Here is a 144,179-nt window from a genome sequence, read left to right as displayed (position 1 = left end):
AAAAAATGAGATAAAAAGAGTAAAAGATAAAAAATAATGAAATAGATTAAATGGGTAGAAGCTAAAATATAATAAAATTAGAGGATGTGAAAAATAAGGAAAATAAAGTGGGTCCCATTACACTATAACTTGATGAGAGTTTAACCCACAAAAGTAGATGATGGGAGGTTTGTAGTTGAATTTGCCTCCTACAACATTGTACTTGATTGGACATTTATGTCAAACATTGTGTTTTATCATGGATAATGTTAAAGTAACATTGTGGGGGACATTTTTAATGAGGAAATGTGTAGTACAGGATCTCGATAAAAAACATTTATGGTTCTGACACACTTTCACGTCAGAAATGCCCTCACTATGTTATTCTAGCATGACTCTTTTATTATATAGATATTTTCTTAGATCTGATATAAGCATTAAAGTTTGAAGGGTTGAGGTGTTATTTGGTGAATGTGACAGTCCACATGGACCCCCACAAGCCTTTGTAGGGGTTGGGGAGATCTCTCTCTCTCTCTCTCTCTCTCTCTCATTAGTCAACATTTAACAACCCCTCTCCCAATTCACCCAATTAATATTGGCTTGTCTATGCCAAAACCCATCCCGGTCCATTGATGCTTTGAGATAATATGAGGGGCTAATATGTAGGTTTGATCCTAGTAAATTTTTCCAAGGATGAGTTTTCTGTGAGAATCATTTGATAATATCTTCCCCTCTTAACATTCACCTGATCAATTATTAAATCAATGATGAATTTTATTTGGTGCCTAAAATGGTCACATGGATTGACAAATCAAATACTTATCAGGCTATTGTTCTCTTATTGTCTCAGATTCATGGCATAAGACATCCATTTATCAATAAGATAAATTATGCTGATTGCATGACGAGCCATTTATCCCTTGTGCTTGTTATATACAAATATTTTAATATGTAGATAATTTCTTGTCAAGATGAATATTTCATAATTGACATGATAGTTCTCCAATAATTTTTCTGCCAAGGATTGGTATTTGCTTAGAGGTAAGATTCCATCTATTACCCATCAATGATCCCATTTTGCTAGTCTTTTTGATGCATTAGTTTTCCTTTCCATATTATTTATCTTTTGTGAAATGTGAACTCTTTCAACTACGTACAGCCGGTCAAGACACATCATTGCATTAGAGATAAAGGAAGAAGAAAAGAATAATGAATAAAACTAATACTTTACATTGACTTTGAAGATGTCAAGTCTTAAGAAATTTGTAAAGACAATGAGAATAATGGCTGGCGTTCTTTCCGTTATGCCTGTGGATACTTTATTTGACCTCAGAATAATAAGGACTTCCTTCAAGATATTCAAGTTCAATTTGTTCACCTGAATGCTTATGAGAGCCATCTTCCTTCTTCTAGAATATCTGGCACTATCAATTTCTTCTATGATTTCTTGGGGAGGTCACAAATCTTAAATGAACCCCACGAACCCTAATCAAACCAAAATGAGTTTTGTGTGCGAAAAAATGAAAAAATTACTTAAAGGACCTCATGGAGGGACTTCTTTTTAAATGGTCCCTAAATTTTCAACGGTAATTTTGTCGGAGCAGGACATTTAGTAAACTTTTCTTTTCTAACTAGCCCTCACTATTGGCGAACTCACTGCTTGTTTATTTACTGTCGAGTTCATCACTTTTAAAATAAAAAGTGGTGAGCTCGACACTGGTAAAATCCACCCATTTTTAATTTCTGAGTTTTTTTTTTACTAAAATACATGAAAATATATACTAAAAACTTGAGATAATGACTTGTTTAGATGATTTCAACTTTTGATCAATTTTCATATAAAAATTAAGAAAAAAAATGAAAAAATCATGCTTTTTTACATACATCTTCAAAATGTTTGAGAAAACCCTTAAAAATGATTTCTTCTTTGTTTTTAAATCATTTTTGACTATATGAAGTCTCTAAAACTCGATTGAGAAACTAAAAATCTAATTTTTTTGATGAAAACGATGAGTTCGAATTGTTAGAACGTTCAATCATGAGGAATGTGGGAGATGAGGTCTAGAGACCGTTAAGAATAGAAAAATTACTACATTGACTATTAAGAGACTGCCCAAAATTTAGGGACTATTTAGAAAGAAATCCCTCCACGAGGGGTTTTAAGTAATTTTTCCCAATATATATATATATATGGCAAAATTTTCACTATCAAAATAAGAAGAAAAAAAAATTCAAATTTCATGCCTCCTTAAGAATTGGTCCACATCCCAAAAGAGATGTAGGATACCCAGCACTAATACAAATTAAGTACAGCTTTTAGAGGATGTTAAAAAAAGGACCATTTAGAGCAACTTCAACACATCTGCCAAAACCTCTTCCATTTCCCTCAACTACCATTTCGGAGTGCATAATACATTAAAGGGATCTCTAACGCAGTTTTCCAAACCCTCTTCTCCATTTTGGAACTTTAAGTTTTCAAACTCCAAAATGCAAGACATTTAGAGCTATTCCATTTTTCTTTTTTGGTTTCAAATTCTTGATAGTTGATAGGATTTTCATTTTGGATTAAATTAAAAAATAAATTAAAACATTTATAAGTCACCATTTTGGAAGGCACCTGTTGGAGTACAAACACCTTAAATATCCAGAATGATAATCCATAATGCTCACATCCTCCACTATGGAATATCAAAATAGAGTTTCCCCTTAAAGTTACTCCTAGGGTTTTAGATCCATACCTCTGTTGGTCTAACACATTGCAAAACAACTTTGAGGTTGTGGGTTTAAGTCCAATTTACTCATTAAAAAAAAAAAAAAAATTTAAAAATAAAAGGAGATCACTTACCTCTTGGGATAATCCTTGGCAGAAAACTCAAAAACACCATCTTCTCACTAAAAAGGCAAAATGATTCACCCCTTCATATCTCATCGAAAATCCAATGAAGTTTTTAGTGTTTTTTTTTTTTTTTAATTTTTCTTTGGGGCAGGCCGTCTCCAATTAAGAGACATGGGATAGTGAGACAGTCACACGAATTTCTGCTATTGTTACGAAGAGGAAATATTTTAATGGATCAACACCTGCGTTGATTGATCGACCTTCAGCTAAACTAAAACATTGATCAACTAATTTGAATATATTTGAGGTTTGAATCTTGGAGGCACCGATTCAAGATCATAAGTACAGATGGACCTCAACTATAAATCGGCGGCGAATAGAGCTCCACATGTAGAATGATTGTGGGCATGCCTCCTACATGTGCATACGATCCAGATTTGACTGACAAGCATCCAGTGACATTAACCTAACATATGGAAAAAACTTTGAAGTCGCAGCCCGCTTCAAAATTTGCATTAGATTACACGTGGGATTTATAAGGAAATATTTCAAATTTTGGAAGAAACGTAGGGATGTGAAATAAATTTAAAACACCACGTGTCTTCAAATGAAGAGGGTTCCTTCACAATTTGAAACGGGCAACCTGCTTCAAATTGTGAAGGAACCGTTGCATTGGATTACACCTGCCCGCTTCAAAATTTTGAAGGAACCCGTTACATTGGATTACATGTGGGATTTATAAGGAGGTATTGGACTCCATAAGATCCTTCATGTAAAATGAGTGGGGCACGAAACTTGGAAGTTGGAACATATCAACGTTCTCAAGAGTGTTATTATGAGCAGGACACAACGCAAGAAAGTCAAGGATTTGAAAATTTATGAATTGTTAACCAATGAAGGTCTACACGTGATCCTAAGCTTAGAAAACCCTACAATTTGCAAAAATTAAGACTAGATTGTATCTGTAGATTCAACCGTGGGATCTAATAATCAAATTATCATCTAAATTTAGGACAAAATCAAGAGTAGGGGCCACACAATTAGTTCAAGAAGCCACAATTAAAATGCATTGGCATTGCAGTTAGTTGTACATTTAACATCTTAATTGCCTCTTTTGTTAACAACAAATTCAGGTATTTTACATGAATACCTTTGTAAGCCAGGAATATACATGAAAAAGATAATTTGACAATGTTTTGCGATCACTCCAATTACGGAAGCAATGAACTTAATGTTCAAATGTAGTGGGTGGTTTTAAATTAGAGTCCTTTTTGCTGATTTACCTCGAACAACTCCTGGGCTCTCTTCCTACACGCACATGTAAGAGTACTAGTGGTACCTGTTAAACACCTTCCGACGCTTATTTTTAAATTAAAGTTATAGTAAATATTATTTAATAACTTTGACCACCTTCCAAAAGTCCTTTCTCTCAAAGCCTCCTTTCTTATTTATGGAGCAAACCGTTTCCTTAACTCCCTCTTTAGCCACATCACCATTTTCCTTATTCATGGGATTTGAACTCATATTTCCTCTAAATCATTGGGCTTCTAAATGAAAAGTTCTTCCTTACTAAGAAGTGATTCCTTTACGAAAGAATGTGATTGATACATTCAACCACTCCAAAATTCTCGATATTATTTTCCGATTTTAACTCAAGATAGCTCGTCCCATTATTCTTCTCTGGACCGCCCCTCCTTGCCTTGAATGGGCAAATCCTCAACTTGACTCAGATACTCTATACTGAGTAAAGTCAATGAATTACTTAGGTATCATACATTGAGGCAATATCAAACCTTTCTTTACTTGGCCACCAAACCTAAGGTTGTAAACGGGGGCATATTGGTTTAGATACAACAATATCTAAATCCAAATCCAAAATCTTGTATTTGATATCCGAATTCGAATCCAATTATCCTATCGGATATTGGATAATATCCGATTAGAATTCAAATAATTTGTATATATATATATATATAATAAAATAAAAAAACATATTTTTTTCTTATCCAATTGATTTTTCATTATTAAAAAAAATTATTATATATTATATTATTTATATAATAAATAAATAAAATAAAATAAATATATTATATTATTTATATAAAAATTAATCAAATAAAATATTATATATTATATATTATTTTGAATCGGATATTATCGGATTTGAATTGTTAATATCTGAATCTGTATCCGATAAAGATTCGAATACATAAAACTATCTGAATTCGAATTTGATATTCGAAATTTTGGAATAAAATCCAAAATTTCAAAATGGATTCGAATTTTCAACTATCCATTGACACCCCTAACCAATCCGTCTCAGATTCTGACATAGTAAGGTCCAAATCAAATTCATCTTTTACCATACAAAAACATGATTGGATTCTATAATAAAGTTGGATTGATAAAAATAAAACATGTTCTCTCTCTGTTAGTTTCTAGCAAACCAAAGGTTCAACTATTAACCTAAGTGAATTGTGAGCTATTTTAAATATCAAACATTGTAATTTGTCTTTTCGTGATAATTTTTTTAACAAAATCAAATCTAAGGAGCAAATGTTGCATCTCTATGCACAAATCCATAACATAAACAAAAGGGTGCAGCGCAATTGTTCTCCTTATACTGGGCTTCGAAAAAGAAAAAAAAAAGAATAAAAGTGTGAGATAAGGGTTAAGATTGATGGTGAAGAACTTGAGAGATGAATAAGATGTAGCATAGAATGGATTTGGGTTAATTTGAAAAAAAAAAAAAAGGAAAGAGAAAGGGGATGGAGTGCCTTCCAACATGAGTTCAATGCAATTTGTCTACCATGCACCGGAATGTTGCAAGGTTCTTTGACAGGAAATGCAGAGCTTATATTCTCTTTTATTTTTGAGAGCTTCTATTAACACACCAACTTTTACTTATAACACAACAATCTATTTGTAAATTACTATTAAATTTCAGAAGGATTGGTGTATTGTAAGTGAAAGATTGTGAGCCAATAGAATCTCTCTATTTATTTATTTTTTCTCTAACAACTCATTTAAATACAAATCGACCCAACCAAATTGAAACAGATTTCGGCCATTGTCCAATTAACTTGATAAATTTTTTATTCGATCATTCATTCTATTTTTAGGACTTTGATTTAACCATGTTGGTCCATTGCAAAGTCACCAAAGGAGTATCAAACAGTTCGAGGTAAAACCAAAGTTTCAAGCTTATCATATTGTACACCTGGGCCAATTGTAGTAGGCAGAAAAACTCTTTCCTATCTTAGTAGCGAAAGTTTCATGACTACTTATCCATGTGGCATTAAAAAATAGAAAAAACCCTTACTAACTTAAGTAAGATTTTAAACCTTACTAATGGTCGTTTTGCTCAAATGGATTACCGCATTAGCAATCCAAAACCACAGCCCTCTAGTAAGGTTAGTGGGACTCAAGAAGGTGGCATGTGTAAACGCACGTCTCTGAAGGTCTTATTTGTAATTTAAAATAATAATTAAAGGGTGGTTTTGAATATTATGTAATAAAAATGATGTTTTTGTAATTTTTCAATGTGATTTTAGGGATACTTGATTGCAATTTTCTTAGTTTTTGAGAAAAATGATTCTAATTATATTAAGTTCAAATTGGAATCCAAATTTTGTTGCCGAACCATGCACTTCTCATCCACTCTCTCATTATAATATTAAAGATGATCTAATGCCCCATGATGTAGAACACAAAATTTTAGTTATTTAAAAAAAAAAAAAACTTTAAAAGAAAAATGAAATAGGATAGAATCCTGATTGTGTTGGAGAATTGAAAGTTGAAACCCTCATCCTACATCTCAATACATGTCATGTAAGTTACAATCCAAGGAAATTTTGAAAAGGAGATATTTTAGGATTTGTTTGATTTCAGGAAAATATTTATCTGGCAAATACAAATGATTTGTGACGCAAATAATGTACTAGTAAATCTTTTTCCAATATAGGAGTACATCATGACAAATCACACAGAAAATCTCTTTGTACACTTTGATATAGAGTGGGTTGTATAGTTTTTGGCTTTTTTTTTTTTCGCTAATTCAAACTAACTTTACTAACTTGGTAAGATTTCAAATCTTACACCCATCGTTGAGGTCACCTTGTGGCATCCAAAAACATGATCCTATGTTATGTAGAAGATAAAATTCTATGAGATTATTAAAAAAGATATTCAAAATGGTTATTTTTCACGATTAAATTTTAATAAAAATTTGAGAGTTCAATGATAGTTCAATAATTGTCCATTTTTAAAACATTGGATCAAGCACCGAATTTTATTTTTTCTTCCGAATTTGAGTTTTTTCATGAAAACTAGATGGCTTTGGTGTTGGATTGCAATCTTAAAGGACCTTGGTGGAGGAATTTATTTTTAAATACTCCCTAAGTTTTGGATTGTAGCTTGATAGGATATTTAGTAAACTTTTTATTTCTCAAGGGTCCCTCATTATAGGCGAACTCATTGCCTTTTTATTTATTGTTGAGTCCACCACTTTTTGTTTATTGTCGAACTCATCGTTTTTTATTTATTTATTATCGAACTTGACAATAAAAAAATGGTGAACTCAACATTGGTAAAATCCACCCATTTTTTTATAAAGGTTTTTTGATTAAAATACGTGGAAAGATCAACTAAAAATTTGAGATGATGGCTTGTTTAGATGATTTTAAACCAAAAGAACCATTTTTTTTTAATCTATTTTCACCCAAAACTAAGAAGAAATTTTTTTTTGGAAAAATCCTAGTATTTTACATCTTCAAAATGTTTGAAAAAACACCTTGAAAATGGCTTCTTCGTCTTTCTTAGGTCCTTTTTGGTGGAATGGAATCTCCAAAACTCAATTGAGACGCCAAAAAACTATTTTTTTTATTTTATTTTATGAAAACAAAGAGTTCGACGGTTAAGACATTCAATCGTGAGAAATATGGGAGATGAAGTCCATTGATTGTTAATAAAAGTAAAGTTTACTACATGAACTATTAGAGACTGTCCAAAACTTAGGGATTATTTAAATAAAAATAAAAAAACCCTCCACCAAGGTCCTCTAAGTAATTTTTTGTAAATTTTATCAATTTTGATTCTTACCACTTCCGATTATAAAATTAATGGAATTGGAATCAATACTAGGGGCGGATTTACAGTGGGCACGGGGGGGGGGGGGGGGGGGGGGGGGGCACTTATCCCACAAGAATTTTCAAAGTCTATGGATTAGTGAACTATTGCAACAGATTTTAACGGTGGATAAAAAAATCCATTATTATTACCCCCACAAAAAAAAATAAATAAATAAATTCCACTCTTAGTTGTCCCCCAATTTTTTGTCCAATCTTGGTTGCCCCATGGGAAAAATCTTGGCTTCGTCCTTGATCGGTGCTATCAATAATTTTCTCCTTAAAAAATTCTTGTTCTCAAATGAAATTCCAATCAAAATCGTCAACAAGAACTTGGCTAGTATTGGTCCAATGTAGCAGTTTAAAATCGATAGGAATGGAGAATTATCATCGTACGAAAAACAAAATTGATGATTCCAATTAGAATTTTACTCGACAACAAGAATTATTTTGGCAGTTTAAAATCAATAGGAATCGAAATTGGAAGGGACTTGTTACCTACAATAAATACGTCTAAGAGTAAGTATCTGAAAGTATTTTGGAAATAAGGTGGCTACTTAATGACTTCACGTAACATGGTGGGATGGTCCATGCCGTCCGGGACTAATCCTAGATAAGGTTAGTCTTTAGGTCCCGATGGCTTGTCCGCTATCACCCGCCTTAAAGGAGAAAAAAAATTGGTAAAATAATATTTTTTTTAAGGGCATTTTCGGTGCGAAATTCAATTTTAAATATTTATTGCACCTTAACGCGTAAGGGTGAACGCTAACAATACCCTACTGGCCGATATTGACAAACAATACGTTAGTTGACCAACATTTAGCAGCCCATTGGCCGTATGCTTACATCAACTTAGACTTGAGAGACGCACAATAAATAAAGACAGAAAACCAAGTCGTCTTCAACCATACAGGTGCCACTTGTTCTCCAGTACAACCTTCCTCCTTCTTAAGCATTACCTGCTTACACAACACGCATTTCATCCCCCAAAAAAAAAAAAAAAAGTACCATCTCAAACTCCACATGTCAAGGAAAATAACAAGAACAACAACTGCCGTCAGATCCCTCGACTGATCGACTTCTGTGCAACAGCAAATCATGGGATCATCATTCCCCTTCTACCCTCTCTTGCTACTGCTGCTGCTGCAAACCACACCGTTCGCGGCTGCACAACCAAACAGAGACACCTCATCAACCCCAAACACATACAACTTCAATCCCACTACAGCGATCATCATTCTCGTTTTCATAATCGCCTTCTTTTTCATTGGTTTCTTCTCTATATACATCAGCCAATGCGCAGCCAATCATCCTCAGCTGGGTGGGAGCATCCGTCGGATGAACCTGTCTCTACGGTCCAGACGGACAGTTCGGGGCCTTGATCCGTCCATGATCCAGACTTTTCCAACGTTTATCTACTCTGATGTGAAGGGGCTCAAGATAGGCAAAGGGGCGCTAGAATGCGCCGTGTGCTTAAACGAGTTCGAAGATGACGAAACCCTTCGATTGCTCCCCAAATGCGACCACGTGTTCCATCCTGAATGCATCGACGCTTGGCTCGCTTTTCACACCACTTGCCCTGTATGCCGTGCGGATCTACTGCTGGATTCTGGTCAAACCACAGCCACTACTTCCGCCGATTTGACACACGTTCCGGATCACGATGACGGATCAAATATCGAGAATCGTGAATCAGAAATCGACGAATCGCAGAATCAGATCTCGATCCGTGTAACTGAGGATTGTAGTAGAGATATACAGCCTGATGTTATAAATCCAACTCAGATTCCGATCCAGAACCGTCCAGCAAGATCGAGAACGATGAGACCGCGAATAACTGGAAAATTTCCTCGATCGCACTCCACAGGGCACTCAATTGTTCAACCTGGAGAGAATTGCGAGAGATTCACGTTGAGATTGCCAGAAAACGTGAGAAAGCAGATTGTGAGTGGGAAGCTGAACCGTACGATAAGTTGTGTCTCTTTTCCCACCGGAGATGGGTCAGTTTCCGGTGGAAGTAGTCGCCAGGGTAACCGGAGCGGTGGCGTCGAGGGGAGCAGTCGGTGGAAGAATTATCAACAGTTCTTGCGGACGAAGTCAGATCGGTGGATGTTCTCGATGACGCCGCCCTTCTTCTTAAGGACGTCTTCCGTTAAGTCGCCTAAGATGGCTGACGGAGAGGGTTCGTCTACTCGAAAGGTTGTTTTCTAGTTCCGTTAAGACTCCGTTTGATTGTATAAGCGCCAAAAGTGATGGTGATGACCAAACATCAGGTCGGCATGAAATTTGATGGATCAGGTTTGGATTACATCTAATTTGTAAAGAATTTTTTTTTTTTTCAGTCTTGATTTTTACTATTTAAGATTTTATTTATATTATTAAACTAAAACTCTGAAATTACTTTAACCATTGAGACTGCTTTAGTTGATATTTAACAAATCTTTCCCTCCCCACCCACCCACACACACAATTTTTCTATTATTTTTTTCCCTAAGTAATCTCATAAATATCATAGTTTATCTCAAAAGTTTGGGATAATAAGGCAGTTTGAATATGGTAAAAAGAAGTACATCATAATTGAATTGGGGTCTTTATTGGTGGACCTTGGTCCAATAAATGTGTTTAAATTACTCGTGTTTGGGTTGGGCGAGTAATTAGAGTAATTCAAAACCATAAAAGAAGAAGAAAAAGGGTGGAGTTGCGGCCAAAAGTAAGTTTTGACCCATCAAGAAGAAAAAGAAAGAGTTCAATCTTTTTTTTTTTTTTTTTCTTCTTTTTCATTTTTTAGAATCCAATGAACACATAGAACGAAAAAAATGATTTATTTTTTTTAAGGGATTGCATGCAATTGGTACAAGGTGATCTTCAAGTCAACTAATTGACCTCTAAAAGAACTTATGGAAGCATAAATATACACTCAAACTAGGTTGACATGTTGTATACACTACAATCATGAAGCCCGTGGAGAGTTATCTTCAAGTCCTAAGATGGAGATATGTGTATTTAGGGATACATGCCAATCTAAGTAATTGGGATGACTTCTGAGCAGTGAAAGTTCAGAAGAACTTGTGCGGCATAGTTTCTACTATGTGAGAATAGAGAAAAATATTCCTTGAGCCACTAATTTTGGAACACAGCATAGGGTCGGGAGAGTGAGTGTTCGGTAACAGAAAGCTTAAGGTTGGGAAAATACTTTCTTGAACGTTGTGTCATACGGCAAAATCCTTGATTTCTAGGGATTTATGCACTATTTTGGAAGAGATTCATATATGAGAGTTGCTAGATTTAAAGGGATTCAAAAGGGGTTAAAATCCTAATTAAGTATAGTTACTTAACTAGGACAAGATCAAATGGGAAACATCTAAAAGGGGGATCCTATCCCATCCTTTATAAATATGACATTCATGGACATTCAAAGGTACGCAATTTCACTTATAAAAAATTCTGCTAAAATTGTTTTGTGGTCAACTTGAGTGTTGGAAAATTTGTGGTGCAGGCACACCCAAGAGGATTGCAAAGAGCACAAGATGAGAATCTATTGGAGGTTGCACAAGGTAGAGCAAAAAATTGCCCTACGAAGCCCAACATCGATCTGTACATTTCGTGTTTGGATGTCATGCATATTACATTTTGTGTTGATGTCATGGATGTTCAAATTGGGATACAACTTTACACTATAGATGTCGCAAGGGCAAAAATCCTCTGCCTACTTCGAGATCTGTAAAATCTAATGATGCTTTCTTACTCCTCTAAAGTCTCCTGGGTGTGCTTGCAACACAGAGCCTCTAATGTCCAAGTTAAATCACATAACAAATTTGCTAGAGTTTCTATGTAAAGAAATTGCATACCTTTGGTTTGAATAGGTGTGCCTTTTCATACGGAATGGGATGAAGATCTCCCTTTTAGATGTTTCTAATTCTATCCTTATCCTAATTAAGCAATCTTTGCTTGCTTAATTATGATCTTATCCCTTTTCGAAATACTTCTTCCCTTAGGATCCTTCTAACAATAGATATCCACAACACCTAAAACCCTATAAATCAAGGATTTGGGATGATCTGTAATGGCACATCGTTTGTTCCTTTTGGTACCATCCTCCACTGTGCCGAGTTCTAAGCTGACCTCCCAAGAGCTCACAACTCGATAAATCCATGTTAGGTTGGCCCTCCAAGTATCCTATGAAACGCATGTCACCATCTTGGGGTTTGCTGATTTGACCCTCCACAAATGTCCAAATGATTAAATTGAAAAGTTATAAATTTAAATCAAATCACTGATTCAAGGAAGGTCACTGATCCTGGAGAGTTGGTTTTTGTTTAGAAACCCCATAGTTATATTAGTGCTGCATTCATTGTCAAATGAAGTGAAAGTCTCTCATCCTTGGTTTAAATCTTGTATTTTCTTGATTATTGTTCATCACATGAACTGCTAGATCTAGAAAAAACTAGAGAGATGAGATGGCAACCAAATCATCGGGCTTTTCATAGTGCAAGAAGAAAATGAGGATTGTTCTCTTTCCTCTTTCCCAGATTCATGCACAAGCAAGTAGCATGATCTATGTCCCTAGATCAATATTAGAGAAGGAAGAAAGATGAGAGCACCCTTTAGTTGGATACATGTTTGGAAGCATCTCTACTGACAAGGCCGCAAAGCAGCAATAGCCAAAATGTGAAAAAAAAAAAAGGTTAAATGGAGGTTTTGTGACTAAACTTAGGTTTTTTCTTATCTAAATTATTATGCCTTCAGGAGGATTGTGAAAGGATCAGTAATATGGCAGTATGGACGATAGGAGGCCATCCATTATTCCTTCATGAATGGAATCCAAGGTTAAAGCCTGAAAGGGAGCTCTTTAGATAAATACCACTATGAATTCGGCTGCAAAATTTGCCTCTGCAATTATAGTCATCATAATCATTTGGGATGATAGCAAACTGCACTGGGCACCACTTACATTCAGATCTTACAAACTAAAGTTTTGAGGTTAACATGTATGGAGACTGATACAAGCTGCAAATACATCAATTTCAATGGAAGTCTAAAACCTCTTATGATCGAGCAATTATTTGTGAATAGAAACCAATTGTCCTACATATGATGTAAAGTTGGGAAGATGACCAATTTTCAGGCATTGGAACTCTAGGAGCAAAATTTGTTGGATCCCTTGAAACATCACAAGAAATCGGAGTCTATTCTTTTGTGGCAAATCACAAACTATGAAACCAAATTCAACCAAGCAAATCCAATGAACCCGATAATACAATCAAACACCAAATGATGGTCTTTGTCTAGATCAGAAAATCACATCTTGAATTTGCCCTAATTTTTTTAGAAATCTCTACATCCTATCACAATGCATTTTTCTAGACCACCAAAAAAAAGTGCATAACCACAGAGTCCTTGGGAAATTATGTTAATTGTTGATTTGAATCTCCCATTTTTGTCACTCGCAAGCTCGCCCTTGTAGCCTGCAAAAACAGAGAGATTAAGTATATTACCTGTACGGGCAAGTATAACTAGTGGAATTTGTTCAAATTATTTTACCTCTTTATCCCAATCACATCGAGCCGTGATGATTACCAATATCAAAGTCTGAACCGCAGTCCCACCAGTCATCCCGGCCCATATACCCTATAGGCCATCCATTTCATATGTACTCATTAGAACAACCAGTCATCATAATTATTTATTATAGAGTAATAGTTGATCATGATCTCTCTTTTCTTTTTTATTAATTACTAGGAATGCAAAATTAGTGATCATTCATCGGTAAGTGAAGGCGAGTTTTGAACCAAGGTCATGGTATTAACAATCATAGGCTTTACCCATTGACTCAACAATTACCTGTACATGCAAGTACAACTAGATATCTTTATCGTAATGTAAAATTAATAAAAGTCACAATTACACTTTTCTCTATGGTGTCAAGATCCATTGATTCAGCAAAAGCAATCCATAAAAATCATGACTGTCGAATACAAAAGCCAATTGAATGTGCTGAGACTACAACACCTTTAAAATAAATTAAAGTGTTCTTATCCCAACAATTGAATTTCATGCTTAATAGATTATATTTTTTATGAGTTACTTTGCTTATATCCAACCCTTCTTTGGTGTTTCAATTTCTTCAACTGCCTAACTCCCGCTCTATTTGATGTAGGACATGTATAGTTCTAGTTAAACTCCTAACTAGTTTCTATTCTAGTAGGATTTATTTCTATTTTCTAGTTCTAGTAAGATTTTTATTTCATTCTGACTTTAAGAGTACTATTTTTTGTTTTATTTCTATTTTTGTTTAAATTTGTTTTTATTCTTTATGTTATAATTAGAAGTATTTAAAAACTGTTCAAATTGAGTTATAATATATTTAGAAAGTTATTATATTACAGTTAAGTTAGGAAAGTTACTTTTTAATATTTTAAAAGATTTTTAAGTTGTTATGATGAAATTATCTATATAAGAAGTTTCACACACGAATTTTGATATATTAATTGATAACAATTCATTCGTTAAATTTTCGATTTAGCTATTTCTCTGGTTTGAGGAGTCGTTTCACTATAAATCTCATAGTTACATAGCCATTAAATAGAAAGATCCTAAAAAGAATTTTAATCTTAATTAAATTACTATTGATCATATTATCCCTCAGTCGAATTAATAATTACATAAAAAAGGGAATAATCTTTTAAATTAAGATTCTTCTATATTAAGATAAAGTCTTCAAATGATGCCACGTGTCCACATTGGAATGCGTATTGATGATGCGAATGGATGATCTGAATGGGAGGTGATTTATCCCTCCAAATCATTTGGCGAGTCATTTTATCGGGACTTTTTTTGTAATACAAATACAATAGTGTGCCACATAAATCTTTAAAAAAATATATATAACCTATCAAATTCATGATTTTAACTCGGTATCAGAGTTGAACAAGATCACTCACAAGTCACTTTTATGACCGATATTTACTAGTTTACATTCAATTTTTTAACTTTTTGAACGAGATATCTCAAACATATTGGAAAACTGATCAGAGACGGCTCGGTATCGGGCTTGGACGAGACGGGACGCAAATTCCATGGGTAAAGTCCACATGTCAAGGAAAAATAACAAGAAGAACTGCCGTTGAGTCCCTCGACTGATCGACTTCTGTGCAACAGCAGACCACGGGATCATCAACCGCTTCAACAACTGCTGCTGCAAACCATACCATTGGCGGCTGGGTGGGAGCATCCGTCCTACGAACCGGTCTCAACGGTCCAGACGGACGGTTCGGAGTCTTGATCCGTCCATGATCCAGACTTTTCCAACCTTCATCTATTCTGATGAAAAGGGGCTCAAGATAGGTAAAGGAGCGCTAGAATGCGCCGTGTGCTTAGACGAGTTCGAAGACGTCGAAACCCTTCGATTGCTCGCCAAATGCGACCTCGTGTTCCATCCTGAATGCATCGACGCTTGGGTTGCTTTTCACACCACTTGCCCCTTCTGCCGTGCCGATCTACTGCTGGATTCCGGTCAAACCACCACCACTACGTCCGCCGATCTGACACACGTTCCGGATCAGGAGGACGGATCAGATATTGAGAGTCGTATATCAGAAATCGACGAAGCGCAGAATCAGATCTCGATCCGTAGTAGAGATATACAGCCTGAAGTGATAAATTCAACTCAGATTCAGATCCAGAACCGTCCAGCGAGATCGAGCAGACGAGACTGCGAAGCACTGGAAAATTTCCTCGATCGGACTCCACAAGTCACTCACTTGTTCAACTTGGAGAGAATTGCGAGAGATTCACATTGAGATTGCCAGAAAACATGAGAAAGCAGATTGTGAGTAGGAAGCTTGTGTCGCTTCTCCCACGGGAGATGGGTCACTTTCCGGCGGGAGTAGTCGCAAAGGTAACTGGAGCGGTGGCGTCGAGGGGATCAGTCGATGGAAGAATTATCAACAGTTCTTCCGTTAGGTCGCCTATAAGATAGCTGACGGAGAGGGTACATCGACTTGAAAGTATTTATCGAGTTCCGTTGAGACTCCGTTTGATTGTGTAGGCGCCAAAAGTGATGGTGATGAACAAACATCGTGTCGGCATCAAATTTGATTTTGATGGATCAGGTTTGGATTACATCTAATTTTGTAAAGAATTTTTTTTTTTTCAGTCTTGATTTTTACTATTTAAGATATTATTTATATTATTAAACTAAAACTCTGAAATTACTTTTAACCATTGAAACCAAAATCAAAATTTTCATTTTGCACACATTGGAAATCACCATTGAGACGGCATTAGTTGATACTTGACAAATATTTCACTATTTTTTCCCCCTTTTTTCTATTATTTTTTCCCCAAGTAATCTCATAAATCTTATAGTATATCTTTATGAAATGTTCCACCAAGTTCAACAGTTGGGGATAAGGCAGTTTGAATACAGTCAAAGAAAAGAAATATATATATAAAGTCAAAGAAGTATAACATAATTGAATTGGGGTCTTTGTTGGTGGACCTTGTCCCAATAAAAGTGCTTAAATTTCTCTTGTTGGGTTGGCGACTAATTGGAGTAATTTGAAACAATAAAAGAAGAAGAAAAAGGGTGGAGTTAAAGGTCAATCATAAGCTTGGCCAATCAAGAAGGAAAAGAAAGAGTTCAATCTTTATTTCTTTTACTTCTTCTTTTTCATTTTTTAGAATGCAATCATACGCATAGAATGCAAAAAAGGATTTTTTAAGGGATTGAGTGCAGTTGGTACTAGGTGATCTCAAGTCAACTAATTCACCTCTAAAAGAACTTATGGAAGCATAAATATACACTCAAACTAAGTCGACATGTTGTATACCCTACAATCATGAAGTCTGTGGAGAGTTAAAAGTTCAAGCCCTGAGATAGAAACACGTGTATTTTGGGATACATGCCAGTCTAAGTAATTGGGACGACTTTCGAGCTGTGGAAGCTTAGAATAACTTGTGTGGCACAGTTTCCGCTATGTGAGAGTAGAGAAAAACATTCCCCGAGCCGGTAGTTCTTGAACACAACTTAGGGTCGAGAGAGCGAGTGTTCAGTATTAAAAAGCTTAAGGTTGGGAAAATACTCTCTTGAACGGTATACTGTGCGGATCATGCTGAATCTTTGATTTCTAGGGATTTTTGCATTGTTTTTTAAGGGATTCATATTAGAGAGTTGCTAGATTGAAAGGGATTCAAAAGGGGCTAAAATCCTAATTAAGTAAGCGACTTAATTAGGATGAGATCAAAAGGAAACGTCTAAAAGGGGATCCTATCCCATCCTCTATATATAGGGTATGCATGGACTTTCAAAGATACACAATTTCTTTTATGAAAAACTTTGCTAAAATTATTTTGTGGCCAACTTGAGCGTCGGAGGATCTGTGGTGCAAGCACACCCAAGATTGCAAAGAACACAAAATGAGAGTCAACAGGAGGTTGCAGGTCTCCAGGTAGAGCATAAAATTACTTCTACGAAACCCAACATTGATCTGTACATTTCGTGTTTGGATGTCATGCATATTACATTTTGTGTTGATGTCATGCATGTTCAAATTGAGATACAACTTTCCATTCTAGATGTCGTAGAGGTAAAAATCCTCTCCCTGCTCTGAGATCTGTTAAATCTAATGATGCTTCTTTATCCTCCAAAGTCTCCTGGGTGTGTCTGCAGCACAGAGCCTCTGACGCCTAAGTTAGATCACAAATCAATTTTGCCAGAGTTTCTATGTAAAGAAATTGAGTACCTTCGGTTTGAATAGGTGTGCCTTTTCATAGGGAATAGGATGAAGATCCCCCTTTTAGATGTTTCTAATTCTATCATTATCCTAATTAAGCAATCCTTGCTTGTTTAATTATGATCTTATCCCTTTTTGAAATGCTTCTTCCCTTAGAATCCTTCTAACAATAGAAATCCACAACACCTAAAACCCTATAAATCAAGGATTTGGGATGATTTGTAATGGCACATCGCTCAAAAGAATCCCCCTTACCTGATATCTTTTGGCATCATGCTCCACTGTGCCAAGCTCTAAGCTGACCTCCTAAGAGCTCACAGCTCGATAAATCCATCTTAGGTTGGTTCTCCATGTATCCCTACGAAACACGTGTCACCATCTTGGGGTTTACTGATTTGACCCTCCACAAATGTCCATATGATTAAATTGATAAGTTACAAATTTAAATCAAATCATTGATTCAATGAAGGTCACTGATCCTGGAGAGTTGGTTTTTGTTTAGAAACCCCATAGTTATATTAGTGCTGCATTCATTGTCAAATGAAGTGAAAGTCTCTCATCTTTGGTTTAAATCTTGTATTTTCTTGATTATTGTTCATCGGGCTTTTCATAGGCAAGAAGAACATGAGGATTGTTCTCTTTCCTCTTTCCCAGATTCATGCACATGCAAGTAGCATGATCTATGACCCTAGATCAATATTAGGAAAGGAGGAAAGATGGGAACACTCTTTAGTTGGATACATTTTGGGAAGCATCTCTACAACCAAGGCCGCAAAGCGGTAATAGCCAAAATTAGAAAAATTAAAGGTTCAATGGAGGTTTTGTCCCTAAACTAAGGTTTTTTCTTTTTTAATTTATTATGCCTTCAGGAGGATTGTGAAACGATCTGTAACATAGCAATATGGACAATAGGAGGCTGTCCATTATTCCTTCATGGATGGAATCTAAGGTTAAAGCCTGAAAGGGAGCTCCTTAGATCAATCCCACTATGAATGCAGCTGCAAAATTTACCTCTGCAATTACAGTCATCTTAATCATTTGGGATGATAGCCATTGAACTGGGCACCACTTACATTCAGATCTTACAAACAAAAGTTGGAGGTTAACATTGGCACAAATCTGTATGGAGATTGATTCAAGCTGCAAATACATTATTTTCAATGAAAGTCTAAAAATTCTTATGATCAGGCAATTATTTGTGAATGGAAACCATTGTCCTAGATACGATGTAATCTATTCATCAGTGGTGTGTGTGCCAACAATAGGTTCAATGGAAGTGGGGAGATGGCCAATTTTCAAGCATTGGATCTCTAGGAGCAAAACTTATTGGATCCCTTGAAACATCACATGCAATTGGAGTGAAATCACAAACTACGAAATCAATTCAACCAAGCAAACCAATGAACCTGGTAAATGCGATAACACAATTAAACACCAAACAATGTTCTTTGTCTAGATCAGAAAATCACATCTCGAATTTGTCCAAATTTTTTTTAGAAATCTTTACATCCTATCAAAATGCATTTTTCTAGACCACCAAAAAAACAAAAGTGCTTAACCACAGTCCTTGGGAAATTATTTTAATTGTTGATTTGAATCTCCCATTTTTGTCACTCGCAAGCTCGCCCTGGCAGCCTGCAAAAACAGAGAGAGTGAGTATATAACCTGTATGTGCAAGTATAACTAGTGGAATTTGTTCAAATTATTTTACCTCTTTATCCCAATCACATCGAGCCGTGATGATTACCAATATCAAAGTCTGAACCGCAGTCCCACCAATCATCCCGGCCCATATACCCTATAGGCCATCGATTTCATATGTACTCATTAGAACAACCAGTCATCATAATTATTTATTATAGACTAATAGTTGATCATGAGCTCTCTTTTATTTTTTTTTACTACTAGGAATGCAAGTGATCATTCATTAGTAAGTGAAAGCGAGTTTTGAACCAAGGTCATGGTATAAACACTCATAGACTTTAACCATTGACACAACTAGAGATCTTTATCCTAATGTAAAATTAATAAAAGACACAATTACACTTTTCTCAATGGTGTCAAGATCCATTGACTCAGCAAAAGCAACCCATAAAAAAAACGACTGTCAAATACAAAAGCCAATTGAATGTGCTGATACAACACCACCTTTAAAATAAATTAAAGTGTTCTTATCCCAACAATTGAATTTCATGCTTAATATATTATATTTTTTATGAGTTACTTTGCTTATATCCAACCCTTCTTTGGTGTTTCAATTTCTTCAACTGCCCAACCCCTGCTCTATCTGATGTAGGACACCTACAATTTTAATTAGAATCTTAACTAATTTCTATTCTAATAGGATTTGTTTTTATTTTCTAGTTCTAGCAAGATTTCTATTTCATAGTGACTTTAGGAGTACTATTTTTTATTTTGTTTCTATTTTTGTTAAAATTCGTTTTTATTCTTAGGCTATAATTAGATGTGCTTAAAAATATCCAAATTGTGTTATAATAGTTTTAAAAAGTTGCTATTATATTATAGATAGGTAAAGAAAATTATTTTTTAGTATTTTAAAATATTTCTAACTTGTTATGATGAAGTTGAGATATCAATTCATTCAATAAATTTTGGATTTAGCTATTTATCTTGTTTTAATTTTTTAATTTTTAATTTTTAATTTTTTCCTTTCTTTCCAAGCTTGAATCTATTGATTCAAATTTGTTTGTTTTGTGCGTTCTATTTAACACAATCTCTTAAATCCTTTTGAATCTATTGATTCACACCTTCTATTACGTCAAGTAGTATCAGAGACTTGATGAGATCCACCACAACATAGCTGAAAGCAATAATTTTGTCACCAATGAGCAACCGGATCGAAGTCTAGAAGAATTTGAAGATCGTTTGATCACCAAAATGCAAGACATGATCTTGAGTAGTTTTGACAAGCTTAATGATAAAGAAGGAAAGAGAAGATCAACCTAGGCAATCAGAGAGTTCTCTGTCAATTTTCAGCCGTGAGGTAACTTCCAACCATAACCCCCTAGCTGCCCTTACCCATCCACTACCACCCGCACACCTTGATGGACAGCCATACTATGCTGCGACAACCCCCCAAATCCCCTCAAAACACCACCCCAATCAAAACTTTCCAATTCCCCTCAATCTTCCCATCCCTTTTACGATATCCACCTCGAAATCAGCCCTAACATGATCCATTTACACGTATGCCTCCACCTCTTATCCTCTACTTCCACCTACACCTCCCAACCAGCCCAAACCCTCAATCGAGTACCAAAATAAAACTAATTCGACCATTTCTTATCCCAATCAAGCCAACAACAATAATCAATCACCCCCTTTTAAATCAAAACCAACCAACCCTTATGCACATCCCAAGTTAAACGAGTGCTTAAAATGTGGCAAACCTGATCACACCTTGGAGGTGTGTCATAGTCAACAAGTCCTAGTTGTAGAGGCCGAATGTGAACATCAAGATGATGTTGATACTGTTGGAGATGATAGAATTGAGATTTATGATGCATATGGATATGATGAAGATGGAGAATATCGTTCTTGTGTAATTCACAACTTTCTTTCTGTCCAACGTGTTGATCCTCCCACAAGGCATAATTTGTTCCACACCACTTGCAAAATTCAAGGTAAGTTGTGACAGTTGATCATCGATAGTGGGAGTAGCAAGAACGTCATCTCGTCGCATATGGTAGAATCTCTCAAGCTGCCCACCACTCCACACCCTAGATCTTATTCAATAGGTTGAGTTGATGATGAATATTGCAAGCAAGTCACTCAACAATGCAACCTTGCATTTAGCATAAATGCATACACGGATCAGATTTTATGCGACATTGTCCCTATTGCCAATTACTTTTAAGTCAACCTTGGCTCCATGACAAGGATGTCACATGCAGTGAAAGAGTCATCACCTACTCCTTAATGCAAAACAAAGTGAACATTGTTTTGCATCCCATTTATGCCAAATCGAAGCTTTCTCAACCAGTGAAATACAAGCATGATATCGACAAGTATAGGCGTTTCAATGTGAAGGATATACTTCCTTATTATCCCGACGATGGGATAATAATTGTTTGTTGTTCTAATAGAATTTCTTTTTTCTAGTTTTAACAGGATTTCTATTTTCTAGTTCTAGTAAGATTTTTATTTCATAGTTATTTTAGGAGTAACTATTCCTTGTTTTGTTTCTTTTTCTTTTAATTTTTTATTCTTTAGGCTATAATTAGGTTTAGATTAAGAAAATTACTTTTTAGTAATTTAAAAGGTTTTTAAGTTTTTATTTTTTATTTTTATAAGTATAAATTCTATTAATAAAGAAGGAGAGAGGAGGCTGAGGTAGCCCCCCATACATCAAAGCAAGAAAAACAACAAGAAAGAAAAACAAAGTAAAAAAACAAAATCGTCATGAATCCAAGGATCATAGAAGACGTCTCAATTAAACACAAAATCTTGAAAGCAAACCCCTTCAAAGTCCTTACTCATCTTAGACCAAAGAAACAGTAACCCCAAAATCTCTAAGATCACTTTGTGAGATGAGCTCTCCTTACTGTGGAATACTCTGTTGTTGCGCTCTCTCCAGATATCCCAAGCAATGGTGGATGGAAGGATAGTCCAAAGATGTCTTTTCCTTTGTTATGATGAAATTATCTATATATAAAACTTCACATATAGATTTTGAGATATCAATTTATTCAATAAATTTTGGATTTAACTATTTCTCTTATTTCAATTTATTTTTTTGGTTTTCCCTTTTTTCCGTACTTAAATCTATTAATTCAAAATGGTTTTGTGTGTTCCATTGAACACAATTTTTTAATTCCTTTAAAATCTATTGATTGAGACACTTCCGCTATGTCACTCTCCACCACTAGCAATACCTCACCACTTTCTATTGCCACTATTCCATTCTCATCTTAGTAAAAATTTGTTATTAACAAATGAAGGTGCTAAGCTTCTAAATCAACAAGAAGATGCCATATACTATATACCCAAGATCGCAATGACGATATTTCCACAAGCATTTCAACAACCCGGGCTTGGGTCGTCATCGCAATCTGAATCGATCCACTCCTCAAGTTGAGCAATGGACCAATTGATCGTCGTTCCGCATCCAATCAAGATGCATCATTGATCCCGATCTGCTTCCATACTGACAATTTCTAGCACTTCCTTTTCAAAATCCTTTAGCTTTACTTCTTTAGGAACACATGATAGTTTTGGTGTTGATTTAATAGCTTTGCACTATACATCAATTGTTAATAGCAAATCCCGACTCACCCACACCACACGGCAGAGCGAAACTGACCTAACCTCCCAGATTTGCACCATAGCCCTATTAAATACTGTCATCCCCACCCGTGTCTCACCTATATTATGACCACTATATATGCCTTACTTATATGAGCCAAAACAAAAAATAAAAAATATTAAGTACCATAACGCCAAGATTAAAGACCATGCCCAGCACGATTCCGAGTGGAACCCCAATAATATAATAGCATCCAATGTTAATGTACGCCACGAAGGCTTGCCATCCTGATCCAACTGCCACACCTGCATTTACACACAAATTTTCACCATTAGATGTGAGGTATAAGAAAAATGCTGAACTCACTTCCTACCATAGATTTTTTTCCTCGTATCTCTAGGAAAAAAATCTATGGTTCTTTGGACATAGCCACATCGATGCTTTAAGCACAGTGTTGAAGGAAGTCAGTTTTTAGAATGGCTCTCGGGTTATAATTATGTGCGCTGGTAGAAAATGTGGGAAAGCTAGAGCTGAATTACCAGAGAGAACTGGTTGAACACTGTTGAGGAGAATTGTGAAGGCTAATAGGACTGCAAGCTTGTCAGCAGCATTGATGACAAGTGCACTTGAGGTGAAAATATAAGAGAACTTGTCATGGAAAATCATTATGAGAATGCAAAAGAAGATCCCTAGTATTATAGATGTCACAACCGACACTATTGTCGCAAATTTTGCTCCCTTTCCATTGCCTGCACCAAGCTCATTTGCAACCCTTACTCTGTATCATAACAAATCATAACACTTTATTGCATGCGTGTAGCCGCTTAAACATACATCGAGTTCTTGTAATCCTACCATCGATAATCAATAGAAATTTATGCTTCTACATGATATCAAAGAAAATTAATTAGTGACTTAGTTTATATCAATATTGTATGTTATCATCTCTGTTGTATAATTCTACACTGTAAACTCTCTTTTTATGATAAAAAAAAAAGTAGTGTCATTAATGTCCGATGAATAATAATAATCTTAAGAAGGATTTAAATAAAAATTATTGAAAAATAGTAATCAATCCTAATTTAAAAAGTAATCTAGTATAATTTTATTCTTTTCAAAAAGGTCATATTAAAATATAAATAAGGTTAGAAGGTACAACAACCTGGATTCAAAACCTACTTGTACCTACTAATTACTAATCATAAATCTCGTTTGAAAAATAAAAAAAATAAAAAGAATCATATAACATGTTCAGTCTAGTTATCTTTTTTCAATAAATCACTTTCACCTTGAATTCCTAATAGTAGTAACGGGTACCTATGATTTTACTCTGATCTGAGACATTGGTGTGGTACATGCCAAAGAAACTCTGACGTTCAAACTTGTGCATTAGTTAGGGGTTCAAAGCTCTATGATCATTGAAGACGTTAAAAAAGTCCCTTTTCCATGAAAAACTCCCTTTTTTTTATTTATTATAGATATCATCATTCTATAACCATCCTCTTCTCTATGGTCTCTTCTTTGTGATTCATGGAATATAGGAATATCCATTCTCTGGATTCTTGTGGTCTGTTAAGAAATGCGAGTAATACAAGAAGTTAACTTTTCTCGACATAACTTGTCGAGGATACATATTTAAGTCGGACATTTCCTTATCTGGATAGGCTTCTGCCTTCTGGGGGTCTAGACTTTAGTCAGGTTTCCACAAATCGAATGGGATGACTATCGACTAAAGGTACCACAGTACTGACAAGCTCCAAACTCATTCTCGGCATGGTCATCAAGACTACTTTAGTTGTTGCTACATTTAGGAATAAGATCCTTTATGGGCATGACCAAGAAAAATTGCATCGGGCCTCCCCAATTTGCATCTCCAATTCCAGGTATGATTTAAATCAACTTATTATAAAATATGTTTTTTTATAACAAAATTATTTATGACTTCTTTTTCATAGATAAGAAGGTGAGCCACAAACTTGACTATTTTTTATATTACAAATGATAATTTGACGCTCTTTTCTCTACCCCGCCCCGCTCCATACCATCCCATACCATATAGTCCTTGATCTAGCAGTTACAGAACTATAAATCCTTTTATTGTGTATCCCGAAGCAAAGGATCAATCGTTCTGTGAAGGGAGCGTCAAATTATCATGATTCTTTTTATATAACTAGGAAAAGTGGCCCCATAAAACCCCTTTCGTATCTGAGCGTTGGACACAGAAGTTTCCCATTAAAAGATAAATCATAATTTTAAATTTTTTATGTATGTCAATTAACTTGAGAAATATCAGTCCACTGGAGCCACACATTTAAACTTCATCAATCAAAGATGAATAGTATCATAACATAATATAACAATAATTGACCTAAAGTTTCTTCCTGAAGAATAGGTACTAATTATGATGTTTTTCCTCCCATCTCAGCATCCCAGATATGGACATCAACGTTCTTTGGGACCAGAATTATTCTTTTCTAAAAGATAGGAAATTTGTGTTTTTCCTCTTATCTCAGCCTCCTACTTTATCGGAGAATCTCAAACCTAATAAAAAATTGTTTTTTTCTCTTGTCAAATATGGATGGAGAGATTTTTTGGTTACAGAGAGTCAATCCAAGATTTCTTAGATTTTGAAATAACTAATCGTACAAAGCCTCATGAGAGTAATTTTGTAATTTGGGGATGCACTCATTGCATGTGGGTTTATGTGATTGTGTCGGTTCCGGTTCGGATTGCAAGGAACTTTGAAGTTTTAAGTTGCTCCAAACCAAACCAAACCACCCTAAAGCTATCGGTTTGGTTCGGTTCTCGATTTGAACCGGACCAAGTTTCACCTCTATTTAGAATCATAACCATTATATTTAGTTTGGTTCTAATTCTTGTTGGTTATGGGTCTAATTCCAAAATAAATATAATCGGAATCAAAACTGTAAAAAATCATAAATACCCATCAGTTCCGATTCTCAAGAATGGAATGAAATAAAAAAGCATTTCAAATCATTATAAGATTTTTTTTTCCTATAAAAAAATTATAACATTATCAACAAAATTATTAGCTTAGTTATAATTTGTTATACTGAAGGTACAAATTAATGATTTTTTTAAAAAATAAAAATTTATTTTAATTAAAAGTAATAAATTTTTGGAAAAGTAAATCATTTTAATTTCCATTTGAAAATTTAAATGAAAAAGTGAAGAATTTTATATAACATGCATTTATTTTGAAATAAAAAAATATCTCAAATAATCTATAGTATGGAAAGAAATTACAAAATAAATCGGTTCCGAATACCCACGGGTGCCTATTGGATAGAACCTAACGATTTTGATTCCTATCAGTTCGGTTCCATTTAAGACATGACTCAAATCAATTCCAATAAAAAGGAAATCGGAACTAGGGGTTTTGGTTCCAATTTCGATTCCGATTACAATTAAATGGGTACCCATTAACACCCTCATGGAGGTTAGAAAAGTCCCACTTAAGTGTGACAAACCAATGATTAATGCCACGTGTACAAAGAAAATTGTAAATCCAAAAACATAATTGCTCGCCACCAAATCCATTGGATGCTTTTTTCAATACGCCATTAATTCATCAGCTTAATACCATTTTATTTTTGTTAAGAAGAAAATCTCAATTCCAATTACACGTACAAAAATGCATGCGATGATCCTATAATTTAACGGTGAAGAGAAATGAACAAGATTGATGCAAGTGGTTAGCATAAACAATTAATTAATGTCAATCTCTAGCTTTTTAGCACTAAGAGCATCTCCAACAATGCTCTTTACAATAAAAAGCATATTTTGTCAAAATCTGATAAATTTTAATCTAACTAACCTAAAATTTTGAGTGTTCCAACAGACTCAGCAAATCTTTCATTTACTAAAAATTGACTAAAATCTTAATAAGAGTTGTGACCTTACATTTTAAAATCCAAAAACATGATTTGATGCCACATAATTCTAGAGAACGAAATTCTAAGAACTTTAAAAAAAAAATTCATTATCTTTTACCCTTGATTGATAATTTTAAGTTTTAGGAATTCAATAGTCATCCTTTTCAACACCTTGGACCAAGTTAAAAAAAATTTGTAATGAATTTTTCCACAAAATCTAGAAGGATATTGTGGTCAATTATTAATGTGATAATTCATGTGACCCAACAACCCTAAGGTAGCGAGGAAAGTATTTTTCTATGTTTTTATATTATTTTTTTTTAACAATAACAAGTTGAGCACCCTCACTAGTCACTACAGTCATTGAATCTTGGTCTCTATTTTTGTGTAAATTATTTAAACTTTAAGTAATAGAGAGTTTGTTAGACCCTTAATTTTTCATTGGACTCTTTATAATAAAGAGCATCTGACATCTAAAGAGTCTGTTGGACTTGCTCTAAGAATTTTAGCATAAATTAATTATGCAAATAGTCATGAACCAACATCCCTCGCAAATGGTCATTTTCTATTGATTTGCCATGCACTAGTGAGTCGTTTTCCAAATGGAGGGGGTAAGAAAAAGATTTGCCATTAATGATGGAAAGTTAGAGATGTTGACAAATCAATTTTGAACCGTGCTGGGGTGACACATGATTTACTGTGATTCTCACAAGTCTGATGTGGACATGCATACATAACCATAGATGATTTTTACTCGTATCACGAGAAAACACATCTATGGTTATATATACATCCCACGTCAGATTTGTGAGAATCGCAGTAAATATTGTTTTGTCATTTCAGTATTTTCCATCAATTTTTGCACAAATTTAAAGTTTTTGACACATCTAACATTGAAAATTTGATATTTTCCACAAAACTTCAATTTCTGTCTAATTTTCTATGTAATTTAGTGTACCATAAATGACAAAGTGTCAAGTTCAACAGTAAAAATTATGAACTCGACAATATCAAGGGGCCATTGAAAAAGAAAAGGTTTACTAAATGTCCTGTCAAGCTACCGTGGAAAACTTAGAGATTACTTAGAAAAAAGCATTCCGCAAGGTCCTTCAAATAATTTTCCGCAAAAAGAAAAAAAAGAAAACATACCCAGTTGCAGCAAAGAAGGCAAGAGGAATCATCATCTCCCACCCATTGACGGACATACTGCCAATAAAACCCAATAAAAACATAATCAGAACTCATTAGCACATAATTAACAAAAGCATCAAATATCTTCAAAAAAAAAAACTATAATTAAACCAAAAAAAGGAAAAAAAAAAACAGAATAACTAGATTACCAGACAGATAAAGCATCGATTGCAATTTTAGCATCTTTTAGTTTCCCGGTCATCAGTATCAGTATTCTGTAGTACCAATTCTCCAAGCTGTCCATCAAATATTCAGAAGTAAGAGAGAGAGAGAGAGAGAGAGAGAGAGAGAGAGAGAGAGAGAGAGAGAATCTATATATGTACCATAACATGACCCCAGAAGCAGCAGAGAGTTTAAGAAATTCCCAAAGTCCTGAAAAGGCTTGAGAAGAGAAACCAGTCCAAGTAAGAGGACATCCACCACAAACTGTGTACCCATACAATCCAAATACCAAAACCCACCAGGAAAAATTCAAAGTCGCAGCAGTTCCAACCACACCAAGCTTAAGCCCATAAACAAAAAACCAACTCAATAACACATGAACTACCAAAGCAGCCAAAGAAACCCATGCAATAATAGCTGTCTTAAGCTGACTTTGAAGAAATCGCTGTAAAGGAAACTGAAAAGCAAAAGAAAAATGAAGTGGAATCAACCACAAAGCCACCAATCCTGATTGCTCTGCCACGTCATCTGGTTCCCCTATTAACTTTAAAATCGGTGTCGCAAACACATAAAAGGGTAGAAGAAGAACAGAGCAAAGAAACAGAACAATCCATGAACGTTGCATATAAATCCCCAACATGTTATATCTCTTCGCCCCAAATGCTTGCCCACATAAAGTCTCTAATGCACTCGCCATCCCTAACTAACAAACAAATAAATAAATAAATAATCAGAAATTAGAAATAAAAAAAAAATTTAAAGAAAAATAAAAGGACCCTTTGAAATTATTACCAAGAGACCGAAGTTGAAGCCAACAATAACATTATTAGCGATGGAGAGAGAAGCGAGTTCGAGATCACCCAAGTGACCTGCAAAGGCTTGGGTAATGACGTTCATGGAAAAAGATGCGACGCGGCTGAAGATTGCAGGACCGACGATGTGCCATAGTTTCTTTGATTCGATAAAAACTTTCTTTATTAGATTTTGATCATCAAGGTTATTGTCATCTTCTATTAATTGGACGGTTGGTGATGATTCTTGTAACAAGGGAACTTTATCTTCTCCTCCCCGTCCGCTACTCCGCATTTTTAGTTTTTCTCTCTTTGCTATCTGTTGTCTTTCTTTGAGAAGATGAAATTTAAGAGAGGCAGATAACGATATTCTGACGTTCAAATACAAAGCTGTAAACCTATTAAGAGCTGTCCACGTAGACGATGAAAAGATGAGTCCAGATCGTATGCACCCAGCGTGGAGGATTGAAACTCTCCTCCCCTCATACGTCATGTAAGTCGTAATCTAAGGAATTAGCGCCTTATCATTCCCTGGATTATAATCGACTTATGTGGTGTGTATTGGGTGTGGGAGGAGCATGGTTTTTAAACTCGGTATTGCATCTCGTCTCGTTCAGCTCAGATACTGAGTCGTCTTGGATGAGTTTTCCGATACGTTTGAGACGTCTCATGAGATAACTCGAAAAATTAAACGTGAAATGTAAAACTCGGTCACAAAAATGACTTTGTGAGTTGGTCTCATTCAACTCTGATACCGAGTTAACTCGGACAATACGTCTCGGTCTCGGACGAGTTTAAAAACCCTGGGGAGGAGGGCTTCAATTCTCTACCATGGGTGCATACCATCCGCATTCATGAAAAGATTAGACTTGAGAGAAAATGGAGTAAGAGAGTCCACAGTGTACAAGTTAGTGGTGTCAGAACCACATCATCTACTTAGCCAAATATATCTCAATGGTCTGGTTAAAATGTGTGTTAAAAATGTTTAAATTCATGTTATTAATACCAGCCTTTTAAATATCATAAGAGGTTAGCTCAGTTGATAAGGTAACTAGGTTAACTCCTAATGTCACACCTTCGAATCTCTATATGTCCTCTCTACATAAAAATAACTATATTTAAATGCTGAACACATGCTAGGATTGTTAGTATGTTTGGACCTCCAAAGGAATTTTTTTTTTTATATTTTTAAATCTTATAAATACTCAATTGAATTGTATGTTTGTCTGTTAGCATGTGTTAAAAGTGCAAAAACTAAAAAATGTTAAATCTTATAAATACTTAATTGAATTATATGCTTGTTAGTTAGCATGTGTAAAAATTGCTTACCTGGCACCTTTTAGCATATGAATTTTAATATCTTTATTGGAGTTGCTCTAAGACAATTTTGTAGGGTCCTTCAAAAAAATATAGATAAAAATTAAAAAATTGAAATAAAAGAAATCAAGTGTTATTGGCACACTTAAATGCTCATTATACTAATTCACTCTTCATACACCCCTAAAAAATGAATTTTCTAATTGCACACTTAATCAAATATTTTTTTGTTATATTCTCTTTGCACCCACTCAAAAACCTACCGAACCTCCTCCTCCTTGTATCTCTCTCTCCCTCTCCTTCCTTCTCCCCTACCCGCCTCTCCCTCTCTCACATTCTTCTTCTTTGCATTTGAAAACTTTTCAACAAGAATTCAAATCTTTGATCTTACTTATCTTTTGATAGAAAATTCTAAGGTTATTTACAAGGGATTAAGGTAAGGTAACGATTGATTGAAGATTAAGTAAAATAATTTAAAGGGGCTATGGTACCGATTTAAAAACATGGAAGTAACTCAAATATGACCAAACTTAGGGGGTATTTATAAATCACATAAAAAGTTAAGGGCAGGCAACTGCCTCTTTCACTCCCTTTTTCTGCCCCTGCTTATGCACATTGTTATATTGCATACAATATCTCTATTACCCTATCACAATTACACGATCCTTTAAAAAAAACAAGAATATGCAATTGTTTTCATGAAATAGTAGTCATTGATCTCATGAAAAAGTTGATGATTAGTTGCAAACGTTCTATCATGCTTAATGAAGGTCCTCAAGTGCTTATATGTGAAGTCCATCATCATTGTCACATCTTTTTTAGTCTATCAAAGCTAATGGTCTACTAGATTAGGTCCATTATAATCTTTTTCAAAAGCATACAAATAAGGATCATGAGATTTAAATAGAAAAAACTTTCATTGAAGAGTGTTTAGATAAAAATAAAATAGGGATTGTGAGACATTAATTTATGAAGTATTGAGGTTTGTAGAAACATAGAGAAAGATAGGATTTCTATTGAAAAAAACGTAAATCCTAAATAAGGAAACAAAATGATTTAAGGTGACAATGGCAATTGCACCATCGCCAAATAACGACACGTCAAGATTGTATTATCAATAGATCTTAGTCTTTCACACCATGTAAAAGAAATGATTTATTGATAAATTTTGGATGATGGTTACGTTAGTCCTTTGGGTTTATATAGATTGAAAAAATCTCACCAATTTGGAAAGATAATCAATCCAGTCTCACATATACCTAATTGATCTTAACTGATGCAAATCTAGATCTTCAACATATGTAATGAAATACATCATAACATTATTATGGTGCATCTCATGCACATTATTATATTGCAGAAAATATAATTATTTAACTTTTGAACTATATATTCTAAGTTAAGATAGAAGAATTTATTGATTTTCCTCCTCCACTCATATCGATACTAGGGGTATCAATGCCAATTTCAGTTCCAATTTGGTTTTTAAAGGAATCGAAGCCAAAACCTGGGGTGTCAATTCCAACATGACCCGTGAAAACAACTCCAAAATGATACAAAGTTAATGGGTTTAGGTTGAGCCTAATCATATTCAAGCTGTAATCGTGTCAACCCATCTAACCCAATCATTAAACGGGCCATATCCATGTTAGGGGTATCAACCTGTCTAACGTGTTTTTGACACATTTAGCTATTGTATCACTAACTTATTGTATTGACCTGTATATGTTCGTACTCATATATAAATGCATTTAATTAAATTTTTTTTTTGTTGGTGAATATGATTTATGATACTTAGTTTATGTAATGGTAAGTTGGTGGATAAGGGTTATCACCATTTTTGGATGTAATCATGTTTATGTTGAAGTCGTAATCATGTTCAAGTTTGAGTTGCAATCATGTTGTGTTCACGAGTTATGATATGTATCAACTTTAATAACAAAATCTAACACATTTATTAAACAGAGTGTGAGATGGATTTCGGTTCAAGGTTTTGACACGGTTAATAGGTCAGGTTTGAGTTGGATAAATTTTCAGAATACCCTTAGCTCAACATGATACTAACAATATATAACCCAATCCATTGCCATCCTTAGAAACATTAAATTTTAGCAAAAATTATTTAAATGACCCTAACAGAGGAATTTATTTCTAAGTAGTCCCTAAGTATTGGGCCGTAGCTTGATTGGACATTTAGTAAACTTTTTATTACTTAATAGTCCCTCATTATTGGCAAACTCAACATTTTTTTATTTATTGTTGAGTTCAGCACTTTTTATTTATTTTCGAGTTCACAACTTTTATTGTCGAACTTGATAATAAATAAAATGGTGACCTTGACACTGGTAAAACCCACCCATTTTTTATTTTTGAGTTTTTTCAACTAAAATACATAGAAATATCAGCTAAAATCTTGAGATAACAACTTGTTTAAATGATTTCTAACCAAAACAAAACCATTTTTGATCTATTTCCATCCAAAAACTAAGAAAATATTGAAAAATTCTTAATTTTTTACATACATCTTCAAAAATTTTGGCCCTTAACAATGACTTCTTCGTTCTTAAATCATTTTTTACAGAATGGAGTCTCTCCAAAACTCAATTGAGATGCAAAAAGTCCAATTTTTTTTTTTTTTTTATGAAAACAATGAATTTGAATGGTTAGGATATTCAATAGTGAGAAATGTCGGAGATAAGGTCCAAAGACTGTTAAGAAAGAAAAGTTTACTAAATGAACTGTTAAGAGATTGACCAAAACTTAGGAATTATTTAGAAAAAAAAATCCCTCCGCCAAAACCTTTTAAGTAATTTTCCCTAAATTTTAGCAATTTTGATTATTATCAATTCCGATTTCGATTGTAAAATTAATGGAATTGAAACCGGTACCATCAATAATTTTCTTCTTAAACAATTTTTGTTCTCGAATGAATTTCCAATTGGAGTTGTCAACAAAACCCCTGATAGTATTAGTCCAATTTTAGCAATTTAAAATCAATAAGGATTGAGAACTAAAATCAAACCAAAAAAAGAAAAAAAAAGTTGATGAATCCAACTGTTATTTCACTCAACAACAAGAATTATTTTAGCAACAATAGGATTTGAGAACTTGAATCGTTAAAAAAAAAAAAAAAAATTGACGATTATGAATGGAATTTCATTTGAGAAACAAGAATTTTTAAGGATAAAATTACTGACGGTACCAATTTCAATTCCATTAATTTTAGAATTTAGGTAGGAAGGGTCTTGTTAAAGTGGCCCCTTAGGGCACAGGCAATAAATAAATAAATAAGTATTTTTTTGATATAAAATTCAATTTTCAAAATGTATTTAATGCACTTTAGCGTATGAGCGCACTCGTTAACAATACCCTACTAGCCGATATTGACAAACAATACGTTAGTTCACCAACAGTTAGCAGCCCATAGATCGTACGCTTACATCAACTATGAGACATTGAGAGGCGCACGATAACTAAACAACGAAAAAGGGGAGACAGAAGCCAACAAAACCAACTTGTCTTCAACCAAGTACCAATTATTCTCTCTTATCAATAAAAATAAATAAATATACCAATTGTTCTTCACTTGAACACTCCTTTAACTGGGAAAAACTTTCAACTGTGTGGGCCGCTTCAAAATTTTGAAGTATTTCAAATTTTGATGGAAATGTAGAGAGTGAAATAAATTTAAAATGTCACATGTCTTGTAATCAGGATTTCTTCAAATTTGAAGCAGGCTGCCCGCTTCAAAGTCGGACTCCTCCTTAAACATTACCTGCCAATACAGTTCGCACTTATCTGTTGCAATTTTATTACAAAAACTCCTGTACTTTATCAAATTTATTACTCAAACAAACCTTATTTTATGAATCAAGCTATTGTGAAAATTTTAGCAAGATTTGAGATGTTATTTTGAGTCGTTGGGCCCACATGGATTATCAAATCAGTAATTCAACGACACAGCTTTCTAGATTTCATGAAAAATTTTATATTCCATTTTTAAGCTTGATTGTTAGTGTTGAAATTGGATGGTTACGGGTAGATTCAAAATTACAATTCAACAGTGAAAATTTATTTTTTCTTTTAAAAAAATATTCAATAATTATTAAAATTTTATCCCTTACGGCATCAAATCATATTTTTGAAGGGTAAAAATTATTGATACGGTTAGATTTCACTACAAGGTATTTTAAGTGATAAATTAACTCATAAATTTGAATTTTATGATGTGTATCCGCCCTCCAGTCGGTAACAAACTTCATAAATAAGGTTACCCTCGAATGGAGTTTTTGTAATAAAAATGTAACAGTTAGGTCTGCACGCTAACAAACTTCATAAATAAGGTTCACGTTGAGATTGCCAGAAAACGTGAGAAAGCAGACTGTGAGTGGGAAGCTGAATCGTACAACAAGTTGTGTCGGCATCAAATTGATGGATCAGGTTTGGATTACATCTATAATTTTTTTTTTTTTTTTTTTCAGTCTTGATTTTTACTGTTTAATATTTTATTTATATTATTAAACTAAAACTCTGAAATTACTTTAACCATTGAAACCAAAATCAATACTTTCAATTTTCACCTATGTAATCACCATTGAGACTGCTTTAGTTGATACGTAACAAATGTTTCACGTTTCTATTTTTTTTTTCCTAAGTAATCTCATAAATCTTATAGTATATCTTAATGAAATGTTCCACCAAGATCAAAAGTTGGGGATGAGGCAATATAGTCAAAGAAGTACCATCATGATTGAATTGGGTCTTTGTTGGTGGACCTTGGCCCAATAAACATGCTTAAATTGCTCATGTTGGGGTTGGGCGAGTAATTCAAACAATAAAAGAAGATGAAAAGGAAAAAAGGGCAGAGTTGCTGTCAATTGTATGCTTTGGCCTATCAAGAAGAAAGAGTACTCTTGATGTCTTTTACTTCTTTTTTTACTTTTTAGAATGCAATTGTACACATAACGCAAAAAAAAAGATTTTTTAAGGGATTTAGTGCGATTGGTACTTGGCGATCTTCAACTAATTGACCTCTAAAAGAACTTATAGAAGCATAAATACACACTCGAACTGGTTGCATGTTGTATACCCTACAATCGTGAAGCTTGTGGAGAGTTAAATCTTTAAGTCCCAGTATGGAAACACGTATATATAGGGATACATACCAATTCAAGTAATTGGGATGACTTTCGAGTTGTGAAAGCTCTAAAGAAATTGTGTGGCACGGTTTCCACTATGTGAGAAAAGAGCAAAACATTCCCGAGCCACTGTTTTGGAACACAACCCAAGTGAGTGTTTGATAGCAAAAAGCTTAAAATCAAAAAAATACTCCATTGAACGGTGTGTCGTGCGGATTACGCTATGTCCATTATTTTTAGGGATTTATATATTATTTTGGAAAGGATTCATATAAGAGAGTTGCTAGATTGAAAGAGATTCAAAAGGGACTAAACTCCTAATTAAGTAAGATTACTTAATTAGGACAAGATCAAAAGGGAACCTTCTAAAAGGGTTATCCTCTATAAATAGGGCATGCATGGATATTCAAATGTACGCAATTTCTCTTACCAAAAATTCTATTAGAATTATTTTGTAGTTAACTTGAACGTTGAAGAATCAGTGGTGCAAGTACACCCAAGAGGATTGCAAAAAGCACCAGATGAGAATCAACATGAGGTTGCAAATCTCAAGGTAGAGCAAAAAAAAAAAAAAAAAAATTTGCCTCTACGAAATCCAACATCAATCTGTACATTTCATGTTTGGATGCCATGCATATTACATTTTGTTTTGATGTCATACATGTTCAAATTGGGATACAACTTCCCACTCTAGATGTTGTTGGGGAAAACAATCTTCTCTCTTTCTTGAGATTTGTAAAATCTAATAAAGTTTCCTTACTCCTTCAAAGTCTCCTAATTATCCTACATCACAGAGCCTCTAAAACCTAAGTTTGATCACATAATTATTTTGTTAATGCCTAAGTTTGGTCACATAATAATTTTGCCAGTGTTTTTGTGTAAAGAAATTGTGTACCTTTGGTTGGAATAGGTGAGCCATTTTATCAGGAATGGGATGAAGTGTTGGTTGTGGAGACAAAACATTATGGGTGGGACCCTGTGTCCCCTTACTTTTTGCCTAAGTCAAATAAAATGGCTTATTTCAGTGCTTACCTCACATTGTAGACGACACAAATTTGTTGTCAAATTGTGATGTTTAATATTTTATTCATTTGGTGCGGTTTTAGTTGAATTTCCATCCCCTCCTATGCCTATTTAAAGGGATTTGTGACTATGCTCAAAAGGTTCTAGGCACGATCAGACTCTTTCTCATTGCAATCGTCACATTCAATATTTCAAAGGAGAAAACCACAACAAATCTAAGGGAGCCTTCTGCCTCAAATAAGGTATTATTGATGAAAAGACACTTAACATGAGGATGGGAGACGGTGGTAGCATCGCTGAACACCTCAACGATTTCAACACACTCACAAGTCAATTGGAATCTGTTGGGATCAGCTTCAATGATGAAGTCAGGGCGTTGTTGACTTTATAAACATTACTGGATAGCTAGGATAAACTAGTAATGGTCATCAGTAATTCTTCTGCCTCTAAAAAGTGATGATGTCGTAAGAGTTATTCTGAGTGAAGAATTGAGCAGAAAATCCTTGGGATCTATAGAAACGACTGGGAATGCTTTGAGTATGAAAGAAAGGGGAAGATCTTCATAATAGGATATCTCCGAATTATTCTTGTAATATTCCAGATTAGGATAGTTGGGACTTTCTAGATTATTCTTATAAACTTCTAGATTAGGATAGTTAAGACTTTCTAGATTATTCTTACAATCTTCTAGAATAGGATAATTAAGACTTTCTAGATTATTCTTGGAATGCCTATAAATACCCTATTTGGGCATTTGTAATAACCATCTAAGAATTCTCAATCAATTAAGATCCTTACATGGTATCAAAGCCTCAAGGCTAACGCCACTCATTTCTTAATGCTAGCCGATCACACCTCCACCACAAAAATTTTCTTTCTAAGCCATGGCCTCCACTCCAACCACACCATCATCAACCACCCCCCACCCCACCGTTATTAATCCTCTAGACAACACCACACACCTCATTGTTATTAATGTTTCAACACAAGCACCTCTAAAACTCACATCCACAAATTACATCGCATGGAGGCTCCAATTTCAAACGCTTCTCATTGGCTACGACTTACTCAGGTTTATTGATGGAACAAAGCCATATCCACCTTTCACCATCATGCAAAACGGTGTCTCATCACCCAATCCCGATTATCTCATATAGATCCGTCAAGACCAACTCTTGCTCAACGCCATCATCGGTTCTCTCACACCGTCACTAATCTTATTCATTGCTACTGCAAAAACATCCTATGATGCTTGGACGACTCTTTCCAACACCTATGCTAAGCCGACTCGCTGTCGCATTCTCGGTCTCAAGGACTGCCTCACCAACCCCGTCAAAGGTACTCAGTCTATCACTGAGTATATGCAAGGTATCAAAATCACTGTTGATGCACTAGCCCTTATGAACGTCTCGGTTGATTCTGAAGATCTCGTCATGAAAATTCTAAATAGCCTTAACGAGAACTATAAAGAACTCTCTAATGCTATTCAAGCACGAGAAACATCCATCTCTTTTGATGAGCTACATGAGAAATTGCTCAACCATGAAGCATAACTGGCAGCCAAAACAGATTCATCTTCTCCTATCCCTACCATGGCTTTCCCTGCTACTCGATTTTTCCCACAGAGTTATGTTTCATCGCCCCAACCATCTCGTGGTTTTCCCCGTTCCTTTAACCAAACTCGTGGTCAATAAGCCCGATCGTCACACACCTTGACATCTCGGCATCCATTTTCCGTCGACAATCAAAGACAACGCCCGTATCTCAGTTGTTGCCAGTTGTGTGAACAACACGGTCATTCCGCAAAATGTTGTTCCATTTTCAAGCATATTCCATGGACTCCCACTGTTCAACAGTCACGTCCCTAGCCTCGTCTAGCCTATACGGCTCCAAGTGCTCACACAGCCACTCATCTATCAGTTCTTCAACACCATCTGAATGGATCCTAGACTCGGGTGCTTCTCATCACGTCACTACTGATCTTGCGAACCTTTCGTTTCACTCTTCTTATGATGATTTTGATGACATTGTCATCAGTAATGGTAAAGGCCTGGTCATCACTCATACTGGCTCCCTAAACCTACCCACTTTATCCTCATTATCCTTCCCAAATACTCTTTATTTTTCAACTATGACAAAAAATCTTATCTCTGTCTCTCAATTATGTAACACTAACAATGTCGTTGTTGTCTTTTCCATGTCTGGTTTTCAGGTAAAGGATCGTCAAACGGGGGCCCCTCTTCTCCAAGGACCACATAAGGATGGAGTTTATTATTGGCCGGTCACGACGGGCTCGTCAGCTCCACCACGTGCTCTCTTGTCTGTCACTTACTCCCTGTCCTTGTGGCATTCCCGTCTTTGTCACCCATCTCACAAAATTATTCGTCATTTAACCTCATCTAATGTTTTTTCTTTATCTTCCCGTTTTTTTATCAAACTTTTCTTGTAATTCTTGCAAAATTAATAAAAGTCACAAGCTTCCGTTTTATGAATCTACCTTTTCATCTTCAACACCCCTTGAATTAATTTTTTCTGATGCGTGGTCTTCTCCTGTTCTCTTTATTGATGGATTTAAGTACTATGTTGTTTTTGTTGACCACTTCACTAAGTACATATAGTTATATCCTTTAAGGCGAAAAGCAGATGTTCTTGAAACCTTTGTCAAATTTAAGTCTCTTGTGGAAAACTACTTCAAAGCTAAAATAGTTACCTTATACACAGACAACGGGGGGGAATATATTGCACTTCGTTCTTTCTTGCATCTAGTAGGATTACACATCTCACAACACCTCTACATACTTCCGAACACAATGGCTTTTCAGAACGCCAACACCGTCATATTGTCGATATCGGTCTCACCCTCCTACATCATGCGTTCATCCCTCTTATTTTTTGGCCCTTTACTTTTGCCACAGCTACCTACCTCATCAACCGCATGCCAAATCCAATCTCTCCATGATGTCTTCATTTAAAAAATTATTTGGTCATCCCCCTAACTTTCAAAACTTCGTGTCTTTGGTTGTCAGTGTTGCCCATGGTTGCGTCTATATACCGCTCATAAATTGGAACCTCGATCTCGTGCTTGTGTCTTTCTAGGTTACTCCTTAACACAAAGTGCATACATTTGCTATGATCAATCTTCTTCCAAAATATTTACTTTTCGTCATGTTGAGTTCGTCGAAGACGTTTTTCATTTTTCATGCCCGTTTCATCTGTCTCACCCTCGAGTCCTTCGTCATCTTCCTCTATTTTCTTTAAAGCCCTGTCTACCTCACGTGATGGTACTGCCAGTTCGTCTCTCTTGCTCAATGATGAACCCTCATCCTTGGTCTCGCTCACGGCCTCCAACGATGATTCCTCACCACTGAGCTCTTCATTTGTCCCTCCCATTCTCCCGATCACTTCCACCTTGCTCAGACCCATCTCCAATAGCCACCCTATGTTCACCCGCTCCAAAAATAACATTCACAAGCCGAACCCTAAGTATTTCTTATCTCTTCCCATCCATCTACTGACTTTGAGCCCACAAGTGTAACTCAAGCCCTTACTAATCCACGATGGCGCTCTGCTATGTCCACTGAGTTTGATGCTCTCCTTCGGAATGGTACGTGGGATCTTGTTCCTTCTAGTGGCTCGCAGAATATAGTTGGTTATAAATGGGTGTTTCGAATCAAGCGCAATCCTGATGGATCTATTGACAAATACAAAGCTCGTCTTGTTGCCAAGGGTTTTCACCAACGACCCGGCATTGATTACTATGACACTTTCAGCCTGGTTGTTAAGCCTACTACTATTCATCTTGTTCTGAGTCTAGCATTGTCACGAGGTTGGGCTCTTCGGCAACTTGACGTCAATAATGCTTTCCTCCATAGTCATCTTGATGAAGAGGTCTATATAGCACAGCCACCTGGCTTTATTGATGCAAATTTTCCCTCTTATGTATGTAAACTTAAAAAGCCATCTACAGTCTTAAGCAAGCACTTCGGGCATGGTATCAAGAACTTCGTAGCTTTTTGCTTCAGTTGGGCTTTGTTCATGCCTAGTCGGACACGTCTCTCTTTGTGTTTAACCACGATGATCTCATTGCTTACTTCCTTGTATATGTTGATGACTTAATCATCACGGGTAGCGATACTATTTTTGTTTCTCACGTCATTGATCAGCTGGCTGTCAGGTTCTCTATCAAAGACTTGGGATCGTTATCCTACTTTCTCGGTATCGAAGTTCTCTCGCACCAAAACTCATGTTTCCTCTCTCAACGGAAGTACATTGTGGACTTACTTGCTCGACACAACATGCTATTTTCTAAATCAGTTCAGACACCTCTTACAGTTGGTACTATACTTTCACTTTATGATGGCTCTCCTCCCACGGATGCCACTTTGTATCGATAGGTTATTGGAAGTCTTCAGTACCTCCTTGTCACGCGTCTAGACATTGCCTTCGCACTTAACAAACTCTCACAATTTATGCATGCACCGTCTGAACGTCATTGGGGTGCTGCCAAGCGTCTGCTCCGCTATCTAAATGGTACTCGTGATCTTGTACTTCGCCTTCGTGCAAACTCTTCTCTGTCCCTTTACTATTTCATCGATGCTGACTGGGCGGGAAACTCTGATGATCGCACATCTACAGGAGCCTATGTTCTTTTTCTTGGTCCTAATCCCATCTCTTGGAGCTCAAAGAAACAACGCTCTGTGGCCCGTTCCTCTACTGAAGCTGAGTACAGAGCGATTGCCTCTGCTGCATCGGAAGTTCAGTGGGTTAGGTCTCTACTTGCTGAACTTGGGGTCTCACTTCCCTCACCACCAGTTATTTACATTGATAACATTGGCGCAACCTATCTTTGTGCTAATCCCGTTTTTCACTCTCGCATGAAGCACATCTCCATTGATTATCATTTTGTCTGGGATCTTGTTCAACGCTCTATGCTTCGCGTGTCTCACGTTTCTTCCACTGATCAGCTTGTCGACGCTCTTACAAAGCCTTTTTCTCAGATTCGACTGTGTGACTTAGTTTTCAAGATTGGAGTCTCCTCTAGATCACCATCTTGAGGGGGCCTAATAGGATATCTCCGAATTATTCTTGATTATTCTTGTAATATTCTAGATTAGGATAGTTGGGACTTTCTAGATTATTCTTATAAACTTCTAGATTAGGATAGTTAAGACTTTCTAGATTATTCTTACAATCTTCTAGAATAAGATAATTAAGACTTTCTAGATTATTTTTGGAATGCATATAAATACCCTATTTGGGCATTTGTAATAACCATTTAAGAATTCTCGATCAACTAAGATCCTTACACTTCAAAGAAAGGAATCAAGAACCGCAAACGTTTTAAAACCGGAAAGATTAGATCAAGAGGCCACAAAGAAACAATGAAGGTTGTTGGAACTGCTAAAAGAAAGAGCATTTTATGAGAGATTGCAAAGTACCAAAGCAGCAGTGAAAATAATAAAAAAAGTCAAAAACTTTATTAATCTTTCTGGTAAAGACTACGATATTTTAATTTTCTGTTGCAACTCATAATAACTCTTGGGTAGTAGATTCTAGTGCATTTTTCATGCCACCTGGCAAAAAGAGGTACTCCAAAATTATGTGCAGGGTGATTTTGGGAAAGTATACCTTGGCGATGACAAACCATGCAACATAATCAGAAGAGGCGATGTACATATAAATCTAGCGAACGAAATGATCCTACAACTAAAAGATGTGAGACATGTATCGAATCTCACAGGGAATCTAATATCAATAGGCCAATAATCAGATTCAGAATGCAGAATCACTTTCACAAGTGATTCATAGAATGTATCCAAAGGAGCTATGGTGATAGCTCATGGAAGGAAATAAGGCACCTTTTATGTGATGGATGGAACAAACAGTGTTCTAACGGCCATGCCACCAGATTCAAACGCAGATACCTAGTACTGCAGATTTGGACACATGAGTGAGAAGGGTATGAATGTTATGCTGTCACTAATGAATTTGTAGAACTTGAAGATATTTTTACCAATGAAGTGTTACAACCTAGAGAGGTAAATACACAGGTAGAACCTCAAGCCCCTCCTCAAGAGTTGAGGAGACCGAGAAGAGTCAACCAAGGTCAACTCCCAGCTCGTTATTTAACATCTCTGAATTATCTTCTATTAACTAACAATGGTGAACCAGAGGTTATGAAGAAGCAGTGTTAGTTGAGGAAAAACTCAAATGGGAGGTTGGGATGAATGAAGAAATGGACTCCTTAATATCAAATTAGACGTGAGATTTGGTTGAGCTTCCTGAAGGCAAAAACGCTCTACATAACAAGTGGGTTTACAAGCTAAAGGAAGAGCATGATAGGACCAAGAGACACAATGCCAGGCTAGTTGTGAAGGGATTTCAGCATAAGGCAGGAATCAATTACACGGAAATTTTCTCTCTTGTTGTGAAGATATGTATCATCAGATCGATTTGAGTATTGTTACAGTAGAAGACTCATCATCTAAAGCAACTATATGTGAAGACATCTTTCCTTCATGGTAATCTAAATGAAGATATCTATGTCGATTTTGAGCATTGCAGATTTGACCTCCACAGATGTCCATGATTAAATTGATAAGTTATAAATTAAAATCAAATCATTGATTCAAGGAAGGTCACTGATCCTGGAGAGTTGGTTTTTTATTAGAAACCCCATAGTTATATTAGCGCTGCAATCATTGTTAAATGAAGTGAAACTCTCTCATCTTTGGCTTAAATCTTGTATTTGATTAAATTTTTTTTTTAAATACTGTTCATCGCATATATTGCTACATCTAAAAAAAACCTAGAGAGATGACATAACCGATTCATCTGGCTTTTCATGGTGCAAGCTATAAGTGCAAGACGAAAATGAGGATTATTCTCTTTCCTCTTTCCCAGATTCATGCACATGCATGTAATATGATCTATGTCTCTAGATCAATATTAGAGAAGGAAGAAAGATGGGAGCACCCTTTGGTTGGATACATGTTGGGAATCATCTCTACTACCAAGTCCACGAAGTGGTAATAGCCAAAATGTGAAAAAATAAAGGTTCAATGGAGGTTGTGTCACTAAACTAAGATTTTTTTTTTCTTATTTAAATTATTAGGCCTTCAAGGAGGATTGTGAAACAATCCATAACATAGCAATATGGACGATAGGAGGCCGTCCATTATTCCTTCATGAATGGAATCAATCCAAGATTAAAGCCTGAAAGGGAACTCTTTAGATCAATCCCAATATGAATTTGGCGGCAAAATTTGCCTCTGCAATTATATTCATCATAATCATTTGGGATGATAACCACTGCACTGGGCTCCGTTTACATTCAGATCTTACAAACACAAGTTTGAGGTTGACATAGGCACAATTTTGTCTGGAGAGTGATACAAGCTGCAAATGCATCAATTTCTATGGAAGTCTAAAAACTCTTATGATCAGGCAATTATTTGTGAATGGAAACCATTGTCTGACATACAATGTAATTCATTCAATCACCCACCAAAGATGTAATCTATTCATCAGTGGTGCGTGCCTACAACAGGTTCCATGTAGATGAGAAGATGACCAATTTTCAAGCATTGGATCTCTAATAGCAAAATTTAATGGATCCCTTGAAACATCACAAGATGTCCGAGTCATTCTTTTGTGACAAATCACAAACTACGAAGCCAAATTCAACCAAGCAAACCAATGAACCTGACAATACAATCAAACACCAAACGATGTTCTTTATCTAGATCAGAAAATCACATCTCGAATTTGTCCAAATTTTTTCAGAAGTCTTTACCTCTATCACAATGCATTTTTCTAGACCACCAAAAAAAAAATGCATGACCAGAGTCCTTTCTTGGGAAACTATTTTAATTGTTGATTCGAATCTCGCATTTTTTCCACTCGCAAGCTTGCCTTGGCAGCCTGCAATAACAGAGAGATTGAGTATATAACCTGTACATGCATGTCTAACTACTGGAATTTGCTCAAATTAGTTTACCTCTTTATTCCAATCACTTCGAGCCGTGATGATTGCCAATATCAATGTCTGAACCGCAGTCCCACCAATCATCCCAGCCCATATACCCTGTAGGCCATCGGTTTCATATGTACTCTTTAGGACAACCAGTCATCATAATTATTTATTATAGAGTAATAGTTGATCATGATCCCTCTTTTCCTTTTTTTAACTACTGGGAATGCAAAATCAGTGATCAGTCGCTAGTAAGTGAAGGAGAGTTTTGAACCAAGGACATGTTATCAACACTTGTAGACTTTAACCATTGACTTAGCAGTTACCTCAGTTACCTATGCATGCAAGTATAACTAGAGATCCTTATGCCAACGTAAAATTAGTAAAAGACACAATTACCCTTTTCTCAATGGTTTCGAGATCGATTGACTCAGCAAAAGCAAAATAAAAAACACGACTGTCAAATACAAAACCCAATTGAATGCGTTGATACAGTAACACCTTTAAAATAAATTGAAGTGTTCTTGTCCCAACAATTGAATTCCATGCTCAATAGATTACATTTTTTATGAGTTACTTTGCTTATCCAACCCTTCTTTATTGTTTCTTTTTCTTCTCCTGCCCAAACCCCACTCTATCTAATGTAGGATATGTATAATTCTAGTTAGAGTCTTAACTAGTTTCTATTCTGGTATGATTTGTTTCTATTTTCTAATTCTAGTAAGATTTCTATTTTTTTTACTTTTATTTTTTTTTTTAAATTCATTTTTATTCTTTAGACTATAATTAGAAGTGTTTAAAAGTGTCTAAATTTAATTATAATAGATTAAAAAATTTGTTATTATATTATAAATAGCTTAGGAAAGTTATTTTTTAGTATTTTAAAAGATTTCTAACTTGTTATGATGAAGTTATCTATATAAGGAACTTTACATACGAATTTTGATAAATCAATTTATATCGATTTATTCAATAAATTTTGGATTTAACTATTTCTCTTATTTCAATTTATTTTTCTGATTCTTTCTTCTTTTCCAAATTAGAATCTATTGATTCTAATTGGTTTTGTGTGTTCCATTGAACACAATCTCTTAATTCATTTTGAATCTATTGATTCACACACTTCTGTTATGTCAAATAATATCAGAGACTAGATGAAGATTCACCACATAGTTAAAAACAGTAATTTTGTCACCAAAGAGCAACAATCAAAATCTTCAAGAATTTGAAAATCACTTAATCACCAAGATGCAAGACATGATCTTGACTAGGGGTGCAACTTGGTTCGGTTCAAACCAAGAATCAAACCAAACCGATAACTTTGAGCTGGTTTGATTTGGTTTGGAACAAGTTGCGATTCGGTTTCGGATTACAAAAAGGGAGAATCGATCAATTTTGTTCAATTCTTGGATCAAGCTTGTATATAATTATTATCAATTATTTTAAGAGTTAGGATATATATTTTTAATTTTTATGGATAAACTAATGACTTTTTATGAAAAGATTAGTGATTATTGCATGAAATTTTATGTTTATTATTTGTTTGTTTTTTCATTAAAAAATATTACTTACAATTTATAGAATATTGGCAATCCGTAGAACTCTACCAAACCAAACTGTCTTTAGTTCGATTTGGTTCCAATGAAATTTGGTTTAGTTCTGGTTCTTATTTAGTGGAACTGACCCATGCTGGTTCAGTTCCAATTTTACCTCAAACTGAACCAAGTTGCACCCTTAATCTTGACTACTTTTGGCAAGCTTAATGGAAAAAAGAAGAGAGGAGAAGATCAACTTGGGTAATCAGAGAGTTCTCCATCAGTTTTCAGCCATAGGTAACCTCCAACCAGCACCCCCTGGTTGTCCCTACCCATCAACCCCCTTTTACACGCCGCCCCCCCTCTCTCTTGTCGGAAAGCCATACTATCTGCCACAACCCCTCAAATCACTTCAAAATACCACCTTAATCAAAACTTTTCAATTACCCTTAATCTACCCCTCCCTCTTACGACACTTATCCACCTCGAAATCAACCCTAACATGATCCATCTACACATGTCTCTAGCTCTCATTTCAGATTTAATTATTTCTCCTATTTCAATTTACTTTTCTGATTTTTTTTTTCTAAGATTGAATCTATTGACTCAAACTGATTTTGTATGTTTCATTAAACATAATCTCTTAATTCTTTTCGAACCAATTGATTCACACACAGTTCCGCTACATCACTATCCACTACTAGTCATCATATTCACAAAAGTCAGCGACTTTTTGAAAAAGTCATGTTTAAAACACATATAATAAGTTTATCGTTTGAAACGTTAAAAAATCGTGAAATATTGAAATTTTTTTTTTCTAATTTTGACATTTAAATTGTGAAAATCTCGACTTTTTGAAGAAAAAAAACAAAATTTTCAATTTCTCATCAGAATGGTTTTTTTTTTTAATGTTTTATCTTTCTTTTTTTATTTTTACACCCACGTACACAACACATAAAATCTGGACCAAAAGACTAATTTTTTCAATCATTGTCTTTCCAAATAAGGGTTATTTTAATACAATCCCTTAAATCACCTTACAAAAAAAAAAAAAAAGTCCACACAACTTTTATATATATATGAAATCTCCTCCACATTTTAATATTTATGATAAGATATTTTTATGATAAAACTTTGATGAGAATCCCCTTGACCTTGATCTTATCTCATAGATTAATCAAAATTTTCTATATGACAAAAAAAGAACCTTGATTTTCTCTAACCAAAATCAAACTTCTTCAATCTCTTGGATGATTTCAATGACGATAGTGATGATGTAAAATAAATAAATAATGTATGATAAATATTGATAGTTTTTAATATTTTTATTTTTATATGTTATCATTTTTTTTTCCGTTGTTTTTTGTTTTTATTGTTTTTTCAAAATTTTCCCTTGCCGATTTAAACCCGTACTCCAACTTTGTGACTATGCTAACCATACCTCACCACCTTCTATCATCCCCTTGTTGGTCTCATCTTAGTAAAAAATTGTTGTTATCAAATGAAGGTGCCAAGTTTCTAAATCAACAGCTAGATGCCATATAATATATATCTAAAATGTAAATTCAAGAAACTAAAATTTTTACCCATCCAACGTTTTCTCTTCACCTAACTAAGGGCTTTACTTCTTGGTGTTGATTTAATAGCTTTGCACCGTCCGTCAATTGTTAATAGCAAATCCCTACTCATTGGAAAAACCTTTGACGTGGGCAGCCCGCTTCAAAATTTTGAAGGAACCACCTCCATTGGATTGCACGTGGCTTTTCCAAGAGGTATTTCAAATTTTGGCGGAAATGTAAGGGCGTGAAATAAATTGGAAATGCCACGTGTCATGTAATGAGTAGGGCTCCTTCACATTTTGAAGCGGGCTACCCCTTCAAAATCGGACTCCTACTCATCCACACCACACACACAGAGCCATTATATATGACCATTACATATGCCTTCCTTGTTATATGAGCCAAAACAAAAAATAAAAATATAAAAAGATTAGATACCATCACGCCAAGATTAAAGACCATGCCCAGCACGATTCCAAGTGGGACCCCAATAATATAATAGCATCCAATGTTAATGTACGCTACGAAGGCTTGCCATCCTGATCCAACTGCCACACCTGCATTTACACACAAATTTTCACCATTAGATGTTATTACATGTGAGGTATAAGAAAAATGCTGAACTCACTTCCTACCATAGATTTTTTCCTTGTATCTCGAGGAAAAAATCTATGGTTCTTTGGACACTGCCACGTTGGTGCTGTAAGCACAGTGTTGAAGGAAGTCAGTTTAGAACGACTCTCGGGTTATAATTATGTGCACTGCTAGTGAATGTGGGAAAGCTAGAGCTGAATTACCAGAGAGAACTGGTTGAACACTGTTGAGGAGAATTGTGAAGGCTAATAGGACTGCAAGCTTGTCAGCAGCATTGATGACAAGTGCACTTGAGGTGAAAATATAAGAGAACTTGTCATGGAAGATCATTATGAGAACGCAAAAGAAGAGCCCTATTATTATAGATGTAACCACCGACACCATTGTCGCAAATTTTGCTCCCTTTCCATTGCCTGCACCAAGCTCATTTGCAACCCTTACTCTGTATCATAACAAATCATAACACTTTATTGCATGCTTGTAGCCGCTAAAACATACATTGAGTTCTTGTAATCCAACCATCAATAATCATTAGAAACTTATTCTTCTACATGATATAAAAGCAAATTATCTAATGACTTAGATGATGTTTGTTAAACTGAAAAAAATAAGTGCTGAATAGTATTAAGCGCTGAATTTAAGTGCTGAAAAAGTTGTTTGTTTAGATACTGAATCATGTTTGTTACACATTGCTGAAGCTAGTAAATTGTCTTTGTTACCCTTATAATTATATTATACATTGTTTGCATGTTTCAAATGCTTATTTTTTATCAAACACAATAAAATATATTATTTCTTATAAAATTAAAATATAATTCATTTTTAAATAATAAATAATACTCAAATCTTTAATTTATAAATAATAATTTCTATTTATAAAAGCCCACAAATTTCAAATTAAAAGTAATAATGTCATATTATCAAAATTTGAAATCAACATTAAAAGAACTTAATTTTGGATGAATAATTTTTGATGGAAATGAAGGATGTGTAATTATAAAAGCACCCTATGAATTAATAAGGGTAACCCACATCATAGCCAATTTTTTTTTGTTTTATATGGGTTAAAGTTTTTGGAATGAGCAAATTTTTAATGAGGATGGTCTATATGGTCTAGAGATCATCATCATCAAAAATCAGTCCATTTTGAAACTTCTAACTCGTCAAAAATAGTTTTTTTTTTTTTAAACAAGGGACGATTTACGATTCTTGAACTTATTTTGATAGGGTTAGAAGTTTCAAGATGTGCTGATTTTTAGTGATGATGATCTCCTCATTGTAGAAATCATCCTCATCAAAAATCAACTTATTCCAAAACTTTTAACCCATATAAGACAAAATAATTTAGCCATGATGTGGGTTTATTAATTTGTGAGGTGCTTATATATTTATCCATGGGATATAAGAGGTAATATCCTTTTAAGAAAAAGGGCATACTTGTCCGTATAGAAAAAAACGAAGTGCTTACCGTTTCAGCACCTTTTTTCAGTATCAAAATAGTGCTAAATTTTTTTCACTTATTTTCAGCAATAAGCGCTGAAAATATAGAGTAAACAATGCGCTATTTTGACAAAAAGTGCTGAATTTAATTTTTTTCAGCAATAAGCACTGAAAAATAACGCCAACAAACACAGCCTTAGTTTATATCGATATTGTATGTTATCATATCCGTTGTATAATTCTTCGCTCTCTTTTTATGATTAAAAAATAGTATCATTAATGTTAGAAGAATTATAATAATCTTAAGAAAGATTTAAATAAAATAGTAATCAATCCTAATTTGAAAAGTAATCTAGTATAATTTTAATCTTTTTGAAAAGGTTATAATAAAATATAAATAAGATTACAATGTACCACAACTTGGATTCAAAACCTGCCTCTACCTATTAATAACTAATCATAAATCTCGTTTGAAAAATAAAAAAATGAAAAGATTTATAACATGTTCATTGTAGTGATCTTTTTTCGATAGATCACTTTCACCTAGAATTCCTAATAGTAGTAGTGGGATCCTAAGAGCTTATCCTAATCTAGGACATTGTTGTGGTATATGCCAAAGAATCTTTGATGTTCAAACTAGTGTCTTGATTAGGGTTTCTAAGCTCTATGATCAATGAAGAGGTTAAAAAAGTCCCTTTTCCATAAAGATCTTTTTTATAGACATCCTCATTCTATAATCATCCTCTTCTCTATGATCTCTTCTCCATGATTCACGGAATATAGGAATATCCATTCCCTGGATTCTCCTGGACAGTTAAGGAATGTGAGTTATACAAGAAGTCAAATTTTCTAGGCATATAACTCGTCTAGGAATATTTAATTCGGACATTTCCTCATCTAGGTAGGCTTCTACCTTCTAGAAGTCGAGACTTTGGTCAAGTTCTCAAAAATCGAGCAAGACGAGTGTCGACTAAAGGTACCATGGTGCTGACAACCTCCAAACTCTTTCTCGACATGGTCATCAAGACTACTTTAATCGTTGCCACATTTAGGAAGAAGATCCTTTATGGGCATGACCAAGAAAAATTGAATCAGGCCCTCCCGATTTGCATCCCTAATTCCAAGCATGATTTAAACCAATTTATTATAAAATACATTTTGTTGTGACAAAATTATTTATAACTTCTTTACATAGATAAGAAGGTGAGGCAACAACTTGACTATTTTTTAAATGGGAATATTTCAAAAATAACCCAAAAAAAAAATTATTTTTAATAAAAGTAATCATTTTTTTCTAAAACTACAAAACAAACCTTGAGTAGTCATTAAAGAGCATTTTTTGGCAATCCTATAAAAAATCGCAGTACAAGTGTAGTTTTTCAAGTTACAGTAAAAACCTACACTTCAATTATAAGTTTTTTAATTTTTCTTGGAGTGCTACCATTCAAGTGTAATTTGTCAAAATGAAATTTTTTTCAAAAAATTTATCCGTTGAGTTAGATGCAGTAATAGATATTTTTTAGATATTTTTTACATTTAAAAATTACTTAATTTCATTAAATGATAAAATAAAATTAATATGTTATTTTATATTATAATATACTCATTCATATATAATTGTATAATAAAATAAAATTAATCTGTTATTTTTTATTGTAATACACTCATTCATATATTAATTTATTTAAATGATTTTTTTCTATTAAGGTTTGATGCCCAATTTCTTAAATTATTTATGACACATCAAATTATAAATTAAAACACACTGTTAATTTCATTGAAAATTAGTATTCAAAAGTGTGTTCGAAAAACACACTTTCAATGGTAGCTTTTCATGTCAATTTGAAAAACTTACAATTGAAGTGTAGGTTTTTCATGATAACTTGAAAAACTACGCTTGTATTATCGTTTTTCATAGGGTTCTTTTTTAATTTTTTAAAAATGACTCTTTAATAGTCGCTCAAGATTTGTTTTTATAATTTTAAAAAAATTATTACTTTTCTTAAAAATATTATTTTATTTAGATTTTATTTTTTAAAAATTTCCCTTTTTTATATAACTAGGAAAAGTATCCCTTTATAGCCTTTTGTATCTGAGCATTGGACACAAAAGTTTCCCATTAAAAGATGAATCGTACTTTTAAATTTTTTTATGTATCTCAGTTCACTTGAGAAATATCAGTCCATCAAAGAGTGGAGCCATACATTAAAACTTCAGTCTCAATCAAAGATAAAGTGTCAAAAAAAAAAAAAAAACTATAATTGACCTAAAGTTCTTTTTCTTTTTCTATTTTTTTTTATTCTTTGGAGGGGGCCGCACGTACCAACCAACCACCCTAGCATGTGTTCAACAAGGTTAAATATAGACAGTTTTAAGTGGAGGGACTTGTAGAGATTCAAATTGACCTAAAGTTTATACATGAAGAATAGGAACCAGATTATGATGTGGTATATGATGGTTGACGACCTGTGTTTTTTCTCCAAGCTCAGCAGCATCCCAAACATGGACATCAACGTTCTTTAAGGCTAGAAGTATTCTTTACTAAAATGTAGGAAATTTGTGTTTTTCCTTTTATTTCAGTCGTTATTTTATTGGAGAATCTCAAATCTAAGAAAATTTTGTTTTTCCTATAATCAAATGTGGATGGAGAGATTTTTTTTTACCCTGAGAGAAGTCAATCCAAGATTTCATAGAATTTTAAATAACTAATTGCACAAAGCCTCATGAGGGTGGTTTTATAATTCGGAGATGCCCTCAATGCAAGCGGGTTTATGTGATTGGTCGATCAGGTATTCTGTGAAATTCTAGACTTATTATTCTGTGAGAAAAAAAAAATTCATGCGGAGGGAGGTTAGAAAAATCCCACTTAGAGTTTGAGTTTGGAAACATTCAAAATATCTTGTGACTGATTGAGACACACATGGACCATCTTACACTATTTGATCAATATATAAAAAATTAGCTTGATTGGTGGTTGTTTCTGATTTCGGTTCTCAAATCTAATAACAGTATATATTACTAATCAAATTAATTTATGTCCACATATTTGTTGGTTACTGCACGGCTAGGATTGTGGCTTTTCTTAATAATTTCCTACCCAAGTAAACCAAACTATTTCTTAATTTAGGCGTAAAACATTTTAAAATTTTAAACTCCTTTCCCATTTACCATAACTTAAGGAACTAATCAACAATGCAGAAAAAAAAACTATAAAGATTAAAAAAAATACATACCCAGTTGCAGCAAAGAATGCAAGAGGAATCATCATCTCCCACCCATTGATGGACATACTGCCACAATCAATCAAAAAATAAAACCCAACAAAAACATAATCAGAACTTATTAGCACATAATTAACAAAGCATCAAATCCTTATCCAACTAACAATAACACCACAAAAGAAAAACTTCAAAAAAAAAAAAAAAAAACTATAATTAAACCAAAAAAGGAAAATACAGAATAACTAGATTACCAGACAGATAAAGCATCGATTGCAATTTTAGCATCTTTTAGTTTCCCAGTCATTACTATCAGTATTCTGTAATACCAATTCTCCAAGCTGTCCATCAAATATTAAGAAGTGAGAGAGAGAGAGAGAGAGAGAGAGAGAGAGAGAGAGAGTATCTATATATGTACCATAACATGACCCCAGAAGCAGCAGAGAGTTTAAGAAATTCCCAAAGACCAGAAAAGGCTTGAGAAGAGAAACCAGTCCAAGTAAGAGGACATCCACCACAAACTGTGTACCCATACAACCCAAATACCATAACCCACCATGAAAAATTCAAAGTCGCAGCAGTTCCAACCACACCAAGCTTAAGCCCATAAACAAAAACCCAACTCAATAACACATGAACCACAAAAGCAGCTAAAGAGACCCATGCAATAATTGCTGTCTTAAGCTGGCACTGAAGAAATCTCTGTAAAGGAAACTGAAAAGCAAAAGAAAAATGAAGTGGAATCATCCACAAAGCCACCAATCCTGATTGCTCAGCCACGTCATCTGGTTCTCCTAATAGTTTTAATATCGGTGTTGCAAACACATAAAAGGGTAGAAGAAGAACAGAGCAAAGAAACAGAACAATCCATGAACGTTGCATATAAATCCCCAACATGTTGTATTTCTTCGCCCCAAATGCTTGCCCACATAATGTCTCTAATGCACTCGCCATCCCTAACTAACAAACAAATAAATAAATAAATAAAAATAAATAAATAAATAAAAATGAAGAAAAATAGGAGGACCATTGGAAATAATTACCAAGAGACCGAAGTTGAAGCCAACAATAACATTCAGAGCGATGGAGATAGAAGCGAGTTCCAGATCACCCAAGTGACCTGCAAAGGCTTGGGTAATGATGTACATGGAAAAGGATGCGACGCGGCTGAAGATTGCAGGACCGACGACGTGCCATAACTTCTTTGATTCGATAAAAACTTTCTTTATTAGATCTTGATCATCAAGGTTATTGTCATCTTCAATTAATTGGACGGTTGGTGATGATTCTTGTAACAAGGGAACTTTCTCTTCTCCTCCTCGTCCGCTGCTCTGCATTTTAGTTTTTCTATATGTGCTACCCTGTTGTCTTTCTTTGAGAAGATGAAATTTATGAGTGGCAGATAAAAAGAGCGAGGGAGGATTAAATGTCGTGTGTTGATTTTATAACTAGAAAGTCTTCACTCAGTCAGTACTCGGCTGACGTGGTACGGATACGGAATCATAGATTTTTTCCTCCTATACATTTTTATGGAGATTGAACCCTTGTATCCCGAGAAAAAATTGTATGTTTTTTATCCATGCCACGTCAGTCGGATAGACTTAGTGTGAGTTGAATCACAAAGCTGTAAACCTATTAATAGCTTTCCGCGTAGACGATGAAATTATTAAACCTGATAGAAAAGGAAATTGTTGGACACCGGATTCAGCCCTGACTTGCCTGGAAATGTAAAGAAAACCGTTGATTTTCTAAATTGTATCTCGAAGAAATAAATTTATGATTATTTGGACGCTACGGGGTCAACTCAGTGTTCGATCCAGTGTCCAACTCAGAGGCTGTGTAGGACGACTCGAGAGAAACTGTTGGTGTTGGAGAATCAGTGTAAAAGTTTTTTCAGGGAGTTAATTATGTGAGAATTAAAAATGTTAAAATTCATTTTAATTGTCATCAGTCTTTTAGCTAGTCACATCAACGGGTAACATCTCATAACACTCAATTGAATTAGACTGATGTTAAATGCTGGATTTTTGGCCAACAGCCTCTGACACCCTTTCCTCTCTCCTGCTCATATTTAGAAAAAAAAAAAACATGTTTTCAAATGTGATGGCCTTATGAAAAAATAAAAATAAATAAATAATAAATTGAATAAAATTATATGATGAATGAACTTTAAAATTAAAAAATTAAAAAAATAATTATTTTTATCATTGAATTTTATTTTTAAGTTTGGGTGTTCGATGGTGACCGTTCATTTTCAGTATTCTTTGATCAAATTTGAAAAATAATATATATATTTTTTAATATGATGAATATTTTCATAAAATTTAAAAAGTTATGTTGTTGGATTGTCAATATGATAATCAATGTGGGCCCAATGACCCTTTTTAAGATTTAATATCTAAAAAAATAAATATGTGGGTAATGGGATGTGAGCCAACACGTCATAGGGCTTTGGCTAAAAGTAGCGTCCATTTAGCATTTTTCATTGAATTATTATTATAGAGAAAAGTATCTGATGTAATTTTATTACAAAAACTCCATTTATAAAGTTTGTTACCTACACAAACCTTACTTTATGAATCATGCTACCATAACTAATTTAGTAAGATTTCAAATCTTACTAAGGGACAATGGGCCTAGATGGACAAATTATCAATCCAGCAACACAACCTTCTAGGTTGCATGGAAAAACTCAAATTCGACCGAAAAAAATTATATATATATATATATATATATATCTTTTTTGAGCTTTTATAATAGATATTGAGAATGGATGGATATCAAACTCTTAAATTTAAATATAAAATAAAATGGTGAATTTTTAATTTTTTTTAATTATTTTTTAAAGTTCTTAGAATTTTGTCCTCTATAATCTTGTACATCAGATCATGTTTTTGGACGTTGGAAATTAATGTGGTTAAAATCCACTCCAAGGTATGTTAAATACCAAATTAACCTCAAAAAATTAGAAAGACGTGGATCCCGCTGCAAGGTTTGCTCAGTAATGTACTTCAGAAAGCAAGGTTCCCTTGGAGTTGTCAGAACTCTAAAGGAGTTTTTGTAATAAAAGTGCAACAGTTAAGTTTGCCAAGTAAATCTCTCTTATTATTATTAGGAAAATGTCGAAGTAACATTGAAATTGACATTGTGTGGGACATTTTTGACGTGGATGTCTATCAGAACCATAGATACTTTTCATTGAGATGTGAGTGAGAAAGCATATATGGTTTTAACACACATCTACGTCAAAAATATCCCCCACGATGTCCATTTCAATGTTACTCTAGCACAACTCTTATTATTATTATTATGTTACGCTCAATTAAACTAATTTTTTTTAAATGTTAAGACTTCAAATTTAAAATTGTCATAATCTAACTACCCACACAGTATACTTAATCGACTCCCCTTGACGTGACATGTGCTAGACCATAGATCTGTGCTCCTCGGGATACACAACTACACTTTTTTGGGAATGTGTGATGTGTATCCCGAGGAGTATAGATCTACGATTCTCGCACATGTCACGTCAAGGGCAGTCGATTGAGTATGCCACATAGGATAGTCAAATTATTATTACTCCAAACTTTAACATGTACATTAGAGAGAAGAATAAGTTTGTTTGTTAGCATGGGTTAAAGGTGTCGTGGCACCTTTTAATATCTCCATTGGAGATGTTCTAAGACAATTTTCTATCCACCTAGAACACTCCAAAAAATAAAGATAAAAAGTGGAAGAAAAAAATCTAAAGAAATTAGGTGTAATTGCATACACTTAAGATGTTCATTATATTCACTTAATTTTGTACACACCTAAAAAAATAAATTTTTTAATTGCACACCCTTAATCAAATATTTTTTTTTTTGTTTCACTTTGCACCCACCCAAAATCTACCGAACCTCCTCTCATCTCTCTCTCTCCTTTTCCATTACCCGTTTCTCCCTCCCTCACATTCTTTTATTTTGCACTTGAAAATTTTTCAATGAGAGTTCTAAGCTTTGATCTTACTTATCTTTTTTACTCTAACACATCAAATTTTAATAGAATCTGTAACAATGTAATTTTCAACTATAAAAAATCTTGTTAACATGAAAATTTGGAGTCATCGCCATTTTTTTTTATAGAAAAGAGTGTGACTAACCACCCTGAAATAGTTTTGAGAAAATCAAATTTTCATACTATGGTAATGACTCTCGTATGAATAAAAGTATGGTTTACCAAAAATCTATATAAGGAGATCTAGTAAACGAATAAGGTGTTAGACACTTCATTATCTCCAACCTAAGTTGGTTACTTTGTTAAGCTTGACCATTTTTTGAAGTATGTGAGAGTGGGGTAAAAATGTATAAATAAGATGCATGAAAGAAGTGAGTGTGTGCACATGAGTGAAATAATGTACCATTTTAAGAGGGGGTATTAATGTTAGTGTGAGACATAGGGGGTCATCCTATGAAGAAGGATACCCCCAAGTAAGTCTACACTTTAAGAATGCATGCATATGATTAGGGTAATGTTGGCCTAGGATTTTTGGGATACTCCATGGATGAAGCTCCCTTAATACCATGGCCATAAAAATGCAAGCATGTAATGGCTAGAAATTTGGTGGTTCAACCGCAAAAAAAGGGTGACACTTTTCATCATCATTACCATGCCTAGTATATGTGTATGTAGTGTGGACATTATGATGAATGTAATGAAATGGGTATAAAAGAGCTTCAACTCCTAAACTTTCGGACAAATCGCCTCAAGTATTCTATGCCCAAGGTTGAGCTCCAACTAACCGATAGTGAAAGAGGATGTTTCAAAGCATCTTAAGATTGTATAAGAAAGCAAAGTAAAGAGAGTAAGAGAGATAAAAGAGGGGACAAAAAAAAAATGCAAACACTAGAGTAATAAACTATCCTAACCCATCTTGAATTTTTTTTTTTTTTTCTTTTTTTTTCTCTTAAGCCTTAAGAGATAGTAGAAATGTAAGAAAGATTTTTTGAGTTGAGATTTTGATAGAATTTTGGGTAGAAAGATAAGGCTTAGAGCATGAGATTTTCTCAAAGGAGATGCCCATTTTTATAATGTTTTTGCAATATTTTTTTAGGTTAAAATGGTCCAACACTAAAAACAAAAGAAAATGATATTGGATTTTCATTGACTTTCTTTGGACTTTTCAAGGGTAAGAGAGGAAAAAAGTGAGTATGATCTTGAGCCCCGTCATTTGGTCAAGCCCATGTGGTCCAATCTTGGTGGTGGAGTAAAATTAAAGATAATGATTTCTAGTGAGTGGGAATAAGATGATGATATTTGGAAAAATGACTTTTGAAAGAGATAATGGTTGAAGGAAGATTATTTTTGGAGGATTAATTAACAAGATGATGCCACTTAGAAATATGAGATTTTGGTCATTGGTAAATTTTTCCAAAAGTATAGGCAAATGGAAAAAAGGTGAAAAAATATTTTGGCAAAGATGAATGGAATGATGCCACATGTAGAGGAATTTTTTATGATTAACCTCAAGATCTACAACCTCTATCGAAATCACAAACACAAACATATAAATAATGTAAAAAAAAAATAGAGAGAGCACATAAGATTTTTTACGTGGTTTGGCATGTTATACCTACATCTACAGGCTCGAAAATCATTCCTCTATAATGAATGTCATGTTACATGATCTTATCTTATTTTTCTTTCCAACATTCCCCCCCTCCCCCCTTTTTACAATGGCTTTTAACCCTTTAAATAGAAAAAATCATAATCCTAGAAAAAAAAAAATCATAATCATGTTTAGATTACAATTTTCACATTTACTCCTATCAAAATTTAATAATTATTTAAAAGGGATGAATCCTCCCAAATTAGGATTCTTCCCTATTTAGATAGAGTTCCTCCCGAATGGTTTCTCATGCCTGCCTCAGGATGCATGTTGATTAGTATGAATGAATGATTCAAATAGAAGATCATTTTATCCATCTACATAGCCTATTCTCAAATGTGGGGATAGATGTATTGAGATCCATCTTTGAGAACTCTACAACTTTTGACAATCCTATCTAAATGAGCATCATCCCTTATTTTTAAATTAGTATGATTCATGAGCTCCCAAGCTTATCTTCTTCCCCATTTAACACAAATATGACTTTCCACTTAGTTGAACTAAAATAAGGGGTCGAGACTTCAATAATAGAATCAATTATCCTAGAAATGGGGTGTTTAGCTCCCTAAATGAGCCAAAACTTTCATAAATGATAAAAAATCGATCAACTTGAATTTTATAATAATTCAAGACTTTAATAAATAATAAAAAAATTGACCAAAGTCTCAGATCGGGCTTTGATCTCATAATGATATAAGACTTGGATAAATAATACTAATAAAAAAAAAACTAACCAAAATCTTATATTAGGCTTGGATCCTAGAATGATCTAAAACATTGATAACTAACAAAAGAACTTATCGAAATCTCAAATTGGACTTGGCACGCAAAATGATCCATAACTTAAATAAATAATAATAAAAATCGATCAAAGTCCCAAATCAATCTTAGATATCAGAACAATCCAAGACTTTGAAAAATAAAATAATCAAACTTAAATCTTAAATATTTTTCCTTCATCTGCTCTTGGAAAGAGTAGAGACTCGATTCTCTTAACGAATCAAGCTTGACCTTAACCTTTTTGTCACGTTCCTCCTCGAGAGCAAGGATCGACTCGTTAAACTGGCCTTTAACATTTTTCTTTTGCCTTACTCCCTTTTGAGGGCAAAGTTTGATTTGTTTAACTGACCTAAACCTTGACTTTCGCCCTACTCCTCTGTGAGCAAGGCTCAGTTCATTAAACGGATGTTGAAAACTTGAACAAACAAATGTCAATATAATATATTGAAAGATCCTTTTAATAATGCAGGTGCATAGAATAATCATCTTTCTTTTTAAATAAAATTGAAAATACACCATGTATATTTTTCTACCTTATTGAAAATAAAAATAAAAATAAAAAGTTTTTATTAAAATCTTATTGAAAATATGTTTTTATGTAACTCCGAATCCAGGTCCTTGATTCTATTTGTACGAGCCCTTAAGTAGAAATTCATAATTTACCTTATAAATAGGACTTGCATTTAGTCCTCAAGTATACAACGAGGGTCATAAATCAAGTAATGAACTGAATCTCATAACTCAACGGAATGCTTAGACCCGATTGAATTGTACATGAGATTAACTCCCAATCTTATTTGTCAAACTGACCTTACTAATAAAAAATTTACTCAACATGATTAAGACCCCGGGCAATATAATCACTCAAAACAATACATTGGTTGACTTGTTTAAGTCAGCAATTAAGTAATTCGACTTACCGATTTGGATTAGGCCCCTCATTTGACTCAATTGATTCAACTACGTTAAATAGATACGTTTGAAACATGTTATTGTGCATAAATACTCAAAAATGATTTTTTTTTTTTCTCAAAAATATATTGAAACGTAGACTAAATGTCAAATATTATATGTATAATATTTTTTCATAATTTTTATCTATATTTTTTGTTTTGTATTTTTATCATTTTTTTTAAAGTTTTCCCTTGCCGTTTTAAACTCGTATTCTAACTTGGTGATTATGCCTCTCAAGAACTTGTTCATATTGATTGCATTCACACACACACACACACACACACACACACACACACACAAACCATCTATTTTGAAATGGGACTCATAACTATAATTAGGTGGGAAATCAGACCATACAAGGACATGATTTATCTAAGTAGAACAAATATACATATGCAAAATAATCTGCAGTCCATTTGATATTCATATCTTCATAAAGTTTTACTTGAAAATAAAATAAAATCAAAATCAGATTAATTTTCCTATCACTACATGAAAAATGAAAAATTAGACATAAAAAATTGACGGGCCAAGGCCCACGAATTTTAGAAAGTGAATTTTGACGGTCTAGGACCGTCAAAATTCTTGATGTTCTCATATTTGACGGCTTAGAACTGTCAAATTTATCTCATCCTTCATTAATTTGACAGTTTCCACCTGTCAAAAAATAAAATTTGACAACGAAAAATTCGATGCCAATTCGACTTCTTGATCCGTCAAATTTGAGCTTTTTTCACATTGTGTATATGTATTATCAAATGAACAAAATATCTCATCATATTCTTGGTCCGAGAGAGAACTCCTCTTACAATCTGACCCATCTTGTACATCTTGGGATTATCTTGATAAGTGGAGCAATCTATAGTTTGAAGGGCTGAAAAATAACTGATACATTCATCCCAAACAAGTTACATCAAATGAGATAGATGAAAACTGCTCACTTGTGAAAATCTGGACAAGTCGGAGTGCCGCTATCAAATACTGATGGCACACATGCAATTATGGATTTTAGACGAGTAAAGAAAATCTTGATAGCTGATAAATCCAAGGACTAGCGACCTCTATTTAAGGAGAAAATTTCAAAAGCAAAAGTATACGATGTTCATGTCTTAGGACGATAGGGCCCAATATACCATGCAAAAATTTGTCTTGAGTCATTAATTAATTGTGATCACAGGGTATATAAGACAGAAAATCAAGAATCAACAATTATAAGAAAGCAATAGAACGAGAGTAAGATAGCTACAGAAGATGATTCACTACCTAACAGAAAGAGAGTAAGACAGCTACAGAAAATGCTTCACTACCTAACAGTTCCAAATTATATAAACAAATGAATTAGTTTTTGAAAGTGATACACATCATAATGATCAAAACTTTACCTGATTAAATGGTCAAATATTATCTTTACTATTATAACGAGAGAGGGCGGAGTGAGTGTGGTTCAACGTCAGAATTTGAAAGACCAAAAAACTCTCCATATTTACAATTAGGAAAATGCTAACCTGACTTCATTCGACACTACGTTCAACACTGCCACATCTGCATAGTGTTGACGCAATGTCAAACAAAAGTTAGTGTAGCGTGACTCTTACAATTTACCTCTCTATAATTGAGGTTATTTTCATCAAAAATAAATAAATTTACAATCCCACAGCCTACTTATGACCACTTTAATTATTTTCTAAAATCATAAAACTTTATGAGTAGGGATCCAGAGCGATGTCCCATTCCTAACCAAGGTTAGGTGGCACGCCATTGTATGCCACGTGGCATTTTTGGTGACCCACTGACCGTATGGATATATGGTCCATTCCTTGGTGAATCTACAGACAAAATATCAGTTTGATTGGTGATGTGAATCTATTAATTATAACATTGTCCTAAGAATGATTTCTAATCATTGGATATAGACTCTTTTTCAAGAGCTTAGATCTAGTTGATACATCTTAGCAAACACTATGAATTTTAGTACGTAGGTTCACCAACGGATGGACTACATATCCATATAGTCAATGGGTCTCAAAAATGCCACATAAAAATGGTGTGCCACCTGACCTTGGCTAGGAACGGGACACAATTTTGGATCCCTATTCAAACTTTATTACAGTATCTTCAAAATAGCATTATTTAATATTTTTAATTACAAAAACATTCTTTCTTTAATCTCACAACCTCCATAATCACATGAAGTAGGTTCTAAAATTATAAATATTTCTAAATAATAAAATATAATTATAGGGCCCACTTTATTATAATTTGTAGGGGATAAATTTCTCATTCAATTACAATTTGGTGGGGATAAATATCCAATCAAGCTACCTGCCCACTTTATTGTCGTCATATTTGTCTATTTAATTTTACTCTTTTATCTTTTTAACTTACTTTATTATTTTTCATCTTTTACCCACTTAACCTTTTTTTATTTTAATAATACCCCTTCAATTTTATTTTTTCCCACTATTACCCCTTTAACTCCAATGAGGATGCCCGTGCCTATGGCACAAGCCAACTCTAGTATATTTCTTTTGTTATCTTAAAATCACCTAACTTAATATATTTTTAATTACAAAAAAGATTTTATCATATATTAAATGATAAAACACAATACAAGGTTAGATCATCTATATTAAAATTTTGAAACACTTTTTTAAGTAATTATAAAAACTGTCAATCATGCATAAATCGTGAATTTTGAATTACATGTGTGTTTGTGCATGCCACCTACCAGTATTAATTAGGTTGGTAACTGGTCATGTATGGGCGGGGAGAATCGTCCTATATCTGAGTAATACGATTGGCATTGGAAGGTTGTGGAAGGTCTGGAATATTTCATTCAGGTCATACTGTTCGATCCATTGAACCATACATTTTGGACTATACTTTGGCCGAAAGTGCCAAGAAAAATTCTTCCTAATCAATTATTTTTAACGATTGATCTATATTGGCATCTTGTGGGCCCTATAATAAGAAATTATAATCCAACTCTCTTTTATGAGAGTGGTGGGAAGGATTTGGGAAAAGGGAGACATCAAAGTCAATCTATATTGGCATCCGGTGGGCCCTATAATCAGAAATTATAATCCAACTCTCTTTTATGAGAGTGGTGGGAGGATTTGGGAAAAGGGGGACATCAAAGTCTCAAATCTATATCTTGTTGGTCCTATAATTAGAAATTATAATCCAACTCTCTTTTATGAGAGTGGTGGGAGGATTTGGGAAAAGGGGGACATCAAAGTCTCAAATCTATATCTTGTTGGTCCTATAATTAGAAATTATAATCCAACTCTCTTTTATGAGAGTGGTGGGAAGGATTTGGAAAAAGGCGGACGTCAAAGTCGCACTCAGTACTGAATCACTGATATTGAATTATTTTTAACAACATAAAAAGCCTTTCTGGTAACGAATCCCTTGTTTTTTAATTGATTATTATTTTATTATTAAATGGATTAGTTTATATATTACTGAAAAGGTTGGGTATTTGCTAGCTTATTCTTTGTCCCTTAGTCGATTATTGAATGAAGGATATGAAATAGAAATCTCCCCGAATCAAAGATTGAAAATGAAATTCGCCTCGCTAAGAGAATCATTTTATCTGCCTCTGACAATCCGTTATATGATTCATTGAGATTCTCCGAGTTAAGAGGATAAACCAATCGGAATGGAAGGAGCTGAGGCCGAAGGACGGAAATAAATAGAAGAATGGTTTTGTTTCTTTCTGATGGAGCGTGGGGTCAAGAAGATGATTCTCCTTTTAAGAAATTCTCAAGATCACTACTTTATTACGACGATTGGGCAAACAAGGATTTTCTTTATTGGAACTCAATGACTCTTTACCATATCTTATCCTAGCCTAGAAACAAGATAAGAGGTGTCGGGTGAATGAAATAGTTCTAGTAAGCGGAGTGTTGTATCTTGACTAATTAATGAAAATTGGTTCTAGCCTAGGGCAGTGTATGTGTATTCACGCATGGTCCCTTATAACGTTTCCATTCGAACAATTAAACACCTATGATGGAGGGATTTTTTCTAAATAATTCCTAAGTTTTGTGCGGTATGTTAATAGTTCATTTAGTAAATTTTTTTTTTCTTAACAGTCCCAGACCTCATCTCCCACATTTCTCATGATTGAATGTCCTAACCATTTGGATTCATCATTTTCATATAAAAGATTAGATTTTTAGCATCTCAATCAAGTTTTTGAAGACTCTCATTATGTGAAAACTGAAAATTTTGACAAGAAAATTCGATGGGCCAAAGCCCACAAATTTTAGAAAACGATTTTTGAAAGTCTATGGGTGTTGAAATTTTTTATGATCCCCAATTCGACGACTTAGAGCCATCAAATGTCTCTCATCCTCCATTAATTTAATAGTTTCGATTCGTTGAAAAAAAAATTGACAAAGAAAAACTTGACACCTTGATCTGTCAAATTTTATGAAAATCGACGGCCTTACACCATCAAATATAAGCTTTTTTGATGTTGTGTCTATTCTATCGGAAATGATTTAAGAAGGAAGAAAAAGTCACTTTCAAGGGTTTTTTTTCCAAACATTTTAAAGATATATATATATATATATATATATATATATATATATATATATATATATAACTAAGGTTTTTCACTTTTTTTTTCTTGTTTTTGGATGAAAATCGATTAAGAATGATTCTTTTGGATTGTAATTATTTAAACTTGTCATTATCTCAAGTTTTTAGTCAATCTTTCCATGTATTTTAATTTTAAAAAAAACTCTAGAATTGAAAATGGGAGAATTTTACCAGTATCGAGTTCACCACTTTTAATTTCATCGTTTTCATATAAAAAAAGATTAGATTTTTAGCATGTCAACCAAGTTTTTGGAGACTTTATACCGTCGGAAAGGATTTGAGAAAGAAGAAGTCATTTTCAAGAATTTTTTTTTCAAACATTTTAAAGATGTATGTAAAAAACTAAGATTTTTCACTTTTTTCCCTTAGTTTTTGGATGAAAATCGATTAAGAGTGGTTCTTTTGGATTGTCATTATCTAAACTCGTCATTATCTCAAGTTTTTAGTCGATTTTTCTATGTATTTTAGTTGAAAAAACTCGAAAATTGAAAATAGGTGGGTTTTACCAGTGTCGAGTTCACAACTTTTAATTTTAAAAGTTGTGAACTAGAGAGTAAATAGTGGCGAGTTTGACCATAAAAATTGTGAACTCAACACTAAATAATAAAAGAGCATCGAGTTAAATAATAAATAAAAAGTGGTGAATTCGACAATAAATAATAATAAAAAGCAGTGAATCCACCAATAATGAGGGACCATTTAGAAATAAATCCATCCGCCAAGGTCTTTTAAGTAATTTTTTCTTTATTTTCCTTGCAACATAAATAATCTTTCTTTTCCAACAATTAGAACATAAGTCAGGCTAATCAGACTACCATAGTCAGACTCCCATCTTGACTAATTACATTTCTGGGTGCATCATGTGGTAGAGAATTCAAGTGATAATTAGTTATAGTCAATATTCCCCCATGTGACGCGTCAAGAGGTGTTAGCCTGATGAACATAGTCGACTTAGGTTATATTTGATTGCACGAAAAATTAGGGGAAAATTAAAGTTCATGAAAAACTGCAATTTTCAAGTGTTTGACATGTCAAAAATTAGAAAATTGCAAAGAAACGATTTGCTAAACCCCCTCCCCTTGGAAAATGATTTGCTAGCATGCGGAACATTAGAAAAAAACATAAAAATAGCAAAGTTTTATTTATAAAAATTATTTTTTTTTATCAAATTTTTTTAAAATTATCTGAATCAATCCATTTTTTAAATTATCTCAATATTTACTATATAAATAAAAATAAAGAGCTATTATTGGCACCCCAACTTTTATTGATTACACCCCAAATAAAAAAGTAACGAAAATAATTAGTAAAAATTGGACTGCCAAAAGAAACTCCAATTATTTGCTAGATTTGAATTTTTTATTTTTATTTATTTTTTTTTTTTTAAGGATTTTATATGAACCTAATCATGATTGTAAACAACTACTAAAATTGTTAGAATGGGTGTTATAATGTTCAGATTATAATTTGAGCCAAACCTTTGTAATGTTTGAAGAACGTGTTTTACTCTTTAATTGGGGTGTGATAAATAATTTAAGAAATTGGTGTGTAATAATTAAAATTTAGGGTGTCAATTGTATCTCTCTAATAATTAAAGAAATTGGGGTGTAATAATTCAAAAAAATTCGAAAAAAATTGATTTTATCAAGATTTTTCATATAATTATCACAAAAGTCAAATTAAAATATTTTTTTTATATACCACTTAAACAACAAAAATTATTTTCTATGAAATTTTTCATGTTGTACTCAAACAATAGAAAAAATATTTCTCTGGCAAATGATTTGTTAGCTAATATTTTCTCTGCAATCAAACATGCCATTAAAGTTTTTCTTAAGACGTCAAATATCCCACTAAGGACTAATTACACTATTATAAGTTTTAGTCCTTCATTACTTCTAATAATTTTTATCAATTTATCCTACATAATAACAAATTCACTTGATTTGTAATTGGCTTGGTTGATGCTGGGTTTTAGTACAAATTTTTTAATGCCATTACCATATAACAATAAAAAATTATCTAAAAAATGTGTGTTGATATCTCAAAGTGTTTATCTAGCATAAGAATGATGTTTTAGGTACATTTTAGAATTTATGTTATTTATTTTGTTTATAAAGTTAAGGAAAGACAATTTAATGTATATTTGCATAGTGCTCCATGATATCCTCATAGCAGGAGTACATGTAAAGGAGTATGAATATAGACTAACTCTATTAATAAATAAGATAAAGTTAAATTACTGTTCATCTGCTTTGACCAATTAGATTGTCATATCATGGGTGGTGGAAAGAGGGGGGATTTTAATTAAGTACTCATTTTCTCTCAAAGTAATTGGTCTGATTACTGATTACTGATTAATTTATGTCACAAATGCGAAAGAAATATCATATAGTAAAGAGATATGGGTGGGATGTTATAAGACAAATCTAAAGGCTAACGACGTGATGTTAATTATAAATAATGAAGAGGACGATTAACGCCCATTTTATTTTGGGATATTTATGAAAAAGTGATCAAGTTTTAATGAATCTACAATTCCGGCTCATTATTCATTTTAATTACAAAACATGAACCATAACAACTTTGGAGGTTTTTAAAGTAACTATTTCCAGTTAGTCACTTTAAACCTATGAAATAGGCACTTTAAAACCATTGAAATCGTTATTATTCTGAATTTTAACGAACACATGACTATTCACATTTTGATAATTAAAATGAACTATTAACCAGAATTGTAAATAACTCATTTTCACCTCACAAAATGGTAATTCACTCTTTTATTTTTGTTTTATGTACAGTCTCATAGTGATTAAATTGGTTTCTCAAAATTGACTAACTCATGATTTTTGACATTTGGAAATGATCATTTTCATCTTAAATCAGACTCTTGGATAAAAATATTTACGGATGAAAAATGTTCCTATTTAATAAGTAGAATCATTATTAGATCTAATTTGATGCGAAGCACATCATGAACAGACACTCTAGTTGATTTGTCAGTCAAAAGAGTGCCAAATGAAAGCATTTTTAGGGTTAATGCACAACGTGAATAAAGAAGCCAATATTCGACGGTCCAAGGCAATTGAATTTCATAAAATTCAACAAATCAAGACGTCGAGTTTTTCATTATCAATTTTTTTTTTCAATGACTCAAAATTGTCAAATTAATGGATGATGGGAGAAATTTGATGGTTCTAAGCTATTGAATTTGGGAAATATCAAAATTTTCAATTTTCCTAGACCTTTAAAATTTGATTTCTAAAATTCATGAGTCTTGACCAGTCGAATTTTCCAATTTTCACGTAGTGATGAAGCCTGATGATAAGCCACAACTTCCACTAATCGAAACAATCACAAGTCTATCTACTCCATCTATAACAAAATGGTGGATTGGCGTGAAGTGAATTGGTTTATGATTCAGTTTATTTTGGATTCGACTATCTCAATAAAATATTTAGACAAATTGAACCGTGGAGGGATAAGAGTTTCATGACTTTTTTTTATAAGTGACAATCTCGCATTGCACTTCATGTTTTTGGAATTAAAATGAAAGGTGAGCCGGATGTGGAAAATTTTCCCTCGGTCTATGCTTGGCTTACGTGGCAAGAGCACGATACCATTGATCGTTTTCCTTGTGTATCCCAAAGAAAAAAAATCTTATATGAAATTGTGTATCCCGAGGAAAAATCTATGGCAGATGCCACGTCAGGAGAGTATGGGAGAGCATGTAAGAGGGGGAGTCAGGAAATCATTATTCTTTACAAATATTCGGTTCTATCATCGGTTTGGTTTTTAAAACTTGGGTCAAGTGGAGGGATCCAAAATCCCAAATTCGTTGTCGACAAAAGCAGAAATAAGGTGAATACTCGATGGTCCAAAGCCTGTTGAGGTCAAAAAAAACCAGAACCCTTTCTTCTCTCTTTCTCTCCCTATTCTCCCACTAGAATCTAAAAAAGTAACAGAAAATATGTCATCGAATATGGTCGAAGACGAAGGAGTAGTAAACAACCATGATGCGCAAGATAGCCAGCCAACACTCCTACCCACTGAAAAACGCATAAGACCATATCTCCTCTTGCTATACTGCACCTGCACTGCAGTTGGCACCATAGGAGGGCCCTTGTTACAGAGACTCTACTACAAACACGGAGGAACTCGTAAATGGCTCTCAAGTTGGCTTCAATCAGTTGGATTTCCATTCTTAGTGGCCCCACTTTCTTTCCTCTACTTGAGAAAACTTTCTCAAAACAATCCCACAACCATGTTCTTCATGGAACCCAAAGTCTTCATCTTCAGTGTTGTTTTAGGTATCTTATTAGGTGTCGACAACTACATGTACTCAGCTGGTTTGTTTTATATTCCTGTATCAACCTCAGCTCTTCTTTTCTCAACCCAACTAGCTTTTACTGCTTTGTTTGCGTTTCTATTAGTGAAGCAGAGGTTCACTTTTTATTCTCTAAATTCTGTTGTGGTTATGACTTTGGGTGCACTTGTGCTTGCTTTGCATACGAGTAGTGATAGACCTCCAGGTGTTAGTAAGGAAAAGTATTTGTTTGGGTTTTTCTTCACTTTGGGCGGAGCAGCTTTGTTGGGTTTGTCTTTGCCTTTGATTGAGTTGGCTTATAGTAAGAGTAGCAAACCCATTACTTATACAATGGTGATGCAATTTCAATTTGTCATGAATTTTTTGGCCACCATGTTCTGCACCGTCGGGATGCTTGTCAACAAGGATTTTGAGGTATGGGGTTTCTCTTCTTTTATTTTTTATTTTTTATTTTTTATTTTTTTTTTGTTGTTGTTGTTGTTAGGAGGCAATTTTCTTTTTTTCTTACATATATTTGGGTTCTTTTAGAACCAAAAAGAAAGAAAAAATGTTTACATAACCTAACCATTTACAATGGATGATGAGATGAGGAAACGAAGAGGATGAAGATCTTGATGATTTATCAAAAAGTTGTTGAAAAGATTTAACTTCTAATTAATTTGTTTGATACATCTTAGAACCAGATCCCATAAATGCATGGGAACCCCTCCATTATTGATCTTTGGACTTTTCTAGCCTCAACATGACCGTTCGGACTTGAGGAAAGACACGTATGGTTGGAAATTAGTTACAATCTAGGATTGATACACTTTTTTTTTTCTTTCCTTTGGATACTTTTTGTTCAAGCTACATCACCATCGACATGACCACTAGGATTTGAGGAAGAATAGTAATTTTCAGTGAGATGAATCCTAATCTTTTAGCGATAACCCAAAGGTCATGTTGATGGAGCGTCAACCCATTGGTGAGGTAAGTAATTTCCATAACGAACTTTTATATGATGGAGGAAAAATGCAATTTTCCTAGATATCAATTTCAATCTATTAACTTTCTCTTTCCTAAAGATACATCTTTCTTGGGAATCCCTAACATTCCAACAGTCATATTCATGGAGAGCATCAACCCCTCCGTCTACCGATCGGTGAGGATAGCATTTTCCATAATCTTTATAGTGTGAACTGTTAACTGGACTTTAAAATTATATGGATTTGTTTTTTCAATCTTGATTTTTCTAAACCAAGTTCCATTGGAAGGTCTTTTTTGCAAGGGGTATTGAAGGAAAAATGTATGACCCTCGCCTTATAAATATGAAATCCAACTTCTGACGTTGAGTCGTGATAATTTGACTCCACTACGTCACAAATTGTTAAAAACGACTAAATAATGCGGGAAAAACGACGGACTAAAGCCGTCGTTTATATACGACGGTTTTCACCTATTGTTTAACCCTTACTGACGATTATAATAATCGTTTATTAACAACTAATTTAATCCGTCATTTAATTAGTAAAAAAATTACTATTGCCACACCAAAGTTTACTAATGTTACATCGTTTGGTGTGGTGTTAATAAAATGTGAGTACTACTATTGCCGCACCAACCTTTACCAAACCAAAATTTCGATCTCTTCTCTGTATCTTCTTCTCAAAGACAACTTAGAAATCATTTTCGATTTCTTCTCTGTTCTTCTTCCTCTAAAAAAACCCTAGAGTTTTAACGAATCCCATTTTCGATTTCTTCTCGATTTCTTTTCTCGCGAGTTTGAGTTTCGGACTTACGAAACCAGGCGAGGTTCGCGCGGTAGTTCTCTCTCTCCATTTGAGAATGATCTGTATCTATTTCTTTAATTTAAGCTAGGTTTTGCTTGAATAATGGAGATTTCTTCTTTACTTTTATTTCTTCGCAGATCTCAAAGTTCTGTTACGGATTCTGCGATTCCAGTATTGATTCGAAGGTTCGCTCATTAATTTGCATTTCTACTATTTGTTTAAGGTTTAAAATCTTGAGGCATTGTTTCAATTAGTAGAAAAACCAAAAGAGTCTTGGTTGAATCATTTCAAAACAATTTGAAACATCTTGAGAACTGGAATGTTCCAGTGTTTTGGGTTAATGTTTCATTCTGATCTTGGCCAAAACTTACTTCCATTAAGATTTTGGGTATCAACATTATGATTCTGAATTATATTCGCTATTTGTTCGTAACCAGATTCACCTTATTTGGTTGATATATGATTTTGAATTATATTCGCTATTTGTTCGTAACCAGATTCACCTTAATTGGTTGATCATTACATGAGTCCTATTAGTGTTTGGATGTCCTCCAAATTGCTTATAAATTTTACACACCTCTCACAATTTCCCTTAATGCTGTGTTTGGATTGAGAGAAATTTAGAGAAAAGAAGAGTTTGTGGTGGAGATTGGTGAGAAAGTTGGATGGTTTTGATGCTTAATTGTAAATGCAAAAATGTTAAAAGCAGAGTTATTTTTTATTTTTTGGGTGGGGGTAATCCTAGAAGAATAATGTCAAGAGAAAAAAAACATTTATATTAGGTACGATTTGATTCATTAACAACTTTAAAGAGATCATCCTAAAAACTCAATCCAAATCCAAAAATATCTATTCGATTCGATTGAATTTTGGATGAGATATGATGCATTAACATCCTTAGTGATCTCTTGTTTCTAGTTGCATTCATCTATGTCAATAACAAAATAATTTATATCAAGTATTATTTAAGGAAAAGAAGATGGGATTAGATATTGTGGTCTCCCATATCCTTGGTGTTGAGATAATAATTTGAGCCAAACCTTTGTAATGTTTGAATGGTGTGTTTTAATTTTTAATTGGGGTATGATAAATAATTTAAGAAATTGGGGTGTAATTAGTAAAAGTTGGGGCGCCAAGCCAATAGCAGCTCTCATAAATTTTGAACTGGCAAACATGACCTTTGTGTCTATAATTCACTTACTATTACATTATATCTTCTTTCTTTTGGGATATTTGTAGCTTTGCTCGAAGCTGCTAGAAAAGCTAACTTCAAAGATATATCAAGCCAAATAGCAGCCGGATTCTCATCTGAAAGGTATAGCATTCTAGTAAAGTTGAGTTGGGCAGATGTGTTACATAGAGAGACAATACATAATGTTTTACAATCAATGACTTTTTTCTTCTAAGGGGATGCAATTTTAAGTTTCTATTCAACATTGCTAATATCTCTACAAATATAGGAACATTATGTGAATTATTTTACTAAGGTGTGTCTTTCTCTACATGTTGAATATGGTTTAGTGTGCCACTTTGTTTCGGTGAGATAATCTGTGCTATCGGTTGATGTTTCTACTAATACTTTTGTTGGCATTGGTGGCCTGAAATGACAATTTGTTTTTTCTTTTTTTCTATGAATTAGGGTGGTGTTAGCAAATCTTGGTGTTGCTATAGAATCGTTATTTTTTTATTTTATTTTATTTTCTAGTGTGTTTATGACATGGTATCTAATCGCTATTTTTGTTTGTTAGGTGCCACACTCCTGGCTTGGTTGTAATCTATGTTGTTGCAATCCTGTTGCATGATGTCTCATGAGCATTTTATCAAAGTCATGTTCAAACTCATCTTTCCAAATATCCTCACATTAGTGTAAACAACTATGATTTACAAGTCTCATACCTTCATTTCGATAAATGTCTAAAAGAGGTGAAATGGAGCATAGTCAACTATGCAGTGTCGTGGAGCATAGTCAGTTCAACATTTTCCTTGTCATGTGCATAATGTGAGTTCATACATAGGTTGAGATTTTATACGTATCTCAACAATGTGAACTTCCTTTTCATCTTCTTTATCTTCTTCGCTTCCATGATCTCCACGAAGGTCTGGTATGTGATTTTGTCCTCAAATCAATTTGCCAAGTGCGGTTAGGTTGTCAAGAGTCAGCATCCCGATTGCTTCTGTAGCTGGTCTTCCATCAGATAGGTAGATTGCTGCTATTTGTGGAATGGTGGCTAGAATATTAACTTCTCTAGGTTTGTCTTCATGCCTATACTTCTTTACAGTCACACCTTGACCATAAATTTCCTGGGTCTGAATGATACATGTCTTAGAATGGTGGACGGTCCACCAGTTGTCATGAGAGCTAACTACTGCTTTAACAAGATCACTAACCAGACCAGCTTGGTGAGCCTGAAAGTCATGGTGATCAATTTTGACTTTTCTAACTATGACGTCATAATTGAACATTTTTTCATCACTTATTCGAACGAGAGTGAAAGGTTTCTCATTCATGACGGTCAAGATTGTTATCCAAACTGGATAGCGTCCCTTTAGTATGACTCTTAAGGATTTTTCGTATTTCAGGAACAAAAAGGTCTAGAAGAGTGTCATCACAAATTTTGATGCTGTCTTTGGAATTTTGATACATAGGTTCATACATAGGTTGAGTTCATACATAATTTTCACACAAAATCATGGGAATTAGCTTCAGAGTTTGAATGCGCTACATGGGTCGGGTCTGTTGACTCGACTGTGTAAATGCAAAATCTAATAGTTGAGATTTTATATGTATCTCAACAATGTGAACCATGTTCATTGTGTCTAAGCTTGCAGGCAGAATTCTCAGCCAATACAAGCATATTGTATATTGATTTAGCTTCTGTGGAGAAAGTTGCATCAAGTAAAAATGGCACCTGTTTACTAGGAATGGTGCTTAAAATTAGAACACCTAATTTTTCCAATGTTCCTCTTTGAGACAGGGAGTCTTTAAGCTTTATGAGTTGCTATGTGTGTTTGCTATGGTGGAATAATTACAATGAACATCTTTTTTTTTTTTTAAATATCGAAAATGGTACTTACTAAATCCAAGTTATTTGAAAATTATTTATTCTGTTTTTTTTTTTTTTTCCTCGATCATCTTGTTGTAAGTTAATGTTCTTCCATGAATTATGCTGCAACTAGAAAACAAAAAAAATCAAGTTTTCCAAATAAACTGATATTCCCCTTCAAACTGCTAAGATGTTAAAGAAAAGCATGTGCCCTAAATTTCATGTTCATATCAAACCAATAACATTAAAAACCTCCCCACTTTTAATTAATTAAATTTTGGATTATATCCTTCAATGGTAGTATTTGATGATAATGTGTGCTTCCTAAGATTCACCATCATCATGGAAAACATGTAGATGAGGGTAATTGGATCGAAACACTCAAGATATAGGGTCCATATATATAGGAAATAGTACCCCAAAATAAGTATAAACAGATATATAGATAGGAGACTACATTTGTTATCTATCAAATGCACACACGTGAAACGAGTCCGACTTTGAAGCAGAGCAGGCCGTTTCAAAATTTTGAAGGGAACCCTCCCCGTTATAAGATACGTGGCATTTTGTATTTATTTCATGCCCCTAGATTTCCACCAAAATTTGGAATACCTCCTTGGAAATACCAGTGTAAACCAATGGAGAGGGTTGTTTCAAAATTTTCAAGGGTCCTGCTCGCTTCAAAGTTTTTCCCATGGATACTAGAGGCACATAACATCTAAACTAGTAACACAAAAATAAAAAGTTTCTCATTTTATCCTTCTATGAAGAAGGTTATGAGTTCAAATTTTGTCTAGGAGCATTTTAGACAGACCAATAAATCAGATGACATTCTAAAAGACAACTTTGAGCAGAGTCAGAAAATTATATAATTAGTTCCATTATAGTCTGTTCAAAATATATTTCATTCTTCTGATTCATTAACCTTCCACAATCTGAGTATTTTGATACTTTATAGCAGCTGTTCTGATTCATCAGTCTGCCATGTAGCTATTGCTAGAGTATGACGGCCACCACACGCGACAAGCTTAGCACACCAACATCCTCCGCCACTGCTACTCAGCTTCCTAGGTTGTGGAAGGTTAATGGGTACATCCATAGGGTGACCAGTGGTTACTTTTCTCCCACATCCAAGACACCCATGGTCTCCACGTCCAAGAAAGACAGACGTTGGTTTTGATTTCTACAAGTCAAGTAAAGTGAAGTTGGTAGAAATTTTTTGAAAACTACTTTAAACATTGGGATGTGGATTAAAATCGACACCTTGAAAATGGGGCATGTTGGACTATGATTGCACATGTAAAATTTGAAGGAAAATGGTTTCCATTTGAAAAATGTAAATTTTTGTGTTTTTGGTGTATTTATTTATTTTGTTAGATTTCAATTTTCTGTTCAATAAAAATTGTCATTTTCTTTTCAGGTGAAAAATATTAAAAATGACAAATAATAGTGGCTAAATTTGGAAAAAAAAAAAAAGTGTCAAAAAACGACGGCTTTAAGCCGTCGTTTATATGTATTAATTAAATTTAAATTCGACTAAAAAAATGACGGGTTTGGGCCGTCGTTTTATTTTGACAGATCATGACCGTCGTTTTTTACGACACTTTGTTGACACGTGCCAACCGTCGTTCACTAAAAACGACATCGTTATTTACAACGGCTCTTGCAACGGCGGGGACCGTCATTTTTCTTTAAAAACGACGGCTTTGGCCCGTCGTTTTTTGTAAAATATGACGTAGTGCTCCCCCATGTGACATACACAAAATACTCTCTTGACGTGGCATATGCTAGAATCATAAATCTTTTACCTCAAGATACACATCAGAACATGTCATATGAGGAGAGTATTTTGAGTATGCCACGTGGGGGAGTTAGAAAATCATTTCACTTCGCGTATAACCTTTATAACACAGTTTCAACTGTCTCCTTCTATCATTATCTTACATTTATATACCACTTGCAAATTGCAGGCCAGTGAGTGTGAAAGAGAATCTTCGGACCTAAACATCATTCAAAATTAAAATTAGTCAAATAATTAGGTATTTGTCTCTATAATAAATGTTTGAATATGCAACCATTTAACTCTAAATAGACTATTTGTTTGACTCTATATATTCTAGCAAGTTTCTAGTACTATTCTAAAGTGTTTTTTTTTTTTTTTTTGAAAGGTTTTTGCACTCTCTTTTGAAAGGCTATTCTAAAGTGTTGTTTGTTCAGATATAGCTTAGATTCGTATCGGCTACAGTCTAACCTTTTTTTTTTTTTTTTTTAATACATAAAATGATGAAATTAAATATTGTGTTTAGGTGAGAATAATCATTTTATTTTATTTTTAAATTTCCATACCTTTTCACATTTGTTTTCAAAGAAATTCTTTGATTTAGGTTTCTGTTCACTCTTGAAAACAAAGATTCGTTGGGATTGCAACTTATCCCTTCCCCCACCAGTATTGTTTGATGTATACTTTTGAAGGTTCCAACTTAGCTAACAGTACGTGAAAACAGAGGTAAATTTGACGCCAAAGTCCGTTGGCATCGAATTTGGTTAAATCCAAGTAAATTCAATGGATCTTTTGGCATTGAATTTACCCCTTTTTTCAACGTAGTGTAAGTTGGTAAGGTTTGTGGAATGTTGATCAATCCTACGACCTGGGTTCAAAACTTGTTGAACCCTCTAGTGATGACCTCTAACTAACCCTTGCTTGCCTAACAAAAAATAGCGTTCGATGTACAATTTCTTAATTAATTGGTGTTCTATGGTGCAGATTATTCCAAGAGAGGCAAGAGCCTATGCAATCGGTGAGGTGAAGTACTACGTGGTCTTGGTAGCAAGTGCCATAGCTTGGCAGTTATTGTTCCTAGGACTAATAGGTGTCATTCAGTGTACCTCGTCTCTCTTCGCTGGAATTCTAAGTGCCCTTTTACTCCCATTCATGGAGATTGCAGCTGTCATAACGTACCATGAGAAATTCACTGGTGAGAAAGGCATGGCTTTAGCCTTGTGCCTCTGGGGTTTCACCTCTTATTTCATCGGAGAGTATAAGAAGGCTCGTAAGAATGAACCTATAATCGAACCCAACGAAGACCACGTGTGAGTGACTGTTAAGCAATGTTCAATCAGGAGCCATATGCATCGTTAAAAGGAGCCATTATAATCAGGAGACTCCTCTTGCAAAGTCAAATCAGAAATGGAATAGATAGTGAGGCCACGGCGACGATGACACTATTATGTAACATTTGTGATCCTTGATCTGAGATTGTTCTTATTTTTCTCTTCGATTACTGTTGTTGTAATTTTTGACAAATTACTGGAGTGTATCAAACCGAATTTCATGATTTATTAGTCTAATCTCTTTTCATTCTCTTGAATGTAATATAACTATAGCATGAAAGCTATGCTTGGATTGAGAGAAATGGGGAGAACAGACAAGAAAATAAATGATTTCTTGTCATTTATCTTGTTTTAATTGTTAAGTAGGGGGGGGGGGGGGGGGGGGGGGGGGGGGGTTGTAAGTTTTCAATGTTTGAAGTACATAGCATGCATATGTAACGAATTTACAAGTACAAATATAATGTTAAAAATTCTAAATTATGGATGATTAATTTGTAGACTAACATTAACAAATAATCAAGATAGAGTTAAAATGGGGCTTAGACCCATAGGTCGGTTGGTTTGACACAAAGCAAGGCAACCAGATTGTCACATCATGGCTTATAGGAATCTATGATGGGATTTTAGCAACTCATTTTCTCTTAGTGGTTTAATTACTAAATATTGTCACAAATGCGAAAGAAAGATCATAAGGGAAAGAGATGTAGGATTTATTATAAGATGATCTGAAGGCTTATATCTAGAAGTCCAGCCTATTTTTTTGGTTTTACAAGCCTTATTGTGAACTTTAATTTTGGTTCACACCTCTGTTGGTAAACATCGATTTTATTTTTGAAAATTGGAAGTAACTATTTTCATCTTAAATACAAATAATAATAAAAAAACATAGATAAAAAATAGGGATAATAATTACAAAGATCTTTTTTTTTTTTTTTTAAATATGTATCAAAAAGTCTTTTTTTAAAAATTATGAATTCTTCAATACCCAATTTATCAAAAATTAGTCTAAAAAGAATTTTTGAAGTGAAAATACCATAATTACTTTCTCAATGATTTTTGAAGTTTAAAGAAACATGTTTATTTAAGAATATTTGAGTTATTCTTATATTTTATAATGACATGCCCCTTAACTATGATCATATCTTATAGATCAATAATAAAAAAAAACTTGTATCTATTGCCAAAATTAGTAATCTTTAAATCACACAGATGTTGATGACAACACCGATAATGATGGAGATGAGCATGATCATAATCAAACTGATTTGATCTATGTATGTTAGATTTATTAAAATATATAAATAATTAAAATATAATTAAGTTTAAAACTTGACTTTAATATTCATCGAATTGATTCAACTAAAAAATTAGAAAGTTGATACAAATAAGTCAAATAAAATTATATTGAATTTAGTTTTTAATAAATGAAAATTTTATTTTTTATTTTTTTACAGAAATATTAATAACTAAATAAATTGGTCCAAGTTTTTTATTTGACTTCTTATATTTTTAGATCAAACACTTTGTAAAGTTGTTAACAGGGTATTTCAGGTTTTTTTCTTTTAAAAAAAATCTTCAAAAGATCCTTAATAGACTAATATTTTATAAAGTGGAACTTAAACAATCCGTATTCTTTACTAGGGGACTATTCGATACATATTCTCAATAAAGAGTCCTTCAAAGTCATTCTTTCTAAAAAATAATAATAATGATAAATTGCTTTTCTCAACCCGAAAAACATATAAGATTGGTTCTGGATCAATCATGCAATGATCTAATAAATTGTTAGGAAATATGTAAATTATTTCATATATTTTATTTAAATGTGGGGAAAATTACGTGGTCCTTGGTGGAACTTTTCTTTCTATTTAGTCCCTGACTTTTTGGGATTAACTAAATAATCCATTTAGTAAATTCCTCTTTTCTAATCAGTCCCTGGATCCCATCCTAAGCATTTTTCACGTCTGAAATGTTGAAATTGCCCTAACCATTCAAATTCATCATTTTTGTTTAAAAAAAAATGGATTTCGAGCATCCTAATTGAGTTTTCACAACGTGAAAATTGGAAATTTTGATGGGCCAAGGTCCACAAATTTTAGAAATCAAATTTCAACGGCCCAGGGCCATTGAAATTTTTTATATTCCTTAGATTCGACGGCTTAGAGTCATTGAATTTCTCTCATCCTCCATTAATTTGATGATTTCAACTTGTTGTAAATAAAAATTTGACGCCTTGGTTCGTTGAATTTTATAAAATACAACGGCCTTGGGCTATCAAATATGGGCTTTTTCACATTGTTTTGGAGACTCCATTTCAATGAAATGATTTTGAGAAAAAATAAAAAGTTATTTTCAAAGGTTTTTTCAATTATTTTGCTTTGCTTTTTTTTATTTATTTATGAAAATTGATCAATTATGGTTCTTTTGGTTTGAAATCATCTACACAAGTCATTATGTTAAGTTTTAAGTCGATCTTTCCGTGCATTTAGTTGGAAAAAATAAAAACAAGTGGGTTTTACAACGTTGAGGTAAATTATTTTTTTTTTTTGAGTTCAATATTTTTATTGTTGAGTTCAACAATTTTTTTTTTTAATGATCAAACTCAACAATAATTAAAACTGGTGAGGTCGACAATAACTTCAGATATTTAAGGAAAAATTACTTAATGGCTCCTGACGCTAAACTTTATTTCTTATCAATCCTTGACTTTAAGGGCGAACTAAATATTTCATTTAGTAAATTCCTCTTTTCTAATCAATCCCTGGATACTATTCTAGACATTTTCCATATTTAAATGTTGAAATTGCCCTAATCATTTAAATTCACTATTTTCGTAAAAAAAAAATTGAGTTTCTGACATCCTGGTCAACTTTTGGAGACTCCATTCCAATGAAAGGAATAGAAAAGGAAGAAGAATTCATTTTCAAGGCTTTCTCCAGCATTTTGAAAAAAGAATATGAAAAACTACAACTTTTCAATTCTTTTTCTTCGTTTTTGGATGAAAATCGATCAATGATGATTATTTTGATTTGAAATCATCTATACAAGTTATTATGTCAAGTTTTAAGTCAATCTTTCCATTTATTTTAGTTGGAAAAACTCAAAAAAAAAAAAAAAAAAAAAAAACGAAAACGGGTGGTTTTAAGCATAGAGGTCAGCAATTTTTATTTTTAAATTCAATATTTATATGTTCGAATTCTATATTTTTTAAAAAAATTGTAGAACTCAATAATAATAAAAATTAGTGAGGTTGACAGTTAATAAAGTCGATGAGGTTGACAATAATTATTGATGAACTCGACAAATTTTTTTTTTTAAATGTCAACCTCGACAATAAAAATATTGAATTCAAAAATAAAAATTGCTGACCTCAATGCTATGAAACATCTTTTTTTGTTGAGTTTTTCCATCTAAAATACATGGAAAGATTGGCTTAAAATTTGACATAACAACTTGTACAAATGATTTCAAATCAAAAGAATTATCATTTATTGATTTTCATCAAAATATGAAGCAAAAGAATTGAAAAACCTTAATTTTTCATATACATCTTCAAAATATAAGAAAAGTCCTTTGAAAATGATTTATTCTTCCTTCTCAAATACCTTTCATCGAAATGGAATCTCCAAAAGTCGATTGGGATGTCAGAAATCCTAAATTTTTTGAACGAAAATAGTAAATTTGAATGATTAAGGCAATTTTGATATTTTAAATGTGAGAGACGTCTAGAATGGGATTCCAAAACTAATTAGAAAAGAGGGATTTACTAAATGGAATATTTAGCTCACCCCTAAAGTCAAGGACTGATAAGAAAGAAAAGTTAGCATCAACAACCATTAAGTAATTTTCCCTTAAATATCTGAAATTAATTTAGATTTTATATGTCAAATTTAATCCTATCTGAGTATCTGATTGTTATCGGATCAGGTTTTGTTCCTAGTATTAAGATCCGATAAAAAAAACTGATCCGACATACGTCTGATGACTATCGGATCTTTTTTTGGATCCAATTCGATAATATCAAATTGGAGTCAGATCGACCCAATCCGATCCATTGACTACTGCCCTAGAATCCAGAACAATTCGAAAGCGCTGCAGAGTGGCAACCGCGCGAGGAGGCAATCAAACTGCGCTGTGGCCATGGCCATTCGTTCGCTATTTGCGACTTTCAGACGGTAACATCCCTCTCTCTCCTTCCCTCCCTCACACACACACGCACATAGACACACCCAAAGCACTAAAAATTCAAACAAAATGCAGACTCAACGCTCCATCTCTCCTTCTAATGGAGGAAATGAGTGGTATCTCGAGGCCACTTTCATCAAGCTCTTTGACAACCGATGATCTTGAAGAATCTAAGGACACGGATCTTAAGAGTATGATTTTCATGCTGAAATTACCCAAACTAAGCGCCACAGCTGTTCTTCAGAAATGGGTCACGGAAGGGAATAAACTTAATATTTCGGAGCTTCGACACCTGGCTGAAGAACTCAGGAAATTACGGCGCTACAAGCATGCCCTCGAGGTTACAATCTCTCTTTCTTTCTCAGAAAAATTTCTTCTCTTCTTTTATTTTTATTTTTATTTTTTTTGCTTTAATAATTAAAACAAGATTATTTAATGATTTTCGAACTAATTATTCAATCTTAGAAGTGAATTAGCAACGAAAGGGGGCATTTTTTGTGAAGTTAATGATAGGTTTCTCAACCTATCTAGCCACGATTATACAGGGAAGGGGCTTTCCCTAGTTTAAAACACGATTAAATCAAATAATATTCTCCTCTTTTTTATTTATAAGTTTAATTCTTTATATAAATAAAGAATTCTATACTATTAAGCAATTTCTAAATAATCCCTAATTCTACTCCAAATAAAACTCTACGAAAGCAAAATAGAAATCTAATAGTTAATCTGTTTAGCATCATATTGATTCTGGAAAAATGGGTTGTTTAGCTTGAGACCAAATAAGGAAAAAATAAAAATTGAGTCTTTGGTTTACCTGAAGGACCTAATATATTTTTTGGCACCACAAGGGCAATTTGTAAGCTTCATTGTCATGGTTGTGTTTATGAGATTGCAAACTTGAAGGTGCCAACTTAGTTAAGTTGGTAAGGTGTGTCAATTGTGAATGAAAACAAGTATTGAAATCAATTGATTTTTATTTAGCTTACAAATTCCATGAATCAGTGTTATATATATATGTAAAGAGATTTCGACGAAATTGATTTGTTGATTTGGTGGTATCCTAGTTTCAAGCTTGGTGGTAGAAATGTCAGAAAAAGAAAGTTGGTGGTAGAGATTTCAACAAAATTGGTTCGTTGATTTGGTGGTATCTTAATCCTCCCCCTCAAGTTGGGGTGTGGAACTTGATAAGAGGATAAAGTAACTGATCATGGCCAAGCGCTTTAGTAAAGATGTTCGTGTAGACACATATGATGTGGTGATAATGCTAGAAGCTAATTTTTCCTGAATGAGGTGACAGTCAATTTCAATGTGTTTAATATGTTCATGGAAAATAGGGTTAGTAGCAATATGAAGGGCAGCTTGTGTTGGGCTTTGTGGAGCCTAGTTATATTTTGATCCAGTTGACCCGACCCGACCCGAATAATGTTTGCGTGGTATTTTGATGGGATATTTTTTGAGGCTTAGTCCATGGAGTATCGGCCCAAGCCGGAGCGCTCATGGATAAGCCTCCTGGGGCCCAGGGGGCAATGCCCCCGGGAAAAAAAATTTTGGGCCCGTTTTGTAACCCATTGTGTATCTTGTGCGCAGTATATAGAAGCCGTTTTTGGTGATTAGGGTTTTTTAAGGTTTTGGTTGTCGTCTTTGAGACTTGAGCCGCACTTTGTAATTCTTCTCGAAATAGTGAAATCTCTACAACTCCGTGGACGTAGGCAAATTGCCGAACCACGTAAATACTGTCTTGTGCGTGTGATTGCTTTCTTTTTTCGACGTGTGTTTTTCTCTATTTCTTGTTTCTCACAGGTTGGGAATTTCGGGTTGAATTCCTTACAGCTTGGTTGTCACCAAATAGCTTCATAGGCTTGGAATGATAAACATCAAGATTATGAAGAAGAGATTTTAACTAAACGAGCTCATATGTGGCCATGGCACAATATTCTACTTCAGCAAAGGACTGGGATACAGTCTATTGCTTTTTTGTTTCCCGAGAGATAGGACTATGACCAAGCATTGTAAAATAACCCGTAGTGGAGCACCGTGACATGGGACAACTGACCCAATGTCAGTTAGCATAAGCAAAGAGCTACAATGAACTATTGGTAGCTAATAGGATGCCTTGGCTGGGTGCAGACTTGAGGTAACGTAAGATGCGGATGGCAGCATTGTAGTGAGGTTGACGCGGTGTGTGCATCAATTTATGGAGAACATTAACTGAATAAATCATGTCTGGCCTTGTGATGGTAAAGTAGATGAGTCGTCTTACTAACTGACAATAAATAAAGGTATCGCCAACAAGTGTCCCTTGATCATCACTTGTGGATGCGTGCAATAATATGAATGATGCTTGAGCTTTAAAAATTAGTTGGAAATCAAGGGACTTAATCCAACGGGTTTTGAAAATGATTGGATGCTAAGAGCCTCGCACCAATCTTTTCGGATTTTTAGAAAGATGGTGGATGCCAGGGGACTCAGACTAACAGGTTTTAAAAATGATTGGACGCCAAGAGTCTCACACCAATCTTTTTTATTTTTGAAGGGTAGTTGGATGTCAGGGGACTTAGACCAATGGATTTTGAAAATGATTGGATGCCAAGAACCTCACATCAATATTTTCCGGTTTGAATGATAGTTGGACACCAGAGGACTCAAACCAACGGGTTTTGAAAATGATTGGATGCCAAGAGCCGCACACCAATCTTTTCGGGCTTTGAAGGCTAGTTGGATGCTAGGGGTCTCAAATCCAACGGGTTTTGAAAATGATTGGATGCTAAGAGCTTCACACCTATATTTTTGATTTTTTGAAGGGTAGTTGGATGTCAGGGGACTCATACGAATGAGTTTTGAAAATGGTTGGAAGCCAAGTGCCTTACTCCAATCTTCTCAAGTTTTGAAGGATAATTGGATGTCAGGGAAGTCAAACCAATGACTTTTGAAAATTAATGGACATCAAGAGCCTCACACCAATCTTTTTAGGTTTTGAAAGATAGTTGGATGCCAAGGGACTCAGACCAACGGTTTCCAGTTTGCAAAAATGAGAATGCAGTTTGAAAATTGAGAATTGTTGAGTTTTAAGTGACATGAGAATGATAAAAAAGGATAATGATTGAATTTGAAATGACATGAGTATCCTAACTCGGATTGATTCACCCAAGAGGTATAAGACTTGATCAAACTTTTCAATTTAATTGTCATCAAATTTTAGGCTAGGGCCTTTCGATTTATTGACATCATTGCTCGGCGTAGAAGGGGACAAACGCAAATCTTACTGTTCTTGCTTAAGTTATGGCCAGACTGCTTACACTGAGGAGAGATCCAAGCCTAACTTTCTGGAATATCTCCATTTTCTCCATGAGCAGTGCTTTTTGAAAATTTTTGATTTGTTCTTTGGTAAAGATCGAGGAGTTAGTTGATAAGCCAGATGGAGAAAAACCATTTCCAAAATACCCATAGTGTAGTGCAGTGTTGCTTATAAAATGATTGACCTTGAAGCTAGGTGGGACACAACGTAGTAACAAAAAACTCTGTTTTTTTTTTTGGTGCGAAAGTCTCATTTAAAATGCGTTATGTAGATCTAATGATTAAAATAATAATAAAAATCGTCGCTTTAAAAAAAATGCGTTTTTTTACATTTTAAACACGTTTTTTCGTATATAATAATAATAATAACGTATTTGTTTATAGGCATACAATTAATTTTTATAGTCTTATGGTTGTTTGTAATTTGGTCTTTCAGTATTGTTTAATGTGAGATTTGATGATAATGTTTTGATGTTATGGTTTTTAAATTTTTTTTTAAGTTGCTTATTATGCTCAAAAGATACGTTGATGGTTAGACATTTTTAACATCATAAAATATATAATTATGTGTGGAAAAATGTTATCAAGCATATATATTCAATATTATTATTTTTACTCAAAACAATATTGGAAGCTTAGAATAAATGTCTAATAGATATATATATATTTTTTAATCATTTTTTTCTTGATTCTTTCCTATCTTATCGTTTTTTCCGAAGTTTTCCCTTGCTGTTTCAAACCTGTATTTTGACTTGGTGACTATAGGACACAGTGTGATCAAGGGCAGGGCACACCAATATGGAGACTTAGAGAGTTGACCAATGAAGACAAGTAATCGACATTTTATGATTATCCTTTGTGCATTGGGTTAACATTTTTATTTTGAAAGGCTCAAATAAAGCTTGCACTTGATTGAATATGATAAGTATTAGAAGTGAAAGACTCTTGCTTTTGAAAAAATTTCATTGATCCATCCTTTTTCCCTTTCGGTTCATTTATTTATGGATAAACATGCTTTGATTGTCTTCAAATGATATCACATGACTTCTGAGTTGTTGATAGCTTTGGCTCTGACACCGTCCAATCTTAGGAGATTTTTTTGTTAGGGGTCAAATGTCGTCATTTTAGAGATAGCTTTTATTTCACTATTTTACTTTGGATTACCTTAACTTTTGCCTAAGCCGCCATTTCAAGTTTTCAATCTAGCAAGCTTTCGATTTTTTTATTTGTCCTTACTTTTGCCTAGGCTGCCCTTTCTAGTTTTCAACCTAGCAGACTTTTGATCTTTTTTCCGTTAAGGATTCTACTCAGTGATAGCTCGAATTTCCCTTGATCATCTCGCACGATACCTAGGACTTTTGTAAGTGGGCGTAGGAAGGGATTTAGAAAGAAAGGTATATGGCTCAAGATCCCAAAAAACATTTTCATGAGTTAACACTTTCATGTGTTGGTTCAATCAAGTCTAGCTTCTAGGTATCCCAAAAACCACTTTCAGACACGGTGTTCCCATAATAAAAACAAGTATTGAAATCAATTGGTTTTTATTCAACTTACAAATTCCATGAATGAGTGTTACATATATAAAAGACAAAAACAACAAAAGTCAACTTGGTGGTAGAGATTTAAATGAAATTGATTCGTTGATACGGTGGTATCTTAATTTCAAGCTTTGTGGCAAAAATATCAAAAAAAAGAAACTTGGTTGGACATAAACCAAATAAAAAGTCAAAAAAATGAAACTTAGTGATAGAGATTTCACCAAAATTGATTCATTGATTTGGTGATGTCCTAATAATTGTTGATCCCACAATCTGGGTTCAGAACCCATTGAGCCCCACCTTCATGCTCTCCACTAACCCTTGCTTGCCTAGGAAAAGAAAAATAGATTGCGGACGTGGCTTCCTAAAAGATGTTTCTTTTCGTTGGATTTGCATTTTTCCACTCTTGCATATTATATACTTGATGCTATTTTTAAGTGTTACGCTGCAGAATTACATGTATTTCATCATACCAATTTCACCTTTGTTTAAGTTTCTCTCTTATGTGCTCGAGTGGTTGATGTTATGAAGGGAGTAACCTTTTGTTGTACATTATTGTAAAAGAAGATGTTGAACATTTTGTGAAACTGATACAAACTTGCAGATTTCAGAGTGGATGGTTTCACATCAAGAATTTGAATTATCAAACTCTGACCATGCAGTTCGCATAGAACTGATCACGAAAGTCTTCGGTGTCTATCCCGCTGAATGCTACTTTGAAGGGCTCCCTCTAACTGCAAAAACCGGTGAGACCTACACTTCTCTCCTTCACTCTTATGCTGGGGCAAAACTAACAGAAAGTGCGGAGAGTCTCTTTGAGAGAATTAAAGAATCAAACATCACCTTGAACGCCCTTGCATATAATGAGATGATGACATTGTACACGTCAGTGGGGCAGTTGGATAAGGTTTTGTTAGTTATCGAAGAGCTGAAAAGACGGAAGGTTTCACCAGATCTCTTCACTTATAATCTTTGGATAAGTGCATGTGCTGCCACTCTGGATATCGACAGTGTACAAAGAATTCTTGATGAGATGACTCATGATTCCAACTCTAATGAAGGTTGGGTAACATACAAGCAACTGACCAACATATATATTAATTTAGAGGACAACTCTTTAGCTGAAGCCAAGAAAAATATCACTCAAAGAGAATGGGTAATTTATGACTTTCTTATAATTCTTTATACTGGTCTGAGAAATAAAGGAAGACTTGATCAAATATGGAACTCCTTGAAAAAGTCCTCGCAGAAAATGACAAGCAGCAGCTATCTATGCATCCTTTCTTCATATCTAATGCTTGGGCAGTTTAGCGAAGCAGGTGAAGTTCTTGATGAATTGAAGCAATCCAACACCGCAGATTTTAATGCTCATACATTTGGTAAGCTTTTCAATGCATTTGAAGGGGTTGGGTTGTTGGAAAAGGCTGAAATGCTTCGTACCCTTATGAGAGAAAAAAATTGCAATCCTACAAATGGGTCTCCGTAGATGTAAAATTGGATATTTGTAGAGGAAGTTTTATGTTGTCTGGGTAATGGAAGGGAAGAGTGATCTGTTTTTATAATGCTATGGATTTTTTATTTGTTTAGAGAGCTTCTATTGCCACACCAACTTTTGCTAATACCACCCCAAGATGTGTGCTAATTCTTTGGTGATTTACATATGAATTGAGGTGGCATTAACAAAAGTTGGTGTGGCAATAGAATCTCTCTTTATTTAAATTTTGGATCATGGTGTCATTTTGCCTGTAGTCAGTCATTTTTGGAGTGAGCATCCTGTCTTCTGCAGTTTATATGGTTTTGTTTAATAATTTTTCTATGATCTATTTATGATTTTGTTTATATATGCTGAGATTTTTTTATATCAGGGTTCTCTTAATCATTCTCTGGTTGTACTATTTATAGAAATTTTACCATTAGTGACTTCAGAATCGAAGGCTTTGTAAATTTCTGATCGGCATATCTTTCACCTCTCCTTATTCCATCTACTAATGGCTAATGAACTCTATATGGAGTGAATATTACATGGTTCAGACTGTTATAAAGTGACTGAAGTTGGCTGTCTATGGTTGTATGTTAAACGGCATGAATCACACTATTGGGACCTAAACATGGTATCCCTAATGAAGCAAGACAGATACCCCAAAATTCTTTGTAGTTATCACATGTGGTGAGGTGCAAGGGTTGCTTCTTCAGAGATTGTGTATGACAGAATGACAAGAACCACTTACAGGACCTGAATCAAAATCTATATGAGATCAAGCTATGTTGACAAGGCTCTTGAATTCCTTAAAACTGATGAACAGTAGTTATCAACTCATTGAGTGCCTTGTCTAATTTTTTTTTTATTGCGTTTAATGTCAATTTGAACTACAAATTACAAAATCAAGTTTTTTTGGCTTTGGGAAGCTTGCAAACCAGTGGCAGGGATAATGATTTTACCAATTACACGTGCATATTGTTGTGTTTGCTCAAGATTGGTGATGTTGGGGGAAGCAAAGAGTGTCTTTAGGTGAGCTTTTGACGTTTTTGTAGGTGGGTGTCCAAATTCCAAGACATGGGAGATTATTATTGAGTTATGGGTGAAAGAAAGATGGGATGAAGCTGTTACTGCCATGAAGAATTGGCATCCATCACCAACGATTATTGGGGTAATTGCAGAGTACTTTGAGGAGGATGGTTATTAAAAGTATTCTATTCTTCTCTGCAATTTAGTTCTTGCAAGTTTGCCATCATACAACTCATTGCTTAAGAGTGCATTTTTGTGTTCAGAAATCATTTCCTGACCTTGTCAAGATGATGAAGGATGAAATTGGCATGGATGAGGAGGCTTCTGCACATAAATGTTGAGGCTAAATGAATGATTCAAGTGTTGGTGGCATGGTAAGAAAATCTTCTTAGCTTTCTCTTGTTCTTGGTTTTTGTGATAGATTGTTTGAAGCTGGAAGAGGTGGGGTTGCGGTGTTCAAGTTTATAACAAAGCCTCATTACTGACAACTCATAAACAAACTGTTCAAACACTTTCGCATGGGTTCTTCATGTTTAGGATCCTCATGAATCATTGATCCAGACTTTATTTAGCAGACTACAACCATAAAACATAGAAATATGATTTTTGAGGCACTATGTCTCGTCTGAGGGATGGCCTGATGCAGGTACCACTCGTTTCAGAAAAGCCTTGTTGTGCACTAGCAATTTATCTCGATGTGGCAACCTCTCTTTCACTATCTCAACATCAAGAAAATCTCGGAACCATGCACTAAGCAAAGGCATGCTCTCGTCGTCCACCAGCTTAATGCCCGATATTTCTTCATTAATTCTAATCCAGTAAACAAGCCAACCAGCAGTGATGTCGACATACCCTATTGTTTCACCTCCAAAAAACTTTCCCTTGAGACCCATTTCAAGAGTCTTCAAATGCTCTCGAGCTTCTTTCACAGCCTTCTCTTGCTCTTCGCCTACCTTGGTGAACGCGCTATAAACCGCCTTCCCACACTGCAAAAGGGGAAGGAATGTCAATGTTATAATAAACTTTGAATTGAGAGGAGGAAACTACCTGTTATCTAGGACTTCAAATTAAATGGGTTGGGTTTGGGCTGGATCTGACTATATTCATATTTAGATCCAAATTTTTCATCCAGATCCAAATCCAAATCCAACTCGGATCCTATTAGCTAAAATCATATTTGAATCATTTTACTTTCACTAAATCTGGATCCCGATCTGACCCGACAGAAATACTTGTTTAGGATCAGTCGGGTCGGATAATTTTGGACCACTCAACATATTTTTTTGTTATATTTCTTTTCTAGTTGCTATACTGATTCATTTTAGTATTATAATTATTATCTTTATTTATTTATAAGAATTCATGATATAGTAGAAAAATGATATTTTGAAAAGAGAGCTGCTATTGCCACCAAATTTTACTAATGTCACACCGATTCTTATGTAAATCACCAAAGAAGTGCACATATTTGGTGTGACGTTAGTAAAAGTTGGTGTGGCAATAGTAAATCTCTTTGAAAAATATAAAAAATAATAATTTCCAAAGCAATATATTATTCAGATCTAAGCAGATATTGGGATGGATTTGTATCCGGCTCGGATCAAGGGACATCAATCCATAGTTGACGCATCTTTTCAGATCTACTCTAAGGTAGGGGTGCACATTGGATCGGGTAAATCCGAGAACCAAACCAATCCGAAGCCTTTTGGATTTGATTGGTTCAGATTGAGCATGGTTTGGTTTGGGTACGGATTGTAAAAAAGAAAAACCGATTGATTTGGTTCGATTATTAATTAGGGGTATAATAGAACCGAACCAATTTTTATATATATTATAGCTTTATTTAAAAATAAAATATAATCTTAAAAGATAAAAGGTAAAAACATTCAAATAATACTCAAAGTCTCAAACCCTTCTCTTAATTTCTTTCATCTATTCTCTCTTCTTCAAGTTATTTTCTAATTTGATATTCAATCATCCCTTAGAAGATACGTCTTAAAATTAGTTTTCTTACTTTATTTTCTAATTTTTTCATAATTTTTATTTTTAATGTGTTATGTGTGATGTTTTGTTTATGTTAAAATAATAAGTATGTTAATGCTTTGTTTATGTGTGTTATGTGTTATGTGTGATGCTTTGTTTAATATTTATTTTTCTTAGTTTTAAATTTTAACTATTTTAATTTTACTATTGAAAATAATAAGTATGAGAACCAAGAATCGATTCGAATCAATTTGAACCAAGGTTGGTTTGGATTGATTCGGCTCTATAGGGTAATTGGATTGGTTCAGTTCCAAAATTGTAGAATTGATCATGTTTGATTTAGTTCCGATTTTGCCACAAATCTGAACCAATCCAAACCATGTGCACCAAACTCGTTAAATTCAAATTCAGATCACTCAGATTTTGGATAAAATCTGACCCCTTTTATGCCTTACTGATATCCTTACTTAAGCAACGCTTACCTTCTCCTCGGCAAACTTAGCCCAAAAACGAGTCGTGGCCTTCTCATAAGGATCTTCTGGGAAGAGTGGATTCTCTTTCCACATCTCGTCGATGTATTCGATGATCACAAGCGATTCAGCCAATGGTTTCCCGTTGTGCACAAGCACTGGTATCTGCTTAGTGACAGGATTGTATTGTAGTAACCTTGAGCTCTTGTTGTAGAGGTCTTCGTCGATGTATTCATATTCGATGCCCTTCAGTTTGAGTGCCCATTCAACTCTAAGAGCAAAAGGGCTAGCCCAATACCCAAGTAGCTTAACTTCATTTGTTGCCATTGCAGTCTATGTTGCTTCTGTTTAGTAGAACAAATATCACAATTTATAGGAAACATCTTTGGGTCATCTATGTTGATTATGTTATTTTCATGGTTTGGATATGAATACTAGATTATTACATACAGGGTTTCCAGGAAACATCGTTTGGTCGCCTTTATTGACTTTGGGATTCATGGATTAGACATATTAACTGCTTAGTAGAACATACATCACAATTTCTAGAAAACATATTTGGGTCATCTATATTGACCATGTTATTTTCATATACCGGGCTTTCCAGGTTATTGACTTTGGGATTCATGAATTAAACACATTAACACTTTAGATAGTATTTTTTTAAACCCCAGGGGTTCTTAACATGGTTTAAACCCAATATTCACCGGGATTAAAGAAATGATGAGGAACTTGGTATGAAGTGGTGATTATTTGCATAATGTTTTCGGGACAAAATGATAATTTCTCGTTGTTTGACTTGTATGAGTTACGTAATAGTGTATAAGGCAAAAGTTGGATTAAATCTGGACCCTACATGTGTTCAAATCTGTAAAGGATTCAATGACTAGGTAGAGTAGCTTCTAACGCAACTCAACCTTGTGACATCTTAACATGAACCAACTTTGCTCGTGTAGAAGCCCATGGGCCTAGTCCATCCTCACAACACCGACTTGTAAGGTGAGGATTGCCCCAGGTTTATATATAGTCCAAGGTCATGATACCTAGGCGACTATCTCTTACAGCTCATATTAGCATAGCTAAGTCAAGCTGAGAACCTACTCTTCCGTAAGTCTTGGAAGAGTAGGGTAGAGTTATACCTATGAGATGAGTTCTACTCTTCTCTGAGTTGAAATTGTTATAATATCCCAAGAATCTAGGAGCATGGTTTTAAATATTGTTCTAGACAGGTGGACAAGGCATCTCACATGTGCAAAATATCAAAAAGCAAATAAGATGATTAGGACGATATTTTGAAAATCTCAATTGAGTCAATAAAACTCGTTCAAGTCAAGTAGCATTTTGTATATTTTAATTAAAATAATTAATCTTTTTTTTAAATCTAAATATTTATTATCTAAATAAAATATGATTTATTATTAAACATCTCCTGATCTACCTTATTTAAAATAAAATAAAAACAATAATTATTTTCATATATATATATATATATATATATATATATATATATATATATATATATATATGAATAAAGAATTTTAAACCAAGTTAAATGGTTCATCTCATGCAAGGTAATTCTATCTCATCCATGAACGAAACAAGATGCCAAATAGAATATTGAAACCATGTCTAGGAGTGATTGATTGCGTCAATCACATCTTCTCCCAAGTGGATAACTTTTATTTTTGTAGGTAACTTTCATTAGGTAATCTTAAAATTTATAAGAAGATCACCCTAAATTCTTTTAAATAAGAAAATAGGTAACATGGAAAGAGGTTAGTCTATTAATAGGGGGAAAAGCTATGATAGGAGAGACTTTGGGAAGAAAAAACTGTTTGATTAACCATTATTCTTTTTAATTTGGACAACATAAAATATTTAACAGGTACCACACTAGTGCCCCAACTAGGTGAAAGAGGAAGAATGACTCACCATTGAAGCTTTCGTATGATTGTTTGAGGTAAACTTGAATTTCACCTTTGCAAATGCATGGTTCAAAATATTGACCTGAACAAAAATATCGAATGTTTCAGGAATATATGGGAATGTATCAGCTGGTATGGTATCAACTTTTTACTTCCTCAAAAAATTCCTCTAATACAACATTTTAAACCATGGATGATAGAGCCAACGGAACAATTCAAGATATTATGTGTATAGACTCTTGCCATCACAAGCAAATGTTAATATTAAATGATTAAATGGTGGTTCTTTCGGGTTCAGGGCTCAAGCCCAAGGTCATATATATAGCATGAGAAATAATATTTTCTCTAAATTGGTTTTTGGTTCCTATCAATAATGCCACTGAAGAAGTTGATTTCAAGATCGAACACATAATCAAATGGACTATGTTGTCTGATAGTTTGTTGAGATATTCACTCTCACCATGCCAAAACATCGATAAATTACTTTGATTAGTAATGTAAATGAGGGGATGCGAAAAAATAAAAAACCAATGAAGTGTCCGTCTTAACTAGCTCGGTTCAGCTTATGATGAGCTGAGCTAGTTACCATCTTTGGTAGCACGGGGTTGTCTTGCGCCGAAACATTATCCTGCACTGCCTTCCAACCCCTCAGATTTTGCCGTGTGAATGGTCCAGATTCAATGCATCTCACACCTTATACAGTAGGGATAGGGAGATAGATAATCTGTTTCTTGGTTCACTTTGGTTCCCTGGATTAGTTCGCTTGTGCATATATATATATATATATAATTCAAGTTTACAATTATGAGTACAATTATAATGTTAAAAAATTCTCAGATAAATGAAACTAAGCTAATATAATAATTCAAATATATATGTCATTTGTTTGATTGGACTAGTACCAACAAATTGGGTAACATAGGTTTGCCCCACTCTCCAATGGAATGTCTCTGCCGACTTAGACTGTGAAAGAGTGAGAGTGATAATGAGAGGGAATGACTTGGGAATGTGTTATATATAAAATACACTTACTGTTTCATGAGTTTTCTAATATGTAATAAAATATCAATTTGATCCCATTTCGTTACTATTTGTTATCTTTTACTTAAAAACTGAAACACTTATTCTTGTAAATTAAAATTGAGAACAATTTCGGACCAATAAACGGTTAATACCCATAAGTCATGAGTTTGATATCCAATATGAGCATTAATTCCTCAGGGGTCACCCGTGAGGGCGCACCTTCACTTACCTGGTGAGTGTGATGTGTGGGTGTTGCACGTGCCCTAGGATTAATTCTTGGATAAGACCATGGTCTATCAATCAGGCGAAGCCCAAATACAGGTCTGATCCACTATCTACAAGGATGTCGGATTATTAAAAAAAAATTAAAATTGAGAATTGTAGGTATCAAAATTTTAAGAGACTACAAAAGAAAGTCCTTAGAAGTCAAAGTCATTAGCGGGCTTGCATATTCAAATAAATTGAGCCAACTGATTGGGATCGGTGCTCTTACAGCTTGAGTTTGGGCTTTCAAAAATAAAACCCACTATACAAATAAGTCCAAATGATCCATTGCATATATTGCTCCCACACAACGAATAAAATGGATTTAGCCCATGATCAAGTCCACAAGCCCATCAAAATAGGACGGCCCAATAATCAAATAGCTTGGTAATAGGCTTTACACACAAATAGCTAACTGAAGCCCATCAAAAGTCCACAAAACCTTAAAAATTAGAATCAGACAAATTTGACCTTTAGATCAACTAATCAAAGCATATTAAGTCAAGGACATAGTAGGCAAGTCATTCTTACCTTAGGCTTACAAATACCAGAGCTTAGACCATTTGGAGATCCCTTGATCATTTTCTCAAGAAGAGCTTGGACTTCAATTCCAGAACAGAATAAGTTTACAAGCCTTTCTCTAGAGACTAGGGATGCAACTTGATTCGGTTTGGTTTAGTTTGAGGCCAAACTGAAATCGAACTAACCTAGGTTAATTCCACTAAACTAGCTTTGGGCTAAGGTAACATAGGTTTGCCCCACTCTCCTATGGAATGTCTCTGCCAACAACTTGATATTTGTATTCATTCCATGTCCACAAGACTTGATTAATTTTATTGCTTATTAATAATAAACATTTGATGCATTTTTAACAATTGAAATTTCTTTTATTGAAGGTTTCAAAATATCATTATGTGATTTTAATAGTATTTAATTTTTTCTATATATTTGAGGATATGAATGATTACATCCATAAAAGTTAAAAAAATTACTTTTAAGATAGTAGAGAGATTCTTAATGAAACACTAATTTCAAATTTTGGAAGTAGCATTCTAATATTTTGGGAGTGAAAATTAGGGAGTGCTCGATGTAAAGTAATACCCCTAATAGGAGGATCCAGTAACTTACACCTAGGAATGGCAATTTTGCCCCACCCATACAGGGTCGGTTTTTTACTACCTTAAATGGTTCCAAGGCAGTTTTGATATTAAAAATAAAAAATCGACTTAATTTTGGGGTGGGGAGGGTTTCAATATACCCCGCCCCATCTTGATAATCAATATTGTTATAAACGAATAAGACAACAACCATCGGTCTTAGGTTCAAGTCTTAAGCATTTTAATAAAAATATGCATATATAGACAAGAATTGGCGGGGTGAGGCTGATCGGTGCTAGGAAATCCAATTTAATGCGATAACGCGACCCAAGACTCAAGGTCGAGGCGATTTTAGGATGAGTAAATATAATTGGGGCGGGTCTGCACTGTTGCCGTCCCTGCTAACATTGTGCCACATTAGAATCAACCCTAATGGTTTGATGTATTCTAGATGCGGTTCAAGTACCTAAATAAGTGTTTGAATCTCACCTAATAAGAAATGCTTGAATCCAAACATTCATAAATCACCAATCAATATTTTTCCCCTTCTACGTAAGTCTTCTATGACAAATGCGTTTAAATATTATTGTTGGTGGGCCCCAAAAGAATGAGTCACATGATAATTTCAAGGTGGTGGACCTCAAAATTTAAGAGAGATTCTATTGATACACCACCTTTTCCTTACAGAACACCAATCCTTTTAAAAGTAAAGTTTTGTAGAGATATTTCCCAAAATGGGCGCAACTTAAGATTAAAATTTCGATTCTAGTACATTGTACATTTTAACTCCCGAAATTTATTTTTTCAGTAAATTTGTCATTTTTATAATTAACTAATTCTTTGATAAATTATCAACGAAATTGTTGATATGGAAAAATCGCTAGTTTTTTTTATCAATAAATTTGTTGATTATAAAAGTAACTAATCAGTGAATCCATTGATTATAAAAATGATGAATTCACTAGAAAAACATGTTTTAGAAATTAAAATGAATAGTGTACTAGACATAAAATTTCATCATATTCAACGCATGAAATAGAGATTCACCCAAGTTTGTGAACACATAAATTGATGTGTTATGAGTAAAAGCTAAGTTGGTGTGCTAACAGAAACTCTCAAATTTAGAGAACTTGCATTGCCGTATCAGTTTTTACTAAGAGCACATCGATATGTGTGTAAATTCTTTAGTGATTTCATATGAACTGGGGTGCACTTAGCAAAAGTTGGTGTGACAATAGAATCTCTCCAAATTTAATCTCTAACCTATTTATACACTATTTGCCGTCCACTCATCCAATTAGTATTTGACCCACGTCCCGACCTACATATGAAAAATCAGCCTATCAATTTACTATTTTAATCGTTGAATTAAAGCATTTTTCACATTCAATTATTGTCATTGGATTTAAACAATTCATTTTGTACCTGAATCCAAGATCTTGGTACTAGTCCAATTGAATGTGAAAAATGTTTTATTTAGGTCGACTAACCACACAGTTAATATTATTTTAAAATATTATTTATTTAATATTTATATAATAAAATACAATAATAGATCACATATTGATACAGTTTTGTGGAGGAAAAACGTCTCTTCTAATTACAATTGAATGGAGTCCACCACTATTTCTTCACTCCAATTTTCTTGTCTTTCGTCTTCCCCCTTTTTTCAATAATATCCCCTCCATTTTACTATCTTTTCTATTTTACCCCTTTTTTCAATAATACTCTTTAATTTTATCATCTTTTCTCTTTTACCTCTATCATATACATTTTAATTTTAATTCAACTACCTACACACTTAATATTATTTTAGAATATTCTTTATTTAATATCTATATAATAAAAAACGTCAATTTGATTTCAAATTTCTCACCAATTTAGTCATGGTTTTAAATTTTGATCGTCTCACTTAAATGATTTGGTCGAGTCAACTCGATAATAACTATATAACTTCCCACCAATTCAACCATGATTCCAAATTTATCACCAATTCAGCCATGTTTTCAAATTTCTCACCAATTCACTCATATGATTTTATATTTTGATATCTCAACTTCAATAATTCAGTTGAGTCAACCCAGTTTTCCATTTGATGTGCAACACATAAGGGTAGTATGGGAATTTGAAAAGTTTAAAAAATTGGAAATTTTTTCAAAGGAGTGTTACCTGTTGTATGTGATCTGCAACCATTCACTCTCTAAATTTAATACAATCAATGTCATTTTAATCAAAATTAAGAAAAGTGCAAGTTATGACCCTATCACACACTGTTTAATTTTCAAAATTATAAGAATATCCTCTTTTTATTAGAAAATATTAAAAAAAATCTTTTAATCAATATTAAAAATTACAAGTAAACCCTTTCCTAAATGTGAGTTTGCCAATGCCACCTTCTAAGTAGCTATAAAGTTTTTTTTTATAGCCAAAACTAATAAAATTGTGAATGCAGAAACTAGTGCATTAGTTAATATTTTAAATAACAAGAAAAGCCTTTACAATATCAAATTATTATCCCATTATCTCCATAATTAACTTTCTACAATTAAAAGATCTTTACAATATCATTACTATGAGGAAAATTTACTTAAAGGATCCTAGTGGAGAGATTTCTTTCTAATTAATCCTTGAGTATTGCACAGTAGCTTCATAGGACATTTCGTAAATATTTTCTCCCTTATTATTTATGAACTCGTCACTTTTTATTTATTTATTGTTGAGTTCACCACTTTTTATTTATTATCGAACTCAACGTGTTTCTAGTTATTGTCGAGTTCACCACTTTTTATTTATTGTCGAATTCGACTTTTTTATTATATATATTTATTGTTGAACTTGACACTCGGAAAATCCACCCATTTTGATTTTCGATTTTTTTTTTTTTGACTAAAATACATAGAAAGATTGATTGAAAACTTGAAATAACGACTTGTTTAGATTATTTTAACCCAAAAGAATTAGTCTTGATCGATTTTCATCCAAAAATTAAGGAGAAAAAAAAAAGCTTAAAAGAAAAAACCTAATTTTTACATACATCTTAAAAATGTTTGAAAAAAATTCTTAAAAATGGTTTGTTCTTCTTTTTTAAATCCTTTGGGATGAAATGGAGTCTTTGAAACTCGATTGAGATACAAAAAATCTAATTTTTTTATTTATGAAAATAATAACTTCTAACGATTAGGACATTCAATCGAGAGAAATGTGGGAAATGAGGTCCAGAGACCATTAAGAAAAAAAAAAAAACGAAATGAACTATTAAGAGATTGCCCAAAACTTAGGGACTATATAGAAAGAAATCCCTCTGTTAGAGTCCTTTAAGAAAATTTTCCTTTCTATTATAATGAGAAAAGTCTTAATCCGAGTAGAAGTGTGGTAGCGGTGGTTAGACACCAAATTTTGGATTCATAAATGACTACATCTTTATTTTTAAACCAATATAATCAAGATGACTTTGATAAAAAAAAAAATAAAAAAAGAATCATGACAATTTGACTACTCACGTGACACACTCAATTAGTTCTCATGATGTGACAAGTTTGAGAGTTTCAGATTGACATGCCTCGAGATACACAATAGTGCTTTTCCCATAAAAATGTGTATCCCAAGGTGAAAATATTTGCAACTCTTAAACTTGTCATGTCAGGAGAGTCGATTAAGTTTGTCAAGTGGGGTAGTCAAATTATCACGACTCACAAGAAAAATTACATTTGCCCGTCCTTAAAATTATGTTGGTTAGTTTTTAAAATAATAATAATAAAAAATTAATATGTCATATTTCAAAATCAATCTTTAATTAGTATTTTAAATTATAAATAATAAATACAAGTGCATTTGCACTTTCCAAGTACTAAATAATAAATATTATATACAATTAATTTTAATCCTGAATATATTTCTTAATACATGCGTGTTTGCATGGGCCACCAAACTAGCGAAAGGTAATGTCAATTGGTATAAAGACGATAAATTAAAGTGTAGATTAACGGAGCAATTATGGGTAATATGGTCATTTAAAGGTAGCCTAAAGCCTATAGGACACCTAAAAGTGAGAGACCCTCTCAAAGTAATAAATAACGAAGGACGGTGGGGGTATATGAAGACATCTTGAAAGAATAGCTTTAGGGGTGGGGTTGGTAACTCAGAATTTACTTTTCCGTATGAAGTTTTACTGTTCGCATCGTGTTTTGCCCTTTTGATTACTAAGCATTCTCTTCTGAATCTATCGAAGTGACCCCCTCAATGAAGGTAAATCCCAAATCCCAATCTCCGCGCTCTCTCTTCTTCGATTTCAATTAGGGTTTCGTAATCTTGTTAGTTCTTCTCTCATTGATTTTTCTAGGGTTTCGATTATCTGATCTTTGATTCTGTTCGTTTCTAACGATCTTCGATGTTTTTTTATGTTGCGTTCTCAGATTGTTTTACTGAATCGAAACAGATCGATGTCTCAAATATGTGGATCTTTGGTTCAGATGGGTCGGAAGAAGAAGAACAAGAGGCTGTTGTTGAAAGGTAGGGTTTCTAACGATGTCTCTCCTTTTAGTTTTACATTTTTGTAATGTTGATTTATAATCTAGGTTTAGAAGCTAAGGTTTAGGTTATCGATTACAGGAGATCATGGATGGTGTTTTTGTTGATTTCTGATTGAGATCCCTCACTATCTTGTTTGCGTTGCAGAACTGATTCGAGGATCGGATCTCTTAAGAAGTCGATCTTTTCTTTAATTCAGTGGGAGGAAGAATATAATTGGATTAGAATTTAGGACTAGGAGTGAATCTATCTGATTACTGTTAATTTCAAGGAGACTTCTTTTAATTTGGTGGAAAAATCCAATATATCGTTGGATCAATTTTTTTAATTTTTTTTGGGTGGAATTTACTTATAATTGTGTAATGGAGCTGTTGAGGAAGAAGAGGAAGGGAATTGAAACTCAGGATTTTCCATATCTACCCAAAAATTTACCATCCAATCGCAAATCTTCATCGTCATTGTTGACGATTGAGTCACACTTATCATTGGAAGATTTCTCGAGGTGTAAGAAGAAATGCAAGGAACAGACGGCTGCAGAAGTGGTTGGTTCATATAAAAGTAGACTAACTGGGATTGTTACTGCCCCACCTTGTGGAAGCTCATCATCTGATCGACTGGGACGAGGTCACAAGAGAAAGATAGGGTGCATTGAGGCCGCTACTCAAATAGGAAGGAAGAAGAAGATTGAACAGGAATATGTTTTAGGTCGTGAGATTGGGCAAGGTAAATTTGGGTCAGTTCGGGTTTGCCAGAGTCGGGTCAGTGGAGCGGAGTTTGCTTGCAAAACCTTACGCAAGGGTGAGGACACTGTTCATCGGGAGGTGGAGATAATGCAACATCTTTCTGGTCATCCCAGTGTAGTTACTCTGAAGGCGGTGTATGAGGACTCTAATTGTTTCCATCTTGTAATGGAGTTGTGCTCTGGGGGACGTTTGCTTGACCAGATGGTTAAGGAGGGACGGTATTCGGAACATCGAGCTGCTAATATACTTAAGGAGCTGATTTCGGTTATCAAGTATTGTCATGAAATGGGTGTCGTTCACCGAGACATAAAGCCTGAGAACATCCTTCTTACGACATCAGGCGAGATGAAACTTGCCGACTTTGGATTAGCCATGAGGGTTTCAAATGGTAATGACACTGAATTCCCACTATAGATAGTTTAACAATGCTCTTTTCTGGTCTTTTCAGTATAAATGGACATGCATGATCATGCATGCTTCTTCTGGTATGATTGACTATGTTCCTATAGTATATGTTTCTTCTTTCTCTTAAAATAAATGTGTCTGTTTGGGAGTTGGCTGTAAAGTTGTGGATGATCTAAATGTATTTCCTTTCCTTGTTGATGTTGGGAATTCAATTTCTATTTTACTGAACCCGGTCCAGTTTGTTGGTAATGTGAATATAGATAATAAATTCTGGTGGAAAGTACATTTATGTTTACAATCCATGTTATTGGGAGTTCTGTAGCTTTGCAGTTTTGGAGTCTTTTCTTTCCTTTTTTATAGAATTTCTTACACATGTCAAAAAAATGTCTTAAGAAATGATTCATATAATACTAGAGAATGTGCAATGAAGGTCGAATATAGTTAATATGATGATGTATTAGTTAGTATGATATGTCTTCCTATAACATGCCTCAGGCGTCCTTTAGGCTAAGATTAAATGACCACAGGACCCACAAATGGCACTCTGAAACTGCTTTGCACCCTAAGATATTTTTGAATATGGTGCTCTCACGTTCTTGTTCCCTCACCCATTGCACACTCTCTAGTCACCGAGGTCATGAGTACGGAATGTTTATATTTAACAAATCCATAATTAAGTTGAAACTTGACTTGGGTTTCTGGGAGTTTGCCCTCCAGTGGCAAACTTGATTATCTTAGTCGGGCTAGCATACTCACTGTTGACCTGAGAATACTGTTAGATAATGTTATATTTGCCACAGATAAATTATCAACTGGAAAGATCCAATAAAAAAACAATTGGAAAAAGGTAGAACTCTATAACATACCATAGATTCTATCATTTTCTTGCAAGTAAGAAAAGAAACAAAAATTGAAGGTGTTTCACTAGAGTTTATGGTCTGTCAGTATCCGACATGTACTTTGAGATGAGTATGTTTTACATATTTGTTCACCAATAGCTATTTGTTATGGTGATGTATGTGATACTCAGGGATCTACTGATACATCCAGATTCTCCGCAGAATCTTATTATACATGAGGGCCATGGCCAACCATGTGTTAGCACCATTGACATTTACAATTTTTTTTCTTTTTGAAAAGTATATGGGTATACCCACGAGTTCCTAAGTATCCATTTTGTAACAGGAGGATTCATTCACATTACCATATATAGAGGTTTAGAAATTGCTCGATCTCGTGTCCCAAATGTATCTTCATTCACCATTTAACATATTTAGACCCCCTACTGGGTTTAAGCCATGTTGATCTCCCACTAATATAGGGTAGCCACATTGTTTTCACGAACTATTGAATTTTTCTGGACCTGTTAGATGATCTTAGTTGGTTTTGGCTTGATTTGTGATCAACGATGGTCTTAATTTCTTCTTTGCCTGCAAATATTCTTTCCAAATCATATTATCTTTCAAATATTTTAAGTTTTGCTTAGATGGAAATTTCTTAATAAAAATAATATATGCAGCAGTTGAATGGTACTCTTAAGTAAGTATGTATTCAGCCCATTAAGTACCTTTTTCACAACATAAGTACTTATGAGATCTTTAAGGAAAGAATTGAGCTATTTCCACTATTGGTTTTATTAATTTATTTTTTAAGTCCATGTACATGGCAAATCAGCAGGCTCATTATTGGGTAAATTACTCAACAACAGTTGCACACGACCTATCTTTCATGGAAAAAGGGTCTAGGGCAATTTCTCTAAATCTGGACATTATAAACTAAAAATCCCTATAAAAAAATTAATTAACTAAAAGTCACGTGGAGTGTTTTGGATGGAAGTTAGTCCAAATCTAACCAATAGATAGCTACCAGAGAAAATATGTAGGTTTACAGAAGAAAGGAGAACTAGAAGTTTTTGACGAATATCACGATAAATCTTTTTTTTTTTCTTGAAAAGTATAATATATTGATCAAATAGGGCAAACAAGAAACAAAGAGGCCGAGATAGCCTCAAGAAAAGTAACAAAGAAAAGAAAAAACAGCATCAGTGATTACATAAAGAATGCCATCCAAAAACAAAATCATCAAAAGTAGTCCCTGCGAACTCTATATTCTGCTTAGACCAAAGGTATAACAAACCCAAGATCTCCAAAAAAATGGCTTGAGAGCATTTACTCTTGTTATTGAACACTCTGTTGTTTCTCTCGTTCCAAACCCCCCAAGCAATAGTCAAGAGAAGCTTCATTAGCAAATCCAATGCTTTGTGTATACAAAGATGCCATCAAGTTTCTTTTCTTGAGGGATGGTGAAAATTATAGATTAACTGAAGTAAACTCAACATGTAAACGCTTGCCTTTTCTTGTATCCCTTTGATTTCTGTATACTAATGTACATGATCATGAATTATTTTTTGCCTTTGTAAACGTTTTCTGCTATCCTAAAGTAGCTTCACAATGTTTCCTTTTTAATTTTAAATACTGAAGTGCACTCGCTTTTAACCTTGTTGTCAACATGCATGGCCCTGTGGAATCTGTAAAGTTGTATGCCTTGTTCATGAGCTCTCCTGCTACTTAGTTGCTTTCCACTTGATATGTAATCCCAAAACCCTGTTTCGAAAAAGATTTTAGAGTGCAAAACTCTACTACTTGTTCAACCATGAATCCAATTTGGTTGTATAGTCATATTCCAACATGCAACACAGTTATTTTTTCTGAGAATGTTTCTTTTTCACTGTTAATGGCTTATATCATTTTGAGTACTCTATATTTTCGTGGACACATTTTCTCCTGCAATAATTTTCCTCATGTTTATAGTGATCCATTTTCCATGGACAGGTCAGAGCATGTATGGTGTGGTTGGGAGTCCGGCTTATGTTGCCCCAGAAGTTCTGATGGGGGATTATTCAGAGAAGGTTGATATCTGGGGTGCTGGTGTCCTCCTTCATGCTCTCTTGGTTGGTAAACTCCCGTTTCAGGGTGATTCATTGGAAGCCGTTTTCGAGGCAATCAAGAAGGTGAAGCTTGATTTCCAAACTGGGATATGGGAGTCAATATCTGGACCTGCTCGGGATCTAATTGGGCGAATGCTGACAAGAGATGTTTCTGCAAGGATTACAGCAGATGAAGTACTAAGTAAGCTTGGGTGGCCTTAACTTTTTTTTTTTTTGATTACTTCTAGTTGTCTTGCTTTGTCTAAGTTACAGTAAATTTGATGTTTTTTTCAGGACACCCGTGGATTTTGCTCTACACAGAACGTACGTTGAAGACACTTTCAAAAAAGGCGAAAGTTAGAAACCATGTTGGAGGAGCTAGAGTGGAATCAGAGAGAAATAGGGTCACGATTAGCTCTCACATTAATCGCTCAGAGTTGGCTTTTTCATTTGATAGTTCAAGTCGGAGTTCGGAAGAGCAGGATGACTGTGGTTTCGTTGATGCGCTTGCAGTGGCGATCTCGAAAGTGAGGATATCCGAACCTAAGCGGAGCAGGCTATGTGGTTCCACCGGCCCGATACAACAGCAGTGTTCATCTAACATGAAAGCTAGTAATCTCTGTACAGCATTTTAATTCTGTTATGTACAGCTGACACCACAACTATCCACTATGACGTGAGTGGGACTAAAGGTGACCTACTAAGGTGGAAGGAAGGTTACGCAACAACACAACAATGACAAGCTGACACTCGTAATAACTGGAGCAAAGTGGTGACTGCTTTTTCTTTCTGTTTTCTTTGAAAGCCTAAAAAGTAATTGTGGTGGTTTGGTTTGTGCCCCATGTTTCTTCTTAAGTTGCCCCTAACCTGATAAACTGGGCTAATTGATGTACAAATCTCATGTAAATAGAACAAGGGGAACATTTCATGTGATCAATTTCATGTTTGTTTGACGACTAATGTAAATCGAATCCTCATTCCAAGCATGCCTTTGCCTTACTTTGGTTGCTGCAGATTGTACCACCTATGCTTTTGAAAATTGAAGTTCTGACATTGTTTTCTTTATAGGAAATGTCAAGCCTTTTGAACATTCTGCAATGAGTCCTCTCTCTTCAATCTTGCTTGCTGATGGGGAAAGTCTGCCCATTCCGATGGAAAAGGTGTGTTGTCCACTATGATCAGGACTTATCAGGTCAACCAAAAACATGGGGTTCACAAAACATAAATGTTATCTGGATCATGAACGTATCACATTGAGATGTGTTTTGGGTGATTATGTAAGCGGAACCCCCAGTAAGTTGATCAGTGGAAATAATTCATCTGCTGTACAGGTTCCCATCCTGACAAATAAATTCCTATTACGGGATGGTGTGTTCTCATTGAGAAACTCTATCACAAGGATGCAACTTAAATTGAGATTCATGGCAATGGATCAACATGATCTTAGAAAATTTGCATCAAGGTAAGAATATATTATTAATTATTTAATTCTTTCCATTCAAATAAACTTAAGCTTCAGATAATCTTTGGTCCATATTGTGGGAGCATAGAAACATTGATTAGAATTCAAGAGCTATGCTTAGTCCTGAGGAAATGACAACCCATCTATACTAGAGAGTTTGGAAAGCATATTGACTCAAGATACATGTCTGAGATTGTTGACGGGAAGTAGCGGACAAGCATTTCTCAATTGAACATGTACTTCGACAAATAGACAAACCATGGCATGGCCTAGACATGCGTAAACTATGTACAAGAAGCTTGCTTCGGAAGAAGTAAAATTTTTACTTAATCCTCAAAATGTAATTGGTGAGTGTAAACGAAGTTGAAGATCAATAACCAAACCTCTTCACCTGTTGGAAATCAGGAGCATCAAGCTGGACAAGAATTGGCCCCTCACAGAAACCACATTGGTGTTTTTGTTTTTTTGTCAAAGATTAAATATGACAAGCACGTTATTGGTGCAAATCTCAATTTGTGGATTTTTAAAAGAGTCCTGCTGGAGTAACATTAAAATTGACATCATTTCACACATTGCTGATGTGTTTTGTATCTCGACGACAAACATCTATGGCTCTATACACATCCACATCAGCGATGTGTGAAACAATGTGAATTTTAATGTCACTCCATTTTCCTTTTTGAATACTACCCCCCTCCATCAACCACACACCACAAACCATTTGATTTTGGATGATATTCCAACAAAATTGGGTAAGAAGATCCAATCCATTTGACACAGAAGATGTTGCCAAAGAAATTAGGTCAATCCATTAAGCATTGGATCTGTAACATTGAACATGTTTCCTCCAAAACGCCTTGAAATCTGTTGCATTACCGTCTACGGCAAGTAAAGGTCTTAGGCCACAGATCCTAAGCAATAACAACGTTGACTATGTCTTATTAGTACCAACACATGTGAAATGTTCATATAGTGCTCCTCCGGGTCTCCTGAACTGCCAATTTGTGGGCTCCATCAACAATTCTCTTCCCATAAAACCAGCCTTATTGTATTGGTTCATCTTGAAAGTGCTATCTTTTCCGATTAGGATCAATGTGATTCTTTTTTTTTTTTTTTTTTTTGAAAAATTGCATAATAACCCTACTGTAGGGACTTCTTTCAAAATCCCCTCTCACTTTTGCAAGGTATCTTGACGGTCCAGTTGGTAAACTTTTCTTTCTTAATCCACAGTCACCTCATCCAACTCCAATCTTAATCACAATGTAATGTTTGACCTGAATGGTTGTTTTGCCATAATTGTAGATGCATTTGGGTTAATTTGGAAATATCTATTTTGTGTCAAATTCAAATTAAAAACCTATTTAGTAACGTGTTTGAAAAACAAAAATAATCTAAATGGTTGAGATGGACAATTTAATCATCAATTACAGTGTTTGAATCATCGATCTTTATATATATATATATGGGTCAGGTTCAAGGGCCATATGAGAAAACATATGTAAAAACTTTCGTTTTTACTAAAATTTTAAAATATGGGTTAGAAATTTTGGATTGAGCTGATTTTTTGTGAGGATGATCTCTATGATGGGAAGATCATCAAAAAAAAAAAAAAAATCAGCCCAATCTTAAACTTCTAACCCCATTAAAAGTGATTTAGAATGTGGACCGTCGATTTTTTTATCAATTTTTATCACTAATTTGTAAATCACTTTTGATGGATTTAGAAGTTTCTAATTGAGCTGATTTTTTGTGAGGATGATCTTTTCATCATAGTGACCATCCTTGCAAAAAATCAGCTCAATCCAAAACCTCTAACTCTTATTTTGAAAAGCGAAAGTTTTTTCATATGTTTTCTCATATGGCCCTTGAACCGCCCCCCCTATATATATATATGGTCAGGTTCAAGGGACATATGAGAAAACATATGTAAAAACAATGTAATATTAATAAAATTTTAAAATATGGGATAGAAATTTCGGATTGAGCTGATTTTTTGTGAGGATGATCTCTTGATGGGAAGATCATCTGAAAAAAAAATAAAAAAATCAGCCCAATCTGAAACTTCTAACCCCATTAAAAGTGATTTAGAATGTAGATCGTCGATTTTTTGCCCATTTTTGTCAATAATTTGTAAATCACTTTTGATGGATTTAGAAGTTTCTGATTGAGCTGATTTTTTGCGAGGATGATCTCCTCACCATAGAGATCATCCTCACAAAAAATCAGCCTATTCCAAATATTTTTGCCCATATAAGACAAAACATGTTGTAGCTTTATGAGTAGCTTTATGTGTATACGGATCCTAATCCATATATATATATATATATATATATATATATATATATATGGGAGCGGTTCTGCAGCCCTAAAGTTTGCCAAGTTTGGTGCCAAACATTTTTTGTAAATCACTTTTGATGGGGTTAGAAGTTTTGGAATAGGCTGATTTTTGGTGAGGATGATCTCCTCATCATAGAGATCATCCTCACAAAAAATTAGCTCATTCCAAAACTTCTAACCCATATTTTGAAAAATATTTGGCATCGAACTTGGCAAACTTTAGGGCTGTTGAACTGTCCCCTATATATATATATATATGGGGGCGGTTCAAGGGCCATATGTAAAAACATATGAAAAAACAATGGTTTTTCAAAATATGGGTTAGACATTTTGGATTGAGCTGATTTTTTGCAGGGATGGTCACTATGATAAGAAGATCATCCTCACAAAAAATCAACTCAATCAGAAACTTCTAAATCCATCAAAAGTGATTTACAAATTTTTGACAAAAATAGGCAAAAAATTGATGATCCGCATTCTAAATCACTTTTAATGAGGTTAGAAGTTTCAGATTGGGCTGATTTTTTTTCGGATGATCTTCCCATCATAGAGATCATTCTCACAAAAAATCAGCTCAATCTGAAATTTCTAACCCATATTTTAAAAATTTATTAATGTTACATTGTTTTTACATATGTTTTCGTATATGTCCCTTGAACCTGACCCTCTATATATATATGAGGACGGTTCAGCAGCCCTAAAGTTTGTCAAGTTTGGTGCCAAACATTTTTCAAAATATGGGTTAGAAGCTTTGGAATGAGCTAATTTTTTGTGAGGATGATCTCTATGATGAGGAGATCATCCTCACCAAAAATTAGCTTATTCCAAAACTTTTAATCCCATAAAAAATGATTTACAAAAATTGGACGGTCCAGAATTCTTCTAATTATAAACTAGGGTTAGAAGTTTCAAAATGAGTTGATTTTTTGTGAGGATGATCTCTCACCGTAGAGATTATCCTCACAAAAAATCAGCCTATTCCAAAACTTCTAACCCTATCAAAAGTGATTTACAAAAAATGTTTGGCACCAAACTTGGCAAACTTTAGGGCTGCCGAAGTGCTCCTATGTATATATATATATATAGGGAAATGTTTAACACCCTAAGCTTTACCCTACACTTTTACAAACGTGTTTTGTCTACATGGGTTAAAAGTTTCGGAATGGGCTGATTTTTGGTGAGGATGATCTCTATAATTAGAAGATCATCATCACCAAAAATCAGCCTATTCGGAATTTTTAGCCCTATGTTTACAAGTTGAAAAATTGTGGACCGTCCATTTTTTGTAAACCATTTTTGATGGGGTTAGAAGTTTTGGAATGAGCTGATTTTTGGTGAGGATGATCTCCTCACCATAGAGATCATCCTCACCAAACATCAGCCCATTCCAAAACTTTTAACCCATGTAGGACAAAACACGTTTGTTAAAGTGTAGGGTAAAGCTTAGGGTGGGGAACGGGACCCACATATATATTGTCAAGATCGATGATTCAAACACTGTAATTGATGATTAAATTGTCCATCTCAACGATTTAGATTATTTTTGTTTTTCAAACACATTACTAGATAGGTTTTTTTAGAATACATATATATAATAATAACAAAACGAAATCACGGATTAAGTGTTACAACTAAATCTTTAAAATTATAAGTACATTGTTCTTTATTCCCTAAGCATTGTTACAAATCAACGAAATAAATCAAATATTATACATAAATGTTCAAAATTATACCATTCTCAAGTCATCATTCATTACAAATGATTTGCAATTACAATTGAAAATTTTAGGTAAGTTAAAAAAAAAAAAGGTGAGAAAAGCATATTTAAGGAAGAGGAGTGTGAGTGGGAATTGAGATAATAAAAGAGGCCCATAAGTTGGATGGCCAGACTAGACTCCTGCACCTAGGGTTCCATGACTTCCACTTCATTTAGAAAACTACTTTAGGTACGAATCAACTCATCCATCTGTCCTCCACTACTATATGAGGTGTTATGGTGATATTAAACCCGAACAGACTACCATCGTTGACCTTGACCCCTTTGTACTTTTTCTAGCCTAAATGCGTTGACAATTGAATTTCTAAAGGATGAGATGACATAATGGGAGGGTGAGAACCTATCTTGTGGTATTTGTTACAGGTTTATAGGGTGGCTCCCCAATAGGAAAATCATATTTGTAGGTATATATGTTAATCTAAATTTAATGATCACAACAGTTCCCTCTTTATATATTCTCTTTTTGATGCTTTTTAATCTACCATCTGTTGATCCTTTAATCATGTTTGATTCTTACACTAATCTCCCTCTCCATTACTGTTGCTCGAACTCCTAATCCATGTTGTTACGTATATGAATATATTTTAACAATCAAATCAGCTAAAATCTCAATAGATTCTATTTGAAATAATGTAAATTAAACATATTAATATCTTTTGATGCTTAATTATCTTGGAATCTTTGATTATAGCACGTACTGACCTGTCTACATCAGATATAAAATTAATGACGCTCTGATAGATAAAATTTTCTTTCGTGAGATTCATGTAATGTTAGGCTACATTCATCTTTGATTCTTATGTGAGACTCTTAATTAAACTTAAATTAGTTTACATAATGTCATATTTATTATATGAACTCAACAATCATGATGCACAGAGAAGACTTGTTACGTTTTGAAAAATACATCTACCTACTTTGCATTCAGAATTTAATTTCCTTCAACCATCCCTAGAGATACAATTATCTGATTTGCATTCCTCTACTCGAACAAACAAATGTATGTTCTTGTAGCTCAAAAGAATATATACTTTATATGAGAATCATTCATACACTATTATTGCATATCCAATGCGATTATTTTCCTGGTCCACTTACCATGATGGAACTTGATTTCTATCAAATAGATTATCATTAGTGGGAACGAGAAACATGAGGTAGGTCGTAACGTCAGTGCCACAACAAGTAGAGACTAGGGATGGTTACTTTAACCGTCCACACTACTTGACCAAAGATTTTTTATTTATTTTTATTAGCTACCAAAGGAATGGCAAATTTTAACCTATTTGAGATCTAATCAAACAAAACCCATCATTCCATCTCAATATCCCATACAACCTTCTTTCGCCATGAACAACGTCGTAGTAGTGGAAGTAGAGAGAAGCCCTCACAAACACTGTAATTTCTTATCTTCAATCTCTTTTTACTATCAAAAGATTTGTGTCTATTTCTTAATCACATGTGCTGTTATCTTTATTCTCTTTCAAATCCAAGCTTTAACAACTCCATTTCCTCCCTCCTCTCCCCAACCTCCTCCTTCATGGTCTTTCTTACAACAATGGGAGAAATTATTTAACAATAACCAATACCTGAATTACACACAAGAGCTCAATTCCATAATCGCTAAACTACGCGACTCAGTCACGTTTCTCCCTCTTAAAGATCTAAGATACACCGCTACCGCCTTACAAGGTCACACATGGTTCATGAGCTCGATGTACGACAAACAAGAGCAAGGCGAGGTTCAATACCAACACTTCCCTTCGGAGGCATCTAAAGGGAGACTATTGTGCATCATGGGCCACGACATGCACGACGGATCATGGAACTCCTATGCCTTGGCATGGCCCAACGCGCTCCCACACAACTCTACGTTGTTACGTGGACTAACCTTTGTGTCTTACAACCATTATAACTATGACAACATATGGCACGGGCTATCAGCGGTGGTGCCATTCATTGCGTGGCATAGGAAGATGGGGTGCCCAATGCCCACTCGGTGGATTTTATACCATTGGGGTGAGCTGAGGACCAAGATGGCTACTTGGCTTCGACACTTGATGGAGGCTACTTTTGGTGGAGAGCTTAATATTGAAACATTCGATGGGATTAGTGGACCGGCTTGTTTCGAAGAGGCAGTTGTGATGAGGCACAATGAAGGTGGGATGTCAAGGGAAAGGAGGTTAGAAGTGTATGATCTGTTGAGGTGTAAGGCTAGGGTGTATTGTAATGTGAGCTTGGAGGGTAGGGGTGCGGAGGTTAATGAGAGGGGAGTGCCTGTTATTGGGATGACAATGCTCATGAGGACTGGAGCAAGATCATTCAAGAATGATTCTGAGGTGATTAAGAGCTTTGAGAGGGAGTGCTTGAAGGTTGATGGGTGTAGAGTAAAGGTTGCTTACTCTAATAATCTCAGCTTTTGTGAGCAGGTAATTAGTGATTTTCCTTCTCTTAAATCACAGTTTGATTGGGTCCAACCCAAAGTCTGAAATTTTTTTTGCAAAGTCTATCTAGGATTTCACATAATCCCAGATCGACCAATCACTGAACTGTTTGCATTGAGGATATCCCCAATTTACAAAACTACCTTGATTCGGCTTCGTGTTATTGGTCATCTGGGATTCTGTGAAATCTCGAATTGACTTTCTTGTACACAAAAATCTCTCCAAGAGTTTCAATATCTCCAGCCCCGGGACGTGGTCTCATTTGCTCCATCAGGACATGGTCCCATTGGGACTAGTCCTATCCCAAATGGTGTGGGGATGCCCTTCATCAAAGGTTAACCTTATTGAATGGTTATAACCATTTGGATCTATATATTCTTTTGGAAGGTAAATTAGAATAAGCAATTGTTGACTGATTTGATGGCTGTGATCATCTAAATCAGATTGATTTTTGAAATAAGAGATCAATGGGGCTGCATCCATTTAATGATCTGTGCATAAATCGCCCAATTTTTCAGGTGAAAAATCAGGTTGTGCCCCTTGAACTCGATCTCTAATGAGACACCTAAACATACATATATAGTAATCAGAGAAGAGGAATTAAGGAAATGAAACAAAGAGAGTGCTACAAACGATTCCACTTATGGTCTAGAGCCTCAACACATGGTTCATAGGTTTATAGTCTAGTGTTTTCCAAATAAAAATCAGATTGATTTTTGGTTCATAGGTTCAGGATTGTGTGGACTAGCATTTATGGTATCAAACTGTCAATGGGGCCACAACAATTGCATTGGTTGTGCTCTTCAGCTCTTGTGATCATTTGATTAATTAGAATTGGAAGGACTATAAACCATCACAAAGCCCATCCATAGCGTCAAAATATAAGGCCCAATCAAGTTTTCTTCTATGCCCCATCCAAGATACTAATTTTACAGGTTGATAATTGGGCCCCTGGCATGTGGAATGACAATCTTGATGAAATGGAGTGCATTTATAGATACATCGTCATCATCATCATATATGTTTATGTCCACTTCACTAGCTCAATTCAGGCTAAATGCATGAATTCATCAATTTTTGACATGGATGGTGATGATGGATTTCAGGTGAGTTTGATGAGTTCTACAGACATCCTGGTGTCTCCACATGGGGCCCAATTAACAAACCTGTTCCTTATGGATAGAAACAGTAGTGTGATGGAGTTCTTCCCCAAAGGATGGTTAAAACTAGCTGGTGTAGGTCAGTTTGTATTCCACTGGCTGGCAAGTTGGTCTGGGATGAGACATCAAGGTGCATGGAGAGACCCAAATGGTGACGAATGCCCGTACCCCGAAGATGATCGACGTTGCTTCTCCATTTACAAGGATGGCATGATTGGCTACAATGAGACCTACTTCGGTGAGTGGTCCCGAAATGTCCTCAATGAGGTCAAGATAAACAAGATGGAAGAAGCCTCAATGAGCCCTGAAATCAAGAAGCAGCTCAAAATTTCAAGAAGTAGTTGTGCTTGTAACTAACAAAATTGTTGGTTTTGCATTATATATATGTAATCATGTAAGTAAGATGGTTTTATGAGTACCACCATGTGAGATTTGGACAGTTTCTCCACAAAGTCTCTATTTATGAGAGGCTCAGAACAATTTTCCTTCCAAAAAGTATTATTCTAGTTTTAAGGAGTACAGGATAGGAAGCAATAATTGTTAAGAAAACAGGGGCAATTGAATGAAGAAAACAAATCGAGAGAAAGAAAACAAGATACAATCACACACAGAACCACTGAGATTTTACATGGTTCCCTTAAGATTGAGGTACGTCCACTGATTCCAGTACGTAGAGAAATCTCGTAATTACATATTACATCTTTTCACCGAAAAGTGAAATATATATATATACCCCACTAAAACCTAAGTAGGGTTTGACATAATGCTAGTGAATTTACGAAAATATGTTAAAAGATGAACAATACTCTTTTTTGACTAGTACCATCATACTCCACAAACAATAACAATAATAAGCTGTATTGTAATATACTAAATCATATCTTAAGATCACTTCAAAAAATTAATAGATTAGGATTATATTTGGTTATATCTCGATTACGATTTATTTGATTTTCTATATAAATCTTAATAGGATTCGTGTAATTAATTATCAAACAAAATAAATTCTGATCCAATTTCTTCTTTATGATATCAGAGTTTTAATCTTTGATCAAACTTCACCTTATTGATTATTCAGATGGCATCCCAACAACCTTTGTTTCAATTACACTCTTCCATATGGGCATTTTATCAAACAGGTGACATGCACCTCTGGCAGAAAACCTTCTTCATCTCCCTCAACAATCACCGCTATCAATTTCAACAAATATCAGACGTCCCCATCTAAGAAAGGTCGACGATTGTGGCCTTGTAGGCTCCACTACCAATATCTCAAACCACACTTTGTGGTCTTGCCACATATAAGTTGTTCAAGCCTAGTAGTGATGCCTTTATTTATGCATTAAAATTAAGAAAGCCCAATTCCTTCTTATCCTTTGTACGAAGAAGATCAAATTCTTCTATTGACCTATTGAAGTTCGGTCTCATCCTAGACACGAAAGATGCAGATCCTATTTTGGTCTAAAGAATCTTTGTATCTCCATTGAATTAAGATTTGAATTCATGTGATCAAGCTCTCTTTTCTACTAACAGCCTTCGAATCCTTCGTGATCAAGTTTTGAATCATGATAATCTGACTACCCCACGTTGCACACTCAATCGACTCCCGTGACATGACAAGTTTGGAAACCGTAGATCTATAGGCCTCGGGATACAAAATCACACTTCCCCTTCAAAAATGTGTATCCCAAGGGAATCATGTATCCTGAGACATACAAGTCTACGATTTCCAAACTTATCATGTCAGGAGAGTCGATGGAGTGTGCCACATGGGGTAATTAGATTATCATGACTCTCAAGTTTTCTATCCATTTTGAGCCTCCCAAATCAAGCTCCTCCTAGCCCAAATAACGAGTGAGTTTTTGTTCACAAACTCCCTAGAGTGTGTCACATCAAGGCTAATGAGGGTAATTAAATAAATCGGAAATGCATTCAATACATGTGGACACATGTGATTGGTGGATTACGCACTCTCTGAGCACTATGAGCAATTTTTTCTATAAAAAAAAACCCCTAAATTCATGGTCATCAAGCTTTTCTTGGCCCAGACTCACTCCAATTTCAGATTAAAATCCGTTAGATTTCGATCTAAGTTAAATCAATCATGGCCCAACTGAGCCCATTCAAGTTGAGCTATTCGCTCCTCCTTCTCTTCTGCACTTGTAGGCACATGACTCACCATCTCCTGATTCTTTTACAATATCTCAGATTTTCATTGACATAACAAATTTGGCAATAAGTGGTTCTTATCTCATTGACGGGGAAAAAAAAGAAAAAGAAAAAGTAATTGGTTCATCAACAACTTATTGTACTAAGACAGGGAAAATCACAGATTCATCTCAATAATCAAGTTCATCCAAGTGATTGATTTCAAAAAACTCATGGTGGTCAAACTCATATCGATCTTCGATTGCCATGAGTTTGAAGGAGGGTGTTAGAGTATCAAATAAGAGACAATGTAATACAGTGTCTTGTAACACACACAGGGCGGAGGATTTTGCCCATGTGAGGGGCAATTAAGAGATAAAATTCTTTTTTGTGGGGGCAACTGAGAGTAAAACATAATATTTGTGGGGGCAGTTAAGAGTGGAAAAAAAATTGTGGGGCAATAGTGGTAGATTTTGTTATCCACCACTAAAATATGTCACAATAGCTCACTAACTAGTCCATAGACTTTGAAAATTCTTGTTGGGGCAAGTGCCCCCACAACCCCAACCGTAAATCCGCCCCTGATAATACACCAAATTACCTTTGAAGATAAGATAAATTGTCAAGATAATAGGATTAGATCTGGTTGTAGTTATCCAATCAATTAGGATTTGTTTATTTTCTATATAAATCATATTTGATTTATATAATTAATCATTTGAAATCTATTCAATTTCACCTTTATTTAGAAAAAAAAAAATTTATTGTGTATTTCTTTTTTGGTATTTTGAAGTTTCCATATTGGCCTAACATAAATTTTGATTTCTTATTTTAAAGAAGTAGCAAAAACTAATACTTTTCTATCTTAGTTTCCAGGTTTACACGTAGTTTTAAGATTCATACATTATTTCGGCAATAGCCAAAACTCTGAATATAAGTTGTGATGTCTAGCCTCGTATCACACTATATATGATATACATCAAACTTCCAACTACCGATGCATAGGGGATGTCTTTTATGTCTTTCTTTTCCTTTTCATTTGAAAAACTTTGCTTCACACTGATTAATCCTGACCCAAAAACAAGATAAGAGATGTTGGGGAAACGAAGCAATTCCAATAGAGGAAGTGTTGTATCCTAACTAATTGCCCCAAGAAGATGGGGGTGATAAAAAAAAATTGAGAATCCGAAAGAAATTAAGTTATAAGTATAACTTATATTAAATTTATTTTCTCTTGAGGTAATAGTTGGGTCAAGAATTTTTTTATTTATTGCCGTGATGTATCAAAACCTTTGAATATTGAACAAAATATTTCTAAATCTATTGATGCTTCGAGAACAATATTTCATTCCAAGGTTGTAATAATTGATATGAGAGATTATATTGCCATACCAACTATTGCTAACGTCACCCCCAATTCATATGTCAACAAAGATTAGCGCCTATCTCGAGGGCGGCATTAGCAAAAGTTAATGTGACAATTGATATTCCTATTTCTGGCCTAGTAGATGCTTCCTAGCTGAGGACAAGAAGTCCTTCAATCAATATGGTTGAGGACAAAGACAGCGCTTAATTTTCTATTATCCTTCACAACAAATACACCAACAAAAGTATTTAATATGTAATACATATATAGATGTTCCCATGGGGCATGTTACGCCAACAAATGAGACAAGGAGGCCTGGACTGGAGTTGGTAATTAAGAAAAGCCTACGGACAGTAGGTTGCAGTTTCAAGTTCATTTAAAGATTCATTTTTTAGTCTACCTTTGATTAATTAATGAAGTATCCAAAATTAAGTCTGATTCACAATGTGAAAAAAATCCATATTTGACAGACCAAGAGGTCGAATTATGAATTGTCAAAATTTTTTTTCGACGGATTGAAACTATCAAATTAATGAAGGATGAGAGAAATTCGACAGTTCTAAACCGTCAAATCTAGGAACATCAAGAATTTCAACGGTCTTAAAGCGTCAAAATTCAGTTTTTAAAATTCGTGGGTCTTGACCTGTCAAAATTTCCAATTTTCACGTAGTGATTGGTGATTTATTTCAAATTAATATTACCAAGTTTCATCAGCATGTTTATCGTGCATGGCCATTGATAATAAGTTCAAGCTCCAACCTACACAAAAAATAATAAATTATACTGATTTTGGTGTGTGTTCTATTTGTTTTACGAGTAAACTTAGTTTTTTAGTGAGTAAGTAACTTAGTGATCAATGACGGGAAATAAATTCAAGTCTATGGTATCATCATCCATGGATTTTGTGGGGTTCTCCTTGATTTGACCGTTGTCTTATGCAAAATCAAATCTTGATAGGGATGACTCTGCAAACAGAACTCTGGCGATAAAGTTAGTCGTCAGAATTAAAGTAGAGTTTATGATTCAATTGGCAGGTTAAAATTGAGGATGTCTCCATTACGTATTTAAGATATTTCACTAATTTTTTCTTTTTATTGATAAATTTTTTATTTTATTTTTTCTTTTTGTAATTCTATTTTTAATGAATTCTTGATGGGATTTGAACCTAAATCTCTTGTATAATAACCCAAAGACTTTACCAACTAAGGTAATTGATGCAACATCCTTGCTAATTGTCAAATTCCCTATATTCATTTATCATTGTAAGAGCTTTCAACCTTAGAATCCCTAAGATATCTAAGATCTCGTATATGATGTTAAGAAAATCAAGGATTGTCGAATAAATATTCAATATCTTTATCAGGGTCTTGTTAACGTGTTCCCTAAGGGCACACATTAAAGTGCAATAAATACACTTTGAAAATTAAATCTGAGGGTCACTACAGTAAAATAGGTCTATAGCGACGGTCGTGACCGTCGCTATAGGGACAAAATACCGTCGCAATACATCTAGCAACGGCCAAGGAGGCCGTCGGCAGTCGTCGCAAATAGTCCCATCGCTATATGATATATCGACGGCCAACTATTGGGACGGACGTCGTTAGTGCATGACTTTTAGCGACAGCCGATAGTGGCCGTCCCTATAGGGTATCATTTTTATAAAAAAAATTTCTCTTTAGCCACGCTTTGGCCGTCGCTATAAAGGCTTTTGAAGAAAAAAAAATTTTATTTTACACCAACCCCCTCATGTATTGTTGAATATTGGAGATACCCCTATGTTTTGAAATTGATGACCATGACCCCAATTACCAATATAAAAAGACCCAAATGCCCACTATACTAGAGTTCCTTGTGTTACTATTACCAGATTGTGATACAAATTCTCATCAGACGTCCTTGATGAGCTACTAATTTTACTTTTACATTACAAAAATTAATGGACATGGAGTAATTAAAACCACTTGTCACCAACTACAACATGTTAAGCTCCTTTCATCTAATATCCACTTCAAATGCCATATAATAGTGAACAACACAAACAATTCCTACAAAAACAGGACGAAAAATACAAACGAAAGTAAATAATTAAGGAAAGACCCGAAAAATGTAATTGAAAATGGTCTACTGTCCAACACCTGTGGAAACTATCCACCATTTTCTCTCAGTAATCTGTTTCATACCTGAACTTGATGACTAAATGGCAGGCTCATTTCCACGACAACAACGATGACCAATGCATGAGAGAGTAATTCTGCATAAGGTACACATCGTGCTTTGATGTTGCCCACAACAGATTGCTTTGCTGCAAAATGAAATTAAAAGTAACTCTAAGAGTAATACATGCTCTCTACAACCCATATCACCCTAGTTAACGAGTTTTTGGCATGTTGGGTGTCTTTCACATAAGTATGGTCCTCTTTTGCTTTGTGCCTGTGTCCTCTACAACCCATATCACCCGAGCATCCATGTCAAATTGGCTTACCTGGTCCACCTTAGTATTCCTTAATAAAAAAGAAGCACACAAGGATCAAAGCATCACAATGCCTACTGTGATTTTATTTCAACACCCAAAACCAAGATGAAAAGGAAACCAAACCCAATTCATAAATCTGAATAAAAATAGGAAATGCCCAAAACATTGGAATTCACATACCAGATGAAAAAACAGCCCCATTACATGTCTCATGATCATATGTTTTATGTACCAAAACATAATCCAATATTATGAGTTTAGTTTAGATTAGGTCAGTACTATTAGTTTAGTATTTCATACAACTTCAAAATGAACTGCAGATAAAAAATAATCCAATACAGATATAGGCCACCATTGGTGGTTTAGTATTTCATAAACGGAAAAATAATTAAAAGGCTAACCACCAAGAAAATTATATCAACATGGCTAAGTTAACATAAGCCTTTGATAGAACTTACTTATGGAGAAGGAGAAAACCTCCACACAAGATAAATGTGCCCGTAACAAGAATCCACCCAATGACCACCAAGCTACAGCCATTCAACATATAAACACTTGATGAGGGGGGAAAAAACATAGTGAAAAGAAATAGGTTTATTAATGTCATGTGACTCACATGCATACAAGAAATTGCATTCCGAGAACAGAAAACACTGCAGAAAGTAAACACCATAACAATCATAAAATTTGCACAAATCATCAATAGATGAAGTGACCCGAAACTTCAAGAAAGTAATATTGAGGATCAATTTGCTTACAAAATCCAAGAAATGCCAAGAGGAGCATTATAGCAGCAATTATGATTAGACTATCTCCTACATGAACAGAAACAGATGAAATGGATTTAGTTGCAATTAATCTCAAAAGCAACAACCTTCTGATCTATATATTATCTTGTAAGCCATTTGCGAAATTCTTTTCTACATGTCTAAAATAGAACAATAGATTGGACTGTTCAAATCAGATCTTCAGCCAGGAGCTTTTAGTGTAAGCCACCATTTTGGGGGATTTAAGCCCACCAGACATGTGCAATGTGTACAACAGTGAGCATTTTTTTTTCCTGTTATGTGTGTATGTGAGTATTCCCCATGCACTTTATATGTACCAGGAACATGATCTTGTGAACTTGGAAGTATATAACTTTTGAATAGAAATGGGATGTAATGAATTAAATTAAAAATGTGAAAACATACCCTAGAAGGGTTAGTGGTAGAAACCGATCTAACATGGGAATTGCTTCTTGGAGCAGATACAGTTGGCTGTGACTCACTTGCATACAGTGAAGAAAAAAGAGGAGTTCCAGGAGGTGTGAGAAGCCTTCTCACATAGGAAAGAAAAACACACATTTAGCTGCAACTAAAGCAACCACTGCAGTGTAATAAATTAACAAAAAATTTCCATCCCATACTTGTAAACAAAAAGAAATGCTACATTTTAATTACATAAGGATGAGATACTTGCATCCGTCACAGTTTGCCAAGGACTAGATAAGCTTGTACCTTCTATTATTGTTAAGGAGAGAGTCACCTGGGAATAGTTTCTTCATGAATCATCACTTGGAAACTAGTTGAATACTCAAAGCCCTTATCAAGTCCACTCAAGTTTGTCAAATCTCAAGTCAATCATACAAAGGTAAGCTGGCCTAAATTTTATTGAGAACCATAAACTTGATTAAAATAAAGAATTTCATACTAAAAAAATTGATAGTTACTTGACTAAGTTCAAGTGAACGTATATCCGCTTAGAACCCCTATCAAGTCAGTTTTGAGCCTTAAAACCTTGGGTGGTATGATATTTTGTTTATGCCGTGAATTTTTGGTTCATATATGGTTTCTCTTTCAAGGTGTCACTTCCAGAATTTGTGCAATGTGCCCATACATGCTCTCTACAGCCCATATCACCCTAGTTAACGAGTTTTTGGCATGTTGGGTGTCTTTCACACAAGTATGGTCCTCTTTTGCTTTGTGCATGTGTCCTCTACAACCCATATCACCCGAGCATCTATGTCAAATTGGCTTACCTGGTCCACCTTAGCATTCTTTAATAAAAAAGAAGCACACAAGGATCAAAGCATCATAATGCCTACTGTGATTTTACTTCAACACCCAAAAACAAGATGAAAAAGAAACCAAACCCAATTCATAAATCTGAATAAAAATAGGAAATGCCCAAAACATTGGAATTCACATACCAGATGAAAAAACAGCCCCATTACATGTCTCATGATCATATGTTTTATGTACCAAAACATAATCCAATATTATGATTAGACTCAGTCTCCTACATGAACAGAAACAGATGAAATGGATTTAGTTGGAATTAATCTCAAAAGCAACAAAACCACATTTTAAATATGTAAAAGCTTTTTATTTACATGGCATTCAACGTGTTTTGTATTTTATCTGAATTCTTCTCTGTTCTATCAGAAAATGTGTCAGTAGACGTATTAATCTTTGTTTCGATCTCGTCAATCTGGCTTTGGACATCAGATCTTAGGAATACCCGAGCCACTCCTACTTGCAAAGGAATAAATTATATCCATCATACGATCCTATGCTTGAGTTTTCCTATTAAAATATGTTGCTAACAAACCCACCTAAGTACGTTTTCTCCATATTTCTTAAAGCTTTATTTCTGCTACTCTACTCCTATCCTACGTCAAGAGATGGAGAGACACTTACTTCAATCTCATTCATCAGTTTCATAGCCTCAATGATGCAAATGACCTGACCTTTCTGGACCTTATCTCCCACCTGAAGAAACACACACACATGATGGATCCAACAAGTAAGAATTGGATCAGACACTATGTAATTTACCATAATAATAATTAGACATAAGCCTGCATGTAGAACTTCTATACATCTATGCATACAACAAACACATTTACCTTCACAAATGTTGGTTCAATTCCTTTCAATTCCTTCTTCAAGTATAAGACTTTCAGCTTTTGCTCAATAAGTGGAGACTTGGCAACTTCATGCTTCTCAAATAGACTCTCTAAAGCCTCTACCCGACGAACTTTCTTTTTGTAATCATTGTTTTGGACCTGCAGATCATAAATGGAGTGGTGACAGTCAAAAACAATAATAATAATTGGAGGTGTGGCAGATGAAGAGTTCATCAGCCAAATCAATCGAGCTTTCTTCTTCTCTGTCTCTCTTTCTTACTCTTTACCTATAAACCCACAAAAGCAAACTACATCTTACAGATATTCAGACTCATCTAAATTCTCATTTTTACTCACAAATTGCAAAATAGATGCATTGCATATCTAACCAAACAATTAAATTCTATTAAACATTATGAAAAAGTGAACGACACACACTCGAAAATCTTCCCGAGTTGAAACAAACACATAATATAATTCAACAAATTGTTGCATTTCAGCTCTAAAACCATCAAAAAGTCAGAATGTCATTCGAAAGTACCCAAATTGCATAATTCAATAACATCGTGATTAGCTCGCTATCAAAAGAACAACAAAGTGAGAAACCAAAAGAGATCGAAAATGCATTCATTTCTCAATATCATCATTCTACTATGCTCAATTTATTACATAATGCTTCTTGACCATCCAAATAGCACAATGGTGAAGAACATATAAAAAGATAAAAGGTAAATAAGAGACAAGGTGCACTAAAACAGATACAAAAGATATCACAAGATTATGTCACAGTTAGACACTTTTTTTTTCCTGATCAGCACAGTAAGACACTCTGATAGTTCTCACAAACATGTTAGCAAAATGAACATCACACTTAAAAGAGGTTCAACATGACATGACATCTGAATAACATATCAGTAGTTTATTCACATTCCAAATATTAACAGAGGTATTATTTAAAGATGGTTCATAAAACTTCTCAGCAAACATTGGTATTAGATCCACTGCAGACTCTAAAAAATCGTGTGGGGACGTCAGACTACTATGGAAAACAAATAATTGATTTTCAGTTCCAAACTTTATTTTCAACCATGATGTCAAACTTATAAAATCTGTTAAACGTAGACATGAGAAGAAAAAAACCAATTACAGAAGGGTGCCTGAAAATCTGGTGTCAAGTGCCACTAATGAATAAGTTGATTGGGAATGTTCAATAATGGGATGGGATGCTACAGCGTCTTCTTCTCCGTGAGTGGGATTGGGGACAGTAAGGACTACAAAATGGATTGTGAAACGTTAATTTTACATTCATAAATTATCCAGCGTCTTCTAAGGAGACCTTTTCCTCTCTATAGGGACTTGACCTTCACAACTTGCCCTTTTGATACTAATGCCGTTTTATGGATGGAACATTTGGTTGAAGTAACTTAGCTAGATAAATAACTGGACTCAATATCTTAATTGGTAAAATATATGTGTGATGATATTATAGATTTGGGTTCAATTCTCACTACACTGAGTTACTGATCTCACTAAGAAAGTAAGTTTGTGCTCTAGAATTATAAAAAAAAAAGGGCACTGAAATGCCCAAGGAGCAATCCCACTAAGATATTATTTCAATATAATCTATTAACCCCTAACAGGATTATGTAAAGGTAATAGAGAAGTAGGTCCAAATGTTGATCGAGGTATGTGTCATACCTCAACCTTTTCCCCAATATGGAGGGCAAAACGTATGCTCAAAACGTACATTATATATGCAAACATCCATGCACCACACTCACACAGACAAATAAATGCATACAAACACAGACACAAAGAAAATAGATATACCTTATGGTATAAGGTGAGACCTTTCAAAATCTTGATGAGAACAGAACTACTAGCATTCGTTGTAGACTGCAGCATTGGCCTGATAACAAGGCAGGGACAAATTGTTACAACATCAAGCCCACTTCCTTTCGCATACACCAAAGCCTCACTTTCTGCCACTATTTTGGCATAACAATACCAATTCTGATTCATGGAAATTGGAAATTAGTGTAATGTAGAGGAAATAAAAGTACCCATTTCATCAAAGTAAATCCATGTAAAACATATAATATAAATATATGAGTCATTGAAACCTAATCCTTAAATAAAACATATAATATACTTTGCATAATTTCTCGCATTTTATTGGATTGACATCCAATGTAGCTGAACATGACTAATCGGACAAATTATCAAATCAGATCACTAATAGACTCAAATACTCGATCCATAACACAATTATCAAATTTGAATAGATATCAGGTTTGAACTGATCCATTGACATTCATAAATGATTGATTAAATCATCTATTATTAGAAATACCCAACCCCAAACATATTGTTGAGAGAAGTACGATCGATGAATGATAACTAGAAGCTTTATTATTGCTGATGAAGAACGTAAAGATCTTCAATAGTTCTGAATGTTTTTTAATCTATTTTCATGAAATTGGTGTAAGAATTCAAAAATAAAATTAAGAAATCCTGAGTAATTGACTCTTACGAATAGAAATCTTTTCAAATCCCACATATTATTCCAAATGTAGAATATGTATAACAGAGTAATTACAAATCGAATCAAAATTTCTGAATTTGAATCAAACCAAAATTTCGAAATTGGGATTTTGGATTGAAATCAAACCAAAATTTGAATCAACGCTATACAAATTAGGATTGTACAGCAAAATCAACAAAATATCAAAAAAATATGAAGAAAAATCCAGGGTTTAGGGATCGATTGGACAGAAAAATTAACAAAATATGTAGGAAAACATACCTTAATTTTTGGGAGGCCGAGATCAGATCGGATCTGTTTAGATTGTCACGCGTTTGAGAGATCGACAGTAAGGCAGAGAGGCTCTATGTCGAATAAATCCTTAATTTGAAGATCAATTTCAAACAAGATCTTCGAGTATGAGATGAAAGGCAGAGAAATCAATGGAAAAAAGAGTGTTCAAGTTTCAGCGGCTTGAGATCTTCGAACTTGTGATCTGTTTCAAACGAGATCTTCAAGTACGAGACATAGCCTTCGAGTTTCAGCGGAGATGAGAGAGAGAGGCTGTTTGAGTTTCAGCGGAGATAAGAGAGAGAAACTATTCGAGTTTCAGCGGAGATGAGAGCGAGACTTCGAGTTTCAGACGAGATGAAAGAGGCAGAGATGAAAGAGACAGAAATGAGAGAGAGACTTCGAGTTTCGAGTTTCAGACGAGATGAAAGAGGCGGAGATGAAAGAGGCAGAAATGAGAGAGAGACTTCGAGTTTCAAACGAAATAAAAGAGGGGGAGATGAGAGAGAGACTTCGATTTTGTAAAATAAACAGTTCGATAGCGACGACTAAATTTTGGCCGTCTCTATAAATAGTCGCTGTAGCCCAGTTTTCCTGTAGTGGGTATTTTGATAAAAGTAAATTTTTAAGGATATTTTTGATATAAAATCCAAATTTAAAAGTGTATTTATTGCACTTTACCATGTGCCCTTTGGGGGCATGTTAACAAAATCCTATCTTTACCTATTGAATAAAGAAGTTGAAGATAATGAATTTTTTTATATAAAAAAAAAAGGGATTTTAATTAAAAAGTTGAATATATTTTGATTTTTTCCAGTGAATTCAAGAAGGGAAAGATACCTAACCTCTTGGGATGGGATTCATTGGATCATAAAAAATAATTCAGATCCGTTGACTCATGAAAATGACTGGTAGACAAATGTAATCATGATCGTTCAAACATCACATCCAACGGTACATATATATATATATATATATATATATATATATATATATATATATATATATATATATATATATATATGGGTCACGTTCCCAAGACTCATATTGAGACTCACATTGCGACACACCGTTTTGTCTTATATGGGTAAAAATGTTTGGAATGAGCTGATTTTTTGTGAGGATGATCTCTGTGATGAGGGGATCATCCTGGCAAAAATCATCCCATTCCAAAACTTCTAACCCCATCAAAATTGATTTACAAAAATTGGACGGTCTATAATTTTTCAACAAAAATTGGACGGTCTAGAAATTTCATAATGAGCTGATTTTTGGCAAGGATGATCTCCTCACCATAGAGATCATCCTCACAAAAAATCAGCCCATTCCAAATATTTTTGCCCATATAAGACAAAACGGTGTGTCGCAATGTGAGTCCCAATATGAGTCTTAGGAACGCTGTTCTATATATATATTTGCTTCTCATTTTTATAAATTTTCTTTTATGGAGTTAATGATAACGACTCTTTTGTTTTTGGCCAGAGAATGAAAATGGGGTTGGTCTATTTGCAAACACCGAAATGGCGAATTGCACTCACTTAAATTATTTTTGTTAAAAAATAAAAAATAAAAAAATTTATTCTTTCTTTTTGACTTATTATTCACACCTTCACTTACCGATAGGCTGTGTGTAAAAAAACCTACCTATTGGAAACAACGTTTCACTCCCACTAATTGAAAATTATACATTTCTATTTAAAATATTAAATTCGAATTAACTTATGTGGATAAAGGAATAATGGCCATTAGTATTTTCAATTCTTCAAAGTTCTTCGATAGATTTGAAGCAATGGAGATAAGTTTATAAGATTTTTACGATTCATTTTCTTTGTTTAAATTTTTTTGATAGTGTTATCTCACATGGATTGACCAACGAATATAATCACATGCAATATATATATATATATATATATATTTCAATTATTATTAACATTTGAAACAATTTTTATAAAAGAACAATATCTCAAATTCTTATTTGAAGAACAGAACACTTACTCCGTAGACAATGGAAACTCTTCAGGCATGGAACAACTCCACTTCTAGATTAGTAGAAGGTCAAGATCATGTTAGCATTACCACATCAAGTTACATGTGTTTTAGTGTAACAAAGAGCTGGATTGTAGTTTTTTAGAAACATTTATCATCATCTAAAAAAATCATGATGCAATTCCAACAAAGCAAAAAAATAAAAAAAAAACAGAAGACAAACAGAGGGAGTGAGACAAAAAGATATGAACTTCCAAACAAGTTTCTGAAGAAAATTGTGCAGAAAAAAGTTGTGTTAAAATAAGAAAGTTAACCAAATAAAGCTAGAAATTAGAAAGAAGCCAAAATGTAATAACTGAGCATGATAAGGCATATTTACATATCATATAAGTGATTTGGTTTGGGCATTTTCAATTAAACACACGACACAAACTTAATGCTCCCAAACCAACCAAATATAAAATCGCACAAGGAAACACACAATCTACACCATACTATAGAATTTAAGAGGTGCAGATGCTGGAAACCGAGTGAAAACAATATTAGCTTCACTTCACAGTACTAATGTGGACAGAAATCAGTCCTTATATATGAGATTTCTATAGTTGGTTTGCCTAAAATAAATGAGATTGAGCCTTCACTACTAAACTGCAAAGGTAAGATGAAAATTAAGCATTATGGAAGAGGAACTCACATTCCTTCTCCTTTCTTCAACATCCAATCAGGAACAGGTCCAGTCAGCAAATTGTCAGTCAGGTACCTAAGCCATTTCATTAGTTCTATTTGATTGTCAACTTTTTGTTACATACTAGCATACTAATCAGATCACTTACATGAAATCTATCTTTGACAGACTATCAAAGCTACTTAGAATTTGTCCTGCTAGCTTGTTAAAGTTGAGATCTCTATGAAAAACATATCATCACAAAACATTTAAGGAAAAGTTTGCAGCACAAAAGAACATGTTCAACAACATTGTTTGAAGCTCAAACAGAGCCTTTGACTTATGAACCAATAATTCAACACATTGTCTTGTGAGAAGCTCAAACCAAACTTACAAAGAATAGTTCCGTGCCTCAAGGGCACTGATCTACCCCCGAAATATTCATAAAGGAAGACGACATTCTTAAATGTATATCAGCTTATCTAAATGCATTCTTTTTATATAGAATACTTCATACAAACTAAAGTATTCAACGAAAACATCACTCAACATGAAATAATCTGCTGTGCTTGTGGGAGTCGGTATGTGCAATACTTTGTACCAGCAATGGACACCAACACATGTGTCCGCGTCTTTGTGGGTGCGGTAGTAAATGCTTTTTTGTTAGAGCAACTATTACAGATTCTTGAGGATGTGGTAATAAGTGATAAGAATACAACAACATATTGGAAAATAGAAATGGCAAAACAAAGAGGTTCAAAGCCTGACCAATCAGAGCCATTAATCAATCGTGTAGGTGGCACCACAGTAACTTCAGCATCAAGAGCTGAAAAACTCGTGAGAATTTTTTTTTTAGGAAAGAGAGAGTGTAAATAATTAGACAAACACTATAAATGAAAAACATTTGTATGAAATGTAACCATTTAGTGTAATTACATAAACGTAGTTATAACACAACAACTTGAGGTTCGACTGCGGGGGCAGAGCTAGGATTTTCTTGTAGTGGGGGCAAATTGAGAATGATGTGGATGGCGATAATAAGAAAATTTAGGGACACACATGCCTTACAAATCAGGAACTTATTCGAAAGATGTGAAAAATAAATTTTCAACTCTTAAATTACTTCAAGAACTTGGAAAATTATAACACTAAACAGCAAAACATACATAAATAAGTTAAAGTAGAATTGAAATAAAAAGCATCGAAAATAACAGATATTAGAATTATAATGCTTTACATTGGTCTACAAGCTAGAAAGGTGAATTTAGTATTTCGAGAAATGACAATGAACTATCAAATTCAAGTACATAGATTTACTATAAACAAAAAATAATAAAGAGCAGCTGCACATGCATTTTGGGAAAGTAAAAAAAAAAAAAAAATTAACCATAAACTCACCTGAAATCTGATTTCGTCCAAAAAGTGATTTAGATCATATCTGAAGTACAATAAATAAAATCTTTAAAAACCTGTCTTTCGGTGCTGAAGCTCAACTGAGTTGATCTCTTCTTGATATTAAAAATCTAAAAAATGAAATCAAGGATTTAGAGTTCGATTGCTACACCGTAATCAAAAGTATCACTTCCAATGATTAAAATCTTAGCTATAAAAATGAGAAATTAGGGTTTTGATTTGAAACTGAACCAAAAATTGAATTAAAACTATAAAAATTAGGAATTTGATTTGCAATCGAATCAAAATTTGAATCAACACTATAGAAATTAGGATTATACAGAGAGAGAGAGAGAGAGAGAGAGAGAGAGAGAGAGAGAGAGAGAGAGAGAGAGAGAGAGAGAGAGAGCTCAACCTATATAGATCAGCGTCGAATTTGAGATGAAAGAGAGATCGAGAGATCAGCGTCACAGATAGATCAGCGTCGATGTCAAGTTTGAGGATGAGAGATGGAGAGATCATCGTTGACTTTGAGGGTAAGAGTGAGAGACGGAGATATCAGCGTCGATGTCGAGGGTGAGAGACAGAGTGTTTTTGTCTGAGACAAGAGACGAGAGATGAGAGACAGAGAGATTGAGTGGGTGGGTTGGGTTCTAGATGACTCTACAGCGACGATCAAAATATGATCGTCACTAAAGTCGCCGCTATAACCAATTTTTCCTATAATGAGAGTGATGTCCCCATAATTTCCTTCAGTTATTGGGGGGGGGGGATTATAGAGGGTCGAAAAAGGATGGTGATGAAAATTTTGTTAGAAGGTCGGGTACCAAGAGATGCGGATGCTCTTTTTTCTTTGAGAGGTTTGAAACTACCTAATGATGATCAATGAAAAATCAAGGTATTATGTGATTCCCAAAATCACAAGATTACTGAGCATAATGAGGGGCATTCATTTATTGGAAAACTATTACCAAGTAATAAATAACTACTCTATGCAATGACAATGTAGGTGTTAAGTTAAAATAAATTCTCCAAGCAATTAAGGAAATAAATCAATTCAATGTTACAAAAATAAGCTCTATTTATACTGAGTGGTCAAAATTGAAGAAAACTTATCCACCTAAAGAAATCTTAGTTCAAAGTCAAACCCCTCCAAAAAGAGAAAACCATTTACAACACGCGGTCAAGGACGGGGAAGGATGATAAGTCGGGTGTTGACACATCAACGTTAGATCCACCTAGGATTTCTTCAATTCAAAGTGAAGCATCAAATCCACCTAAGATTTATTTAGTTCAAAGTGGAGTATTACCTTCTTCTTCTAGGTGTAGCACGAATAAAGTACTGGTGAAAAAGCATCTACTTCACCGTAGAAGGTCAACTGATCACGATAGATATATCCAGCATTTCCCATATAAGGTATCCAAGTATATTGTAGAAATAAAGGATTTTTCTGGACATGAAAATTATGGTTTTAGAACAGTTGTTGGACTTTTGGGTATAACTGACGATAACTCTATGAGTCAAGTAAAACGTCATTTGAGGGATGAGTTGATCTTATTTCAAGCTCATTACATTTAGATATTTAGAAATGAAGCACAGGTTGATGAGCAAGAGAAAATACTAAATTTTTATACCGGTCACTATGTTATGAGTATGCTTGATATGGGTCATCTAATTGCTTCGCATTAAGATGTTTTTATACTTCACTATCAAGACAACAATGCTTAACCTTTTTGCCTTTATGATCAGCAACACTAACAATTGAGGCACAAAAAACATTATGATCGGTTACATAAATGATCATTTTATCCAGCTTTTTATACAAGAAGGATGTCTAATACCTCCTATCACCGAGGTTTGAAGAAAACACCATGATCCATTGGCTTCAAATTGAGCGAGTATGTTCTCAAATAGGATTGACCAATTTAAAGAAATGATTTGATTAGATGTTGCGGTACATGAAAGTCCAATGACCCTCGACAATGACAGTGACTAGTTAACATATTTATGTTATTTTTTTTTTTTAGGCATGCAAGCCAATTTGATATGAATATTTTGAGGCTTGCGAGCTAATTTTTTTAGGCATGCAAGTGATTATATTTATGTTATATAAGTATACTTATAACTATTTGATTTGAATGTTGTCATTACTTGTAAACATTGAGTAAATGCGAGTGAAACATAATTTGGGTGGAAATTTTTTTTAAAAGTTTATTGTTTGTTCGGTACCATAGTATCGAATTTAACACATATGACTCAGTAAGTACATACCAAGTGTTCAATCCAACTTTCAGTGCAGGGTGGGTACTGAACATAAACTTTTTAATTTGAAGTGTTATGTATTTTTGATATTTTTATATCAAAACTTTTATTGTTGACTCAATAGGTAAATATCGAGAACGTTATACAAAATTCGATCCTAGATTACTACACATACATAAAAAGTATAAAAAAGTTAAAATAGTAAAGCCAATCATATGGTATGGTTAAAATATAAAAAGGGCAATATATGGGAAAATGCTCCATCTCAATTTCAAAAATATATGTAACACACTTTTATTTTCTTTTTAAGGTAAATGGGTGCCTTAAATGATAGTTAAGGACATTCGTCCAACGTGATGCAGATGGAGACATTGGGTTTCGTAGGTAATCATTTTTGCTTAACAAGGCTCATTGGCCACTCACATGGAGTTATCCTTATTAACCTGGTATCTGTGATTTGTGAGGATTTTATGCTCCCAGGGAATTTGGGCAAGATATGGTGCTCTGAGGCTAGTTGCCTTGCCTAGGCTAGTTGGGCCTAAGGGTCTGGAACCTCGACATAAAAATAAAAGTAAAAAAAATAAAAAATAAAATAAAATTTGTTGAACAAATTCTTCACAATCCTTTGTTAATGATAATTCTTGATTTTTTTTTCCGTGATTCTCTTATGAATTCTCTTCGATGATCAAATCAATAAATATTTCAATAGAATGTATTAATTTTTCACTTAATGAAAATAATATACTTTTACTTTTATTTGATGCCAAGTTGTAGAATTTCATTTCCCCTAATTGTAGTACATGATATTTTCTTCCTATCCCTATAAAAAATGTGGAATGCGTTCCAACTCTGAAATTTCATTCACATTCTTCCCTTTATAATCAAAATAATAATAATAACAATATTATTATTATTATTATTGGGCACACATCAAACATTTCTTGAAATGACAGAGGGAGTCTACTTTTTATTAGAGAAATTCTAATGCCACACTAACTTTTGCTGACACCACCCCAATTCATGTATACATATCACATAAAGAATTAGCACACATCTTGTGGTGGCATTACAAATAGTTGGTGTGGCAATAGAAGCTCTTTTTTTAAAAGGAAGAGAAGGTGTGCAATAATTAAGGATGATATAATAATTAAAAAATATGAAACATTTTAGGTTTGGGGTGCAACTCAGTGGTGTACTGATCTGCAAGTGTTGGATTCCTTAAAGAACCTGGTCATTAATTAAAAAACTGAAGCTGGCCCTGACAGTGCCAATAACTTTAAAAAAAAATTAAAAAATTAAAAAATTATTATTGACTATTGACTTAGTTTAATTTATTATTGACTATTGACTTAGTGTCATCTGCTTATATATTTCATTATAAAAGTTATAAAAAATTATATATTTCACTAGTTGCGTCACTTCATCCCTTATTTGACTGTTTCCACTTTCAAGGGTAAAACAATTGTCTCACTATCCTAAGGATTTCTAAATAGTATCATTAGGAAATCTCCATGATCTCTAGGATTCCTCTGTTTCATCCTCCCATCCATGCAGTACGCTTGACGCGGTCCGTCAGACATCGCTACAGCTTTAAAAAACTAACTATTTTAACAGAAATTACAAACTGAACGACCCTGGCTGTCCCTTACTCTCATTGTGGATCTTTAAATATCCCACCACACTATCTCAACTTTACCATCTCTAGCTCGCTCGCTCTCTCTCTCTCTCTCTCTCTCTCTCTGTGTGTGTGTGTGTGTGGTGAGTGTGAAACTAAAATGACGAAAACGCCAGAAGAAGAACACCCACAGAAGGTGTTTGGATGGGCAGCGAGAGATACATCTGGTGTCCTCTCACCTTTTAAATTCTCGAGAAGGTATTTTATTTTTCTTATTTTTAAAATTCTCTCTGTACGTGTTGTTGTGCTCGATTAAGGTCCTTTGTAAAGCAAACGAAAACTATAACAATAATATATAAATAATTGACAGGGACTTTTTTTTAATAATATTAATTTGATACCTTCCATAACAATAAATACTAGTTGTAGAGGACAAAATTATATGAACTTTGAATTTTCCTTTCCAAATAGTTATTTTTCACTGTTGATTTCAATTTTAAGTTTGGAAGTTATGTAGAAGTTTGGTGGCAAACCTTAGATCACCATCACGACACATTATTTTTTGAATTTTTTATTTACTTTTTAGCTGAATTTCTCAAAAAAACTTGGGGCCGCTATGTTGGATTGCTGATGTGGTTATCCATTTGAGCAGAACAATCCTTAGTAACAATCTTATTAAGTTAGTAAGGAAAATGTTTATATATATATATATATATATAGGATTAGGATCCGTGTACATACATTCTACTCATATATCTACAACTTGTTTTGTCCTATGTGGGTTAAAAGTTTCTGATTGAGCTGATTTTTGGTGAAGATGATCTCTATGACGAGAAGATCATTCCCACCAAAAATCAGCTAATTCTAAAACTTCTAACCCCATATTTATGAGTTGAAGAATCGTGGACCGTCCATTTTTTGTAAATCACTTTTGATGAGGTTAAAAATTTGGGATTGAGCTGATTTTTGGTGAGGATGATCTCCTTATCATAGAGATCATCGTCACCAAAAATCAGCTCAATGCAAAACTTTTAGCCACTAGGAGAAAACATGTTGTAGATATAAGAGTAGATATGTGTGTACGCGGAACCTGGCCCTATATATATATATATAGGGTCCCGTTCAGCACCCTAAGCTTTACCACACACTTTAACAAACGTGTTTTGTCTTACATGGGTTAGAAGTTTTGGAATGGGCTGATTTTTGGTGAGGATGATCTCCATAGAGATCATCCTCACCAAAAATCAGCTCATTCCAAAACTTCTAACCCCATCAAAAATGGTTTACAAAAAATGGACGGTCCACGATTTTTCAACTTGTAAACATGGGGCTAAACATTTCGGAATGGGCTGATTTTTGGGGAGGATGATCTTCTAATCATAGAGATCATCCTCACCAAAAATCAGCCCATGTAGGACAAAAAACGTTTGTTAAAGTGTGTGGTAAAACTTAGGGTGCTGAACATTTCCCATATATATATATATATAAAAGTTTTGAATTTCTCCCCTCATTTTACCATAAATACCACCACTCTCACTCAAAGGTTGGGCTTAAAACGGGTCGGGTTTGGGTCAAATATGTGTTTACTCATATTCGTATCCATATTTTTAATTCGGATCCGACCTTTACCAATATGTTTGCAGGGCCAATGGCGACAACGATGTCACCATGAAGATACTTTATTGTGGAATCTGCCATTCAGACCTTCACTCCATTAGGAATGAATGGGCAACCGCGCTTGAAGGCATAGAGCAGTTCTCAAGCACCTCCCTCTTTCCTATGGTCCCTGGGTACTCTTATCTTTTCCATTTCACTATCATTATTATCATCATAGCCATTTGCTTGGGGTCATGGTTTAAAGTTCCTCTAGTTTAAGAATGTTTCTATACCAAGACGTATAAGTTTCCAAAACTATAATGAAACATTGACCCCCAAAACATTCAATGTTTCGGAAATATTTCAATTTATCTCTAAATGTCTAGGAATTTTTCAGTTGAGACGATTTCAGATTTTCTCTTAACCAAAACATTACTTAGAGAAGTACTTTGCCTATTGAAATCATCTTAACACTAAAACCATAACCTTTTTGCGTGTGTAGGCATGAGATCGTTGGCGAAGTGACAGAGGTAGGATGCAATGTAGCAAAATTCAAAGTGGGAAATAAGGTGGGCGTGGGATGCATGATTGGATCATGTCGCTCATGTGACAGCTGTGTTCATGATTTAGAAAACTATTGCCCTAAATTAATACTCACCTACAATGGAAATTACTATGATGGAAGTAAAACCTATGGTGGATATTCAGAGAAGATTGTTGTGGATGAGCATTTTGTTGTCCAAATCCCAGAAAACGTGCCCCTAGATGCGGTTGCACCGCTATTGTGTGGTGGTATTACAGTTTACAGCCCAATGAAATATTTTGGACTGAGTGATCCCGATAAACATTTGGGTGTAGTGGGGCTTGGTGGGCTTGGTCATATGGCTGTGAAATTTGCCAAGGCTTTTGGGATGAAAGTTACAGTGATCAGCACTTCAATTAACAAGAAGAAGGAAGCAATTGAACGACTTGGTGCCGACTCATTCTTGGTTAGTCGTGATCCAGAAGAGATGCAGGTAAATGAATGGATGTTGTATATGTCACATATTGTTGATGGATATCAGGGCCAATTTAGAACCAATCTAAAGCAGTCATATTTGATATTTGAGCTTGGAATCGTAGGATTAGCTACATATGTAGTGCATTTCACGTTCTAATTAAGGCTGTCAATGGGCAGGTTTGAGCCAAGCTTGGATGAGTCCTAATCCATCCCTATATCATGTGGACTATTTCTTAGACCAGGCCTAAATCCGAAATACCGAAGTCGGTTAAGCCTTGCCCTAATGGGCTGGGAAGAATTACTACTGCTTAGCTTTTCAATTTGTCTATGACCAATATTTTTTTCCGATAAAGAAAGGTATCTCACGTCCCTTTTGGGATGTGCACTAGTCCCTATGACTACATGCCCTGACCCCACAAAAGTTTTCCAATGTCAACACAACAGGGTAAATTAGATGGTCACCCAGTTTTGAACACATAACTAGAACCTTTCGAAGTTATTTAAAGTCATTTGATGTTACTTTTTATCAAAATAGGGATCAAATCTCCATCCAAGTTAAAAAACTGTTACAGATAAGGAAAAACTTGGTGTTTTATGATATGCTTTAATTATTTTTGTTACAAAAATTATATATATACATATATAAAATATAATTGTGGGTCAGGTCAGGCTGGGATAGCTAGCCCTAGTTCTAACACTAAAGTTTTTGATGTCTCAGGCTGCAATGGGCACTATGGATGGTATTATCGACACAGTCTCTGCTGTTCATCCACTCCTTCCATTAATCGGATTGTTGAAGACACAGGGAAAGCTGGTTATGTTGGGTGCTCCAGATAACCCGCTAGAGCTACCTATTTTCCCTTTGCTTATGGGTAAGTTTTCATAATTACGATCATTATCATCAATTCATCATCATCAACTTGTAACTAGAAAGACTATTCGATCCATAATCAGTATATCGATTTCAGAATAAGCTTGGTCGTGGTTTCACTAACAACGAAAAATTTGATTTGTTTTATAGGGAGGAAGATAGTGGCAGGTAGTGGCATTGGTGGGATGAAAGAGACACAGGAGATGATAAATTTTGCAGGGAAGCACAATATAACAGCAGATATAGAGGTTATATCGATGGACTACGTGAATACAGCTATGGAGCGACTTGCCAAAGGTGATGTTAAATACAGATTCGTCATCGACGTGGCAAATACACTTAATGCAGAGGCACTTTGATGGAAACCGAAAGTCTAAGATGTTGAAAGTGAGTAATAAATTCAAGTTCTATTGATCTGTCTATTTGGTTTGGTTCCAAAGATCAGAGTTGCTTTTATGTTCTATTTGTAGCAATGCATTTATGCATTATGAGATGTATGTATCTTGTGCAATGATTTAGTGGTGTAAACTCTTTATGAAGATGTATGATTTTAAATAAAGAATTGCATCGATTTAAATAAAGATTGTCCACCTGCAATCCATATCCTCCAAGGACACTAATTTTTTATTAATTTTTTTCTTTTTTAGGTGTACAATTGATGCTTTTAGGGCACTTAAATTTCTGATAAGTGATCGATGAGATTGCATGATGTACATGATTTTGGTTCTATTCATATTAATGAATTTAGCTAAAACAAACTTTGCCGGTCCTCCCCAAAGTCAACGAACTGGGGAATTCACAATCCGTTGAGATTTCCATATGTATTCTCGTATATGTGAGCAGGTTTGCTTATCCATATGTAGTGAACTCTTAACACTGCAAATAAATCTTTAGAGGATTCCCAATAACACTGCCTATCATTCCCAAATATTCGGCTGACGAATATTGGAGGGAAAGATTGGGCAATTGGATCCAAATTGGTATTCTACTTACCATCTTCAACTTTGAATTCCATCTATGCAATATGAGAGGATGGCCACCAATAGTATTGCAGAATTTATTACAATCTCACAATCCTCCTGGGGACCAAAGATGATAGTGAGGTAGATGAAATGTTGATGATGAAATATATATGCACCAAACTTGAAAACAACTTGGTGGAATAATGTTGAAGTATTATTTTGGATATATATAATTTTTTGTGTGGATATCGTGGGTATCCCCACCCTTCGAGTGGGACTAATCCCACGGTCACACGCACCACCCCCTTGGAAAGTCTTATGTGCATCGGGTTGAGTCAAGGGTCAACCGGACCCTAGTGGGTGGCCCAGAGAAATTTATAGTTTCGTGGGGTTTCAAACACTTGACCTACTCTTCTTGAGGAGCTTATCAAGACTCGGCTTGCCACTAGGCCAACCCCTTGGGGTTTGGATAAGATAATATGACCATCACATATGTTGCAATAGGAGATGAGTGGACCATACATATATAATCTTAAAGTAATCGTCAAGGGATCAAAGTTATTTTGCGCAAAATAAATTGGTTGCAACCAATAGGCTCGAACCAAGTAGCTAGGGTCCTTCTACTCGTGGATGGAATTCAACATCTATGAAAGTATGATTTTTTTAAAAAGTCCATTAATTAATTCTAAAAATGAATCTTGATCATATCTTCTCTCTAATAATAACTCCATATGTTGATCAAGGTCCAGGTCCTGGCGATGACAAAGATAGTTGGTGGTATATGTGAAAATCGAAACAGATAGGGTCTAGTCTCCAAAGAATGCACTCTGAAAATATGAATTGTTAGCAGGCTTGTCTCCTTTGAAGTGAAAACGAAAAAAGAAATCCACATGAATCAAATCGGTATGAACCAAACCAATTTATAGTACGGTTTGAATTGGGTTCATAAAATCAAGCAAACCACAAACCCACTGATCACTTAATTTTGATGGAGTTCGACAAACAAAACATATTTTAATTGGTTCAATGAACCAAACCAATTATTATATTTTTTTCATTGCTTATATTTATAATTTAGATTATTATATTAATTTTTTTTTATATAACTTATAAAATTTTAACATTATAATAGTACTTTTAACAAATATACATGAATTATAAATATGCACAAGTAAACCAAAGCGAAACAAGAAGCCAACTATTTCTATCTACCCCTACAAATCGGATTCATTCTAGAGAGGCGAAGTGCGAACCATGACCTTGAATTCGAACGGCAAACTGATGAACTAGAAAACATAGGCCACAACATTAAAATTGTAGAACACCATCACCCATTAAACATATCACTTATAACAATAGAAAATCTAGAAGCATGATATATTAAGTTTGGTAACAATGGAGTATTATTCTATTTAAATATTGCTTCCTTCTCTTCTTCAAGAGAAGCAGGTTCCCTGCCACAAGATGGTGTATTTTGAATCTTCTCAAGGAAGTTGAGCATCATCTCAAAGCCCTTTTCATCTGAAATTTAAAATTAAAAAAAAAAAAAAAATGAAGAAAATTAATAATCTATTATATTCGGCCCCACTTGTAAATAGATGAAAAAAAAAAAAAAAAATGGAAGATTTTTAATTACCAAGTCTGGGTACTGTGTGGCCCTTGGGGTGATGAATCACTGAAGGGTCGACAAATGATTCCAACAGAACAGTCCCGCATGTGGCTTCAAGAAGTCTGTCTCACCTGAAACCAAAAAAAAAAAAAACCATAAAAATGGTTTAACATATCAATATGATCCCATTGACCTAATATTGACATTACTTTATTTTTAATATTGTACCTAAAATGTTAATAAAAAACTTTTTACTATAAAAAATGCCTTTCTTAACATCACTTGTACGGCGAAAACACCTTTCAACACTTGGTGCAAATTTGATGCCCAGGCTTTGCATAATACCACTTTGGAACTCTCTATATTTACTAGACAAAAACTCTATTTCTGTTTTTCTTCCTCAAGCCCAGTCATCGCCACTCTAGATTTTTCATCTTCAAAATCAGCTTAAAACTCTATCTACATCAAACCTCAAAGCAAGGTAGGACTCTTGGGGAAATAGATAAAGATGGAATTTTTAGTAGAAAATACAGTTTTTCTACAAAAGTAAAAGAGAAATTTACCAAAACGGTACAGTTTTCATAATTAATTATCAAAATGGTAAACCGTAGCAATTAATTCCGAAAACAGTAATTTTACCGTTTTTGAAATTAATATTTTTTATCAAAATGGTAAAAACAGTAAAATGTATTTTTTTTTACCGAAAATACCCTTTTTGTTTTACATATGTATTTACCATTTTAACTTTAGAAATAAATTAAAATCCAACTAAATCTTTCTCTTCTTTTTAATCTTCCCAACATTAAATAGAAATATGAAAGAGGAGATAATTTTTTGTAAATTTAGTCAAAAAAATAAAAAAGGGTATTTTCGGTATAAAAAAATTACATTTTACTGTTTTTACCGTTTTGGTAAAAAATATTAATTTTAAAAATGATAAAATTACCGTTTTCGAAATTAATTGCTACAATTTACCGTTTTGATAAATAATCAAAATGTGATGCACGTTTTGATAAATTTGCCAAAGTAAAAGGTTACTCTTAAAATAATGGACTGAATATAAGATTGAATAAATTAAAAATAATTTATAATAGAGATTGGAGCGCTTGAAAGATGATTGGTTTTTGCAAGAAAATCAAATAAGATTAAAACTCAAGGATTGTCTAAAGTAAAGTTAAAAATGACATATTCAAGATAAGATTGAATAATAAAAAAATATACATAAAGGTTGAAGAGCTTGAAGGTGATTGGTCTAGGTAAGAAAAATTCTAATTTTGAAAAGAAAAATAATGGTTTTTTGCTAGAGGTTGAAGATGGACCATTTAAACGGGACTGGATCCTCTGTAGGGCAACATACTTGTAATTGGATCTGCGGCACATTTCAATGGTTGACAGAGTGCCACATTAACTAATAACTAAAAAACTCCGTTTGAAATGGGGACCGTCCATTTTAAAATAATTGGATCTGACAAAATTTTTTTAATTTAATTCTTTTTGAATCAAATTTTGATCACGATCATTGCAGACTTCAAGTGTTATTTTTTTCCCAGCATGAGTCTCTATATATCGCCTGTGGAGAGAGCCTACGGAGGATCCGCACCCCATTTAAACTATTCACATTAGTATATAAAAGAAAATCAGTGTAGGGGCTGATGGAGTGAATTTTTGCTCAGACTTGTCGGTGTGTGCCATGTCAAGCATGTAAGGGTAGTTTTATAAGTTACATGTGCCATTCAATATACGTGGGTTCATGTGATTGGTGCATCCCATATTTCTAAGAGAAACAAATTTCAATTTCGGGGCTGAGGTGGTGCACTGCACATGCTTGACTTTACATGACACTAACTATGGAGTGCGATTTTGTTGATGGGCATATTGTTGAAGCAAAGTGACCACACAATCCTATTGAAGGATTGCTAGGAATTTTTTTTTTCAGCAGTCCCTCCATCTGAATTTTGTTTACAATCCTCATACTCTTTATTGATTAAATTCCAATCCAAACACCCACATTTTCAATTGAAATAGCAAAATACTTGTCTTACTAACATAATAAGATTTTAATCCTTACCAACGGTCTTTTTACTTGTATGGATAATCACATAACCAGTCCAACACTACCACAGCCCTCTAAAATTCATCGAAAGCCTCAGATCAAAAAAATAAAATTCAAAAAATAATTTTTTTTTTAGCTTTAAGTTTTTGAAAATTATCGAACTTCCAAACTTAAAATTGAAATACAATGGTGAAAAATAACTTTTTTGGGGATTTATTTTTCCAAAGTTCATATACTTTTGTCCTCGACAATATTGAAATATCAGATTATGTTTTCGGATGCCATAAGATGAGCTCAAGGTAAGTCGAAAATAGTAAAATATTTTAGAGAAACATTTTTCTTACTAAGTAAGATTTCAAATCTTAGTAAGGATCATTGAGCTCAAATAGATTACCAAATTAGCAATCCAAAACTAAGGTTTTTGATCCTATTTTTTTGAATGAAAATTATTTCCTTGAAAAATTCAGATAAAAATAATAATGAATGAATGAAAATTATTTTTCTAATTAACCTGAAAAAATAAAAGGAGGTGTTTCAACTTTTTACTATAAGAGATATTTTAAGAGAGGCCCTATTGACACCCCAACTCTTACTTATTACACCCTAATTACTTAAATTAATTATCACACCCAAAGATCAAAACACACTTTTCAAATATTACTAAGGTTTGTCTCAAATTGCAATCTCATCATAATAAAATATTATAGCACCCATTCAAATAATTTTAGTAGCTTTTTACAATTAAAAAAGGTTCATATAAAATCCTAAACCTAAAACAAAAGAATTTATGAAAAAAATAAATGAGATTTTCTATTGGCACCCCAACTTTTACTTATTCTCAACCATTCACCTATTTTCTTTATTCATTACTAAAGTTTGCCTCTAATTACAATCTCAACATAATAAACTGTTATAGCACTTATTCAAATAATTTTAATAGTTTTTTACAATTAAAAAAATATTCATATAAAATTTTAAATCTAAAAAAAAAAGAAGCTAAGGAAAAAAAAATGAGAAGTTCTATTGGTACCCAAACTTTTATTTATTCTCAATCATTCGCCTGTTTTCTTTATTTATTACAAAGGTTTGCCTCACATTACAATCTCAACATAATAAAATATTATAGCACTCATTCAAATAATTTTAATAGTTTTTTAATTAAAAAAATGTTTATATAAAATCCTAAACCCAAAACAAAAGAATCTAAACAAAAGAAAATAAAAAAATGAGAGAGTTTCTATTAGCACCTCAACTTTTACTTATTCTCAACCATTCAATTGTTTTCTTTATTTTTAATTGGGGTGCAATAAGAAAAAGTTGGGGTGTCAATAACACCTATCTTAAAATATCTCTCATAGTAAAAAGTCGAAACACCTCCTTTTATTTTTGCAGGTTAATTAGAAAAATATTTTTTTATTCATTATTGTTTTTTTTTTCATTTTTTTATCTGAATTTTCAAGGAAATCATTTTCATTCAAAAATCATAATTTGTTTTACATAAATTACATTTTTGATTTTTTTTAATAATCGAAAACCTTTGTATTGGATTGTCAATTTGGTAAATCATTTGAGCTCAATTACCCTTAGTAAGATTTCAAATTTTACTAAGTTAATAGGAAAAGTGCTTCTCTAAAATACCTTATTGTGTCCAAGTAAGTAACCCTGGGCTCTCCTTGTGCCATTCAAAAACATGATTAGATGCTTCAATATTGTAGTGGACAAAAGTATATAAACTTTGAAAATGCAAATCCTAAAAAAAATAGTTATTTTTCACTGTTGTATTTCAATTTTAAGTTTGAGAGTTATTTGAAAATTCGGTAACCAGCAATTTTCAAAAATTTGCATCAAGCTCACTATATATATATATATAGGGAAATGTTCAGCAACAAACATTTTGGCAAAACATTTTTCAAAACATGGGTCAGAAGTTTTGGAATGAGCTGATTTTTGGTGAGGATGATCTCTACAGTGAGGAGATCATCATCACCAAAAATCAGCCCATTCCAAAACTTCTAACCCCATCAAAAATGGTTTACAAAAAATGGATGGTCCACGATTTTTCAACTTAAAAACATGGGGCTAGAAGTTTTGGAATGGGCTGATTTTTGATGAGGATGATCACTATGGTGAGGAGATCATCATCACCAAAAATTAGCCCATTCCAAAACTTCTAACCCCATCAAAAATAGTTTACAAAAAATGGACGGTGCACGATTTTTCAACTTGTAAACATGGGGTTAGAAGTTTTGAAATGGGCTGATTTTGGTGAGGATAATCTCCTCATCGTAGAGATCATCCTCACCAAAAATCAGCTCATTCCAAAACTTCTAACTCATGTAAGAAAAAAATGGTTGGCTAAAATGTTTAGTGCTGAATGGGACCCATATATATATATATATGGGAAATGTTCAACAACGAACATTTTGGCAAAACATTTTTCAAAACATGGGTTAGAGGTTTTGGAATGGGCTGATTTTTGGTGAGGATGATCTCTACGGTGAGGAGATCATGATCACCAAAAATCAGCCCATTCCAAAACTTCTAACCCCATCAAAAATGATTTACAAAAAATGGACGGTCCACGATTTTTCAACTTGAAAACATGGGGCTAGAAGTTTTGGAATGGGCTGATTTTTGGTGAGGATGATCTCCTTACCGTAGAGATCATCCTCACCAAAAATCAGCCCATTCCAAAACTTCCAACCCATGTAGGACAAAAATGATTGGCTAAAATGTTGGCCAAAATGTTTGTTGCTGAACGGGACCCTATATATATATATAGGGTCCCGTTCCCCACCCTAAGCTTTACCCTACACTTTAACAAACATGTTTTGTCCTATATGAGTTAGAAGTTTTGGAATGAGCTGATTTTTGGTGAGGATGATCTCTATGGTGAGGAGATCATCCTCACCAAAAATCAACCAATTCCAAAGCTTCTAACCCCATCAAAAATGATTTACAAAAAATGGACGATCCACGATTTTTGAACTTGTAAACATGGGGTTAAAAATTTTAGAATGGGTTGATTTTTGGTGAGGATGATCTTCTAATCATAGAGATCATCCTCACCAAAAATCAACCCATTCCAAAACTTCTAACCCATGTAGGACAAAACACGTTTGTTAAAGTGTAGGGTAAAACTTAGGGTGTTGAACATTTCCCATATATAGATATATATATATATATATATATATAGGCTTCCGTTCAGCAACAAACATTTTGGCAAAACATGGGTTAGAGGTTTTGGAATGGACTGATTTTTGTTGAGGATGATCTCTACGGTGAGGAGATCATCCTCACTAAAAATCAGCCCATTCCAAAACTTCTAGCCCCAGTTTACAAGTTGAAAAATCGTGGACCGTCCTTTCTTTGTAAACCATTTTTTATGGGGTT

General features: G+C 34.1%; 10 protein-coding genes, 1 long non-coding RNA gene and 1 pseudogene across 26 annotated transcripts; 8 read left to right on the top strand and 4 right to left on the bottom strand.

Moving 5' to 3' along the window:
* The first annotated feature begins 8,735 nt into the window (after positions 1 to 8,735).
* LOC147409475 (E3 ubiquitin-protein ligase ATL6 pseudogene) lies at positions 8,736 to 15,106 on the top strand (annotated as a pseudogene). Of its 2 annotated transcripts, none has more exons than XR_015174025.1 (2): positions 8,736 to 10,239; positions 14,974 to 15,106. The product of XR_015174025.1 is annotated as an E3 ubiquitin-protein ligase ATL6 pseudogene, transcript variant X2 (transcript). The 2 variants fall into 2 exon arrangements; XR_015174022.1 differs by lacking the exon at positions 14,974 to 15,106 and adding an exon at positions 11,438 to 11,685.
* A 103-nt stretch (positions 15,107 to 15,209) lies between these two features.
* LOC147409474 (E3 ubiquitin-protein ligase ATL6-like) lies at positions 15,210 to 21,956 on the top strand. Its single transcript, XM_086429415.1, is given in 2 exon segments — positions 15,210 to 15,671; positions 15,674 to 21,956. Coding segments are annotated over 2 exon segments (687 nt in total). The 5' UTR covers positions 15,210 to 15,230; the 3' UTR covers positions 15,920 to 21,956.
* LOC147409473 (protein DETOXIFICATION 27-like) lies at positions 19,059 to 29,376 on the bottom strand. Of its 2 annotated transcripts, none has more exons than XM_086429365.1 (8): positions 28,983 to 29,376; positions 28,352 to 28,893; positions 28,178 to 28,264; positions 27,987 to 28,043; positions 23,481 to 23,719; positions 23,128 to 23,246; positions 19,387 to 19,473; positions 19,059 to 19,310 (listed from the first exon to the last, which is right to left on the bottom strand). In XM_086429365.1, the coding sequence occupies exons 1-8, from the start codon at positions 29,274 to 29,276 to the stop codon at positions 19,251 to 19,253; spliced, it is 1,485 nt and encodes a 494-aa protein (XP_086285491.1). In that variant the 5' UTR covers positions 29,277 to 29,376; the 3' UTR covers positions 19,059 to 19,250. The 2 variants fall into 2 exon arrangements, with proteins under 2 accessions (XP_086285491.1, XP_086285498.1); XM_086429372.1 differs by having other exon boundaries at positions 28,352 to 28,889; positions 28,983 to 29,122.
* Positions 29,377 to 43,949: 14,573 nt separating this feature from the next.
* Positions 43,950 to 54,193, bottom strand: LOC147409472 (protein DETOXIFICATION 27-like). 3 transcript variants are annotated; one of them, XR_015174011.1, is made up of 9 exons: positions 53,821 to 54,193; positions 53,196 to 53,737; positions 53,032 to 53,118; positions 52,793 to 52,849; positions 48,323 to 48,561; positions 47,964 to 48,082; positions 44,459 to 44,545; positions 44,255 to 44,382; positions 43,950 to 44,163 (listed from the first exon to the last, which is right to left on the bottom strand). XR_015174011.1 is itself a non-coding variant. In XM_086429381.1 (8 exons), the coding sequence occupies exons 1-8, from the start codon at positions 54,112 to 54,114 to the stop codon at positions 44,323 to 44,325; spliced, it is 1,485 nt and encodes a 494-aa protein (XP_086285507.1). In that variant the 5' UTR covers positions 54,115 to 54,193; the 3' UTR covers positions 44,029 to 44,322. The 3 variants fall into 3 exon arrangements, 2 of the variants coding, with proteins under 2 accessions (XP_086285507.1, XP_086285521.1); XM_086429381.1 differs by having other exon boundaries at positions 44,029 to 44,382; XM_086429395.1 differs by having other exon boundaries at positions 44,029 to 44,382; positions 53,196 to 53,733; positions 53,821 to 53,961.
* A 14,368-nt stretch (positions 54,194 to 68,561) lies between these two features.
* On the top strand, positions 68,562 to 77,263 carry LOC147409470 (purine permease 3-like). Its single transcript, XM_086429351.1, has 2 exons — positions 68,562 to 69,507; positions 76,671 to 77,263. The coding sequence occupies exons 1-2, from the start codon at positions 68,737 to 68,739 to the stop codon at positions 76,998 to 77,000; spliced, it is 1,101 nt and encodes a 366-aa protein (XP_086285477.1). The 5' UTR covers positions 68,562 to 68,736; the 3' UTR covers positions 77,001 to 77,263.
* LOC147409471 (uncharacterized) lies at positions 70,462 to 75,325 on the top strand. Its single transcript, XR_015174000.1, has 4 exons — positions 70,462 to 70,893; positions 71,000 to 71,047; positions 72,102 to 72,177; positions 74,897 to 75,325. It is a non-coding gene; the product is annotated as an uncharacterized LOC147409471 (long non-coding RNA).
* Positions 77,264 to 81,032: 3,769 nt separating the features above from the next.
* LOC147409468 (Tetratricopeptide repeat (TPR)-like superfamily protein) lies at positions 81,033 to 93,067 on the top strand. Of its 7 annotated transcripts, XM_086429291.1 has the most exons (6): positions 81,033 to 81,192; positions 81,278 to 81,542; positions 86,639 to 87,413; positions 88,567 to 88,682; positions 88,804 to 88,914; positions 92,879 to 93,067. In XM_086429291.1, exons 1-5 carry the CDS (start codon positions 81,158 to 81,160, stop codon positions 88,879 to 88,881), a joined length of 1,269 nt encoding a protein of 422 aa, XP_086285417.1. In that variant the 5' UTR covers positions 81,033 to 81,157; the 3' UTR covers positions 88,882 to 88,914; positions 92,879 to 93,067. The 7 variants fall into 7 exon arrangements, with proteins under 7 accessions (XP_086285417.1, XP_086285408.1, XP_086285428.1 ...); XM_086429282.1 differs by lacking the exon at positions 92,879 to 93,067 and having other exon boundaries at positions 88,804 to 89,253; XM_086429302.1 differs by lacking the exon at positions 92,879 to 93,067 and having other exon boundaries at positions 88,567 to 88,720; positions 88,804 to 89,253.
* Positions 89,035 to 91,382, bottom strand: LOC147409469 (glutathione transferase GST 23-like). Its single transcript, XM_086429346.1, has 2 exons — positions 91,006 to 91,382; positions 89,035 to 89,526 (listed from the first exon to the last, which is right to left on the bottom strand). The coding sequence occupies exons 1-2, from the start codon at positions 91,318 to 91,320 to the stop codon at positions 89,155 to 89,157; spliced, it is 687 nt and encodes a 228-aa protein (XP_086285472.1). The 5' UTR covers positions 91,321 to 91,382; the 3' UTR covers positions 89,035 to 89,154.
* A 6,313-nt stretch (positions 93,068 to 99,380) lies between the features above and the next one.
* Positions 99,381 to 104,889, top strand: PEPKR2 (phosphoenolpyruvate carboxylase-related kinase 2). Of its 2 annotated transcripts, none has more exons than XM_086429264.1 (5): positions 99,381 to 99,547; positions 99,715 to 99,811; positions 99,977 to 100,960; positions 103,809 to 104,105; positions 104,198 to 104,889. In XM_086429264.1, the coding sequence occupies exons 3-5, from the start codon at positions 100,192 to 100,194 to the stop codon at positions 104,536 to 104,538; spliced, it is 1,407 nt and encodes a 468-aa protein (XP_086285390.1). In that variant the 5' UTR covers positions 99,381 to 99,547; positions 99,715 to 99,811; positions 99,977 to 100,191; the 3' UTR covers positions 104,539 to 104,889. The 2 variants fall into 2 exon arrangements, with proteins under 2 accessions (XP_086285390.1, XP_086285395.1); XM_086429269.1 differs by having other exon boundaries at positions 99,381 to 99,612.
* A 5,631-nt stretch (positions 104,890 to 110,520) lies between these two features.
* LOC147409466 (uncharacterized) lies at positions 110,521 to 113,561 on the top strand. The gene is made up of 2 exons (XM_086429250.1): positions 110,521 to 111,908; positions 113,030 to 113,561. The coding sequence occupies exons 1-2, from the start codon at positions 110,829 to 110,831 to the stop codon at positions 113,438 to 113,440; spliced, it is 1,491 nt and encodes a 496-aa protein (XP_086285376.1). The 5' UTR covers positions 110,521 to 110,828; the 3' UTR covers positions 113,441 to 113,561.
* A 4,703-nt stretch (positions 113,562 to 118,264) lies between these two features.
* On the bottom strand, positions 118,265 to 125,372 carry LOC147409465 (uncharacterized). Of its 4 annotated transcripts, XM_086429215.1 has the most exons (12): positions 124,767 to 125,372; positions 123,791 to 123,973; positions 121,961 to 122,119; positions 121,667 to 121,823; positions 121,445 to 121,583; positions 121,262 to 121,350; positions 120,598 to 120,682; positions 120,264 to 120,387; positions 119,687 to 119,723; positions 119,529 to 119,600; positions 118,778 to 118,899; positions 118,265 to 118,642 (listed from the first exon to the last, which is right to left on the bottom strand). In XM_086429215.1, the coding sequence occupies exons 4-12, from the start codon at positions 121,683 to 121,685 to the stop codon at positions 118,562 to 118,564; spliced, it is 768 nt and encodes a 255-aa protein (XP_086285341.1). In that variant the 5' UTR covers positions 121,686 to 121,823; positions 121,961 to 122,119; positions 123,791 to 123,973; positions 124,767 to 125,372; the 3' UTR covers positions 118,265 to 118,561. The 4 variants fall into 4 exon arrangements, with proteins under 4 accessions (XP_086285341.1, XP_086285359.1, XP_086285350.1 ...); XM_086429233.1 differs by lacking the exon at positions 121,445 to 121,583 and having other exon boundaries at positions 121,752 to 121,823; XM_086429224.1 differs by lacking the exon at positions 123,791 to 123,973.
* Positions 125,373 to 132,778: 7,406 nt separating this feature from the next.
* Positions 132,779 to 136,747, top strand: LOC147409464 (putative mannitol dehydrogenase). Its single transcript, XM_086459424.1, has 5 exons — positions 132,779 to 132,953; positions 134,339 to 134,485; positions 134,794 to 135,307; positions 136,010 to 136,163; positions 136,313 to 136,747. Exons 1-5 carry the CDS (start codon positions 132,856 to 132,858, stop codon positions 136,519 to 136,521), a joined length of 1,122 nt encoding a protein of 373 aa, XP_086315550.1. The 5' UTR covers positions 132,779 to 132,855; the 3' UTR covers positions 136,522 to 136,747.
* The last annotated feature ends 7,432 nt before the right edge of the window (positions 136,748 to 144,179 follow it).

This window comes from Akebia trifoliata, chromosome 2 (assembly GCF_017979445.1).
Source record: "Akebia trifoliata isolate Shusen 1 chromosome 2, ASM1797944v1, whole genome shotgun sequence".
NCBI lineage: Eukaryota > Viridiplantae > Streptophyta > Magnoliopsida > Ranunculales > Lardizabalaceae > Akebia > Akebia trifoliata.
Note: the sequence above shows the minus strand (reverse complement) of the source record. Positions and strands in the feature narration are given on the sequence as shown.

What these genes read in the sequence shown, in the direction of transcription:
- LOC147409466 (XM_086429250.1), top strand. Translation starts at nt 110,829, where the DNA reads ATGAACAACGTCGTAGTAGTGGAAGTAGAGAGAAGCCCTCACAAACAC. An exon ending in ATCTCAGCTTTTGTGAGCAG is followed by an intron (nt 111,909 to 113,029) that starts GTAATTAGTGAT and finishes GATGGATTTCAG; the next exon opens with GTGAGTTTGATGAGTTCTAC.
- LOC147409468 (XM_086429291.1), top strand. Translation starts at nt 81,158, where the DNA reads ATGGCCATTCGTTCGCTATTTGCGACTTTCAGACG. An exon ending in GCTACAAGCATGCCCTCGAG is followed by an intron (nt 81,543 to 86,638) that starts GTTACAATCTCT and finishes ACAAACTTGCAG; the next exon opens with ATTTCAGAGTGGATGGTTTC. An exon ending in TTTTAATGCTCATACATTTG is followed by an intron (nt 87,414 to 88,566) that starts GTAAGCTTTTCA and finishes ACGTTTTTGTAG; the next exon opens with GTGGGTGTCCAAATTCCAAG.
- LOC147409470 (XM_086429351.1), top strand. Translation starts at nt 68,737, where the DNA reads ATGTCATCGAATATGGTCGAAGACGAAGGAGTAGTAAACAACCATGAT. An exon ending in TTGTCAACAAGGATTTTGAG is followed by an intron (nt 69,508 to 76,670) that starts GTATGGGGTTTC and finishes TCTATGGTGCAG; the next exon opens with ATTATTCCAAGAGAGGCAAG.
- PEPKR2 (XM_086429264.1), top strand. Translation starts at nt 100,192, where the DNA reads ATGGAGCTGTTGAGGAAGAAGAGGAAGGGAATTGAAACTCAGGATTTT. An exon ending in AGCCATGAGGGTTTCAAATG is followed by an intron (nt 100,961 to 103,808) that starts GTAATGACACTG and finishes TTCCATGGACAG; the next exon opens with GTCAGAGCATGTATGGTGTG. An exon ending in TACAGCAGATGAAGTACTAA is followed by an intron (nt 104,106 to 104,197) that starts GTAAGCTTGGGT and finishes TGTTTTTTTCAG; the next exon opens with GACACCCGTGGATTTTGCTC.
- LOC147409465 (XM_086429215.1), bottom strand. An exon ending in TGGGGCTGTTTTTTCATCTG is followed by an intron (nt 120,683 to 121,261) that starts GTATGTGAATTC and finishes GATTGACTTGAG; the next exon opens with ATTTGACAAACTTGAGTGGA. An exon ending in ATGCAATTTCTTGTATGCAT is followed by an intron (nt 119,601 to 119,686) that starts GTGAGTCACATG and finishes GAATGGCTGTAG; the next exon opens with CTTGGTGGTCATTGGGTGGA.
- LOC147409473 (XM_086429365.1), bottom strand. Translation starts at nt 29,276, where the DNA reads ATGCGGAGTAGCGGACGGGGAGGAGAAGATAAAGTTCCCTTGTTACAA. An exon ending in GCTTCTGGGGTCATGTTATG is followed by an intron (nt 28,265 to 28,351) that starts GTACATATATAG and finishes TTTGATGGACAG; the next exon opens with CTTGGAGAATTGGTACTACA. An exon ending in GCCTTCTTTGCTGCAACTGG is followed by an intron (nt 23,720 to 27,986) that starts GTATGTTTTCTT and finishes GTTATGATACAG; the next exon opens with AGTAAGGGTTGCAAATGAGC.
- LOC147409469 (XM_086429346.1), bottom strand. Translation starts at nt 91,320, where the DNA reads ATGGCAACAAATGAAGTTAAGCTACTTGGGTATTGGGCTAGCCCTTTT. An exon ending in CTAAGTTTGCCGAGGAGAAG is followed by an intron (nt 89,527 to 91,005) that starts GTAAGCGTTGCT and finishes CCCCTTTTGCAG; the next exon opens with TGTGGGAAGGCGGTTTATAG.
- LOC147409472 (XM_086429381.1), bottom strand. Translation starts at nt 54,114, where the DNA reads ATGCAGAGCAGCGGACGAGGAGGAGAAGAGAAAGTTCCCTTGTTACAA. An exon ending in GCTTCAACTTCGGTCTCTTG is followed by an intron (nt 53,738 to 53,820) that starts GTAATTATTTCC and finishes TTTGTTTGTTAG; the next exon opens with TTAGGGATGGCGAGTGCATT. An exon ending in GAAGTGATTGGAATAAAGAG is followed by an intron (nt 44,383 to 44,458) that starts GTAAACTAATTT and finishes CTGTTATTGCAG; the next exon opens with GCTGCCAAGGCAAGCTTGCG.
- LOC147409464 (XM_086459424.1), top strand. Translation starts at nt 132,856, where the DNA reads ATGACGAAAACGCCAGAAGAAGAACACCCACAGAAGGTGTTTGGATGG. An exon ending in CCTTTTAAATTCTCGAGAAG is followed by an intron (nt 132,954 to 134,338) that starts GTATTTTATTTT and finishes ATATGTTTGCAG; the next exon opens with GGCCAATGGCGACAACGATG. An exon ending in TATTTTCCCTTTGCTTATGG is followed by an intron (nt 136,164 to 136,312) that starts GTAAGTTTTCAT and finishes TTTGTTTTATAG; the next exon opens with GGAGGAAGATAGTGGCAGGT.